The 126,798-nt window shown below is 35.5% G+C and overlaps 11 protein-coding genes and 3 non-coding genes across 16 annotated transcripts; 6 read left to right on the top strand and 8 right to left on the bottom strand.

Moving 5' to 3' along the window:
• Window positions 1–1,043: 1,043 nt before the first annotated feature.
• LOC132189950 (AP2-like ethylene-responsive transcription factor ANT) lies at window positions 1,044–4,870 on the bottom strand. The gene is made up of 9 exons (XM_059604807.2): window positions 4,226–4,870; window positions 3,510–4,131; window positions 3,281–3,363; window positions 3,110–3,118; window positions 2,920–3,008; window positions 2,767–2,840; window positions 2,628–2,678; window positions 2,463–2,539; window positions 1,044–2,122 (listed from the first exon to the last, which is right to left on the bottom strand). The coding sequence occupies exons 1-9, from the start codon at window positions 4,524–4,526 to the stop codon at window positions 1,494–1,496; spliced, it is 1,935 nt and encodes a 644-aa protein (XP_059460790.2). The 5' UTR covers window positions 4,527–4,870; the 3' UTR covers window positions 1,044–1,493.
• A 10,107-nt stretch (window positions 4,871–14,977) lies between these two features.
• Window positions 14,978–20,391, bottom strand: LOC132190590 (uncharacterized). Its single transcript, XM_059605625.2, has 5 exons — window positions 19,988–20,391; window positions 19,773–19,900; window positions 19,559–19,671; window positions 15,867–16,052; window positions 14,978–15,192 (listed from the first exon to the last, which is right to left on the bottom strand). The coding sequence occupies exons 1-5, from the start codon at window positions 20,296–20,298 to the stop codon at window positions 15,163–15,165; spliced, it is 768 nt and encodes a 255-aa protein (XP_059461608.2). The 5' UTR covers window positions 20,299–20,391; the 3' UTR covers window positions 14,978–15,162.
• Window positions 20,392–22,561: 2,170 nt separating this feature from the next.
• Window positions 22,562–24,596, bottom strand: LOC132189712 (RNA-binding protein 1). Its single transcript, XM_059604488.2, has 2 exons — window positions 24,300–24,596; window positions 22,562–23,827 (listed from the first exon to the last, which is right to left on the bottom strand). The coding sequence occupies exons 1-2, from the start codon at window positions 24,519–24,521 to the stop codon at window positions 23,054–23,056; spliced, it is 996 nt and encodes a 331-aa protein (XP_059460471.2). The 5' UTR covers window positions 24,522–24,596; the 3' UTR covers window positions 22,562–23,053.
• A 16,556-nt stretch (window positions 24,597–41,152) lies between these two features.
• On the top strand, window positions 41,153–44,624 carry LOC132190123 (growth-regulating factor 6). The gene is given in 5 exon segments (XM_059605015.2): window positions 41,153–41,755; window positions 42,512–42,660; window positions 42,663–42,744; window positions 43,105–43,504; window positions 43,637–44,624. Coding segments are annotated over 5 exon segments (1,818 nt in total). The 5' UTR covers window positions 41,153–41,370; the 3' UTR covers window positions 44,439–44,624.
• Window positions 44,625–47,667: 3,043 nt separating this feature from the next.
• On the top strand, window positions 47,668–51,664 carry LOC148583905 (receptor-like protein EIX2). Of its 2 annotated transcripts, XM_088510704.1 has the most exons (3): window positions 47,773–47,941; window positions 48,020–49,142; window positions 50,234–51,664. In XM_088510704.1, exon 3 carries the CDS (start codon window positions 50,897–50,899, stop codon window positions 51,662–51,664), a length of 768 nt encoding a protein of 255 aa, XP_088366830.1. In that variant the 5' UTR covers window positions 47,773–47,941; window positions 48,020–49,142; window positions 50,234–50,896. The 2 variants fall into 2 exon arrangements, with proteins under 2 accessions (XP_088366829.1, XP_088366830.1); XM_088510703.1 differs by having other exon boundaries at window positions 47,668–49,142.
• A 1,229-nt stretch (window positions 51,665–52,893) lies between these two features.
• LOC148583906 (small nucleolar RNA snoR8a) lies at window positions 52,894–52,981 on the bottom strand. Its single transcript, XR_015909263.1, has one exon. It is a non-coding gene; the product is annotated as a small nucleolar RNA snoR8a (small nucleolar RNA).
• A 4,040-nt stretch (window positions 52,982–57,021) lies between these two features.
• On the top strand, window positions 57,022–60,415 carry LOC148583907 (receptor-like protein EIX1). The gene has a single exon (XM_088510574.1). The coding sequence runs from the start codon at window positions 57,243–57,245 to the stop codon at window positions 60,225–60,227; it is 2,985 nt and encodes a 994-aa protein (XP_088366700.1). The 5' UTR covers window positions 57,022–57,242; the 3' UTR covers window positions 60,228–60,415.
• An 11,991-nt stretch (window positions 60,416–72,406) lies between these two features.
• LOC132191029 (receptor-like protein EIX2) lies at window positions 72,407–73,189 on the top strand. Its single transcript, XM_088510689.1, has one exon. The coding sequence runs from the start codon at window positions 72,422–72,424 to the stop codon at window positions 73,187–73,189; it is 768 nt and encodes a 255-aa protein (XP_088366815.1). The 5' UTR covers window positions 72,407–72,421.
• Window positions 73,190–74,355: 1,166 nt separating this feature from the next.
• LOC132191178 (small nucleolar RNA snoR8a) lies at window positions 74,356–74,443 on the bottom strand. Its single transcript, XR_009441208.1, has one exon. It is a non-coding gene; the product is annotated as a small nucleolar RNA snoR8a (small nucleolar RNA).
• Window positions 74,444–87,366: 12,923 nt separating this feature from the next.
• Window positions 87,367–107,860, top strand: PRP40A (pre-mRNA-processing protein 40A). The gene is made up of 29 exons (XM_059603754.2): window positions 87,367–87,538; window positions 90,234–90,296; window positions 91,014–91,079; window positions 91,174–91,506; window positions 91,600–91,797; window positions 92,782–92,846; window positions 93,038–93,107; window positions 95,360–95,412; window positions 95,523–95,580; window positions 95,687–96,063; window positions 96,171–96,243; window positions 96,546–96,644; window positions 96,772–96,840; window positions 96,923–97,000; window positions 97,191–97,277; window positions 97,400–97,434; window positions 97,559–97,664; window positions 100,430–100,510; window positions 100,593–100,685; window positions 100,750–100,803; window positions 100,877–100,993; window positions 101,129–101,227; window positions 102,602–102,649; window positions 102,719–102,811; window positions 104,750–104,857; window positions 104,963–105,027; window positions 105,164–105,266; window positions 106,676–107,368; window positions 107,458–107,860. Exons 2-29 carry the CDS (start codon window positions 90,264–90,266, stop codon window positions 107,593–107,595), a joined length of 3,492 nt encoding a protein of 1,163 aa, XP_059459737.2. The 5' UTR covers window positions 87,367–87,538; window positions 90,234–90,263; the 3' UTR covers window positions 107,596–107,860.
• On the top strand, window positions 89,040–89,165 carry LOC132191177 (small nucleolar RNA snoR111). Its single transcript, XR_009441207.1, has one exon. It is a non-coding gene; the product is annotated as a small nucleolar RNA snoR111 (small nucleolar RNA).
• Window positions 107,861–108,727: 867 nt separating the features above from the next.
• On the bottom strand, window positions 108,728–110,519 carry LOC132190282 (uncharacterized). Of its 2 annotated transcripts, none has more exons than XM_059605222.2 (3): window positions 109,727–110,519; window positions 109,549–109,606; window positions 108,728–109,447 (listed from the first exon to the last, which is right to left on the bottom strand). In XM_059605222.2, the coding sequence occupies exons 1-3, from the start codon at window positions 110,282–110,284 to the stop codon at window positions 108,915–108,917; spliced, it is 1,149 nt and encodes a 382-aa protein (XP_059461205.2). In that variant the 5' UTR covers window positions 110,285–110,519; the 3' UTR covers window positions 108,728–108,914. The 2 variants fall into 2 exon arrangements, with proteins under 2 accessions (XP_059461205.2, XP_059461204.2); XM_059605221.2 differs by having other exon boundaries at window positions 109,534–109,606; window positions 109,727–110,518.
• Window positions 110,520–113,082: 2,563 nt separating this feature from the next.
• Window positions 113,083–115,158, bottom strand: LOC132191030 (increased DNA methylation 1-like). Its single transcript, XM_059606049.2, has one exon. The coding sequence runs from the start codon at window positions 115,039–115,041 to the stop codon at window positions 113,083–113,085; it is 1,959 nt and encodes a 652-aa protein (XP_059462032.1). The 5' UTR covers window positions 115,042–115,158.
• Window positions 115,159–116,262: 1,104 nt separating this feature from the next.
• Window positions 116,263–126,356, bottom strand: ZCF125 (P-loop containing nucleoside triphosphate hydrolases superfamily protein). The gene is made up of 18 exons (XM_059604776.2): window positions 126,108–126,356; window positions 125,872–125,961; window positions 123,210–123,328; window positions 122,998–123,111; window positions 122,842–122,923; window positions 122,677–122,744; window positions 122,520–122,597; window positions 122,259–122,401; window positions 122,079–122,181; window positions 121,853–121,933; window positions 120,744–120,812; window positions 120,614–120,673; window positions 120,339–120,491; window positions 119,384–119,677; window positions 118,803–118,889; window positions 118,217–118,375; window positions 117,881–118,120; window positions 116,263–116,894 (listed from the first exon to the last, which is right to left on the bottom strand). Exons 1-18 carry the CDS (start codon window positions 126,253–126,255, stop codon window positions 116,469–116,471), a joined length of 2,514 nt encoding a protein of 837 aa, XP_059460759.1. The 5' UTR covers window positions 126,256–126,356; the 3' UTR covers window positions 116,263–116,468.
• Window positions 126,357–126,798: the final 442 nt, after the last annotated feature.

A 126,798-nucleotide genomic window follows, 5' to 3' on the forward strand; every position in this document is an offset into this window, starting at 1 on the left:
TAGACGAGAGCAACCAGAGAGGCTTGTCCAGACGAGAGGATCACTGAGAGTCACAAAGAGGCTCGTCTGCAATCCCGTCCAGACGAGATTGCAGACATGCGATATGCTACTGATTGACTTGGTACTTTTGCTATGTAATGTTATAATGCTCTTCCTTAACAAACACGACTCATGAATTCAACATAAAATTAGTGAATTATGATTAAAGGGTATGACTCGATTAATTAGAAAGATCGGATAAAAGATCTGTAAAGCCTTGTATTCATACTTGGACACAAACTGACAAGTTTTTATAAACCTATAAACTCGATACGAACTAAACATAAAATTAGCGGATTAAGGTCAAAAGGTATTAACTATTTAATTAAATTAGTAACTTATATCGTCATATATTTATGTCTCCAAACTCGACGCACAAATTGCCGATCCTATATTGTTTAGGCTACTGCACATTAGGAAATGGAAAAATTGGAGAATCATGATCTTAGAACCAAAATGGTACTTATATTTTCTTATTAACTCCAAGTACAATAATTGAATTGAACTAATTCCAACTTTAATTGGTGATTTTTTTTTCCTGCTTTTCCGGCAATGAGGTCCTCATTGTCGTGTTATCATTTAAGTACACACAAGGGTCAAGAATTGCAATCGAGATAACACGTGCATGCAAGCGGTGGCACACGTGGGAAAACCTCACACTTATGCGGCTTTAAAGTTGTTTTAGGCATCCACACCAGGACATGGAATAGCTTTTGCATCCAAAATCTCTTTGGATTACAGCAAATGGAACTAGAAAAGCTAAAGAAATTTTTAAACCATTACCCCTTTTGCAGAAATGGGAGACAAGTCGTGAGTAATTATGAACATAAATCCTAAAATATGGAAACTAAAGCTTTCAGCAAAGAATCTCTACCACCCTTTTTTGAATAATGGAGTGGAATGTTTGCTGCCTTTGAGGAAAGCTCAGATGAGCAAAAGGGAATTTGCAATGATGGTGTAATGCAGATTGAGGAACAGATTGGGGGATATAAAGAGGAATAGCGTGGTCAAAGCAAGCTCCTTTGCATTATTGGGAAACATTGAGCTGGTTTTGTACTTAGCATGACTTAGAAAAGTAGAAAAAAGCAAATTCAATAATGTAAAATGGCCACTTCTATATTGCAAAACATCATTTCATTGAATTTAATCATTAGACCCCCTTAATTCTTCCCTCCATTTTGCAAAATCTTTCATTCCAATATGAACCAAAGAAAGGCTCACAGTTTTGAAAAAAGTTTTCTTACACTTGAGAGGCCAGAGACAGATAGTTGGCCCGCACCCTTTGTCTTTTCATTAATGCCTAATTTCCTCCACTAGCACTTTTGAAAGACAAATCAAAATCTTCTTACTTCACCCTCCTTTTCCTTTCCTCCACCAGCAAACACCACATTTCCTCCTTTTTTACTTGTGCATGCAAAACTTTACACATCTAAACAAACGCATGAAGCATTTTTTTAGGTATCAGTCCATGCAGCAAAAACTGGCAAGTGAGACATGGAGATGGCAGCAGGCCTCAACTGAGCTGTTGGGAACCAAGAACTAGCCAGTGGGGGCTTGGCAAAAAGCATTGAGGAGCCAGTTTTATCAGGGCTGACCTCTCTTGAGCTGCTCAAACTGGTCACTAGTGAGGATGGATTTGAAAAGTGGGCTCCGAGTTTGCCCGAGTCGTCGACCATCGACTGGCTCGGGTTCACTAAATCAATGCCAATCAGATCCTGCAGGGCCATTGAGAAAGAGGGACTTCGATAATTAGATTTCTGATGATCAAGTGATGACTCAACACAGGCGTTTGGTGTTTGTTGGGGCTGGTACAAAGCCATCTTCCAATCTGAGCCATTCCCATTGCTGTTATTCTCAGGTTGATTGGCTTCTCCAACGTTCTGCAATGACGGGTTATAATCAATGGCTTCAGTTCTAGAGTCTGCATCTTTGTTTCGCCTAGCCAGCTCCCCAGCAAGCAGAGTGTTGCTGGCCATGATCCTCTCAACATCATATCTGGTGATGTCAAAGTTGGTGACCGCATTTACACCTCGAAACTTTATGGCAGCTATGTCATAAGCTTCGGCTGCTTCCTCTTGGGTGCCTGAAATTTAGTTTTGAGGAAGAGAATTATAAAACTACATTTCCAAGAGCTTAAAATGTAGCAAATCGTTTGTTTCTCTTTATTATCTCCTCTGAGAGGAACAGCCTTAAAAAAAGTGCTTTATTACAGTCTCAAAGTATAGCAATTCAGCCTTATAAAAGCATAACTATTCACTAGTAGCTGGAAAGAGAGACAGCAAGCAGAGGTGTCATAAAAATCAACTTTCAAATTTCTCCAAACACTACTATACCCAAAGGACTTCCAAATCAATAGTTTATTTTGAACATCAAAGATAAATAATTGAAAAAATACTTTAAAAAAAAAAAACGCATAAACTTACTGAATGTCCCGAGATAAAGGTCCTTGTTCCCTGCAACTCTGCCAATCCGAGCTTGCCATCTCCCATGCTGGTGATGCCTGCAAAAGAACAAATACTTAGAAACACAACAAAAAATTAGAGAGAACTAGCTGGAATGAACTATTTCTCCTATACAAAGACAAACACCTTGTGACCCCTCGGTACATTGAAGCCCCCCTTGAAAACCCACTGCTTTTCCTGCAAAGGAAAGGAAAATACTTGAGTATCATCCAGAGTACAAAAGGCAGCACAGGCAACAGAATAGAACAATAACTCGGAATTTTACCTCCTCAAGTGAGCAACAAATTCCTGCCGGCTCATCTTCTTCATATCCTCCAGTTCTACTTGATAGTTTTCTAACTATGAAAAGGCCAAATGAAGGGGATTTTAGTAACCGAAAAACAAGATAACAAAGACAGACATCTGGGTCGAATCATACCGGGAAGTTAATATGGGTTGAAGGACCCCAGTACTTGAGAGCCGCAAGATCATAAGCTCTTGCAGCTTTCTCTTCCATATCATAACCCCCTGAAGTTCAAATGTCAAATTGATTTAATTAATAAAGTAACAAGATTATTCATGATAACATAATGATTATTTTGGTTTTTAAGGTGGAAAAAGAAGCTTACCCAGATAAACTGAAATAATCATCATTCGATAGAAATGGCATCCACACGGGTCATGAACAACAAAGCAAAAGTCAGATATGAACCAAGAAAAGAAATGCAGTGAATAGGGAATGCTTCCAAACAAATACTGTGAATGGCTTTTTTTTTGTAGTTTTGTTTTATTTTACTCACCTTGTCTTCCTTTCCTGGTTTGCCCTTCCTTCTTGCAACTGTTATCCCATAGATGGGCCTCATATCTACCAGTCCATCTGTGCCTGTTGGAGATGAATTTGAAAAGGGTTTAATTGAACAACATTAAGAAGGGAAATTACAACAAAAAACAATTTAATTTAGATAAATAGAGGAAAAACAAACGTACTAATGATTAAAAATCTCACAAAAGAGGAAAGTATTAACGAACCTTGTAACACCTCTATACTGTGACGTTCTCTGACCAAATGTGTCAATGGACTTCCTATGAACAGGCTGCTTTTGGGCAACTTTTCCGAGACCTCTCTTCTTTGTTTCCATGGCAAGACATTCGGTTCCAGTAGGCGAGATCTGCCTGGTGGCTGTAACACAGCTAGACTGAGAGCCAGGGCTCATTGACAAGCTTAGAGACTGTAAATCCCCACAACCCACTGTACCAACAGACCCAGAAGTTCCACCATCATCAACCATGTTGCCGCCATTCATCTGCTGCTCCAAAGCATGATGATGGGAAGAGTACTGCCTAGCCACCCAGTTTTTCAGTGAAGGTATCCCATCCTCAGCGATTTGGGAACTACAATCTGCAATATGGGTCTCCTTAGACTCCTCCAACGGTGTTTGATAAATGTCATGACAAGAAAGTCCAGCATAATATAGGTGGCTTTGAACTGAAATCTGCTCCCTGCTGTTTTCAGCCTCAGCATTTTGGTTGTAATAGATGCTATCTAAGCTAAGAGCCATTGCTTCCCTTTCATGGCTTCCATACTCGTGGCTTCCCATACTTGCACCACCCAGAAAGTCCTCCAATTTCGGAGAGGAACTTGACACCATCCCTTCACAAACAAAAGATGAGCGTAGAAGAAGTTCAGAGTCTAAAGAATGAAGAAGGAAGATAAATAAGAAAAGAAAAAAAATTATTAAGCGCACCTTCTGGTTGTGATCTACTGAGAGCTTCCATAATACAAAGAGACCCATCTGACTTGAGTGGCATAACACTCAAGGGAGAGTGGTAACCGCCATTTTCTCCAACCACATAGCAGATTCCAGAGGTGTTGAGTTGAGGAGAAAGGTAGAAGCTGGCGGGAACAGCAGAAGAAACAGGCTGGGGTTGATGATGATGGTACTGATGCTGAGCGTCAGAAGTAACCTCCATTTTCATGTGGGGCGAGAGAGAGAAGCCCAACCAGTTATTATTATTGCTCCCGTTATTATCATTCATGGACTTCATCTTCTTCCTCTCTCTCCTCCTTTTTTCACTCCCCCAAAGGCTCTTCTTACTAGTATCTCCTGCAGCAACGCAACTCTCAATGATTGGGAAGCAAATAAACTAATGATAGCAAAATCTCTTGCCCTCCCTTCCTCTGAAAACTTTGGTGTTTGTTTTTTTTTTTTGTTCTCTAGCTACAGGACTCAATGCAAAGAGTTCTTCATTCTCTCTCTCTCTCTAAATAGAACAACAAAACTGGTCTCTTTAAACTAAACAAAAAGAAGGAATATTAGCAAACGATGCTGGGAAGCACCCCTGCATTCCATAGGGATCTGTGTATATGAGAAAGCCCACCCCCCTTCACGTCTTTTGCTTTTCCCCTCTCCCCCTCACCCCCCTCTATGCCTTTTTCTTAAACCCTACAAAAAACCCAGATCCAATAATGTAACACCAAAATCCATCTCCATCTCATAAAACCCTGTCAATTGCACCCTTAATATCTCCTCGTTATACTCAAAAACCCAGAAAATTATCTACTTCCTTCTTCCCTTCTCTCTCTCTCTCTCTCTCTCTCTCTTAAAGGACATCTCACATTAGACAGTTGAATCTAGTGGATCAAGAATGGCCAATAGGGTGTGCTTTTATTTTTACAGTCACAGGTCCTTAACATAGATTTGACGAGCCGGACATCTGCCCATCCAGTCACTTCATACAGTACACCCTTCTGTGCCAATCTGCCACTCAAATGGCCTCCAATATTATTAATCTTTTTTTTTTTTTTAGTTGAGCTTCAAACTTAAATACTGCTCCAATTTGGTTTCCAGCTTTCAATTTCATATACCAGCAACGACAAACTAGAGTCACGGCCCACTGCGACTTTAAATGGGTCACAGCCCATCATCCAACGTCCACTGGGGAAAAACACGATGTGTTTGTGTGTGGGTCACCTCACCTGACCTCTGCTGACCTTGAGCTTTAATTTTTCTGACAGTGGGCTGTGACTGTCATCTAATACAAAAGCATCAATGCAGTAATAAATTTTATGAAGGCCACGACCTTTTCCGAATTTTAATTCTTTCATGTACAATCCTCTAAACTTGGCTTTTTCTTGATTTTAAGAAAACAATTCTTTCTGGGTCATCTTGCAAAATAAATTATGTATCCTCCTTTCCAAAACAAAAAACAGGGGTACTATTGCAAATCTTGCATTTCCTATTTGGACTGCAGGGCCACTTTAGCTAGCAGGTTCATATTCCACCCTTTTTTTTTTTTCTTTTTTTTTTTCTCCAAGTGCCACTGACCCCGTGTGATTGCCCATTTTAGGAGTATCATTAATTTAATTGTTCATTTTAGTTTGATTTTCACAAGATTATTCCAATTATATTTTTGCTTCCAGACTACGTAGAAAAAAAGAAAAAAGAAAAAAGGTCAAATCCGAGCGAGGGGCACAAGATTCACGAGAATGTGGCAGAAAACAGCAAAGAAAGGCAGACCCACAAGAGAAAGAGAAAGAGAAATGGTTTATTAAAAAATAAAACATATTTTGAGAGGTGAAATAAATAAGAATTTCCGTAGGAGGGTCCTTGCCCGTTATGGTGGGTGAGAGAATTACTACAGTCAAAGGGAGAGAGCCGCCCTTCTTTTGACGGACATTTTTGTGACACCGCTGACACGAATAAGTTTATCTCGTAATTAGTATTGCTTTAGGGGTCAAAATAAGATTCACCGACAATTTGCTGTTGTTTTTTTAAAAAAATTTAATTAATTTTTTTTTAAAAAAAAATTATCTACTTTTAAAGGTATTTGTGTCCATATTTAAACTATTCACTTTAAATATTATTTATTTTTCAAAACAATTACATTTTTACATATGGACAAAGTTTTTTTCTAAATTGGATTGGAAGAATTTTTTTCAACATATTCTATAAAAGTGACATATGTTCCTTGAACATGTGAGATACATATGTTTCTTTAATAGTAGAGACAAAATTATAATACATTTTATTAAAAAATCATGTGCATCTCACATGTTATTAAAAAAATTGACATATTTCACTTTTATAAACAAGGTTGAAGAAAATTCCTCCTACCCAATTTAGAAAAAAACTTTATCGTTAACATTATGTGCGTATCTTATCAAGAGTCAATTTTTTTTGTTTTTTTCTTTTTAGGCTTTTGAGCTTTCATGCTCATTAACTTTTGGACTAAAATAGCTAGCCATATATCACTTAAATTTGTGTTTGACCAGCTAAAATTACATTTGGTTAGACATGCTCATTGACATTAGACTAGCAAATACTATTTTAAGCTAAAATTTGGCTAAAACTCATAAAATCATTCACACATTGGACTCTCAAAGGCTAGAATAATTTTCTAGTTTTTACTCTCTCTCTATTTTAATTTTAAAATAGAGAGATGAGGAGAAGAGAGAGAGAGAGAGAAAAAGATTAGTTAAAATTAAATATAAAAATATTATTTTAATGGAGTAGAGAAATACTTAATTAAAGAGTGAAATGTACAGTATTTTTTTAAAATGGGTACTTAAAATTGAAAAAAAAAAAGAAGAAGTTTTTGACTAAAATTTGGCAAGCCAAATGCTAGTTCTCTAACAATAGAATTATGTATTATAACACATAAAATTTTAGGTAAGGGATGATCAAGTTACAACAAAACACACAATATTACGTTCATTAATTAACATGTTTTCGGATGTGTTTTTTATTTGAAAAAAAAAAATATCACGATGCGTTGGGTTTTGAAAAGTGTTTTATATTTTGAATTATTCGTTAATATATATTTCTTAAGATTTTTTTTTAAAAAATAAATAATCAATAGGGTGTGATCAGCAATATAAACTATTAAGAGGGTGAGGTTTTAAAAGAATGAACTAGTCAAAATCTCATTAGCCCTAAAGAGTGTGGAATGATGTTTTGTTGGTGTTTTATTTAATAATAAGTAAAATGGATAAAGAAGAAGAGAGACCCAGAAGGCCATTTGCTTTATTTAAGGGGAAGGGGATATAGTCAACAACTGCTTCCAGACAAAAAGCGGGTGGTGGGTCTCCCATAAACTTGTAATATTCCAGGAATGATGAGCAAAGGGCCCCCGAAAACAAAGCTTTTGGTGGAAAATGCATTTTATTTTCTATCCTACAATAGTACTGCATTTTCACTTTATAAATGTTCTGCATACGTATGCATGTTTGTGTGGATGCTGTTCTTTTTCTTTCCTAATTCACATGTTTTTTTTTTTATAATTTTTTATTAATGGAATTGTTTTGTTATTGATCATGTAAGTGTAACTTTTAGGCTATGGTATATGTTTTTATTAACTTGTATAATTTGGAAAAGAAATGAACTATTTTATTAACTGCAAAAAAAAAAAAAAAAACACTAGTTAAATCAACATCATATATGTCTCAATATTTTGTTAATGGCTAGTGCAGACTATACTTGTCCCATGTATATTATTTACATGGGAATTTTTGTGCTTTTTGCTATTCCTTTTTCCTTTATCCTATATTGGCAGGGAGTTCCAAAAATAATTGCTAGGGTTTTGCTGTCTTGTAACTTGTTCGTGGGGTTCTTTTTGTGAGTGGGAATGTTGCATGCAGATGTGCATGGAAGCTAGTCTTCATGGAGACAGATTTTCAAACGTGAATCATGGTGTTTTGAACCTTGAATTTCGGAGGGAAAAAGAAGTACCAGGGAGAGCGTGTGGGTGCAAAGAGTTGGGATTTTTTTTCCCTTTAAATTATGTAGCAATGATGAGTGAATCCATCATCACTAGCAGAGAGATCACTAAGTTTTCTTTTTTCTTTTTCTTTTCTTCCCGGATGTAATGCAGGACAAAGTGTTTTCATTTTCACCAGCCTTCGAGTAGGAAAGATAATGGGGTGCTTCTTTCCTAACTCCATTTTTTTTTTTAGCAAAAATGGGAGATTGAGAAGACCAATTGTAGCTATCCTACCTAGACGTGATCATAGTAGTACCTACCTACTGGGAGCCACACAAGAAAGGCCTAGACGGTAGGAACCGCAAGCGTTCTTTCAAGTTTGACTGAGTCATAGCTTGACCCAGGCGCATCAGGGCATCAATGGGCTGGAATCCATAGCGGCTAATACTAATCAGGCATATGTAGAAATTCTCCATTGCGGAGATTCGAACACACGCCCTAATACATGCCCTGACTACTTGAAAATTTCCTTGGGTCATTGAACCACTACCCTTGACGGTAATTTGTCTCTATTTGATATTTTGATTACTGGCAAAAGCCTTGTGCCCCGGTCTTGCTAACACGCATCAAGGAGGCCAAGCATCCGATTAATTATACAATAACATTGATTTTTAGTTTTGAATGTGTTAAAACAAGGATACCACCAATTGTATTTCTCTCAATTTTTATTTTCTAACCTTAGCTGGTCTTTACCTTACATAGCCAATTTCCTGTTTAGGTGATTAATTTTCTTTTTACGTACATCTCTATAATTGTAGCCTTATTTATGCTACAACCTGTGGAATGGTTTGGGACATTGAATTTAGAAGAATTTTTTTTTTTTTTTTGGAAATTTGTGCTCTTTTAGGTTTCACAAGCACAACAATTGATAGGCAAGTTGCAGAGGGTGATTGAAGCCGAGGGGATGACGGAGTTCGTGATGAAGATCTTGCTCTCATAAATCGGCCATTACTTTATGAGAAATTTGTTAATGATGATGAAGACTTCACTAAATGGGTGTTCGGAAAGAATGGAGGAGTAGGCCGAAGGGTTGTTGGACATGGACACATTGGATGAGTGGGCGTTGGGTATGGAAGCTTTGAGTGCGGCGGCATTGGGATTGGTGGGGATGCTTATGGTGGTGCTGGTTTCAAAGGGGCATATGGAGGATAGGGAATGTGCCAATAGTACATTGTCGGGGGAGTCCAATACTCCAATGGTTATCGAATGAAGATCAACCTTCCCCTATCTAACGGGCATTTTCACATCATAGATTTTCTTGATTAGGTGACCGAGGCTGAGAGATTGTTTGAATATATGTTTATTCGTGAAGACCATGAGCTGAAGTCAGTGACTTACAAACTCAAATGAGGGGCTTCGACTTGGTGGGAATAGCTAATAGGCTCAACAAGGAAATGAGTATGTGACTTTTGTGGTTAAAGATAAAGAATATAATTCTCTCCGGTTTATTTAAACGAGATAATATCTGGTTAGTTATATTAGAATAATAATTTTATTTTTTTACTTTTTAATGAGACAAAATACTCTTTCAATATAATTTTAAAAATAAAACTGTTCTTTAAAGCACGGTTGTTGTCACCGAATTTTACGCAGCACCTATTCCAATAGTACCGTGACCATGAGTGTTGGCAAGGTAACAATCTTAACGGTTGGGATTTAGCACGAAGATCAGATGGCTGAGAATATGGAACAATAAAAGTTGATGGACTCTTGGTGATGAAATCATGGTTGACTTCGATCATATTTAGAATCTCAACATTAAATATTGGTTGTTGGATCAAAGCTCCATCGATTTTAACGATATGAAATCTTGGATGTTGGATCAAAACGTGTTTATTTACAACCGTTAGATCATTTTGTTCTTCAATGCTTTGTTCTGGCCCTTACATTTATAATGCAATGAAATCTTGGTCGTTGATCATAGTCCTTTACTCACCATAAAATAAAGTAATCATATATGATGGTTGATCATTAATCAAACCGTCTAAAAAAACTATGATCAGATGGTTTGACTGAAATCATACTTGCTATCTTATTGACATTTTAGAAAAATGTCTCGCAATTCACATTACATATAGACTATATAGTATAGATAATTACATATACATATATAGACTTTATAATGTATTATTATATAGATATATTTTAGTGGAAATTTTACTTAACCCACTTGAACTTTTAGCACTTTTGCAATCGTCTCCCTAATATCAAACTTTAAAATATTTGCAATATCACCCATTCGTTGTGAATAATTATGCCAAAATACCCATGTTTAAAAATGAAATGAAATTAAAAAGAAAAATAAGCCTCTTTGCAAAGCTAGAGACAGGTTGGAAGAAAAGACAGGGAAGCCCAGAGAAATCAAATGTGTGTAGTTTGAAAAGCATACGGATTGCCTGCAGCCAAATGCCAATCAAAGTGGGCAAGAAATGGTGCCCAGCTTCCCCCTGCCCACTGACTGCGAAGTACCCCCTCTTTTGTGTGTGCCATTGCCTGCAATCCATATAAATACATATACAAATTCACATGATTTCTTCTTCTTCTTCTTTTTTGTTCTTTTGTTTTTGTTTTGAAGTACGTATTCATTATTCACATGAATGAAATTAATATTTTTAAAGCTTTTTATAGAAAACTTGCATCATACCGAAATTGGAAACATTCTTTTTTTTTTTTTTTAAGGGTTAACTTCACTTTAAACCCCTAAATTACAATTTAATTTGATAAACCATTTAAAAGTTCAAAATCTCTTAATTTAGACCCCTAAACTTTTAATTGCAGTCAATTTGAACATCTCCATCATATTTAGCCGTTAAATTCTCTGATTTACCCTAAAAAGACCAAAATATTAATGATTTTTTTTTTTTTTAACTTTCTTTATTTTTTATTTTTTAATTTGAAATTAAAGGTAAATTTGAAATTTTATAAAAAAGTCAGAGGTATAAATATCATTGTTTCACTTTTAACGTTTAAAATTCGACGGAGGAGTTCAAATTGATTGCAATTGAAAGTTCAATGGTCCAAATTAAGAAGTTTTTAAGTTTAGAGATTTATCGAATCGCTTGATAATTTATAGGTTTAAAGTGAAATTACCCATTCTTTTAATCAAAAATTTTTTAAAAATTTTTTTTGGCGCCAATTTGCAACAGACAAAAAAAGTGTTTGGTCTCCCCCTCTCAATTCTGAGGCCCAGCCCACAGAGGCAGAGAGACACAGAGAGAGAGAGAGAGAGAGAGAGAGAGAGATGAGGTTGGGAGAGTAATGAGAATCACGTGATGAACACAAAATCCAAACAAAATCTAGCGAAAGATCACAGGAAAATAGGCCATAAATGGGAGGGCAACACAAACAAAGTGGATTACGAGATTTCTGGGACGATGGCTACTCAGCTTTGAGAAGGACAACCAGGCTGTCTCACTGTTCAGTTTTCGCTGATCCCCCATTTTGCTTTCTCTCTCTCTCTTCATTAACAACCTTTTAAACCCTCTTCTTCGCTTACATCCTCCTCCTCTTCCCCATTTCTTCTCTCTCCGGCGGGGATGACATGTCAAAATCTTGGCCCCTCTGTCACGTCACAGTCACCTTAGATTCTCTCTCTCTCTCTCCGGTCCCTCTTTTATTTCTTCAACAGTTGGGTCTCTTTTGCTTTCAATTTTAGTGACTAGCTTTGACATGCTTCAAAGATCCCACTACTACTAGTAGCTTTCTTTTTTGTCACCAATTGAAGTAAGAAAGAACCTATGAAATACAAACAAGTACTGTCGAAACAACTATTAAGCTAATCAATAAGGCATTACTTCCCAAAAGAATGATACATATTATTATTATTATTATTAAAGCATATGGTTGGAAGAATTCAAAGCATATTACCTTCCTTCTTAAAGGAGCAGGTGGGATCTGCTTTTACTTCAAACAAAAGTTTATTTTGTGGACTTGTATGTCCCACATGCATGCAACACTGTCGTATATATGGAGTCTGATTATGTATTCAACTTGGTTCGATGTTAGAAGTCTTACGGTTTAAATAGAAATTAGTCTGTTTTAAGAGTTTTAACTCAGTTAGGGGCTGTATTTATATTCGCTTCTAAATATAGGGTTTTGTATGAATGTATTTTTTCATGTTTCTTGTAGTGAAATTTTGTTGAAACTATGTGAACGTAGCATCTTATGGTGCCGAGTACATTTTTGTATTTTGTAAACGTTTTTCTTATTTTTCGCATTTTACTAATTTTGGGTGATGAGAAATAAGAAAAATTTTGAAACATGTTTATCTTCGAATTTACTAGTTAATGGAAGGAAGATAATTTAAAGAATGTTTCTATTTATGGTGGGTTGTGAGCTTTTAGGAGCAAACATGTTCTGACTTGGCAGGAATGTGATGAAAAAGAAAGCCATTCCCACACCTTTTTTGAAACTCTTTTTCACATGATGGGCAATAGGGCATCTCTTTGTCCAAACACTAATAACGCCCAACTAATTCCCCCATGCTTAAAGATGCAAAGAACTTAGACCTGATAATAATGTGATGAAAATGACTCTCCCATGCACTCTGTCCTTTGATGCAGTCTAAAGCAAACCCAAATTGGACCATTTTTCCTTTTGCTTTCACAGGTCTACGGCCGATCGGGGATTTGGGTCTCGGGCTTTGGACCTGCTAAACCATCTGATTACTGCAGAGAGATTATGGCCAAAACAACGATGTGATTATTGGATAATCATGGCCACATGATCCACCGTTCAAAGACCAACAGGATGGTCAACCCTGACAAGGTATTGGCTCGTAGCATATTGTGGCTCATGTCATGTGACACCTTAAGCCAGCTAAAAGGAGTTTCTAGTGTGACGGCTATAGGTAGCCTGTAGACGAGACTGACCAGTCTCCTAGCCCTGACCCTATTATATTTACTGTCACCTGCATGGGGAGATGTCCCATCTCACAGCATTACAGGTTATCCACCCACATGGATTACAACCTTGAGAGTTCCTTGCCAAAATGGTGCATCAAGGCATGGGCCTCAACATACCCTTGGAAAAGCCTGGCCCATGCCTTCAAATACCACTTTTTTTTTTGGTTGATTTTGATTCTTCAATTGGATAAATGTTGCTAACGGTTGAATGTTTGCAAAGAATGGAATGGTGGGGGCATGGGATTTCTTGTATATTAATGTTGGTCCTGTTGGGTTATTCTTTTGAAAAAAATGCACTGACAGTAATGTTGGCACTTCTTTTGCAGTATTGATGTATGTGCTTCTCCCCATGCCTCTGCAGTTTTTTGTGGGATCTGATTTTCATCTCTATTTTCTGAATCCGACAACAGCTTTGTCCTTTCTTAAAACTAACCAGAATGAAGACTTTTTTGGTGAATTATTGAAACATCATTCATACTTATAATTGCTTCCAATGAAATGATGAGACAGCTGTGAGCTGGATGAATGGTGATCTTTACCGTTAACTTTTGCATGAATCACCATTAAACTTTGAATCCAATAGTCATTTTTACTGTCATGTTATAAAATGAAACACTTGAAAATGCATGTAACGTTTCTCTTATCACAAACTAACCCAAAAGGCTCTCTCAAAAGCCACATTCTCATCCTCATCACCAGCACCTAGGGACAATAATAGGTACAAACCAAAAGACCCATTTATACCAACCACCGGAACAGTGTCTTCCATAAATATGTGCTGCAATGCCATTGCGCTGGAAGAGGTGCATACCATGAAGAATTCTGTACCTAGGACCATAAAGAAAGTATTTATGCACTACTCTAAGCATAAAACCAGAGCCCCTAGGCTTTGGGTTGTGCTGTGATGCATTACTACTACTACTACTACTACTACATGTAACGCTATCTAACCTATTACAGTCATTCTAGAACTCTTCCTCAGAGTATTGGTAGACCCACTACACAAGTTGTTTTAGTTCTAAGATTGACAGGCTATTACTGTTACTAGAGTTCTTACTTTTTTTTGATAAATCTATTTCATTAAAAGCATAGAGGGGTGCAATCCCAATACACATGAAGAATACAAGAAAAAGAGTTCTTACTTAAACCTCCATTCTTTTGTTGGTTGGGGGTGTCATGGTTCTCTAAACACTTGAGGAATAAAAACCTTGTCTCCAACTACAGTATATACATTCCAATTACTATTCAAACTATTGTTCCATAAGATCCAAAGACATAAAGCATCTATCATGAGCACCTTCCTAAAACCACTGCCACCACTATGGTTGAGACCTCAATGACTATGTTTTAGTGTATGCAAATCAATAGGACTAAGTTCTCTACAATTAAACTGAAAAGGCCAAAGCAGCTCAAGAAATAGATGCAACAGATCTAGTAAAGGTGCATAACCAAATTATTCAAGTAGTTTTTAAAAATATATATGTATATATACATAAGTTTACGCAATTCATTAAGAAGTGCAACCTAAGTAGACAGGAAGCATACAATAAAAACACCTAGCTAGAAGAAGAAGAAAGATCAAGAAAAACATGAAAGTTAGAAATATTTAACTAATAAACAGCTGTCCAAATAATAAAAAGTCTTGAAGAAAAAATCCTTTAATTCCATCATCGTCCATTTACGGTTTTCAAAACTCTGATAATTTCTTTCCTCCAAACACGAATGATTTAGGTAGTTACTAAATGAGTTAATGTATTTCTGTTCAAAGTTTGGATCTTTATACTTAATTCCTTATATCAATACATCAGATGAAACAAATTTTGGAGACTAAGCAAGAGTAATGATACTTGGATTCTAGAAATCAAAATTTGTACTTAATACATATCTATTCAACATAATGCTCACTTGTTACATTACGGCAGGTACTTGTACAAGAGTCAGAGAAGAAGAACCAAGAGAAAACTGATGTCTAGGTGGATGACAAGATGGTACAAGAACATAAGAAATGGCTTTCATCATCACCACCTCCGCACTAATGACGAGAGCAACTGCAACAATAAAGAAATGAATCTCTATCAGGAATCAGTATCACAGTGCATTTGAAAAGAGCAGTGCCAATTCCTAAAAAATATCTAGGTCTGGTTCAATATAAACTGTACTAACAACCTAGCATAGCAAAGATTGGAAAAAAATGACAAATGTACCTGAATATTTCTCTATCTTTCAACATATACAAGAAAGTAGGAAACGGCAGGAAAAACTTTTCATATACTTGAACTGTCTTCCAATTCCTAAGCTAATTGGGGTTGAAAGGGTTATTACCGAATAAGAACAAATTTACTCCTTCCCCATGCTGTCTCATTAACTAACAGGACTAGGAAATCAATTCGTAAGCTCAATTTCCTTCCAAGAAACCAACTTAATCTTAACAAACTTTCTAGCATACAGTGCAAAACTTAGAAGCCAAAGGTTTTCCAGCATGCCACATGTGGGCATTTTACATTCTACGAATTCCTACACAAAAAATATACAAGAAACACCACCTGAAGCAATTCTTTAGTGTCTGAAACCTGCACTGTTCACCTCAAAACGATGGTTTTCTCTCTCTTGATAACATTAATTGAAGTATTGTGCAGGAAGATATTTCATTCGTAGAGGCAAAAAGCTACCACCATAATATTACAAATTTCAATATGATACGTAGGCAGAAAGAATTCCATACCTCAAATAGTTCAAATGGGCTGCCACGCCGATATACATCACTCTTCTTGCTCTTATCATTGGGAAGAATGTTGTACAATATTGCTCTCCATCCAATAAGTAAAACAGCAGTACTTCCCATCGTTACTATTATAAATTTATATTGTGGAAAATGGCCTGACGTTACTGCCCTTATAATTATTCCTAGCTGAAATTAATGTACAACAGAAACAGTGTTTTAACAGGTATCTTGTTCGCTTAATAACATGAAGAAAGAAAGAAAAAAAAAACCCATGTACAAAGTTATAGGCGGATCATGTGCTACAAAGAACTACGACAATGCTAACAATATTTTCAAGAATATAAAAACCTCTATGTATGTGTTCAGGAAACTAAACACAAATGGTAGAAAATGTGACCTTCTAAGTAGAGTTGGGGAATATAATGATTTTCATTCAATCTTCTTAAACAGCAAAAGAGACATTTGATAACCAAAAAAAGACGAAGCCAATTTAACACAAAAATTGTTGAGTCTAGGAAGATCACATCATATAGTCAGATTCTACATAAATATGAAAATAAAACCCTAATAATCAATTATAAGCAACAGTGAAACACAACTTTTCTATAAAACAAGTTGTAACAAACTGTGTACATCGTATAGATTACCAATCAACCAATTTTAGTTGTCCATTAAGAATCTGTGTCGATATAGATCCTGTTCATGTTCGAACGAAATTGTGCAAAGGCTCTATTTTGCCTCTACCATTCCCCACGTCTGTTCTTTTTCACCCATTCCCTTTGGCAGCATCCAGTAATTTGGAATTTAAAAGCATATTTTGGCCCTGGCATTTTCAGGATGCCCTCAATAACCAATGAATTACAATTGTTTTTCCTTGCCCAGATCCTATTTCAATGGGAACTAGATGAATCGATCCGCCTAGAAGTCTTGCTTTTACTGTTATATCAGGGATTTCTGCTTATATTGCTTGATGTAAAACTAATGTAACCTATAATCAACTGTAGTTGGATTTCTACATCAGGTAGCATGAAATGCCATGGGGTAAGATGCAGATTATAAGAGCATTCGGACTACTCTTCCCTGCGTAAAATTTGTTTGTTGAACCTTTATGTTGGAGACAAAGTTCTTCCCACATCTTCCATTAACAAGTTTCTATTCTGCAAAAATTATTTTTGCACAAATTATCAAGCCAATAACTGCAGACCAGAATAGACCTTCATTTCAGGCATTCGTAAATCAAGACCTCTGTTACTGCTTTCCGTCAAATAGATAACACATTTTTTTTAATAAGTAATCCAATCTAGATAATGTTTTTAAATAAGTAATTCAATATTATAAAAAGTGCAGAGAAGAGCAACCAAGTGCATAGGAAGTGTACAAGACAAACCCCATGTTAGGGAGAAGAAGCACACAAATCCAAAATTTCTAGAAAATTAGAAGCGGAAACTATTGTGAGCAGCCATCCAAAAGTGAAGGGATTTGATCGTAATGGCTTTAACTTTGTCACCATGCTCTCACAATCTTCAAAATTTTGAGCATCACGTTCCCTCCAAGCGGAGGAAATTCTTCGGGCTTTGCTTGGTATGGATGGTGACAAAGCATCGGGCCCAAATGACTTTCTCTATTTCATTCTTTCGGTCTTGTAGGGCTATAATGAAGGATGATCTTATGCGTGTCTTCCATAATTTTCATGAGCACAAGTTGTTCAAAAAGAGCCTTAATGCTACTTTCATTAGTCCTATCCCTCAAAAGATTGAGAATTAGAAGTAAAGAACCTTAGATTTATCAGCCTTTTGGGGAGTGTTTATAAAATTTTGGCTAAAGTTTTTGTTATCAAAATGAAATAGGTGTTGGGATCGCTCATATTAAGCAGTCATAATGCCTTTATAGGAGAAAGACAAATTCTAGACTTAGTTCTTATAACTAATGAGTGATTGGACAGCAAGTAGAAATTGGGAGTCCCTAGCGCTAATTGCAAGATGGACTTGGAAAAGGCCTACAACTATGTCAACTAGGAGTTTCTCTATTATCTTTAGGGGCGTCTTGGTTTTGGTATTGAATGGAAGAAATGGGTCTATGCTTGTATCTCCATGGCCCACTTCTCTACCTTGATTAACATACGGTCTCCTTGGTAGCTCTCAAGGCCTTGACCAAGGGACTCCTTCTCGCCTCTCATTTTCGTGATTGTCATAGAGGCTTTTAGCAGGTTTCCAGATAGAAATCCAAAATTCTGCCCTTGGAAATATCTCACCTTCTTTTTGCAGATGATACACTTATTTTGTGTGATGCAAATCTTGATCAAATCCATAACCTGGGATAAAATTCTTCTTTATTTTGAGGCTATTTCGCGCTTGAAGGTCAATCTCGAGAAATCTAAATTAGTCGGAGTGGGGGAGGTATTACTTCAAGAAGAGCTAGCCGATATTCTCAGATGTATGATCTCTTTTCTACCCATGAAATATTTTGGGCTTCATTTGGGTGCAACTTTTAAGTTGAAAACTATTTGGGATAGGGTCGTTGAGAAAATGGAAAAAAGATTGGCTAGTTCAAAGAAGATTTACTTATCTCAGGGTGGTCGCCTAACTATAATCTAGAGTATGTTATCTAGTTTACCCATGTAATTTTTGTTCCTTTTTCCTTTACCAACCTATATGCCTAAGAGATTGGAACGTCTTCACCCTAGAAAAGTGTTTGGAAGGTTCTGGCTTGCCCCGCATAGCTTTCTTTAAATGGGCCATAACTTTGGGTAGAATCCTCATGGTTGATAATCTTAAAAGGTGAGGTTTTATTCTTGTCAACTTGTCTTGCCTATGTAAAAAGAATGAGACCGTGAATCATGCCCTCATCCACTATGAGTACAACAAAGATCTTTGGCACTTGGTTCTCAACTTATTTAGAATTTTGTGGACCAAGCCTAGCAACATTCTTGAGTTGCTACATTGTTGAAAGTATCAAGAGCAAGGACATTCCAAAGAAACTATTTGGAAAGTTATTATTGCATTCTTAATGTGGAGCATTGGAGGGAAATGAATTGGTGCCTCTTTGAGGACTGCAACACCACTGTGCTTTGTCTAAAATCCTCTTTTTTGAGATCTGTCTTAAATTGGGTTTTAGTGTATGTTCCTACTTTCTTCTTTTTTAATCTTTTAGATCTTGTTTCATCTCTTTGAATCTATCTGCCACACATCCAAGGGTGGCAGATAGAATGCGTGGAGCACAACTAGTAATCACGATTTTGAAGTGAAAAACTATTATAAAAAATTTACAGGTTGGAGAGCCTTGTCCTTTACCGTGAAAAAGCGTTTGGAAGGTCAAACGCTAACAAAGGTCTCCATTTATAAATGCCGGAAATTGTGACATATTTTTCCTTTGAGGGTAATACCTCTTAATGATCTGATGCAAGACCATGACAGGGAAGTCGAGTAGCTGCACCGATAAAGAGTGCATATAAAAAGTGGAATTCAAACTCACAAAATGCATCACGGTAATCTTAGAATAACTCCCAATGCAATTCTAATACTACTATTCTTGAGATCATCACCAACAGTTGTTACTTAATAGGAAGTTCTTCCAAAAAAAAAACATTCAGTTCCTATAAAGATGAGACAAGCAATTTCAGTGAACACTTTCACAGACTTGATGAAAAAACTTTAGAAAGTCAAGGAAAAAACAAAACAACATTATGAACTTACTGGAATTCCCAGAGCCCACGACTTAGCAGTAGCAACGACAGCCTTCGAAAGGCCATTCATTCCACGGCCATCCTCCGCATAACCTCCGAGGAAGTAACCACCCAAAAACCACCCTGATGATAACCCGCATTCGTTTTATTTTCTAAAACATCCCAATAATAAAGGTAATCTGATTTTGTCGAAATCAAGCCAAACCAACAAGAACAAAACGCACCGGCAATAAAAGGGTCGGCTGTGCGCAGGGTCTCAGTGTCAAAAACTGAGAAGCCATGACTGAACCTCCCAATTGCAGCGAACACAAGCAAGGCCAGAACATCCCCACCAGCGAGTAAAGCCACCCAACTGAGATACATAGCCAGCCCAAAACCATTAAATTTACCAACCAAGACCAAAAAAGTGAAAAATCAGAGATTTTGAGATTACACCTACCCCCATTTGTTCAAACGAGAAGAAGAAGCGGGTTTGTCGAATTGGATAACGCCCTCCAAAGGAACATTTTCCTGACCCACGAAAACAGTTTCTTCGTCATTTTGAAGAGGGGGAGGGCCGGGGGAGGAGGAGCTAGAGATATCCTGTTTGGTTGCGAGAGTGAGATTCAAGAGGGGTCTGGGACTGAATCTGGGTTTGCGGTTGGAGAAGAGAAGAGGATTTGGCTTACTGAATTTGGGAATGGGAGGGGACGAGAGGGAACATCTCTTGGCTGATAGAGCTCCGCTTGGAGCTCCGCTTAGCACAAGCATTTCTTCCTCTTTTTGCGTTTTGATTTTTGGGTTTACGTTGATACGCTTGCAAGACGGAATACGGAGAGTCGAAGATATTTTTTTCTTCTTTTGTTTTAATTTTTGGGGGCCAGAATTATCGACTTTAATTTATTTTCCGGATTAAAAATGGATTTTTTATTTTATTTTATTTTATTTTTTTTGTGGGTTGTAAATTTTTGTGAACATTTAATAATGAGAGAAATGAATTTGTGGGATTAGGATCTACGGACCTTCTTTTTATCCTCTTTTTATTTTTTAAAGTCGGCGTAATTTTTAAAATTATTGTTAAATTTTAGATGAATCATACTTGAATTTTAATCTAATGGTGATTTTAAAAGCCACATCAACTTTAAGAGAATAAAAATATGATTCATAGCATTACTCTTCGGCTGTGTTTGGCAAAGGGCCGGGCCGAACCCAAAAATCAAAAAAATTATTCTTAAAATCAACTTCAACATTCTTACTTTTTACATCACATTAATCACTTTTTATTACTATTCAAATAAAAAAATCACTACAAAACAAACTTTTTCACTTTTTTATATAAAACATTCTTACTTTTTTTTTTCATATCAATTAAATCTATTACACTACCGTTCTACTCTCTTCTTCCATTCCATTGCAAAACACAGCCTTTCCTATTACCCTCTGTCCAAAGAAGAGAGGGCAGAATAGATATAATTAAGAAAACTCTAAGCTAAATTTAGTTGGCTGCTTGTGCATTGATTAAGTTGAATGCTGAGCTAAAAACTTTATCTCCAAGTATTTCCACGTGTATTACAAAATATGAATAATTAAAGAAAGTACCACCAGGCTAATGTAATTTGGGAATAGTTAAAAATAATAGTTAACCCTTTCAAGCGTCTTTGCTTAGAGAATCTGATTATCAATTAATTTTATACTGCTTCTTGGTGTTTTAAGGCATAATTACCCCTGGGCCAATTTTTAACCTGATCAATTTGCAGTTTTATTCAACTCTCAAAAAACAAGTTAAAACATGTCTATGCTCCACTGTACAAACACCCTGCAATATATCTTTCCCTTGCTCTGATGACATTAGTTCTATGCAAAAACAAATGCTTCGAGAATTTTTGTAATACATATATAAACAAACTGGATTATAAACAAATTAGAAGCAGAATCAGAACAAGCCAACTAGCCAAGGATTGCTTCAAAGATGTACAAGAACCGGCTATCAAAAACCAATTTATGATGCTTTTGCTACTACCAAATATGAGATAATAGGATGTGTTAACATGCCAACCAAAACAGGGAAAGACAAGCCCACAAAAACAAAAATAGAAAGAAGGAAAACACAAGCAGGGAAAGACAAACACCCAAGATTGATTAAACCTATGACTTTACCCTTCACCATCATTTATCGACAGAGGAAATGCCATTTGATCCAAAGACCATTTGCATTCAAAAGAAAAGAAAAAAATTCTTCTCTCATTTATTTGAATTTGATACCATAACCTAACAGGAATGGTTTAATCAATTGGTGCAAGATAAAGCTATAATGATAGCAGACAATGTGCGGATAAAGAATGCAAGCAAATATGGTGACTGCAAAAATCATAAACAGAGTACCACATATTTGTATCAAATACCAATACTTCATTTATGGTTCATTTGAATAGAAGCATTTCAAGAGAATGATTTGGATTTCAATTTTTTTTTATTCAAATGGCTTGAATGAAGTTTGTAAAGGACAAATTTGAAATAACCAGGTGTAAGATGTTATTTCAAACTCATAACATAAACGATTTGTGGAAACAAAACTCACTTTTTTCTCCAACTCAGAACAATCATGTACTGTCAAAATTCTTATCAAACAGTTTATACTAAAATTTGGTACTCAAACCCCTTGATTTTAAATCCTCACATCCAAATGCAACCTTAAATTAAGACACTAGATACTTGTAAAAATCTATGGGGTTTTTGGTAGTTTCCTAAAGCTGCCACCCTCCCAAATCCCTTCCTAGCTTCGACACTGATCAATAGAGAGGAAATCCTATGGAAAAAGTCCCCTTCTAATTTTAACAACGCCTTGCAAATGCATACAGCATGCAGTTTTTCATACACAATCTTTATAATGTACTTGAAACACATTCAAACTTGATAATACTCAAGCACAAGAAGAGAGGATGCATTTTGAAAAGCTAATCAATGCTCTCTACCATATTCCTTTTTTTCCCTTTTCTTTTATAAGGGACTCAATGCACAACACGACACAACAACAACAAATAAAAATGATTTTAATGAGCATGCAAGTGCTTTACATTCAACCTTAGTTCACAATCACTTCACTATTCTAGCATGTAGTTAGAGAAGAAAAACACAAAGGAGTTGGATTTTGAATGCGATTATATTACAGAAGACACAATCCTGTACCAATGAATCATTAAAGCAGGAGATGACACACAGCAAGCAGCATGTCCAATAAGGACATCTGAACAATGATGGTTTAATCTACGTACCATAAGAAACAATGACAAATAATCACCCAGCCCCATCAGTAAACATATTTACTAACCTCTCAATACCCACCAAATAGGTGCAGAGAGTTCGACTAGAATTACCTACAGGGTTAGGCTCAAATCATCCATCTAGATTCTTTAGGCTTTCTTGCTAAAAGTAGCACCATTGCTTCCCTTCAAACCTTAAGATTCAGCAGCTGACATTAACCCTTAAACACGAGGTGGTGTTGCATCACCTGGCACGTGTAACGTGTTCATTGCCACCAAGAACCAGATTCGCTTTCCAATTCACTATGCCCAACGATCCCATTATATGCACCCGCAGCCATACCTATACCTCCAACCCCCCCAGTAAAGTACGCAGGATAAATGGAAGCACTGCCATGAGGCAACGGGAAAGCCCCAGCACCAATCACCCTGGGGCCATACCATGGATTTCTAGGGGCAAGTGGAGCAACCACAGAACCAACACCACCAGATCCGCCTGTAGGATACCAACCACTATACATACTTGCTCCATAAAGGGAGCCCCCACCACCACTAAACCCAGGAAAGGGCGCATATCCGGGAAGAATCCAATATCTGAGACTATAAGGAGAGTAACTGCCAGGAGACCCTCTTCCACCCTCAATTCTCGTGTTAAAACCACTGTCACTACCGTTATTTGCCTCTTTTGGCACAGCCCTCTTGACCTCCACAAGCCGACCATTCAGCTCATGAAAGCTATTCTGCATAACATTCTCCACGGATTCCTCCGAATCAAAGGTGATAAAGCCAAAGCCCCTAGGCCGATGAGTTGTGCTGTCATGCATGACCACTACATCTGTTACCCTACCAAACCTCTTAAAGTAATTCTTAAACTCCTCCTCAGTTAGACTAGCTGACAAACCCCCTACAAAAATCTTTTTAGTCCTAAACTGATTATCGCCATTGTCAGTACTACTACTCTTACTCAATCCCCTATTCTGTGGTTGGTTTTGGTGTTGTTGTTGTTGTTCACTTCTGGGTATTGCTTTTTTCACTTCTACCTATAAAATCAAGGAAATAACAGTAAATTACATAACCCAAAAAATATATACATATATTAAAGCTCTGTTAAAAAATAAAATAAAATAAATTCTAATTTTGTTGAGGAATCATGAAAGAAAAAGAAAAAGGGTGTTCCACTCCTTAGCACGCAACTGACCTCAGCTATCCCAACTAATTGGAGTCGGAGGCGAGTGTTTATTTCTCACCAAAAAAAAAAAAATCAGCGACAATAATTTTTTTTTTTTTTTTAAAGGTACATTTTTTGCAACAATTTACGCAAGATAGCGAGAACAATTTCTAGCTCAAAGAGCAAACCCTTGAAACAGTGTACACAAAAGACGCTCACGCAGTTATCCGAATCCCTTCCAAAGTCGTCCTATTTTCTCAGCAACCAAAAAGAGTGTGGACACTAACTGCTCCACCTCCAAATTTAAGAGAGAGAGAGTGAAAAAAAAAGGCACTTGAACTGACCGTTTTTCCCTGTATAACATGCGAGTCTTGAAGGGCTTGACCAGCTGCAGCGGGGTCAGAAAACCAAACGAATCCAAACCCTCTAGAATTCTTGGTGACCCGGTCCTTCGCAATTGACGAGCCCAATACGGTGCCGTACTTTTCGAAATGTCTCTTCAGAGTGTCGTCACTTGTCACCCGAGAGATTCCCCCGACGAAGAGCTTGGCTTCATCAGAGTCCATTGATCCGCCCCCAAGGCCAAAACCCTAAAACCCTAGAGAACTTGTCTAGCAAGAGAGCTACTTTTATCAGAAAGGACTCGCACGCAGCACACAGTCAACAGTCAACGCCAAGGTTAATTACGGAATCCTGAGGTCCAGTGATTCGGATCCAATAGCTATCCAATACCACATTCATGGGATGGGCTGGGCTCGCAGTGCTGCAGAAGTTCTTTCATTGCGTATTTGTATATGGGCCCCAGCCCATTCTACTCTATTGGACCTGCTCTTGAAACTTGGCACCAACAATGTTTTGAAAATTTGTATAGAAGTTGTGATAATGTGGCTCAGATATATTGTATATGGGCCACTTTTTTATGTCATAATTATTTTAAAAATTTTATTTTACAATATTGATAAGGCAATCCTAATTAATTATAAATTTAATTTAAAAACAACTTATCTAAAGATTAATTGGAACTACTATGTCAATATCGTAGGATAAAAATATAATTTTTACCATTACAATATTGCGATTGAGATTGTGTTTAGAATTACGACTTTGCAAGAATAATCTGAGTTTTTAAAAGATATTGCAAAACGTAAGGCATTTGGCATTGTGATTTAAAAAGCACTTAATCTAAAATAGAAAAAAAAAATCTGTGATTTCTATAAGCAGGTTAGGGGGTGCTTATTTAAAAAAAATGCGAATTTAAACCAAAATCACAATTTTGCATAACAAATATTTGATAAAAAAATATTTTTAAAATATTTTACCAAACGACTTTGCGATTTTAAAGAGTGGCGATTTTAAAAACGCAATTCTTAAAATCGTACTTATTCACAATCCCAAACGGACTCTTAGTGTGTGTTTAGCATTACGATTTTATAGACAAAAAATTCAATTTTAAATCAAATCCCAAAAATATAAATTGTTTAGGATTGCATTTTTAAAAATTGCGATTTAAAAATGAAAAGCATGTAAGGACTTGTTTTTTAAAAAATGCACAATTTTAAAAGTTAAACTAAAATTTTAAAGTTCAAACCACGATTTCGCCACGTTTTCAAATCGCACATTTTAAAATCCTTATTTTTAAACCGCAAATCCAAACAGATCCTTGGTTTATAACAACTTTCTAATCGGCCAAGTTATTTTGGTACTATTTACGTACAAGTGGACAAAATTTTTCTCTAAACCAACATTCTTCTAAAATGCATGTGAAAATCAAATATATTTTGAACAAACATCAATTTAATATACCGAATTAAAAATAAATAAATAAATCCTCCCTGCAAAAAAAACTGTCCTTCACAAGTTATGGGAAATATTCACCGGAGCAAACAGTGAGTACAGGCACATCACATTAATTTCAATTACAAATTACATTTTTTCCATTATTAACACATTGTTAATTTCATGTTTCATGAACATTTATAAGGTAGAATATATATATATATATATATATATATATATATATATATATATGGCATGTCGGCATTGGAAGTTTGGAACTCTGTAAATTAATAAACTATATATATATACATCATGTTTTCTTACTACTACTTTTAATTTATTTGTTAAACAATTCACCTAATACCTTAATAAAACATATAAATAAATAATAATAAAAACAAGGACGGAAAAAACCTGTCGAAAAACTTGTGCAGAGGGATTCAATCCCAAGATCTGCTCACATGCTGGTTTGCAGCGCAATGGTGAAAAAAAAGAAAAGGAGTCATTAGTATAATCATAAGACCGGTCTTATGCGTGCGAATATTCGATAATCGCGCACAAATTATTATTTCAAGGATATGTGGACACAAGAATCCCCTTAATCATTTAACTAATCAATTTTTTCCCTTTTTTAATCCTTGCATGTGACATGCGTTTTGAATAACCCATCTTGTTCCTTCGATGAGATCACAACAACTACTCCTCAAAACAAATGCGTTGATTACTCTACAATAATTCACTTACAATCACGTGCTACTACCCTAACTATTAGGAATCATATAATCCCACCCTTCATTTTTTTTTTTTGGTAACGAATGATAAATGTCAAGTAGACTGTCATTTGTTATGGTGTGGATTTGAATCACCATATATATTTAATTAGTATTAGTCGTTTTGAATTTTCATTAATGTTTTGATAGAATTAGATCAAACTATAGCCCAGTCGAACTTGAGGGAGCGACGAAGCGTATGCGATTTTTACCATTTAGGCCCTTCTTATGTGGTTCTAATAAGTAAGTAGATACTATTATAATCACGCTCAAATAAAATAGTTCCAATTAATTTTTTTGGCCAAACCTTTTACGTTAAAAAAATAAAAAATAAATTACCGCGTCACTATTATAAGAAAATGATGAAAGAAGGGCATATTTAGTAGTGTAAAGATGCGAGAAGCATCTTGAAGGTTATTTAGTGAGTAATAAATCTGATATGCATTTGTTATGTTTGTCATCTTCTCGTTGCCAAAACATTGGCATATAATACTCAAAGGTCTTCCGTCACAAAAGCATATCTTTTTGTGGGGTTCCGGGCCGTCATTAGGGCAAAGGCAAGGCAAATGGATGCCATGAGTGGAGCCCAAACTCCAACTAATTAATAAATTTAAAACCTCCTTTAATAAAGATAGGCTATATTAATTAACTGTGCAATTAGTTTGTTGGGGTTTGATCCGAGAGTTACCTGCATCCTCTGACCTAGCTAGCAGCTAGCCGAAGTTCTGGTCTTGGAAAAAGTTCTTGCATTGGTGGGTTTTTCTCTTCCATCACCCTCCATGTGAAACTTTTATAGCCCAGTTTTGTTGTAATTTCTCACAGTTTCTTTCTAAACCATTAACCAAGAAGGAATGAGGTTTGAAATATGTGTCCAAGTGCACTTTCACCTCAGGACTCAAGAGCCACTTTGAACAAAATTAGAAAAAGCCTTCTTAATTTTTCTTAGCTCGGTTCTTGGGGTTGATGATTCGTGTTCACAAATTGAAATAAATTAAATTATGTAAATAAACTTTCACTGAACCTATTTAATTAAAATAAGTCAAAATTCTTAACCCTAATTCGTTATTTTATATTTGGTTCGTGTCAAATTTGCAGCTTATATAAAAAATTGTTAGTTTTTATGTCGTTTGTTGATTAAGGTCAAATTGTTTCAATGCAAGGGTATATATTGATCAATTATAACTTATTAATTTATTGGAAAGTCCATGCTTTATACGTAAAAGGAAAAGAAACGTATAAAGTTCGTGTTGAATTAGTAAATCGTGTTTAAAATTAACGGTCTTAGTCCTTGATACATTTATTGTTGAAAGAGAAAGAGGGAAATGGCAGCAAGTACTTTGGCACATGCATGCTTCCTATTACATAACACTGCAAATGGTAAGCAACAGGAAAAGCACCTTTTATGGCTAATGAAACAAGTTACCTTTATTTGTTGCTTACCCTCAAAAATCTGGATTTGTTGGTAAAGATCTTAAGAGGGCCCATTTTGGACTATTTCTGAGCCATTTCTTGTTTGCAATTGCAACCATCCAATAATTATGGACCATAACTTTTAAATATATTAGCCTCGAAGAAAACGGATTAATGGTGGTGACAATTTCCAATTTCCAACCATTATTTTCCTAAAAAACAAGCCCATGCACAGTGAGAGAGAGAGAGAAGAAATGTCAAATGAGAGATCGCCATGAACTTTTATAATGAAGATCTAGAGAGACAGCCCTTGCTAGGGAACCCAGCTTAGGTTTCTCGAGGAGACATAAAAAAATAATGCAGCTAAAGACTAGGACATGGAAAGGACAGGCATGGTGGAACCTCGAAGATTTTTTAAATACCCTTTTTCTTTATCTTCACCGAGAACAAAAGGTCATACGACATGCCTTTGGGATTACACATTCTTCGGACTTGCAAACCGTATAAAAAAAAACAATTGAGGGTGTTTTTCTTTTTTTTTATGTTCTTTCATCGATACCCGTAGGTTATTATTGTTCCTTTTACGATGTTTTTAAATGATGACTTGCGGTTGCAGCCAATAAATTAACCTGGACAATCCATTTGTGACCCACTAGCCTGAGAGCAAAACCATAACAATCCAACAAACATATTTAAGGAGAACCGAAAGAAGACAATACATATATTTTATATTGGTCTCCTTGACGTACTTCCCAATGCACATGCATTCCATTTCTTCGATCTTCTTAAAACTGTGGGGATGAGATGTAAATGATGCTTCATCCTAAACCATGATCGAGTTAGAATTTGTTTGACCAAAGTGGTCTTATCACTCTAGGCTACAATTAAAAGCATCTGCTGGCTGGACCTAGCTACCCAGCCAGCCTCCTAGTGAGATATTAGATTAAAGAAAACTACATGACTACGTAAGGATAAGATATTCAGAAATATGTCAAGTTGGTCATGTGGGCATCATGATCTCAACTTGGGAAACCTATGACTTGTTCGCCACCCCTCTAGCTAATTATGATGTTCTGTTAGGCTTTCTAGAATTGACTGATTTCTTGTCATTCTTTTTCTTTTTATTTTTATTTTTGTTAATGGAAGTAAGTTACTTGATGTATCCACACGAATCCAATCGAGTGAAACTTTGATTTCGTTGGTAGGTATGATCCTGCGAAGTTGTTTGCACTCTAAGGGTATTTGATTTAAACTGGATAAGGACACCACCAAGACAAAATCCAATCCCTTGGGTTAAGCCATCCTCGTTATGTTAAGCCATCCCTGCTTCAAAGACGCCAATATTGTTTGTTGTGTCTTTTGTTGTTATTATGGTTTTTTCCTTTGTATATGTGTTGTTGTTTTGTTGCCTTTGTTCTACCGCTTGTTATGTTTAGTGGGTTGCTTGTTTGCATTATTTTTTACTATTTGATTGTACTTCTTTGCATCCTTTTCCCGGCCAATTTGATTAGAAAAAAAAAAAAAAAAAAGTTTTTATACTCTTTAGACTAAAATAAGAAGTCATTTATCAATCAATGTAAAACTGATGTGACATGTTTAAAGAGCAACATTTTATTTTTCCTCTATCGTTTCCTACCAAATTATTATAAATGTGAAAATTAATTAAGCAGTCAAATATAGGGTATTGGTCATCCTTGTAGTGCACTGTGCACCCATGTGTGTGGATAAAACTGTTGGTGAAGCAAGGCTGAAGTTACACGCCTCTGCGTGTGTCTTGGTCCCAAAACGTAGGGTAAAATATTGGTTTAATGTGGCTCTAGCTGCCTACTGCTAGGAGGTCGTGCAGCCGTGAGCAGGCACTAGGTTGGCGCTACGCTGTGCAATCACTTTATTTTAACTCGTTATTGTCGTACTTTGAAAGAATGAGAAGCACAGGGAATTTCAACCCCGATTTATGCTACTCATTAATATTTTTTCTTTTTCTTTTTTGCTTTTTTATTTCAAAGATAATCCAATCACAAAACAATTAAAAATTATTTTACATTTATTCAAATAAACGAAGCCATATTATATTCATATTCATATAGGACCGGCCCGACAGCTAAAGTGACCCAACGTTATTCATGGTTCACTTCGAGCTAGATGATCATCATGAGATTATAAAGGATTTTTGGCTTGGAACAAAGTTGCAATGTAACACTAACATATGTCCTAATGTCCTGTTGAAACCCATTTATATGCTTCCCGTGAAGGCTTTTTTACTTGATGAAAAAATTTCTGTTAAATTCTGACCTCTAAACCTTTTGAAACCGGAAACCCATGAGAAATCCTTTTTTTTTTTTTTTTTATTTATTTAACAAATTTAAAAAAGTAAAAAACCCGTTTTAACAATTTCTGTTTTTGAGAAAGGTTCCTACCAATCTCTCCTTAGTTCCGTCTTTATCTCCACCTGCCCCCCACCCCGCAGGGTTGAAGATGTACCTTGCAAAAGTGGGGTAGACATCCAACCCTAGAGCGGCAAGAAGTGCTTGAGAATTTATCTCCACCTCCTCATTTGTATAGCCATTATCTAATTTTTTATTTTTTTTTAATGTTTAAATAAAAAAGAGTTGTGCAACATTCTATCAAACATGGTCCTCATTGAAGGTAAAAACTATTGCCTGGCTTAACATCTATCAACTTAAGAACACGTTGATCAGAGTCTTCAGACAGCGTAAATGTTGTAGCTGAAACTCTAGCTTGCAGGCTTTTGCACGGATCAAATATGATTAATTGTTTTGGTGTATGCATATGCATGGTGAGATTATTTACGGTAGCAAGAGGTATAAATATAACATTTATGAATAAAACACGTAAACAGGGATGAAGTATTAATCGAACTGAATATTTTGCAGGCTATTGTACTCAAACTTTGACGATTAATGCATGGCTCTATGTATATACTTCTATGCAAAATGGGATCATTTATGATGGTGAAAAAAATTGTTGCGCAATTTACCAACTTCTGAGTTTAATTAAATACGTGCAGAGAGATGAATGCGTAAGTACTCGAATTTTGATGACTAATTGCTTTAATTAATTTGATGCCTCAGAAGATGTGTCAGGATGAACAGAGATATGCATCAAATCTTAGAACAAACTTTCAGCCAATAATAGTTTTCTCTACTGTCGATCTAAATGTTACTCCCTCATGAATATACATGCATGGCCCTCACAAATGCTTTAAATGACTCTTCCTCTCTCTCTTTCCCGTCGGTAGGAAAGTCTGGAAAGAGATTAAAAAATAATATTAAAATAAAATAGAAAGTATAATAAAAAATTTGTTAAAATTTATATAAAAAGTAATAATAGTTAAATTAATTTGTACTTCTTCGATTTTTTTTTTCTTGGTAATTACTATATATTGAAGATGCTTTTAGGATGACTTTGACCAACGGTTGCTCATTTTATATATATATATATAAAGAGAGAGAGAGAGATGGAGGAACTACTAAATGTTTTCAAGTTTTAAAAATATTCCTATAACTTTTTTTATAAAATTTTTTTAAAAAAAATTTAAATTTTTTATCTATACATTTTTTCAAAAAGTTTTCCCCACCATGAAATCCTAATTGCGCCTAAATAATATATGTGCGTGTGTCAAATCATGTGTCCTTGTGGAGGAAGTTTAGGGATATCTAATAAGAATAATGTTAAATACTGTATTTTTATCTTATAAGTTTATAACTGTCTAATAACATTGACGTGGCACTCTTTAAATTTTTTATTTATTTAAAAAAGATTATTCCAAGATTTTAGTTTGGAGTAACTTGCATTTCTCACAACCTACATGAACTTGACCTGTGCGCACAGTAAGATCTAGAAGCTGTTATTTCTAGATCAGGATTCATAGCAATAACTGAAAAATTGCCCACCAAAAATTTTATAAATACTGACCATGCAATGTCATCCAAGAGTCACCAACATGTTACGTGTCCCACTAATAATAAAATAATAAAATATTATTTATATTTAAAAAAATGTAAAATAAAGTAATATAAAAATAAAATAAAGTAATTAAAAGATTCCAACCACCCCATTTTTGTCATAGGGGGTGGCCGGCCACCCTAGCTCAGCCATGGGGGTGGCATCGGCCACTCCCATGGCCCCATGGCCTTAGGGGGTGGTTCGGCCATCCCCTAGGGCCAAACCCCCAGAAGCTACTCCATGGCCCTAAGGGGTAGTTTGGCCTCCCCCTAAGGCCAAACCCAAAAATTTTAATTTATGGGTTTGGTCATGGGGTGGCTTTGGCCTCCCCTAACTAGCCCTTGGCCAGGGATGGCCAAAGCCACTCCCATGGCTGAGTTGGGGTGGCCAATCACCCTATATTTTTTAATCATTTTATTTTATATTTTTTTTTTAAATGTAAATAATATTTTATTATTTTATTATTAGTGGGATACGCCATGTTGATGGCTATTGATGACATTGGATGGTCAAAATTTATAAAATTTTTGGTGGGCAGTTTACCGCTGGGATCCAAAAACGCTATTTCTTTGTTTTTATTTTTGTTTTTGTTTTGTTTTGTTTTGTTTTTTTTTTTTTTTTTTTTTTTTTTTGTCTCTTGTTTGATTCCTTTGTCGGTCAAACAAAGTCCCACATTTATCAAATAAATTTATTTATATTTTTATAAATCTGGACGTGGGATGGGACAGAGTAGTAATGGACCTAATGGTAGTGTCCTGTTCACCTTCACCGTAGAGGTGAAGGTACCAACAATTTTTTTTTTAAAAAAAATAGTAGTAGTAATGGGAAAAATAAGTGTTGAGGACAGAAATTTTTCAATATAAGAGGTGGGGGAAAGTCAAAATCCAAAACATGTGAAATTGTAGGTTAATTAGTCTTAGGATTGCCTACATTGAATATGAATAAATTATAAACATGCATGTTCATGAGTATTAAGTTTACATTAGTTTTTTATTTAGTAAGATTAAGTTTTATAAGTAATTTTAAAGAACTTTGATTGTACCTTAACTAGTACTTTAAAGAGGATTTGGCTTATGTGTTGTAAAATTTAAAAAAAAAAAACAAAAAACAAAATGGTTGTCAAAGAGATTATAGTGGAGTACTCCAAGGACAACCTTAAGGACTCCACCAATTAAAAACCCTGAAATCTTGCGACAAAATTAATTACCTTTTCGGTAAACACCTATAAAATTAAGTATTTTTTTTAAAATATTTTATATATTATGTGTCTGTTATGAATGCTCTAACATATCAATATTAAAAAAATAATAAAAAAACACAGTCATATTTCAATACATGTTTATTTGTTTTTACACGCCATTCTCTCTCACGTGTTAAATCTACCGGAAATCATTTACCACTCCTGCGAATAAAGAGCGACTCCCATGAAACAAAAGGTAAAAACAACAGCAAAAGGGGGAAAACCGAAAGGAAAGGGGGGGCTGTATCAAGAGTTGTTCGAAATAGTCAATGCAATAAATACCTCAAGCTTTGCCGTGTGATGGATGATGTCGTATAGGCACATCACAGTGTATTTTACATTGTCGTGAGCCTCCAAAGTCAAATACAAGGCGGAGAATCTCCATATATAATGTTTTTTTCTTGTACTGTTAAGCATCCAGTTGTGATTTAGGAGTATCTCTAAACTCACAAAGAAAAGACGTGTGCATGCAGGTACACATTTTATTCTTTCTTTCCAGCCTATTTTCACTTTTTTACCACTCTCTTCTTCCACCGTTTTACTATACAAGTACAAGTGCTGGAAATTTCGGGGATATATGCTTCTGAAAACAGCAGCTTCTTAAAATAAAATTAAATATCTTAAAACTAAATTGAATAACCTGAAAAGTTGAATTTTTTTTTTTTTTTAAATAAAAACCGGAAAATTGTAATTGAAAAAATGGGTAATTACGGCATTTTTTTCAATGATCTATCAACTATGACACTTGATCTCATCAGACTATCATTTTATGAAGAAAAAAAAAATAATTTTGTCAATTAAAGAGGTTAAAATTGATGATCAACGGTCATATACAAGTCATGTGCCATTTTAAATTTTTTTCTTTCACTTTTGCCCGCACTTTATACCGAAAAAATGACGCCTATACTCTCCTAAACCCTAATCCAACACATGAAAATAATTTAAAATGAGGGTAAAAATGAAAGAAAAAAAATTTAAAATGGCACATGATTTGTTTATGATCGTTGACCGTCAATTTTAACACTTTTGACTGACAAAAATAAATTTTTATCATAAAATAATAGTTTGATAAAATTAAGTAGCAGTTGGTAGTTTATGGAAAAAAAAATAAAACGTCAAGGCGGTAGTTCTAATAGCAAAAGATAATTACTTCTTAAAAAAAAAAAAAAAATGATTGATACTTGATAGGTAGGAAAGAGGCGAAAATATCAGTGGAAAGGAGAAGGGGGTGGGCCCGCCAGTTGGGGATGATTGCCGCTGGAGATGACACCTGACGAGGGGATGGAGACAACCACGAGACGCGGGGCCCATGGGAAGGCTGTCGGTAAAGAGGAAACGAACGTCTTCCATCTGCGTCTCGCTCTCTCTAAGCCCAACACCCAACAGCCAATCGTGGTGGTGACTGGTGAGGAACCCACAACCCAGTTGTACTTTGTATAATTTTTCAACAAAGTCCTGCTCTGACTAGGATGGGGGGAAGGAAATCGACTATAAGAGATGAATAATACAACCGGGTGGGGGGCCCACGTGGCACCATCCCCACCACGACACCCGCTTTCGACACGTCTACGTCACGCTACACCCCCAATGTCTATCTAAGCCTCTCCTGTCTACAAAAAAGAAATTTTGTGTGCGCGCGTGTTTTTTTTTTTTTTTCGTGCGCGCGCGGGGAGCGAGGAATCCGAGATGAGATATTTCCTTCCTTGTTTCGCTTTATTCAAGCCTAAATACGGTACCGTATTAACGGAAAAATCCGAGATGCAACCTTTGCTTGAATTGTCTTGTCCCCAGCTTAGAGCATTTTCAGCAGGAAGGTTAAACTAATTTTTTAGTTAAATTTAGATATTTTCACTTTTTACCGTACCCTTTAAGGCTGGCGATAACCAATCGTCTTTATTATTGATTAGCGGTTATTTATGTCCAATTCCTATTACCATAACAACCTATTAATTATGAGAATTTTGTACTTATTTTAATTTTTTTAGCATTTTTTAAATAATGTTTCAAAAAAAGTTCACGAATTGCTTTCAAATTACAACTTAATTAATAATATCTTCTTCAAACTTTTAATTATAACAATATCCTCCCCTAATTACTAAAAATTGTCAATGTTTCTCCCAATGACGTAACTATCATTAATAAAATATTAAAAAAAAAAACTTAAAACTAAATTAAAAAAATAATAATAATTTTTTGTTTTAAAAAAAATCCTTTTTATTAGCAAAAAAATTAAAAAAATTCGATTTTTTTTTTAATTTATAAAAATTGAAAATTTTAGTTTTTTTATAAAATTTTCAATAAAAATTTTTGTTTTCAAAAAATTAAAAAATTCGTTTAAACAAATAAAATTTTTTCGCTTTTTATTTTTTTTATTGAAGTATCCACTCCTTGCTCTAGCGTCTATTTAGTTGAGAAGTAATACACATTTTACAGGATTTAGAGCATAAGCTATATGGGTTTATTTACAGGATTTAGATTAATTTCACTCACTTTCTATTTCTCGCATAAAACTTCAAATTAAATTTTTGAACCCTTAAAAAATTTACAAAAAAATCTCATATAATTTGTTACGACAATGAGCCAAATCGAGTTATGACACTCCTATCAAGTTATGGCACAATTAAACTTGAAAGAATGCTTGCAATTTTTTACTTTTTAAGTCTTTTTAGCGGCTTCCGGCTACAATTAGTTTCTTTTTCCAGCATTTTTATTTTTTATTTAAAAAATAAATAAATAAAGCCATGGCCTAACATTTTTGGATCTTATGCGAACAAATGCATTTTTAGACTAACAATTTATTTATTTTTGTATTAAACCTGACAGTGAAATGATCCGACACGCCAAAATCTCAGCTGGTTCCATCACAATCGAGAGACGTTACGGCACCACAATACTTGGTTTTTAACCACAGAAACTCTAAATAAAAATCTACAACTAAGATAATTAGTATATGTCACAAAAACATATACACAAGCAGACAATGTTTATTTAATGTGGTTTGGTCAATTCCACATTTTATATCCACGGCCAATAACGAGCCAACTTCCTTTTTTTTTTTTTTTTTTTTTCAAGTAATTTCAACAAAAGGTCAGATCTTAGAGCATTTTGATATGGCTAATATTATTTTAGCCAGTCAAAATATTAACTTCTTTATTTTTTAACTCATAAGATTTATTTTTTATTATAGGAAGTCCTATTGTTCAGCAAATACATTATTTTGACTAAAAACAAGGCTATTTTCATCTATACTTTGTTTAAAGATTGATGAAGATATGTTTTTGTTAAACAGTGTGCTGCATCATTAGCTTCCTTTTTAGTATGCCTGCAAACCGTAACCAAAAACCATTCAAAATCGTTATACATCTTCATAATTTGGCCATACCGACTGTAACATGAACCTACCTACCACAAAGCATACTAGGGCATTTCTCTTTATAATTACTTGTGCATAATTCTATTGTCTTCTATGCTGCCACCACCTCAACTACTGTTGAACTAATAAAAATGCATTGTAGTTCACGTAGTTACTAGTACGAGCTATAACCCTCTGATCCATCTATAACCCTCCATACACAAATTTGCAGAGCATTTCTCTCTATAATTACTTGTGCATAATCTTATTGTCTTCCAAGCCGCCACCACTTCAACTACTGTAGAACCAATAAAAAGGCATTGTAGTTCACGTAGTTACTGGTACAAGCTATAACCCTCTGACCCATCTATAACCCTCTGACCTACCTTATTGCCCAGTTTATTTAATGCTGCATCCCAAATTATTTTGAACATGCACCCTATTGCTTTACTTCCCTCCATGCTAATCCCAAAGACGTGTCGCTTGATGGTTAACTCCCCGACTGAATATTCGGTGCTTTTTTAGTTTCTTAATTAAGGTTACCAAACCCATATGGTTATGTATAGTATAGTACACTTCAACATACAGTCACTTAAGATATTGAGTTTATCTATACACCACTATATGTTATATATGTTGTTCAATTGGTTTTAATAAATAAAAACTCAAAATTTTTATTTTATACCAAGAAAAATCAAATATTTCAAGCAATTTGTTATGAATACACACAGCTTGGGCCATTTACGTAAATTTCTGCCATGGAAAAAATTAAACAGACTCTAGAGCGAGTGGAGGTAAATAGACCAAGTTCAAAGAGATGGAACAAAAATTCAACGTTGGGAGAGACCAGAGTAGCCCAGAATTTATTTGGAAGGAACCAACACCACCAACAGCGCACCAACAGCACACCACAGGAGTTAAGGAAGCAGCACACGTATGCAATGTCATTAAAGTGTTTGGAACAACCCTGTGATTTATGTTTTAATGCTGTGTAAGGTATTGTACACAAATTTGTTGACATATATTTCCTTTGCCCATCTAAAAAAATGGATCATAATTAATTCTTCCTTCAACCCTATGGTCGATCGAGCTTGTAAATAAGGATCATGTTGCTTGCTTCAAGGATGCTGAATTATTGCGTATCTTAGTTAGGATTCTCCAATAAATGGGCAATAACATGTCTGTCTCCATGAGACAACCTTTTCGCATTGCTCTAAAGAAATAAAAAAGACTATAATAGCTAGCAAAGTTCATTTAATTTTTGTGTTGAAATTGACGGTGGAAAATAAAAATGATTTAAAACAAGTCACTTACATCAGCCAATAAAAGACAAGAGCCGGGCCGAGAATCAAGTAGTACTGTTGTAATACCACCCTTCCACTAAACACTATTCATCCCATTTTTTTAAAAAAATAAACATCAAAACATTCTCATTTTTTATATCATATAATTTACTTTTTACTACTACAAAACAAAATATTTTCACTTTTCAATACTATTTTTTTTACTTTTATATACTAATCATCATTATTATTATTATTATTATTATTATTATTTTTAATTTAAAATAAAAGAACAATACCATATTACCAAGTTGTTTAACAAACAAGGCCACACGTACAATGCATCCTTGTTGACTTCTGTTATTCAATGTTGGTCTCTTGCTATGATACTATATTGTACTCGGTTTTAGCCCCTATCATTTACCACTGTGTTTTGTAATTCTATTTAACTTTTGAGTTTTTAATTTCGACAATTAGATATTTAGGTTATCTTCTAGTTTCAAATATGGGTCAATCCGCCGTCTAATTAATTAAATAATGGTATGTTGCCAACAAAAAAATTACAGAGGACGGAAGAACGGCTTTGAACCCAATTTGATTTTTCTCTTAATAAAATTACCTTGCCACAGAGAAAAAAAAATTATGGATTCTAATTAGTAATTACACGTTTTTTCTTGAGGCTGCTCGAAGCTTAAACAACCAAGGAAGAGGGATGCGACGGTTTAGGACAATTTGTGGAAAAAGAAATTGCTCATGAGATTTGGAATTTTGTAGCGTGCGAGGAAGTCATGTGCTTTGGAATTTTATTGTAATATGATAACAAATGCTGTGTATCGGACAATTATCTCCATTCCATCCATTAAATGCTATTAGAAATTGCACCATATCCCTTTTGATGGATAGAATGAAAATATTTGTCCAATATAAAACATTTCTCTAACATTATCTATGCATCTATTGTAACAAATTTCTCTTTAAATATTATATGACAATTTTTTTTTAAAAAAAAATTTAGTTAAAAAATCATATTTTTCTATTTTCATTAGTTATTTTTTCAAATAACTTACATTTAACTCTCTATTTTAATTATCAATGCCCACTATTTTATTTAAATACTATTTATTTTTTAAACAGCATACATTTCAAAGTCATGCATGTTTTATCAAAAGTTTAAAAAGGTAATTTTTTTTTAAATTTTTTTTTTTTTTTTTATGTTTGGCGAGTTTTGATATATACTTATTAAATCTGGTGAGCACTATAGCATTTCATTAATGTTTGGGCTAAATTAATTAGTCAGATGTAGTTACATCTTTATTTAAATTTGAATTATGAATAGTTAAAATAACATTTAACTAACGAGTAATTCTAAGTGATCTACTTGTATCCTACTAAAAATGATGTGACTATTAAAATCATCATTTGACTTGTGATTGATTATTATTAAATTTGATCAAAATATGATTTTAATAACCACATCAATCTTAGTAGGATACAAGTAAAATACAAGTAGGCCACTTAAAATTACTATTAACTAACCGAGAGTGAATATTTTGAGCTGTATTGGAAAAGTAAGAAGTAAAAATAGAAAAAAAAAAAAAAGAAAAAAAAAAGTTGATTTCTTAATTAAAATTTGACTAAAAAAATAATTTGTTCAAGGAGAAAGCTCAAGCACAAAAAAAAAAAAAAAAAAAAAAAAGGAGAAAAAAAAGAGAAAATCCATCTTATAAGATATCCATTATCTTTATTTGAATAATATTGAGTCAATATATAGCACACGCTTTCTGGTAATATATAGGTCCCTAGTTTGAACATATAGGGCGGCTTTTTTAATGAAGGGTATTAAATCATATTCACCAAAAAGTAGGAGGCTTATTAATTGGAAGGTTGTGATTACCTTTTCTTCTTTTCTTTTTTTTTTTCTTACCTTTTCTTTGACAAGTTTCTTTCATCACCCATTTGCAAATGGTTGATACCTTTTTTTGTCTTCTTTTGTGGGCAGGGGAGGGTTATACCTTTGGGCAGAAGTAATGGGCAATGGGAGGATATAAAGCAAATCTTCCATTTTGGGGGAAGTAAATAAAAATAGCACAAAAGGGAGGGGGGAGAGCGTGAAATAGGTTAGAGTAGGGACAGATTGAGAGATGAGGGTAGAATTTCTGGTGGCGTCTGCGTCACGTGGCGGGTGCATCTTTGCTCATGCAGCCCACCACTCCTCTGGCCTTTTAACTTTATGATGAGTGAGAATTCTAGATTCAAACCGCTAGCGGACTTTGCAAGGCAAACCCCTCTCTCTCTCTCTCTCTCTCTATCTATATTTCCTATCCATTGAGATTTGCAAATGTCAAATTTGGAATTTAGAGACTTAAAATGACACAGACACCCTTGTTTCTGCCATGGCCCAAAGACCATTGCTAATAAGGCAAAAGTAAATTTTTTACAATGCTTTGTGAATTTGATACAAAAACATAAAATTAAGAATTAGAGTTAAATGGGTTTTATATTCATGTCTCGATATGATTTGAATTTTACAAGCAATGATCACATTTTTTTTTTTTAATTAGCAAATAGACAGAGTTTGGAGTAAATTTCTTCAAACTCACTTTTTTTTTACATGTCCACACAAGAGGGAGAGGGGGAGGAAGATTCGAACTAGTGACCTTCGCTTCATAAGACGTAGTCCCTTGCCGATTGAGCTACTCATCACTCTAATAAATACCAAATGTCATCTAACATATGAGATCACATGTTTTTTTTAGCATTAGTAACAATTATTTATTACTCTTCTACTAATCTAAGAACGAATTGATTTTTGAGGAACTCAAATATGTTAAAAGGTACAAACATTTATCATGAAGAAGCAACTCAATCAGTTGAAGATTATTCCTCATTAAATGGAAGTTATTAGTTCGAATCACTCTCTCCTTTCCTAATGCAGACATGTAAAAAAAAAAAGACATATTTATTATAGTGTGTTGAATTTTTTTTTTAAAAAAATTGATTTGAAAAAAAACTATATCCTTAACAAATTAAGGTTAATAATTTAATATGTTTAATCAAATACGTTGAATAATGATTACACTGTATAATTTTATTTTCATATTTCGACACATTACAACTTATCAAGCTAACATAAATTACCACCCATCCATGTGAGGATGCTTCGGCTATGGGTTTTTAATTTTTTCAAATTTTCTTTTTCTTTTATTTTCGGCTGAAAAAAAAAATACGGCCAAGACTTTTATTTTTTTCTTTAACGAGGATGCTTATTTTATCTTGTATTGAAATACTAGTGCTATGTAAGATATTTTTGTTTAGTATGTACGAGAAATAATATAAAGAGAGTATTTGGTACGAACATTGTTCGGTCAGTTTCTTTACCCACATGTCTTCTCTCTCTCTCTCTATCTCTCTCTCCAATTATTTATTTATTTATTTTCTGAAAACATAAACTTGTAGGATGAAACCAGTGTGGTTTTGAGTTTCAGTTTAAGCTTATCGCCCAACCCTTAAAATGCGCCTCCACCCAACCCCTCAAGTGTGTGTCTTTTTTGCGAATGACCCAATGTTCCATTTCCTCAGCTTAGTAGCTGTTTTGTGAGGTTTGGTGGGGTTTTCTAGATGGATTTTGGGGTGGGGAGCTTGGATGGGTTAATGGGTTCGGACACTGGTTTTTCTTCCCTTGCTTCAGATCCTGAGACAAAGCAGAAGTGGTACGGAGCTGGGTTTCTCAAGCAGGAGAGATCTGCAGCCACCTTTGAAGATGACTGGAGGAGCTCAAAGCTGGCCAAGACTGATGATTTCTCTGCCTCCAAAGCCATGCTGCTTCAACAAAGAAATGCTTTACTGAGATCTAATTGCACTCTCTTCTCTGATGTTCACCAACACCAGCAAATGCTCAGCTTCTCTTCCCCCAAATCAGAACCTCTTTTACTGGAAAAGTCTTCTCAGAATGCGTCATTACCTTACTTTCAACACGCATTATCTGCTTATGCTAGAAATACAGGTACATTTTAAGCAGTTTAAGGTTGTATTTATGTGGGCTCTGTAGCATCATTATCTGGGGGAAGTGAAAGTGAAATGTCTTTGCATACATTTACCATTTGAAGAGTCAATGGAGATGCCTGTACTTGCATGGATCTTTGGGCTTGGGAGAGATGGGGTTTTGGTTAATTTCGATTCCCTCAACTGGTCGAGGGTCTTTTCAAGAAATTTACGAGCGGTCTTTGTTCTGAGTCTTGTCAAGAAAAAAAAAAAGTTTTTAACTTTTTTTTTTTCTCCTTGAGAAATTTCTGTCTTGTTGTTTTTCGAAGATTGGCTTTCTTTTCTAATATTTCAACACAGTAGACTAGTGGGCAGGAAAGCAGCGAATAATATTTGAAGCTTTAGGATAGGAGGAGCTATAACAAGAAGAAAAGCACCATTTTTGATTGGTTCTGAATCCTTTCTCCTTTTGATCTTTTTTCCCCTTCTTTCTCGTTTCTGCCTTCTTTATTTAATACTCACTTTTTTTTTTCTTTTTTTCTTTTTTTCTTTTTTTTACTATGAAAGACAAGAAATTTATGATTGTTAGAGTTCCCTTAAATATTTTTAGTCTAGCTATAATTTTCCCTTTCCGCACTTATTTTCTTTTGTTCACCCTCAGAAATAAACTTTTATTTCCAGTTTTGGTAAGATATGGGTTAAGACTTCTGCTTTCTTGCTTTCATACTTAATTTCTTTCTGTGATTTATCTAATCTTGTCTGGTTTTCCTTTTTTCAGGCTACAATAGCTCTGGGAGCTTGAATGGTGCAAGCATGCATGGTGTACTAGCAGGAGCAAGAGGGCCATTCACTCCATCTCAATGGATGGAGCTAGAACACCAGGCCTTGATCTACAAATACATCAATGCAAATATGCCTGTACCATCTATAACCTGCTCATCCCCATCAGAAAAGCCCTTGATTATGCTGGGTTCTCTAGCTTTCCAGGGAGCCTCCTGAGACCCAATACCTGTGAGTTTTCCCTGTTCCTTTTTAGCTAAACTTCAGAGAGCTAGATTTTGTATATCCACAAGATTTGCATGCCCCATCTTTTGAAGTTATTCACAATGCATGTTTGATTGTTAGAAGAGTCCTGTATCTCACTGTTCCTAATTCCCACTACTGTGGTAGTGAGTCAATATTCAGTTGTTTTCCAACAGTGTTTTGTTTCAATATGCCACAGATTACTCTGTTCATTTAAACAATTGTTTTCCACAGAGAAAAAGAAACTGGGTTCTTTTCTTGTTTTGTGGGGTTCATATTAAAATTAATTCGTGTGAGAATTTATCTCTCTCTTGACTTTGGATGCTTTTGTATACTGTTTGTATCAAGTGGGATGGGGTTCTTTCCATCTGGGATTCTCCAACAACGATCCTGAGCCCGGAAGGTGTCGTAGGACAGATGGGAAGAAATGGCGGTGCTCGAGAGATGCGGTTGCCGATCAGAAATATTGCGAGCGACACATGAACAGGGGCCGCCATCGTTCAAGAAAGCCTGTGGAAGGCCAAACCGGCCATGCCATTACTGGGACCACCACCACCACCGCCAGCACCAACGCAAGCACCAGCTCAAAGCTGATGCCTAGTATTGCTTCATCCCCATCAGGGTCGGTGGTTGTGGCACCCGGTGGTGGCAGAAGCTCTGCTACCAACAGCCTCGCCGCTGCGCACCAACAACTCAAGAATTTTCAGCCTGGTGCATCTAATCCTTCTGCAGCCACCACCATTAGCAGGTGAATAGTCTCATGGACCTTCAATTTGTGTGTTGTGTATCATTTTTGTTTTATGATGGAAATTAGAATCATAGAATCTATTGTATGTGTTCATCTATTATGCAAGTGACGGTTTGGTGATTTGTCTTGCAGGATGCTTATGAACAAGGAGAATGGGAGTGAGACAATGCAAGACACACCCAGCCTCTCAATGCTATGCCCCTCAATTGACCATAAACCTAAAGAAAACTCCTTCATGATTCAGAAACAGCAAAACTCATATGAAGAAGCCTCTAGAAATGTGTTTGGGCTAGTCACTTCTGATTCCCTCCTCAACCCTTCACACCAAACCTCTAGTTTACTCAACTGTTCTTCACAAGAGCTCAGCGATAGAGGAACCGAATCGCAACGATCTCTTCGTCATTTCATCGACGACTGGCCTAAAACCCAATCTGATCGCTCGACGGTTTCCTGGCCAGAGCTTGACGTGCAATCGGACAGAACCCAGTTATCAATTTCAATCCCCATGGCTTCCTCAGACTTCATCTCATCCACTTCCTCTCCCACCAATGAGAAACTCACTCTCTCACCCCTCAGACTTACTATCCTTGATGAGCCAAACCAAAAGCAAGCAAATTGGATTCCTATCTCTTGGGAAACATCCATGGGAGGTCCTTTAGGAGAGGTTTTGCATCATAGTAATAATAGTGTAGGTGATTGCAAGAATTCGTCGGCACTTAATCTTATGACTGGGGGCAGCAGCTGGGACAGTAGTCCTCCAATAGGGTCATCTCCAACTGGCGTCCTACAAAGGACCACTTTTGGGTCCCTTTCAAACAGCAGTGCAGGGAGCAGCCCTAGAGCCGACAACCACAGGACGCTTGAAGGGGCTAGCCAGTGTAATGACCTCCTTGGCTCAAATCTTGTGAATTCTTCGTCCTTGCCTGCCTTGTAGCCACTTGGCCTGCATGCCAACTCACAAATTTATTAGGTGATGCAAGAAAAATGAATTATATCCTGTGTGAAGAACATAGTGAGAGTGAGTTTTTTTCTTTTTCTTTTTTCGTTTAGTGTGTTAGAACTTTTTAATTTCATAACATGTCTCTCTTTTCTGGATCAAGATTAGGGTTTGTGGGTGTTACTTGAAAGTTCCACTTTTATCATTCTGTGCACATGTTTGATAACACTGTTTTGTTCGGCAAGCATGAGAGTTCTAATAGCTATTCTTATATTTTCTAACCCCAAACAAACATAGAGGGGGTGAATGTGTTTTTCAGAAAATTCAGTCAATTAAAATTATAGGAACAACACAACAATCATCAAAATAAGCAAAAACAATAAAGTTGTAACACACAATTTGGTGAGGGAGTGGAAACTCAAAGAACTTTTCAAAGTAAAACTTCTATAGGACAATCAAATTTAGGAAATCTATCCATTTTTCCAATCTGTTTGTTTCTATCGCATTAACTTCTAAGTGTTTGGCCAATTCTTCTATCAAGTATCTTAGTGCAATTCCAAAACTCCGAAGGTTAAAGGGTTTTTTGTAAAATTTGGTGTGATTTAACGAAACTCTAATAGAAATTAAGGATGCTATAGTTCTTTCTTAGAACACAAAACAAATCCCTCTAGTCTCAGTGAAAATCGTGCACTGATGTCCTTATATAAAGCCTTGAGAATATTAGAGGTTTGGTTGGAAGTCGGTTTATGATGGTGTTTGAACGGTCTGCGATTAAGTTTTGTCCAAGTGTCTTGGATCTATTTCAATGGATACTCCGTTCGAATTAACTGTAACTTTATAACTAAATTAACACCCTAACTATAGGGCTTAGATACCGACGAGCTCTGGAATGACTCGTCATCAGAAAGCCCAAATAACCTATAGCAGTACAAAGGATCAAAAGCCACTAAAGGCCTGACAACTTATCAATTCAATAACTCATAAGCCCAGCTGACTATTAAGATCCGAGTGCACCTTCACCAAATGGATGCCATTAAATAAGTAATCATCCCTCCCCCAGCTCAAGTAATCGAATACCTATGCTATGCTGCCCTTTCTAATAGATTGAGGGAGGAAATCTCTATGCAAGTAACAAATTCTTCACAGTAGTTCTTCAAATTCGAGGACATCTTCCTATATAAAGAGCCCAGGCAAACCTCATAGGCATGCCTAATTAACCCTACTATTACTTTGCCAAATTTTTCTCCTATGTAACTACAAAATTGACTTGAGTCTCGGAGTGGTATCACCGAATCTACCCTTGATAAACACTCTAATCTCCTTCTCTTTCAGAACCTCCTCCTAGCGAACGGGATATAGTCACTGTACTAACACTAATTTAGACTTGTTGAAACTAAATTTACCAACACAAAACCTAACGTATTGAATAGAAGGTGAGATCCAGCTCGGAAGCATGGGCTCTAATGCATGCATTTCTAATACACGTAAATCAGGAGGATTTTGGTTCTAGTTGTTATCGCTTAGTCAAATATGTTCGGTTCAGCTGAAAACTGCAACACTAGCACCTACTCCAGCTACTTTTTCCTTTTCATTTTATGACTTGCGCCACAAGGCTGTGTGAATTTTTTGCTGCAACTCAATGGTGGAGCCTGAGGGGCCGAGGGGGAACAAACGCTCTCCTGCGGCCTGCCCTACTTGAATTGAAGTAGTCCAACTGTAATTTGTCTTTTTTTGCTCTTTATTGCTTACCCTACAAATAACAAAAAGTGGCCCTACTATAAATGTGATATATATGATGGAATCCTTAAAAATTTGTCAAAGTGTCACACGCAATTATTGCGTCATGTATTCAATAGGCTAACGCATTTTATGGAGGGAAAAAATTCTAGTGTCACGAGTCATCAAAAAGCTCTGATTAAGATATTATGAAGGGAAACGCGTACTATATGAAATGTGAGTGGTTGCTTGTGTTGTGGAAAACATTATCATATAAAAATGAATTTTTCAGTCAATTAACCATAATTTTTCAAAAGGACGCATTTTGAAAAAAGAAAGAAAGAAAAAAAGGCGTCATTTAAATCCAGGAATGAAGAAATCGTACAATAATTTCAAAATATAAAAACTCGTCAATGACAACTGAAAATTTTAAATTATGTATATAGTTTAACATCATCCTCGAAAGAAAATGCATTATAAGTAATCCAAACCATCTGCAACAAGAATCAGCAACTACTTTGAAAAATACACCGGATTAGATGTCTTCAATATGTTCACAAGTTGGCCGCCCAAAGAAAAGAAAACGTAGGGGCAAAGGCTTATGTGGTAGCTCAAAGGCCCATCTTGTAGATCAAAGGCCGGATAAAGGCTTCCTTATCGCTCAAACTATGTAGACAATACCAAGTAGACTCATTGGAAAGAGTAAAAGCCCAGCCAGTCAGCATTACTACATTTACTTCTGCCTAATTAATTATCATCTGATTTACAAAATATCCTAATATTTAAATTTTTATAAAAGGCAATTTTTTTTTTTTTTTTTGGGTAGGTGGGTTAGCAATCGGAGTAGGAAATATGTATATGATAATAAACGATAATACAAAATCAAAACTGGAGTTAATTAAAGCACTCTAATTTTGATTTGCAGATTAAACTAAACATGCGTTTACACGAATAGGCTGGGAAGCTTCATGATGGATAGCTGGTCAAGTTTAATAATAGAGGATTTGATTCGGGTGTTGTAGAAAATCCACGCGCATCTTTTGAATTTTTTTTAATGATCAGATTTTTTTTTTTTTTTTACCGTAAAAAAAAAAAAACTATAATTTTTTCTGCTGCACCTACACCAAATCCACTAATGGCTGGGTCACTCAGTTTGACATTGAGACCTTGGGCTCCAAAGACTTCAAGAGAGGCAGCTAGCACTTGACATTATTATTATTATTATTATTATTTTTTGTAAGTGCACTTGACATTATTGGTGAAGCATGATGGACGGCAAGTCTACAAAGTCTTCAGTTGTCTTCCTATTTGGCATCAAGAGTCAAGACAATGACTTGAAGAACATAGTCTTTGTCGGTCATATGAAGAGGAATCCTCAATTCAGTAGCTTAAGGCGTCTCATACTCAATTCAGTAGCTTAAGGCGTCTCATATATGTTATATATATGGAATGTGCTCTCACCTTTTGAGTTAACAACTCATTCCTGCAATATTTCCTCCTTCATTGTGTCATGGGAAAGATTATCGGCAGGAAGACTAGTTTTCTAGTGGTCCTTGTGCATTGGTATCTTTCCTTAGCTACTATCTTATGCATGTTCACATATTGTCATGGAAATCCAAATGTTCTTTGCAGGAAAAGAGAAAGAGAAGCCCTTCTAACCTTCAAAGAAAGTATTGTAGATCCCTCAAATCAACTCTCGTCTTGGATTGGCGATGAATGTTGCATGTGGAAAGGAATTGGCTGTGACAACATAACTGGGCATGGCATCCAGTTAAATCTTAGAAATCCGTATGATCTCTATGTTGCATATGCACAAAATCCATATGATTTCCATACTGCGTATGAAGGTTTTGAACAGTCACGATTAGGCGGATTGGTAAGTGATTCTCTGTTGGAATTAAAGTATCTTCATTATTTGGACCTAAGTTCCAATTGCTTTGAAGATACTAATATTCCAAGCTTCTTTGGTCACCTCCAGAATTTAAGGTATCTAAATTTATCGCATGCATGTTTTGTGGGTGGGAGTTCTCATCAGCTAGCAAATCTCTCGAACTTGCATTATCTTGACATTAATGGTCTCTCCCTTCAAATTGACAATCTTGAATGGTTATCTCATCTTTCCTTGTTAGAATTCCTCGACATGAGTTCCCTTAATCTTAGTAAAGCAACCAACTGGTTACAGGTGATGAACATGCTCCCTTCTTTATCAGAGTTACACCTGTCTAGTTGTGAACTTGATAAATATGATCTTATACCTTATGTTAATTTTTCATCTCTAACTGTGCTTGACCTTTCAAGTAACTGGCTTCCTGATTCAACATTTGATTGGTTTTCTTCCACAATGCTTAACTTGTTATGCAATGTAAGTTCTCTTGAAAGACTTGATCTTGCATATAACAACATTCAAGGTGTACTTTCTGATGCCATTGGATCTCTTTCCCAATTGAGGTATCTTGTCCTTTCAGGCAATGGCTTTGAAGGAAAGTTACCAAGATCCTTGGGAAATTTGTGTAATCTGCAGTTTTTAGATTTATTTGACAACAAACTATGGGGAGGTGTGTATGGACTTTTAGGAAACTCTTCTGCATGCAATGTAGGAAATTTAAAGCATTTGGATTTGTCTTTTAATAAACTTTCAGGTACTTTGCCTGATCAACTAGAGAAGCATAAAAAACTATCTGGTCTTTTTCTCTATGGTAACATGTTTTCTGGTCCGATTCTCGTGTCCATAGGAAAATTGTCTTCATTGCGGCGTCTTGGTGTCTCTTTCAACAAATTAAGTGGAACAATTCCTGTAAGTCTTGGAAATCTTTCAAACCTTGAAGAGTTATCCATCGTTAACAATTTTTTAGAGGGTTTTGTTTTTTATGTGCATTTTTTCAATCTAACAAAATTGAAAATACTTGTTGCCTCTTCAAACTTGTTGGCTTGGAATGTAAGCTCTAACTAGGTTCCACCTTTTCAACTTCACATTTTATGGATGGGGTCGTGGTAGGGCCGGCAATTTTGACACGACCCGTGACCTCGACACGAACACGACACGAAGTTAGCAGGTATTGGGTTTGGGCTTATCAGGTTCGGGTCTTAATCGGGTCTACCCGATTAAGACCCGATTAAATTCGTGTCTGGCGGGTCCGCAGGTCAGCCGGGTCTCGGGTGACCCGCCAGACCCATCACCCATTTAAAAAAAAAACTTGAAACAACTAACACTAACCCGTGAATTCGTGACCCGTCTAACCCTAATCCTTAATTCCTAAGACACTTCTTTCTTCTTTTCTTCACACCCCACCCCAGTCCCTCCCACGGCGCCGCAGGCCACACTACCCCAGGTCCCCAGCACAGCAGCCGCCAGCCCCCCGAAGTCTCCCTCTATCGCATAATCGCAGGAGCCACTAGCCAGGCACCAAGCAGTAGCCCCCCCCCCCCCCAAGTGCCTTTCTCTCTCTCCCTCCCTCTCGACTCTCTCTCCCAGCGCCTCTCTCTTCCAGTCTCCCTCTCGGCTCTCTCTCTCCCTCTATCGCAGCTTCGCAGGCACCACCGGTCCACCAGGCAACAGCTCCCCCCCCAACGCCAGTATGCCATTCTCTCTCCCTCTCAGCTCTCTCTCTCCCTCTATCGCAGCTTCGCAGGCACCACTGGTCCACCAGGCAGCAGCTCCCTCCCCAACGCCAGTGTGCCACTCTCTCTCCCTCTCGGCTCTCTCTCTCTCTCTCTCTCTCTCTCTCTCATCTCTGCCAATGGCATTGGTAATTTGGTATATTATTAATTTATTATTAATATTACATTATTTTTTCCATTTTTCATTAAGGGTTTTTTTAACGGGTCGGGTCATGTGACCTATTTAGACACGGGTCGTGTCGGGTTGTGTTGGATCGTGTCTACCCGATATGACCCGGTAATTTTAAACGGGTTAAGCGGGTCGTGTCGGATTACCATGATATTTTTCGTGTTATAATCGTGTAAGACCCGTTAACCCGTTTAGCTAAACGGGTTGTGTTCGTGTCTAGGGTAATCGGGTCGTATGTCTTAACGGGTTGTAATCGGGTCTACCCGATTACCCGTTTTGCCAACCCTAGGTCGTGGTCATTAGGGCCACAATTTCCTACATGGCTTCAATCACAAAAAAACCTTCAAGAACTAGATTTATCAGATACAGGAATTTCAGATGTAATCCTTTCTTGGTTTTGGAGCCTTTTTTTTCAAATTTATTAATTATTGGCTTGATCTCTCTCAAAACCAAATTCATGGCAGTATTCCAAGTTTATCTTTCGGAAAAACGATCATTCTTGCTTCAAATAATTTCTTTGGCCCTCTCCCCCTTATCTCTTCTAAAATGTGGAATTTAGATCTTTCCAATCACTCATTCCATCTCTTTCTCCTCTCATTTGTGAACATAAGGATTTGTCAAAAAATCTTTTATCCGAAGAACTTCATGATTGTTGGATGAACAATTCTCAGTTGGAAGTGTTAAACTTGGGGAACAATAAGCTTATAGGAAATATTCCGAGTTCTTTTGGTTCTTTATCTGCTCTGAGGTCACTATCTTTGTACAAAAACAATCTGTCTGGAGATTTACCATTGTCATTGCAAAATTGTCAATCCCTAGAGATTGTTGATCTGAGTGAAAATAATTTATTTGGCAACTTATCCATTTGGTTGGGACATAGTTCGGCCTTAGCACAAACAGGTTTGATGGCAATATTCCTCAAGAGTTGTATCACCTTAATTTGCTTCAGGTCATGGACCTTGCACATAACAAATTCACAGGATCAATTCAGCGATGCTTTGGTAATTTGAGCGCCATGGTGAGATGTGATTTAGATATTCTCAGTCATTTTTCTGAAATAGATGCAGTACATGGAAACCCATTATCCTTGATAACGAAGGGGATAAAGCATGAATATAGCAATAGCAATACACTTGGTCTTGTCACAAGCATTGATCTCTCAAGCAACGATTTAATTGGAGAAATCCCCGAGGAACTCACCAATCTTTATGGCCTACGATACATGAATTTGTCCAATAATCAACTCCATGGAAAGATTTCTGAGAAGATCAATGCCTTGAAATTGCTAGAGTCTCTCGATCTCTCAACGAATAATCTCACAGGTGTAATACCTCAAAGCATGGCGAATTTAACATTCTTGAGTTATTTAAATTTATCATATAACAACTTCTCAGGTAGAATTCCCTCGGGCACTCAACTCCAAAGCTTTAGTGCATTGAATTTCATTGGCAACCATGATCTTTGTGGACCACCACTTACACCTAGCTGTGTTGGAGATGACACGCCCTTCGAGCTGACACCAAATGTGGTTGATGAAGGCATCCAAGAGGACCAAGACAATGGCTGGAATGACATGAAGTGGTTTTATATGAGCATGCCATTTGGATTTGTAGTGGGCTTTTGGGGTGTATTTGGTCCACTAGCATTCAACAAGGCTTGGAGATCTGCTTTCTTCAAGTTTTTCAATGGCATAAAGTATAAATTCTTTGGTGATGTTTGAAAGGATCAAAGCAAGACTATGAACTACTACATTTTGTTGTACTTTTTGCACTATAATTTTCATTTTAGGTTTGTTGTTGAGGACCCAACCTCTTTTTTGGTATTTTAATTCCATGTAACCCTTTTCCAATTTGCTTATAAAAAAAAAAAAAGAAAAAAAAAGAGACAAGCATATTGTTCAAAGAAAAGGAACAAAGTGTGTGTAAGCTAAAACAAAAATAATTCTTACTAAAGTTTTAAAAACCTTTTAAAGTTATGAAGAGTTTAGGGTTCCATTACATATCCTTTTTTTTGTGCGCCAAAGAGTTTAAGGTTCCATTTTTAATTTTAAGGTTACTATACTTCAAAAGTAACCACTTGTAAGGTTTCATACCCAGGTCAATCCAATTAAGTGCATTGCATCTTCAAATTTCACCATATACCCCATTTTTTGTTCTGTCGTTTTAAAATTAAGATCTCCTTTATGATGCCTTTCCACCCTTTTGTTCTTTTTCCTTTTTCCTTCATACATTAAGTTATTGATACGCCGGATCCATTTAATGTATTAGATACAAATTTTCGTATTTTACTATATCAAATAGTGTTCATCTCCTTCTTCAATTTATTGATCAACATTCTTTTCGAGCCACAAAATATCATGAAATCCATCTACTGACTAATTGATTCTTGAAATCACAAAAACATGTCATTCAATATTTCAAAACGGAGAAGAAGAAAAAAAGCCATAGAAGCCCACCAGAGTCTATTAGCAATAAACAAATAACCAGTAACTTAGTTTAACATACACCGATGAAGTTCAACTAGAAAACCCATCATTTAATCAAGAAAATCCACACCCCCATAAAGAAAGCATATTATACAGTAAGAACTGAAATCAATGAAACCTCTACATTGAAAGAATATGGAGGCGTGCGTAACCCTAACTTGTAGAATAATTCAATCTAAAATCAGGGCTTTAAACGCCACCCAGATGAATATAAGGAATTGACTGAGCACAAAGCAATAATAGCAAAATGCCCTGTGAATATCAAAGCCAACTCCTAACCATAAAGAACAACAAGAACACCAAAATTAGGCAGGGATTTGAAAGCGTTTTACTTCTCTTCCAAATATATAATTAATTTTCCATTTACACAAACAAACAGAACCATCAAGAAACTATGCAGAATCGAATAATAAGTGAGCGAATGAACTAATTATGTAATAAACTAATGTAAATGAAATTTAGGCGGCGCCCATATCCTATGGGTGTAAACGTGTCTTTCATGCCATGGCAATAGCATTCAGAACGAGGAATTTTTATAATCATCACAACTTGGGCGCCTAAAGGAAAGAAAACGTAGGGGCAGAGGCCCATGTGGTAGCTCAAAATATGTAGACCATACCGGTTTTACCCATTGGAAAGGGTAAAAGCCCAACAACTCACCATTGTCTTGGTCCTTGGAAGTCCGTACTATCCCAAGAACATCTCTCTCTCTCTCTCTCTCTCTCTCTCTCTATATATATATATGTGTGCGAGCGCAGAGGATAATGTTTGTTTTCACTGCTACAAGCCCTTATATATATAAGAGAAAAATTAAAAGCAAATTTTTTTTTTTTTTTTTTTGGGGTAGGTGGGTTAGCAATCAGAGTAGGAAATATGTATATGATAATAAACAATAATACAGAATCAAAGCTGGAGTTAATTAAAGCACTCTGATATGCAGATTCAACTTAACAGGCAAGAAAATTTGCCAAAGTTTAAGACACCAATGACTAAATTTGGCTTGAAAAAAGAAAATGAATCTTTGGATAGAGACTAGAGAGTTCTGTTTGGTGTTCAATAAATGAAAGATAGTTTTTTTTTAAAAAAAATGATATTTGAATGTATTTATGTTTTTTTTTTTTTTTTTTTTCAATCGCTTTCATATCCTTTTGCATCTTTTTCAAAGTAGAAAATTGTCAAAAGGAAAAATCACATATTTTCTTTACACCTTCATGCATTGACTTTTCTTTAATTTCAAGTTCATGCATACAAAGTCACGTTTACAGGAATAGAGAAGCTTTATGGTGTACTGCGGGTCAAGTTTAATAATAGAGGATTTGGTCCAGGTGTTGTAAAAAATCCACCAAAAAGAAAACTATAATTTTTTTTTTCTGCTGCACCTAAACCAAATTAACCAATAATGGCTGGCCGGGTCACTCGGTTTTAAATTGAGACCTTGGACTCCAAAGCCATCAACAGAGGCGGCTAGCACTTGATATTATAATATTATTGGTGAAGCATGATGGACATTGACCTGAATAACCTAATCTTTATCTGTCATATGAAGAGGAATCCTCAACGCACAGCCACCCCATGGCACGGCCACCCCCAGTAGATCTGGGGGTCGCGTGACACCACCCCCAAAAAGCCTAGGGTGGGCGCGCGGGCCACCCCATGGCCTTCTGGGGTGGTGCAAGGCCACCCCTTCGCCATGGGGGTGGCCGCGCGCCCATCCCTAGGCCATGGGATGGGTGCGCGCCACCCTCCCAGAGCCGCCCCTTGTTTTTTTTTTTTCATTTTGTTTTTAAATTTCTTAATTTTTTTAATTAAATTTGGTATAAAATCACGTGTGGTTGTGTTTGTGTTTGAGTTTTGAGATTGAAATATTTTGAACCCTTAGACTCATCTAAGGGCTGAGATTAGAGAAAATGAGATTCTTATTTTTTCCCTCAAGTGGAGAGGACCCTGATTCGAAGCATGATGACTGCAAGTCTACAAAGTCTTGATATATAAGGTAGACATGCATTGACTTCACTTTACAAGGTCATGCATACGAAGTCACGTTAACGCGAATAGGGAAGCTTCGTGGTGGACAGCTAGTCAAGTTCAATAATAGAGGATTTGATTCGGGTGTTGTAGAAAATCGACGCATATCATTTGAAATTTTTTCGATTCACATTTAATTTTTCAAGACTTCAACAGAGGCGGCTAGCACTTGATATTATTGGTGAAGCATGTGGATAAGGATCTCCTCCAATTGTGAGTAATTGGAGAGTCTCATTTTTTGACATCTTAGCCATCCAAACCATCTAAGGGTCTAAAAAATCTAGGAATACAAAACTCAAAAATAAAACCAATATACCTGATTATAAATAATAAAAACATTTATTTATTTGTTTTTTAAATAATTGGAGGAAAAGCACCCCATGGGACGGCTCGCCGCCGGCCATCCCATGGGCATGGCCACCCCCAACAGATCTGGAATTGGCGCGCGGCCACCCCATGGCCAAGGGGTGGCCTTGCGCCACCCCCAGAAGCCCATGGGGTGGCCTTGCGGCGACCCCTAGCAGATCTGGGGGTGGTGCGCGACCACCCTTACAAGGCCTAGGGTGGCCGCGCGGCCACCCCAAGGCCTTCTGGGGTGGCGCGAGGTCAACCCATGGCCAAAGGGTGGCCTCGCACAGCTACCCCCATGGCCTAGGGGTGGCCTCGCGCCACCCCCAAAAGCCCATGGGGTGGCCGTATGGCTACCCCTAGCAGATCTAGGGGTGGCGCTCAACCACCCTGAGAAGGCCTAGGGTGGCCGCGTGGCCACCCCATGGCCTTCTGGGTTGGCGCGAGGTCACCCCATGGCCAAAGGGTGGCCTCGCATAGCCACCCCCATGGCCTAGGGGTGGCCTCGTGCCACCCCCAGAAGCCCATGGGGTGGCCGCACAGATTTGAGGGTGGCGCGACACCACCCCAAGAAGGCCTAGGGTGGGCGCGCGGCCACCCATGTCCTTCTGGGGTGGAGCAAGGCCACCCCTTCGCCATGGGGGTGGCCGCGCGCCCATCCCTAGGCCATGGAATGGGCGCGCGCCACCCCCAGATGGGCGGCTCTGGGAGGAGCCGCCCATTTTTTTTTATTTTTCATTTTGTTTTTAAATTAATTAATTTTTTAATTAAATTTGGTATAAAATCATGTGTGGTTGTGTTTGAGTTTTGAGATTGGAATATTTTGAACCCTTAGATTCGTCTAAGGGCTGAGATTAGAGAAAATGAGATTATCATTTTCTCCCTCAAGTGGGGACTGCAAGTCTACAAAGTCTTGATATATGAGGTAGACATGCATTGACTTCACTTTACAAGGTCATGCATACAAAGTCACGTTAACGCGAATAGGGAAGCTTCGTGGAGGACAGCTGGTCAAGTTCAATAATAGAGGATTTGATTTGGGTGTTGTAGAAGATCCACGCATATCTTTTGACATTTTTTCGATTCACATTTAATTTTTCAAGACTTCAACAGAGGCGGCTAGCACTTGATATTATTGGTGAAGCATGCGGATAAGGATCCCCTCCAATTGTGAGTAATTGGAGAGTCTCATTTTTTGAGATCTTAGCAATCCAAACCATCTAAGGGTCTAAAACATCTAGGAATACAAAACTCAAAAATAAAACCAACACACCTGATTATAAATAATAAAAAAATTTATTTATTTGTTTTTTAAATAATTGGAGGAAAAGCACCCCATGGGACAGCTCGCCGCCGCCGCCGGCCATCCCATTGGCATGGCGAGGCCACCCCATGGCCATGGGGTGACCTCGCGCCACCCCAGAAGGCCATGGGGTTGCCATGTGGCCACCCCCAGCAGATTTGGGGGTGGCGCGCAACCACCCCGAGAAGGCCTAGGGTGGCCGCGCGGCCACCCCATGGCCTTTTGGGGTGGCGCGAGGTCACCCCATGGCCAAAGGGTGGCCTCGCGCCACCCCCAGAAGCCCATGCGGCCACCCCCAGTAGATTTGAGGGTGGCGCGACACCACCCCCAGAAGGCCTAAGGTGGGCGTGCGGCCACCCTATGGCCTTCTGGGGTGGCGCAAGGCCACCCCTTCGCCATGGGGGTGGCCGCACGCCCATCCCTAGGCCATGGGATGGGCGCGCGCCACCCCCAGATGGGCGGCTTTGGGAGGAGTCGCCCCTTGTTTTTTTTTTTTCATTTTGTTTTGAAATTAATTAAATTTGGTATAAAATCATGTGTGGTTGTGTTGGTGTTTGTGTTTGAGTTTTGAGATTGGAATATTTTGAACCCTTAGATTCATCTAAGGGCTGAGATTAGAGAAAATGAGATTCTCATTTTCTCCCTCAAGTGGAGGGGACCCTGATCCGAAGCATGATGACTGCAAGGCTACAAAGTCTTGATATATGAGGTGGACATGCATTGACTTCACTTTACAAGGTCATGCATACGAAGTCACGTTAACGCGAATAGGGAAGCTTCGTGGTGGACAGCTGGTCAAGTTCAATAATAGAGGATTTGATTCGGGTGTTGTAGAAAATCCATGCATATCTTTTGAAATTTTTTCGATTCACATTTAATTTTTCAAGACTTCAACAGAGGCGGCTAGCACTTGATATTATTGGTGAAGCATGATGACTGCAAGTCTACAAAGTCTTGAGTTGTCTTCCTATTTGGCATCAAGACATTGACTTGAAGAACATAGTCTTTGCTGGTCATATGAAGAGGAATCCTCAATTCAGTAGCTTAAGGGGTCTCATATATGTTATATATATGGACTATGCTCTCACCTTTTTAGTTAACAACTCATTTCTGTAATATTTCCTTCTTCATTGCGCCATGGGAAAGATTATGGGCAGGAAGACTAGTTTTCTAGTGGTCCTTGTGCATTGGCATCTTTCCTTAGCTACTATCTTATGCATGTTCACATATTGTCATGGAAATCCAAATGTTCTTTGCAGGAAAAGTGAAAGAGAAGCCCTTCTAACCTTCAAAGAAAGTATTGTAGATCCCTCAAATCAACTCTCGTCTTGGATTGGCAATGAATGTTGCATGTGGAAAGGAATTGGCTGTGACAACATAACTGGGCATGTCATCCAGTTAAACCTTAGAAATCCGTATGATCTCGATCACGATGCTGCATATGAAGGTTTTGAACGGCTTCGATTGCGCGGATTGGTAAGTGATTCTCTGTTGGGATTGAAGCATCTTCATTATTTGGACCTAAGTTCCAATTGCTTTGAAGATACTAATATTCCAAGCTTCCTTGGTCACCTCCAGAATTTAAGGTATCTAAATTTATCTCATGCATGTTTTGTGGATGGGAGTCTTCATCAGCTGGCAAATCTCTCGAACTTGCATTATCTTGACATTAATGATCTCTTCCTTCAAATTGACAATCTTGAGTGGTTATCTCATCTTTCCTTGTTAGAATTCCTCGACATGAGTTACCTCAATCTTAGTAAAGCATCCAACTGGTTACATGTGATGAACATGCTCCCTTCTCTATCAGAGTTACACCTGTCTGGTTGTGAACTTGATAAATATGATCCTATACCTTATGTTAATTTTTCATCTCTAACTGTGCTTGATCTTTCAAGTAACCTGCTTCTTGATTCAGCATTTGACTGGTTTCAAAGTCTTACATCTCTTGTTACCCTTGATCTAAGTGAGAATTATATTCAGAGTCCACTTCAAGCTGCTTTCCAAAACATGTCTTGTCTGAGAAACCTATATCTCTCTTATAGCAACTTCTCTTCCACAATGCTTAACTTGTTATGCAATATAAGTACTCTTGAAAGACTTGATCTTGCAAACAACAACATTCGGGGTGTACTTCCTGATGCTATCGGATCTCTTTCCCGATTGAGGTATCTTGCCCTGTCAAACAATGGCTTTGAAGGAAAATTACCAAGATCCTTGGGAAATTTGTGTAATCTGCAGTTTTTAGATTTATCTGAGAACGAACTATGGGGAGATGTGTATGGACTTTTAGGAAACTCTTCTGCATGCAAAGTGAGAAATTTAAAGCATTTAGGTTTGAATGGGAATAAACTTTCTGGTACTTTGCCTGATCAACTAGGGATGCATAAAAAACTATCCGATCTTTTTCTTCATGATAACATGTTTTCTGGTCCGATTCCTGTGTCCATAGGAAAATTGTCTTCATTGCGGAGTCTTTTTGTCTTTGACAACAAATTAAATGGAACAATTCCTGTAAGTCTTGGAAATCTTTCAAATCTTGAAGATTTATTCATCAATAAAAATTTTTTAGAGGGTTTTGTTTCTGATGTGCATTTTTTCAATCTAACAAAATTGAAAGTACTTTCTGCCTATTCAAACTTCTTGACTTTGAAAGTAAGCTCTAATTGGGTTCCACCTTTTCAACTTCAATCTTTATTTATGGGGTCGTGGTCATTAGGGCCAAAATTTCCTACATGGCTTCAATCACAAAAAAACCTTTTAGAACTAGATTTATCAGATACAGGAATTTCAGATGTAATTCCTTCTTGGTTTTGGAGCCGTTGTTGTCCAATTTTTTATCTAGATCTTTCTCAAAACAAAATTCGTGGCAGTATTCCAAGTTTATCTTGCGGATTATCTATCAGTCTTGCTTCAAATAATTTCTCCGGCCCCCTCCCTCGTATCTCTTCCTTCATTAATGAGTTAGATCTTTCCAATAACTCATTCCATGGATCTCTTTCTCCTCTCATTTGTGAACATAAAGATTTGTCAAAAAATATTTTATCGGGAGAACTTCATGATTGTTGGATGAACAATTCTCAGTTGGGCGTGTTAAACTTGGGGAGCAACAAGCTTACAGGAAATATTCCGAGTTCCTTTGGTTCTCTATCTGCGCTGACGTATCTATTCTTGTACAAAAACAATCTGTCTGGAGATTTACCATTGTCATTGCAAAATTGCCAATCCCTAGAGATTGTTGATCTGAGTGAAAATCATTTGTCTGGCAACTTATCCATTTGGTTGGGACATAGTCCCTATTTGACAGCTCTGGTGCTTCGCTCAAACAGGTTTCATGGTAATATTCCTCAAGAGTTGTGTCACCTTAATTTTCTTCATCTCATGGACCTTTCACATAACAAATTCGCAGGATCAATTCTGCGATGCTTTGGTAATTTGAGCGCCATGATGATACTTGATTCAACTATGCACGAAACTACCTTACCTGAAATCTTATTTTCTTTCGTAACGAAGGGGGCAGAGTATGAATATAGAAGCGATGCAGTTAGTCTCGTCACAAGCATTGACCTCTCGAGCAACAATTTAATTGGAGAAATCCCCGAGGAACTCACCAATCTTCATGACCTACGATACTTGAATTTGTCCAATAATCAACTCCATGGAAAGATTCCTGATAAGATCAATGCCATGAAATTGTTAGAGTCTCTCGATCTCTCAATGAATAACCTCACAGGTGTAATACCTCAAAGCATAGCGAATTTAACATTTCTGAGTTATTTAGATTTATCATACAACAATTTCTCAGGTAGAATTCCCACAAGCACTCAACTCCAAAGCTTTAGTGCACTGAATTTCATTGGCAACCATGATCTTTGTGGACCACCACTTACACCAAGTTGTGTTGGAGATGACAAGCCCTTAGAGTTGACACCAAATGTGGATGATGAAGGCATCCAGGGCAGTGGCTGGATTGACAAGAAGTGGTTTTATATGGGCATGCCATTTGGATTTGTAGTGGGCTTTTGGGGTGTATTTGGTCCACTAGCAGTCAACAAGGCTTGGAGATCTGCTTTCTTTAAGTTTTTCGATGGCATAAAGTATAAACTCTTTGGTGTTGTTTGAAAGGATCAAAATGGCAAGACTATGAACTATTATATCTTATTGTACTTTTGCACATTATTTTTCGTTTTGTGTTTATTGTTGGGGAGCTACCTTTATTTTTGCTATTTTGATTCCATGTAACCATTTTTCAATTTGTTTAGAAATAGAAAAAGGACAGCATATTGTTCAAAGAAAAGGAACAAAGTGTGTGTAAGCTAAAAATAAGATAATTCTTAGTAATTTTTTAAAAAGCTTTTTGAGTTTTGAAGAGTTTAGGGTTCCATTACATATCATTTTTATTCTCACTTTATAAACCCTTAACTTATTAATTTTTTTTTTGGTGCCGAAAAACAGGACAGAATTGCCCATTTCTAATTCCAAGTTACTGTACACTGGGAGTTATCACTTGTTAGGTTTCATACCCAGGCTCAATCATTGCATCTGCCAATTTCACCATATAACCCATTTTTTATTTTGTTGTTTTAAAATTTAGATCTCCCATTTTTTGTTCCTTCTTCTTTCATTTATTTTAAGTTACTGATACGCCGGATCCATTTAATGTATTAGATATAAATTTTACTATAACAAATGGTGTTCATCTCCTTCTTCAACCGATTGATCAACATTCTTTTCGAGCCACAAAATATTATGAAATCCATCTATTGACTAATTGATTCTTCAAACCACAAAAACATGTCATTTAATATTCAAAACGGAGAAGAAAAAAAAGCTATTGATGCCCCCTAGAGTCTATTAGCAACAAACAAATAACCAGTAACTTGGGAGTTTAACATACACCGATGAAGTTCAACTAGAAAACCCATCATTTAATAAAGAAAATCCACACACCCACAAAGAAAGCGTTATACAATAAGGACTGAAATCAATAAAACCTACACATTGAAAGAATATGGAGGCGCCCGTAACCCTAACTTGTGTTAAGGATATAAATCCTTTTGATTAATGATGATTTGATTTGTGATTATAGTTGATTTGATTTGTATTTAAAATTATGTCAAAGCACTATAAATAGAGCTATGTACTCAAATCATACATCAAAGAAATATGTAGACTATTGAGGCTTTAGTGTATGGATGTAGGTTATATGCCGAACCACGTTAGTTTCTGTGTCTCTCTCTTTTCTTTACTCCATATTATTCCGTTTTATATTTATCTTATTATATGTTTCTATAACTTGTATAATAATTCAGTCAAAAATTAGGGCTTTAAATGCCACCCAGATGGATATAAGAAATTGGCTGAGCACAAAGCAATAATAGCAAACTGCCCTGTGAATATCAAACCCAACTCCTAACCATAAAGAACACCAAAATTAGGCTGGGATTTGAAAACGTTTTTTTTTTCTTCCAAATATATAATTAATTTTCCATTTACACAACCAAATTATTGTGTCATGTATTCAAGAGGCTAACACATTTTATGAAGGAAAAAAATTTTAGAATTACGAGTCACCAAAAAGCCTTGATTATGATATTATATGAAGGGAAACGTGTGCTATATGAAGTGCCCGTCAGGTTGCTTATGTGGTGGAAAATATGTGTCAACAATTCGAGATAAGTTGCAGAACCCTTATGCAATTACTCATAAAATATAATTCAATTACCAATCTATGATTACCAGATTTACTAGAAGTCATTATAAAAAATAAAAAAACAAAAAGAAAATAAAATCCTTTGTCGGTCCCTTCCCACCCATTACTCATTAGCCTCAATATGTCAAGGTAGATTTAGTGAACCTGCAAGTAAATCGTTACTTAAGAAAAACAAAATTGATTAGCATCATAATGATAAAGACCAAATTTAAAGTTTCAAAGGGGTAGCTCAATTGGCTGTGAACCACGCCATATAAAGCAGGGGGCGCTAGTTCGAATCCTCCTTCCCCCTTCCCTTGTGTGTGGACGTGTCAAAAAAAAAAAAAAAACCAAATTTAAAAAACATATTTATAAAAATGAATTTGTCCGCCAATTAACCATAATTTTTTGCAAGGACAAATTTTTTTTAAAAATATATATATATATATATATATATATATATATATATATATATGGCGTCATTTAAATCCATGAATGAAGAAATCGTACAATAATTTCAAAATATAAAAACTCATTAAGAACAACTGAAAAAATTAAATTATTTATATTTAGTTTAACATCACCCTCGAAAGAAAATGCATTATCAGTAATCCAAACCAGCTACTTTGAAAGATATACCAGATTAGATGTCTTCAATATGTTCACAAGTTGGCCGCCCAAAGAAAAGAAAACGTAGGGGCAAAGGCCCATGTGGTAGCTCCAAGGCCCATCTCGTAGATCAAAGACCGGACAAAGGCTTCCTTATCGCTCAAAATTTATAGACCATACCGATTAGACTCATTGGAAAGGGTAAAAGCCCAACCACTCACCATTACTACCTCATATATATATATATATATACAATTTTTTTTTTCTTTGGAAAACTACATTTACTTCTGCGTAATTATCATCTAATTTATAATATCTCCTTATTTTTTAATTTTTACAATGTCCACAAAAGAGAAAAATAAAGAGAATTTTTTTTTTCTTCTATTTTTTGGTAGGTGGGTTAGCAATCGGAGTAGGAAATATGTATATGATAATAAACGATAATACAAAATCAAAACTGGAGTTAATTAAAGCACTCTGATTTTGATTTGTAGATTAAACTAAACACGCGTTTACACGAATAGGCTGGGAAGCTTCATGGTGGATAGGCTGGTCAAGTTTAATAATAGAGGATTTGATTCGGGTGTTGTAGAAAATCCACGCATATCTTTTGAATTTTTTTTTTAAAGATCCAGATTTAATTTTATTTTTTTTTTACCGTAAAAAACAAAAAAAAAAAACTATAATTTTTTCTGGTGCACCTAAACCAAATCCACTAATTGCTGGTTCAGACCTTGGGCTCCAAAGACTTCAACAGAGGCGGCTAGCACTTGACATTATTATTATTATTACTAGCTTAGAGCCCGCGCTACGCGCCGGGTTTTTTTATTTTTTTTTATTTTGTAATTTACTCAAAAAGTCTTTAAAAGATTATCAACAACAATTTTTATTTTCTTATCTTAATTAATTAATTAGCTACCAAAAATGACAAATGTTCATAAGATCCTTTTAAACCATAGTTTTTCTCAATACATATCTAATAAATTTAAAAATTCATAAATTTTAATTCTTATAAACTGAAACATATTAAATACTTGTTCCCATGTATGTAGTTTAAAACGAAATATAAAGGAAAAAAATTCAAAATAAAAACATAGATTAATCAATTATACAAAATGATTGATTAATCATTATATTCCAACAATGACACCACTTCTCCTCCACTATACAATCCATTATGGTAAACTTTTGTCTTTCAGGAGTTGAATTTTCTCCTCATAAACAATTTTTTTGAGAAATTTTTCTATTACACTGACAAAAATAAAGAAGTGTTCTAAAATATATGAGCATATTGATATTTGATTACAGTTATGTTTACTAATTTTGTAAACAAAAGAATGTTGGTAGTTTAATTTTTATTTTTAAAAATGAAAGAGATAAAAAACACTGGCAGTAATATTAACATAATCTAATTATACATCGTACCAAAAATAATGATAGGAAACATTTTTACTATCATTTCCCTTAATTCAACGTGAAATTTACAAAAGAAAACTAATCAATTTGAATAAATAATATATAAATTAGTATAAAATTTAAGGGAAAAAAATGGAAGAACATAACAACTTTTTTTTTTTACAACCATCCTTCACATATATAAAGCAAATGAAACTAATTTTAAGACATACAGGAAAACAAAGACGAAAAAATCTACACAATGAACATTGACATAATCTAAAAAAGCATCATACACCGTACCAAAAATAATGATAGGAAACTCTTTCACTATCATTTCCTAATTCAATGTGAAATTTACAAAAGAAAAATATTAAATTTGAATAAATAATATATAAATTAGTAGAAAATTTAAGGGATGAAGAACATAAATACATTAAATAAAGATAAAATAAAAAAATAAAAATAAAATTTTAATATAATTGAAAGATTTGTCTTTTTTCTACTGTATACGTTTCTTGATTCCAATGAAACCTTAAAAACCAATGTCATCCATTAATTAAGCATGTAAACAGATAAAAAAAATTAAATCACTCAATGAACAACATGTACAAACTAAAAAATTATCAACCCAAAATAACGATAAGAAACTCTCTCTCATTATTATTTATTGAGTTCAATGTAAAATTTACGAAAGAAAAGTAATCATTTGAATAAAAAATAATATATAAATTAGAAAAAAAAATAAGGGACAAAAAAAAAAAATGGAAGAACATAAGCACTGGAAATAAAGATAAAAAAAAAAAGGAAAAAAAATGAAAATACTAATTGAAAATAACTATTCTAGATAAAAAAAATAAATTAAAAAAAAAAAAACTGTAGTATAATTTTTCATTAAGAAACAACGATTAGAAAATTGAAAAGAACAAATTTAGAAAAAAATATATATAAAAAAAAAAATGTAGTATAATTTTTCATTGAGAAACAGCAATGCAAATCTCTCTCTCTCTCTCTTGTCTTTTTCTGAATTGATTGTGAAATTTACAAAGGAATATTGAGATATAAATAGAAAGTAAGAGAAGAAAAAAAAAATTAGAAAAAAATATAAGGGACAAAAACAAAAATGGAAGAACATAAGCACCGAAAATAAAGATAAAAAAAAAAAAAAAACAAAAAAAATGAAAATACTAATATAATTGAAAATAACTATTCTACTCTTCATTGAGAATAATATAATTTTTCATTGAGAAACAACGATTGGAAAATTAAAAAGAACTGTTCTTGAAAAAAATAAATAAAGAAAAGAAATCATTGAGAAACAACGATTGGAAACTCTCTCTACCTCTCTCTTGTAGTCTTGTCTTTTTCCTGATTTGAGTGTGAAATTGACGGAGAAACATTGAGATATAAATAGAAAGCAAGAGAAGAGAAAAAGAAAAATAAACAGAGAGAGAAAGAGAGAATTTGAGAACCTTTTGTTTTCTTCATTAAGACAATTAAATATATTACAAATAAAACTCATACATTTTAATTGTCTCATATTGAGATATAAACATAAAGCAAGAGAAGATAAAAAGAAAATTTAATAAAGAGAGAGAAATAGAGAATTTGAAACTTTTTGTTTTTTTCATTAAGACAATTCAATGCATTACAAATAAAAAATCAAAAAATTGGTTCAAACATAAATTATGGGAGAGAAAAAGATTTAAGACATTTAAGTGGAGATAGAGGAAGAGAGAGAGACCTACGGATTTATGGGAGAGAGAGTTAAGACAAAAAAAAAAAGTTCAGGACACGTGTCGCAATTCTACGCTCTCTCTGAGCCAAAACTCGGCTTTTATATATGATGATGATGAATATATATAATAATATATCTCACATTGAGATATAAACATAAAGCAAGAGAAGATAAAAAGAAAATTAAATAAAGAGAGAGAAATAGAGAATTTGAAAACCTTTTGTTTTCTTCATTAAGACAATTCAATGCATTACAAATAAAAAATAAAAAAATCGATTGAAACATAAATTATGGGAGAGAGAGATTTAAGACATTTAAGTGGAGATAAAGGGGGAGAGAGAGAGACCTACGGATTTATGGGAGAGAGAGTTAGCACAATTAATTAAAAAAAAAAAAAAAGAATTCAGATATAAAATTATGGGAGAGAGATTTAAGACAATTAAGTGGAGATAGAGGGAGAGAGAGAGAGAGAGACAAAAAACAGTTGAAATACAAATTATGGGAGAGTGAGAGTTAGCACAATTAATTAAATGTCTTAAACCATAGAATTAGTTTAAGACATTTAAGTTGAGATAGAGGGAGAGAGAGAGAGAGAGAGAGAGAGAGAGACGTTGGAGATGGAGTTAGGAGGACACGTGTCGCAATTCTAAGCATTCCCTACGTCAAAACTCGGCTTTTATATATGATGATGATGAATATATATAATAATATATCTCACATTGAGACATAAACATAAAGTAAGAGAAGATAAAAAGAAAATTAAATAAAGAGAGAGAAATAGAGGATTTGAAAACCTTTTGTTTTCTTCATTAAAATAATTCAATGCATTACAAATAAAAAATCAAAAAATCGGTTCAAACATAAATTATGGGAGAGAGAGAGAGAGAGAAATTACAAATAAAAAATCAAAAAATCCGTTCAAACATAAATTATGGGAGAGAGAGAGAGAGAGAGAAATTTAAGACATTTAAGTGGAGATAGAGGGAGATAGAGGGAGAGAGAGAGAGAGAGAGAGACCTACGGATTTATGGGAGAGAGAGTTAGCACAATTAATTAAAAAAAAAAATGAATTCAGATATAAAATTATGGGAGAAAGATTTAAGACATTTAAGTGGAGATAGAGGGAGAGAGAGAGAGAGAGACAAAATTATGGGAGAGAGAAATAGTTATGACACTTAAACCATATAATTAGTTTAGAGAGAGAAAAGAAAATGTTCAAACATAAAATTATATTAAAAAAAAAAACGGTTGAAACATAAATTTATGGGAGAGAGAGAGAGATTATGGGAGAGTGAGAGTTAGAACAATTAATTAAAAAAAAAAAAACGAATTTAGATATAAAATTATGGGAGAGAGATTTAAGACAATTAAGTGGAGATAGAGGGAGAGAGAGAGAGACAAAAAACGGTTGAAACAACAAATTATAGGAGAGAGTTAGCACAATTAATTAAAAAAAACGAATTTAGATATAAAATTATGGGAGAGAGATTTAAGACAATTAAGTGGAGATAGAGGGAGAGAGAGACAAAAAACGGTTGAAACAACAAATTATAGGAGAGAGTTAGCACAATTAATTAAAAAAAAAAACGATTGAAACACAAATTATGGGAGAGTGAGAGTTAGCACAATTAATTGTCTTAAACCATAGAATTAGTTTAAGACATTTAAGTGGAGATAGAGGGAGAGAGAGAGAGAGAGAGAGACAGACACAAAAAACGGTTGAAACACAAATTATGGGAGAGTGAGAATTAACACAATTAATTAAATGTCTTAAACCATAGTGTCTTAAACCATAGAATTAGTTTAAGACATTTAAGTTGAGATAGAGGGAGAGAGGGAGAGAGAGAGAGACGTGGGAGATGGAGTTAGGAGGACACGTGTTGCAATTCTAAGTATTCCCTACGTCAAAACTCGGCTTTTATATATATATATATGATTATTTTTTGTAAGTGCACGTGACATTATTGGTGAAGCATGATGGACTGCAAGTCTACAAAGTCTACAGTTGTCTTCCTATTTGGCATCAAGAGTCAAGACAATGACTTGAAAAACCTAAATCTTTGTCGGTCATAGGAAGAGGAATCCTCAATTCAGTAGCTTAAGGCGTCTCATATATGTTATATATATGGAATGTGCTCTCACCTTTTGAGTTAACAACTCCTGCGATATTTCCTCCTTCATTGTGCTATGGGAAAGATTATGGGCAGGAAGACTAGTTTTCTAGTGGTCCTTGTGCATTGGCATCTTTCCTTAGCTACTATCTTATGCATGTTCACATATTGTCATGGAAATCCAAATGTTCTTTGCAGGAAAAGAGAAAGAGAAGCCCTTCTAACCTTCAAAGAAAGTATTGTAGATTCCTCAAATCAACTCTCATCTTGGATTGGCGATGAATGTTGCATGTGGAAAGGAATTGGCTGTGACAACATAACCGGGCATGTCATCCAGTTAAATCTTAGAAATCCATATGATCTCTATGCTGCATATGCACAAAATCCATATGATCTCCATACTGCATATGAAGGTTTTGAACGGCTAAGATTGGGCGAATTGGTAAGTGATTCTCTGTTGGGATTGAAGCATCTTCATTATTTGGACCTACGTTGCAATTGCTTTGAAGATACTAATATTCCAAGCTTCTTTGGTCACCTCCAAAGTTTAAGGTATCTAAATTTATCGCATGCATGTTTTGTGGGTGGGAGTCCTCATCAGCTGGCAAATCTCTCGAACTTGCAATATCTTGACATTAATGATCTCTCCCTTCAAATTGACAATCTTGAATGGTTATCTCATCTTTCCTTGTTAGAATTCCTCGACATGAGTTACCTCAATCTTAGTAAAGCATCCAATTGGTTACAGGTGATGAACATGCTCCCTTCTCTATGAGAGTTACACCTGTCTACTTGTGAACTTGATAAATATGATCCTATACCTTATATTAATTTTTCATCTCTAACTTTGCTTGATCTTTCAAGTAACCGGTTTCATGATTCAACATTTGAGTGGCTTCAAAGTCTTACATCTCTTGTTACCCTTGATCTAAGTGATAGTTACTTTCAGAGTCCACTTCGAGTTGCTTTCCAAAACATGTCTTGTCTGAGAAACCTATATCTCGCTTATAGCAACTTCTCTTCCACAATATTGCTTAACTTGCTATGCAATGTAAGTACTCTTGAAAGACTTGATCTTGCATATAACAACATTCAAGGTGTACTTCCTGATGCCATTGGATCTCTTTCCCGATTGAGGTATCTTGCTGATGCAGCGTAGGATTGTGGTGAACAAGAAAAACAGCAAGTAGAAGGGATAAATATTTCTAAGATTGTGAGACTATCACAAGAATCAAAGAAATCTTCTTAAAAACTATAGATTCTATCTATGGTTTAAGGAAAAACACAAAGAAACTCAACTCTGAGTAATTCTTATTAAACAAACTCAATAATAATCATAAACTGAATTGTTAAAGGCTATAAACATATATTTATAGCCCAAGACTCCTAGTCCTAAGATAACAATGAAATAAAGTTAATTTAGAAGTCTACGAAAGACAACTAAACCAAATAAAAGATTAACAAAGAAACCTAATTCAAATAAAGACTGAAAGATAAGATAGAATAAACAACTAACAAAGAAACCTAATAAAAGACTAAAAGATAAGATAAGATAAGCCTTGAATTCCAATCTACATCATCCTCCCGAGGTTGGAGAGAATTCGCCCTCGAATTTGGACTATCTTTTCCACGGTCCTTTGGGTGCCCTGTCAACTCGTTCCATTCTCCGTTCCTAAAGATCAAGACAAGGCAACACCCCACAATAAGCATGACGCTCTTTATCTTCGAAATATCTTGATGGTTGTTGCGAAGGCCCCACACACCACTTGGCAATTCTTCAGATTTGCCATACTTCTCTCGTTCTTTCTCCCTTTCATGTGCCATGAAGATACTCAAGGACGGGTCAACCGTTGTTTCCCTTGTGAACATATAATTCTCCTCATCCGCATAGAACTCATCACAATTGTTGTTAAGAGAATTTAAAATATTTTCAACACCAAGAAAATCAATATAACCCTCTTCATCATTATAATTAGGCAATGGACCTGGAAGGTCTTCTTCAACCTCTTCATAATCGGCGATGCCATCCTCTACATAATTGGTGATGACATACGTGGGCCCTTCCTCTTCCAATTGGCCATCTTCTTTTGGATAAAGACCGCCAAACATGGGAAAAACCCCATCTTTTTCGTGCTCCTCCGTGGGTCTTTCTTCTTCCCATGAGTCATCTTCTTCGGACTCCTCATCATAGGTTGGTGGTGAGTCCCAATCTCCAAATCCTTGCGAAGGATCTTCAACATCTTCATGTTTGAATTCTTCATCAATGAACTCGGATTCCTGAAACTCTTCATCCACAGATTCCCTTTCCTCCTCCACAGAATATGGATTTGTGGTTGGCAAGTAGGGATCCAATTGGCATGTCGTTGACTCTTCACCTCACTCCATGTTTCCCTAAATACATCTTTTTTGTAGGAATTTTTTATTTTCTTTGTCACAGCCATAGACCCTTGTCTCCAATTTTGTGACTTTTGACCAATGGTATAACTATGGGGCAAGAAAGCGACACGCATATATTTCAATAGTTTCTCCCAACTATTGATCTTCAATTTGCCTTCCCGCTTCCTAGTTCTCTTCAGTTGTTGCCACCACGCACCAACTCTTCCTTGGAATGTATGTACTACCAAAGAGACTTGTTGTTCATCGGGCACCTCGTTGAATTCAAAAACCTTTTCAACAGCCAACACCCAATCCAGAAATTCGTCGGGTTCTAGATCCTCGTCGAATTTCGAAATTTTGAGTTCGAATCTACTTACCTGCCGATTGGCATGAGCTTGCGCAAGGTGCTGACGTCCGTACGTTCGGCGCTCCGCAAACGGGCTTCTAGATCTGTTCCCATGTTGACCACACAAGTTGGATAATTGGGTAGTGAGGTCTTCAATTTGATCCCTCATAGCCCTGAATCGATCCTCCGTGTGTTGCCAAGGTTCAGCGATAGATTTGCCTTCCGCCTCCGCGAATCGCGATCTTGGTTGGCGACGACAATTGTTCGGCCCACCACTCATGTGCCTCAAACGAATCGCTGGTTGCTCCTTACGTGCTGTCTCCGTGCGCATGTACACCTCGTTCATGTCTGCAAAGCAGTTGCTCTTCCCCATTCATGGAAAGTAATTGAGCTCTGATACCAACTGATGCAACGTAGGATTGTGGTGAACAAGAAAAACAGCAAGTAGAAGGGATAAATATTTCTAAGATTGTGAGACTATCACAAGAATCAAAGAAATCTTCTTAAAAACTATAGATTCTATCTATGGTTTAAGGAAAAACACAAAGAAACTCAACTCTGAGTAATTCTTATTAAACAAACTCAATAATAATCATAAACTGAATTGTTAAAGGCTATAAACATATATTTATAGCCCAAGACTCCTAGTCCTAAGATAATAATGAAATAAAGTTAATTTAGAAGTCTACGAAAGACAACTAAACCAAATAAAAGATTAACAAAGAAACCTAATTCAAATAAAGACTGAAAGATAAGATAGAATAAACAACTAACAAAGAAACCTAATAAAAGACTAAAAGATAAGATAAGATAAGCCTTGAATTCCAATCTACATCACTTGCCCTGTCAAACAATGGCTTTAAAGGAAAATTACCAAGATCCTTGGAAAATTTGTGTAATCTGCAGTTTTTAGATTTATCTGAGAATGAACTATGGGGAGATGTGTATGGACTTTTAGGAAACTCTTCTGCATGCAAAGTGAGAAATTTAAAGCATTTAGATTTGAATGTGAATAAACTTTCTGGTACTTTGCCTGATCAACTAGGGAAGCATAAAAAATTATCTGCTCTTTTCCTCTCTGGTAACATGTTTTCTGGTCCGATTCCCGTGTCCATAGGAAAATTGTCTTCATTGCGGAGTCTTGATGTCTCTGTCAACAAATTAAATGGTACAATTCTTGTAAGTCTTGGAAATCTTTCAAATCTTGAAGAGTTATTCATCAATAACAATTTATTAGAGGGTTTTATTTCTGATGTGCATTTTTTCAATCTAACAAAATTGAAAATGCTTGATTCCTCTTCAAACTTCTTGACTTGGAATGTAAGCTTTAATTGGGTTCCACCTTTTCAACTTCAAGTTTTATTGATGGGGTTGTGGTCATTAGGGCCACAATTTCCTACATGGCTTCAATCACAAAAAAACCTTCAAGAACTAGATTTATCAGAAACAGGAATTTCAGATGTAATCCCTTCTTGGTTTTGGAGCCGTTGTTTTCAAATTGAGTATCTAGATCTTTCTCAAAACCAAATTCGTGGCAGTATTCCAAGTTTATCTTTCGGAAATACGATCATTCTTGCTTCAAATAATTTCTCCGGCCCTCTCCCCCTTATCTCTTCCCACATTCAGGATTTACATCTTTCCAATAACTCATTCCATGGATCTCTTTCTCCTCTCATTTGTGAACATAAATATTTGTCAAAAAATCTTTTATCCGGAGAACTTCATGATTGTTGGGTGAACAATTCTTGGTTGGAGGTGTTAAACTTGGGGAACAACAAGCTTACAGGAAATATTCCGAGTTCATTTGGTTCTCTATTTAGGCTGCGCTTTCTAGCCTTGTACAAAAACAATCTATCTGGAGATTTACCATTGTCGTTGCAAAATTGCCAATCCCTAGAGCTTGTTGATCTGAGTGAAAATCATTTATCTGGCAACTTATCCATTTGGTTGGGACATAGTTCGGCCTATCTTACGGACCTCGTGCTTCGCTCAAACAGGTTTCATGGCAAGATTCCTCAAGAGTTATGTTACCTTAATTTTCTTCTAGTCATGGACCTTGCACATAACAAATTCACAGGATCAATTCTTCAATGCTTTGGTAATTTGAGCGCCATGGTGAGACTTGATTCAATTACTATCTCTATTTTCGAATATGAAAACTCAATATCTTTGGTAACAAAGGGGGCAGAGTATGAATATGATAGCCATGCAATTAGTCGCGTCACAAGCATTGACCTCTCGAGCAACGACTTAATTGGAGAAATCCCCGAGGAACTCACCAATCTTTATGGCCTACGATACTTGAATTTGTCCAATAATCGACTCCATGGAAAGATTCCTGAGAAGATTAATGCCATGAAATTGCTTGAGTCTTTCGATCTCTCAATGAATAACCTCACAAGTGTAATACCTCAAAGCATGGTGAATTTAACATTTCTGAGTTATTTAGATTTATCATACAACAATTTCTTAGGTAGAATTCCCACAAGCACTCAAGTCCAAAGCTTTAGTGCACTAAATTTCATCGGCAACCATGATCTTTGTGGACCACTACTTACGCCAAGTCTTTGTGGACCACTACTTACGCCAAGTTGTGTTGGAGATGACGCGCCCTTAGAGTTGACACCAAATGTGGATGATGAAGGCATCCAGGGCAGTGGCTGGATTGACATGAAGTGGTTTTATATGGGCATGCCATTTGGATTTGTAGTGGGCTTTTGGGGTGTATTTGGTCCACTAGCATTCAACAAGGCTTGGAGATCTGCTTTCTTTAAGTTTTTCCATGGCATAAAGTATAAACTCTTTGGTGATGTTTGAAAGGATCAAAATGGCAAGACTATGAACTGCCTCTTTTTTTTGTTGTACTTTTGCACTTTAATTTTCGTTTTATGTTTATTGTTGGGGAGCTATCTTTTTTCGCTATTTTGATTCCATGTAACCCTTTTTCAATTTGTTTAGAAATAAGAAAAAAGGACAGCATATTGTTCAAAGAAAAGGAACAAAGTGTGTGCAAGCTAAAAATAAGATAATTCTTAGTAATGTTTTAAAAAGCTTTCTGAGTTTTGAAGAGTTTAGGGTTCCATTACATATCATTTTTATTCTCACTTTATAAACCTTAACTTATTAATTTGTTTTGGTGCCGAAAAACAGGACAGAATTGCCCATTTCTAATTCCAAGTTACTGTACACTGGAAGTTATCACTTGTTAGGTTTCATACCCAGGCTCAATCCAATTAAGTGCATTGCATCTGCCAATTTCACCATATAACCCATCTTCCATTTATATTAAGTTATTGATATGTCGGATCCATTTAATGTATTAGATACAAATTTTTTACTATAACAAATGGTGTTCATCTCCTTCTTCAATTGATTGATCAACATTCTTTTCGAGCCACAAAATATCATGAAATCCATCTAATGACTAATTGATTCTTTAAACCACAAAACATATCATTTAATATTCAAAACGGAAAAGAAAAAAAAAAAGCCATTGAAGCCCCCCAGAGTCTATTAGCAATAAACAAATAACCGATGAAGTTCAATTAGAAAACCCATCATTTAATAAAGAAAATCCACACACCCACAAAGAAAGCGTTATACAGTAAGGACTGAAATCAATAAAACCTACACGTTGAAAGAATTTGGAGGCGTGCGTAACCCTAACTTGTAGAATAATTCAGTCAAAAATCAGGGCTTTAAACGCCACCCAGATGAATATAAGGAATTGGCTGTGCACAAAGCAATAACAGCAAAATGCCCTGTGAATATCAAAGCCAACTCCTAACCATAAAGAACAACAAGAACACCAAAATTAGGCAGGCATTTGAAAGCGTTATACTTCTCTCCCGAATATATAATTAATTTTCCATTTACACAAACAATTTTTTTCAAACAGAACCATCAAGAAACTATGCAGAATCGAATAATATGTGAGCGAATGAACTAATTACGTAATAAACTAAATGTAATTGAAATTGGGCGGCGCTCATATTCTATGGGTGTAAACGTGTCTTTCATGCCATGGCAATAGCATTCAGAACGAGGAATTTTTATAATCATCGCAACCAGCCCCATGTATTTGCATAATATAACGAAAAAGAATAACGAAATCTTTCAAAAACTTTGAAATTCATAGAAGAACTAGAAAAGAGAGAGCGCAGAGGAAGAACCAGGTCTCTGAAGCGCGGCGCAGAGCCATTGCTAAGGCTATGAAGTTGGTAAATGGAAACACCTCGTTTATTTATAAAGAAAATATTATAGGCTGTTCGATTCGGATTCGAAACCCTAGCGGCACACGAGTTGGACTTACTGAGCTCGACCCGGATTGTAAAAGACTTGGACTCGATTCGGCCCATATTAATCTGGGCCTGAACTTGAAGGTAGTTAGTTATCTCGGCCGACTTATTTCTTTTTTTAATAGTTTGACGACGAATTTATTTATTTTTAATTTTCGGAATATGAGTGAGTGACGGGAAAAGGCTTGGTTAAGGTTTTCCTCTTAAACTAGGCTTGGATTTGAGAACCCAAGCGAGAATATTGGGCCTAGTTGCTCAAAAAATTATATAATGGGGGCCCAATTTAAACCAACCAAATCCAGCGCACCCAATGACAGCTAGTCCATGATCGACTTTTAACATTCTTGATTCTTTTCTCTTTTCTTGAGAAGAACATTCTTGATTATTCAATGCACGGAATTAGAAATTAAGAAGCTTCAGATATTTTTTTTAATATATTTAATGGCCTTTTTTTTTCTTCCCTTTTCCCCCAGTTGAATAGGTAAAAAAAAAAAAAGAAGGAAAAAGAAGAAGATAGATGGAAATCCAATTTCTTAGACGCATGCAGCAGCAACTCAATGAGTTACTGCACTAATAATTAGTTTATTAATTTTCCTAAACTTGATAGGCGTAATATTGTGAGATACCTGATGAATATGTCAATATTGTTAGAGATAAAGACCATGTTGGAGAAGGACTCATCCGGCCAAGATAAGCCACAAGAGGAACCAAGATCAAGAAGGAGATAATATTTATCTTTTAGCCTAGGAGATTGCATTAATTGTACTCTAGTTAGTAGTTACTATTCTAGTTCAACATTATCTCTAGTATTCTAGTTCAACGTTATCTCTCATCTATTGGTTAGAAGAGTTACGTAGGAATACTATTTGAATAGATTATATAGAATTAAACTTGTACAAAGCTCTGATATCATGAACGTGTTTATTATATAGAGTAGGGCCGGCTCAATGTATTTGGGGGCCTTAGGCGAAATTTTAAAGTTGGACCTTATTTTTTTTAATATTTAAATATTAAATAAATAATATTATTATATTTTTATAATATTATTATTATTTTGATTCTTGTTTCATGACTTTTAAGTTTAACTTTTAACTAGTTGCCCAAAAAAATTGATGTGGCATATTTGTTTTTTTTGAGTTAATTGGTCTTATTTTACAATGGGCTTATTATATTGAGGCCTTATTTTAGAGGCCTTAAATTTTTATGGGAAAAAATTTTGGGCCTTATTTAAAAAAAAAAAAAAATTAGACCTTAAGGTAAAATAAAATTAAAAATTTTTTTGGGCCTTATTAAAAAAAATTTTGGGCCTTACTAACTGAGGGCCCTAGGCGACCGCCTCAGTGGCCTAGCCATTGAGCCAGCCCTGATATAGAGGTTTGTACAAGTTTAATTCTATATAATCTATACAAAGAGTATTCCTACGTAACTCTTCTAACCAATAGATGAGAGATAATGTTGAACTAGAATACTAGAGATAATGTTGAACTAGAATAGTAACTACTAACTAGAGTACAATTAATGCAATCTCCTAGGCCAGAAGATAAATATTATCTCCTTCTTGATCTTGGCTCCTCTTGTGGCTTATCTTGGATGAGTCCTTCTCCAATATGGTCTTTATCTCTAACAAAAATGTCATGATATTAATTTATCGTTAATTTAGATTTACAGGCTTTTATCAAAGTCTTTGATGACATTTTCTCCAATATTGTCACTGTTTATATCGTACAAAGACAGAAAGACTGATCTGATTTGTGTGTTAAAAACATGTAATCAAAACCAAAACCTCATTCAGAAGATGTTATTAATTGTTTAAGGTGAGTAGGCTGTTCAAGATCTAGCTAGCTAGCTTACTTTCTAAGGACACCATTATTTATATTTATTTAAACAAATACTGCAGACAATCTCGAGCAGCAAATATTGGTGCATATATAATCTTGTATATATAATACATATATTTGAACTTATAATGAGGTCGCATGCACTTATTGATCAGCAGCTAGCCTAGCTACCAGCTACGTACGATCCAATCTGTGTTACACACTTTCTGTAATTAATATTTTTGGTTCCTCTCAAGCCAATACAATATTATTCTTTTAACATTTATTCAAGACCAAGCTACCTTCCAATTCTTAATATATTAATCCAGAAGTCCCTTTTGGAGACCAAACGAGTAAGGCATGATGCATACAACAAATTTCAGCGTGCTTATATATATATATAATTGCCTATTTACCTTAAATTTATCAAGTACAGCCAAATTATCACTGCCGATCGATGGGCGGCGGCGGCAGGTGAATTATGGCATGGAGCTCTTATGGAAAAATAGATATTATTAAGGTTAGGTGCTTAACTAAAATAATAATGGTGAAGGATCATTTTCATAAAAAGCATGATTTAGAATGAAACAAATTAATTAACTGAAAGATTTCATTTTCCATGCATAAAGCCAGGGCTTAAATTAATATAATGAAAGGTACAACCTACCTTAATTATAAAAATCCAAGATATTTCTTTGTTTCTTTATTTCTTCTTTCTTTCCTTTTTTTTATTAGAAAATTCAAGGCGTTTGACTATCAAAGTAACAGTTTACAAGTCCTCCATTAGGACATTAATTGACAGCAAAAAGTTTGTCGCAAGAAAAAAAAAATTAAGTCTATAATTATCAAAACAAAATTCAAAGTTGAGTTCATACGGCATCTAATTGAGAAGGCTAGAGAGGTTTTAAGCTGCCTTATCCGATGGAAGGTCACTCATGTCAAATCAACAGCAAATAGGGCGGTTCACAACTTGGCAATTAATGAAGCGTTTTTTCTTAGCATGGTATCGATTTTTCTTGAGGAAGTTCCGCATTATATTGTTGATACATTATTTCTATTGAGCGTTATGCTTAAACTGATTTATTAATAATATTATGCTCAGCCTGATTTTTTTTTTTTTTTCCAAGTTTATTATTGTCAAAATAAAAAAATAAAAAAAAAAAATTTATAAGCCCTTACTTATCACAGGATATATATTTATGCCTTCGGCCCGAGTTGTCAACAACCAAGTTCATTTTTGTCATTTGGCCCTTGCACGTGGTATGACCGCATGCACGGCGCTAGCTGGCTCATAATTCTCCCAATTAAGAGATTCAAAACCATTAATTAATCCTATCTATATAGCTAGCTTTTGCAACCCCCTTGACTTCTTGAGTAATTAATGCTAGGGTTTTTAATTTTTTTTTCCCAAAAATTTAGTTATTTTCAGTGACGTGTAATACGATCTCTAATTAATCTTATTAAATCAACGCATAAGGGAATGAAATAGTGGGGGAAAAAAGAAAAAACGAGCATTTCCCTGACTTCTTTGGCAACTTTTCTACGTTTCTCATGACGTATAAACCCGTAAGAAGATGGTCTTCTTTTCGAATATTTTAATTTATAAAGCCAACAACCTTAGAAGATATATTAGCCGTTAGAAAGCAAGCATAAAGCAAATTATCAGCAGAGCTCTACTGATAATTTCATATTCTAGGCTTTCCAGCCACCATGGAGCATAGGAAATTTTACCAGAGTGAGGTTTGCGCTAAAGTGAACGTACCCTTTTCATGGGAGGTCAAGCCTGGGGTCTGCAAGCTCAGTACAGATATTCAATCGTCTGGAGCCCTTCTCAGTCATTTCACATTACAGCTATCCCCTCCTCCTTCCTCCTTCAGCCCTATGAATTATATGGGGGATTATAATCAGCCTGCAACAAGAGGAAGTGCTTCTTTCAGAATGGGGATTCATGAGAAGGCGGAGGACCCTTTTCTGGCGGCATTCATGAGGTGCACCGTGCACGACAAGGAGCTCTTCCATGCATAAGTTGTTTGGTAAAAACGAAAAGGATGTTGGGTTTGGAAAGAGGAAGAGTATCTTGCGTGGTACTCTTTCGTGTAAGTACTCGTGCCCTATTATAGAAGATAATCTTGTGAGAATCTCTCGGTTTCCTAAATCCACTGAGAGAGAGTGAATGATGGCTCCATTTGGCTCCTTAAGTGTGAAATGTCAGCCAAACAAGGGCTTTGGTATACATCTTTCTGTTTTCCTTCTAGATTTCCTTATTAATAATTGATATAATTGCCTTAATGTACGTGTATGTTTCTATTGATTTGAGTGAAGAATAAGCTTTATATGCAACAAACTATCTGTTCAAGTTTTGTCTCAAAAACATTAATGTTAAAATATCAATATAGCTCAATCGGCTCAAACTTACTTTGTGTTGAGAGTAATGCTATCAACTGTTAAAATAATGACTAAGTAATTAAATTTATTTTTTCCTATCAGCTTAAGTTTATGGGACAAGTGATAATTTAACATAGTATTAAAGTTAAGGTCCTGTGATCGAACCTTGACTCCGTCAATTCATCCTCAATTTAAATTAAATATTACATATGTTTAGTCTCACCTATTAAAATGAAGTTTGAGCCCACTTGTGAAGGTGAGTGTTAAAGTAAATAATTAAGTGATTAAATTTATTTCTTCTTATCAACTTAAGCTTTTGGGATAACTGGTCAGAAACTAACCATGTTATCTCAACAATGGTGACGTGACAATTTGATCAACATTTGGATCAATTAATATTAAAAAAAAATAATAATAATTGAAATTATTACATCAGTATTATGAGATAGTTGTGAGACAAAATATAAAATATAGGCTAATATATATATATATATATATATAGATAGTATTAAGCTTTCCTTTGTCTTTTTTTTCACCCTCTTTTTTCTCCTTACAAGATGGTCTTCTTATTCATGTTATTCAATTGTCGTCGATCTACTTAGCTAACGAGTAACAACCTTTTAGGTTGGGTATACGTACGAACATGAAAATGATTAAGATTTTGTTAATGGGAGAAAGAAATGTCAGAAATAACGACGACATTTTTTCGTTGGAGGATATTTTCAAGTGGGCGGAAGGCGGAAATGTTGAATGTCCACCAAGTTACTGAAAATGCATGAGAACCACATAATTAGATAAATCTCCACCAATAAACTGAAAATTCAACAGCAGCTAGACGAGGGAATTAAGCAACATTCATCACTCGATCAGCAGATGAGAACAAATATTTTCTTACCAAACCATCAGCAATTTCTACTGAGAAAATAATTACTTTTACAAGGACGCAGACTAATCAAAATATAGATTTAATGAAGAATTCATGAAAAATATTTCTAATATCATTGGCTGAGAAAAACATCAAGGTAAGTACTGGGTTTGCGATTTAAAAATCATGTGATTTTAAAAAGTGCAGTAAATAAAAACACATATTATCCTTACCTATGATTTGAAAATGTGAATTTAATTTTCTTAGATAATATTATAAAATCACAATACCAAACACACTTTAAGATAATGAACAGGCCAAAAATATAAAGGAAATTCTTCAATATTTTGGAGAAGAAAACAAAAAAAGAAATTGATAGGGGTAGAAAATCGCTTGGGCTTGAAATTCATAGTTCCATCGATCTCGTTGGCTTTCACTGTGAGGGACCTTCATAGTTCCATCTTGTTGACTTGATCAACTTCAGAGATCCATTTCGATGATGTCTTCGTCTTGGGGCACTGAAAGGATGGGATGGGATGGGATGGGATGAATTTTCGTAGGGTTTGTGAAATTGTGAGAAAGAGATGGATGCTTATAAAAGTGCCTCAAAACAGCGTTGTTTTGCTTCTTGGTCCTCTCAATATAGCCACATCAAGAGGTTATAAAAGCAAAATGGTCATATATTAAGAGTTTGTTTGGGATTGTGTTTGAGTGGTTTAAAAATGCTATTAACACTCAAAAAGTCCGTTTGAAGAAAAAATTACTCGTTTGGTAAAATTAATTAAAATCGTTTTTAAATGTCCAAAAAGCTTAAAAATAGTTAAAAAAACACTTTTGGTAAAAGTTTAAAAATGAAGCTTTTGCTATGTACTTAAAAGTTCTATTTCTCAAATACAGTCTCAATCAGGCTCTAAGACAAACCTATTTAAACTGCCGCTAAAAAGCTGTAACAATCACCAAAAGAAAGCTGGAGCGGTAAAAATATAACTTTCAAAGTCTAAATTGGGAACTGAAGAAGAAAGATGCACCAACACAATTTCTGGAGTAAAAGTTTCCACAATTGGGTTTGTTTGGCTGATGTAGAAAACGACACTATTTTGATATTTTTTCAAATGCCATTTTTAAAATAAAAAAATCGGGCTGAGTCAAGTTAGGATTTGGAATTCCTTTCCCTCCACCTTCCGACTCAACATGGTCGGAAAGTTTAAAATCCTTTTTGCCTCTTGATCTGCCCTTGTCGGAATCTAACTCGTACAAGTCGGAAGTGGGTCGGAACCGGTTCGGAGGCGGAATATCGGATATTAGCCCACCCCTACTATTTTTTTCAAGTAAACACAAAGTCTATAGCGCGTCGGATGGCATTGTCAATTTTCGATGCGTGTTTGACACTTCTAGACTTATCCAATCACAAAGAGCTAGGCGGCAATGGAAAGTAGGTCACATGTCCATATCAATCCCAATTCCTATTCGTAAAATATTGGACCAAGTCAATTACCATCTCAAATTTCCCACTTTACCCTTGAACATCGACCATCACAAATTTGTTACGTGCCCCATCAACTTTTCCATGACTCAACTTTTCAAATTAAACTTGTCACCTAGCTCTTAAGCTTGGAGCTTTTTAGTCTTTTTTCTCCACCTTTATTGTCGTTTCCTTTAAATTTGTTCAAAAGCTAATTCCCATCTCCCAACCTTCACGTTTTATCTTCTCTATATATATACAAGAGCCCTTCTTCCCTCACAAAACATTAGCCGATGATCATGAGCCACTCAGGCAGCTCAAGGGCTCTTTCGCGAGTGACCACCATACCCTTCTCATGGGAAGACAAGCCCGGGGTTTCCAAGGTAACATACAAAGATCATCAGAACCCTAATACAGAAGGTGATGAGTTTGTGCTCAAGGATCATCAGAACCCTAATACAGAAGGTGATGACTTTGTGCTCAAGGATCATCAGAACCCTAATACAGAAGGTGATGACTTTGTGCTCAAGCTACCTCCCCCTCCATGTCCGACAGAAAAAGCTGCTAAAATTTCTGTCCATGATCTGCAAATCCCCCTCCCTCCCTGCACTTTCCAGCCGCCTTTAAGAAGCTCATCCGCAAGGGGTCATAGAAAGCACGAAGATCCTTTTCTGGCCGCCTACAAGGAGTGCACCAAGACCAAGAGCACCGCAAAAGGAAAACGACAGTCGTTTAGAAATCATGTTCGGTCTGTTTTCAGCAAGAACATGTTTATTTTCTCGTGTAAAAGCTCTTGCAGTGTTCGGGATGATGATTTAGGGCGGGTATCTCAGCTTCCATACGACAGAGACGCAGATGGAGAGAGAGAGGAGTGAGAAAAAAAAAAAGGCACCACTTTTGAACTTTGACGCGTTCAATGTATCCTCCTAGACCGTGTATGTATCTTTCGGTCTTCTTCTTTGTCGCCACCGGGCCGTGCATCTTTTGTTTTTATTTTTATTTTCTCATTTTTGCCTTTTTCCTGAACATGTCTAAACAGACAATTGTATAATTGAAATGGCGTGACAGTAAAAATTAGCATTTGATTTTACCTTTCTACGAGTTCTTGTTGATTCAAATACTCATTTTCACTGCTACGTACAAACCCAAGAGGGTGTAAGCTGTCCTTAAATCTTTTGGGTAAGGGCCTTCAGGCAACTTTCCATCTCTCATCAATTATCAAAGTGGGGATTTGAGATTCAATTTATTGTATTTGTGAGGTTTTTTAGCATATAAAAATTATATGGTTCTGCCTATATATATTTATATGTAACATTACATCATATAATTTTATTTTTCTTTCTTATAAATTAATGAAGATATTTGAGGTTCAACTCATAATAGGTGTGAGATTTATTAAGTATTGAAAATTAAATATTTTATATATCCTTCGTAAAAGAAATAAAATAAATATCTAGGTAGAGTCAACGAGAGCTAAATTACAGGCCACTTACCTAAATTACACATTGGATGATTGGTGCGTTTGACATGGAAGCGTCGTTATCTAGCTATCGGCCTGCTTCTTACCAAGTTGTTCGTTAATATCTTGATGTTATTATATTGAGCAAATTAATTACTCCATCTAGATGACGAGAAAATTGAATAAAACATCCATATATATGATTGGTCAGTGGATAGCATGAGGTAGGCATTCCACTTTGGCGGCAAATCATGCTAAAGGTGTATTGACACTGGATTGACGTTTCCTGCAATTCTAAAGAATAGTAAGGTGCAATTCCAAGGATTTAGACAGCTCATTAATTTGAGCAACGTTAGCGTTTAAAGAAATGACATAAATTTCTTTCAAACTAGTTTGGAGGAAATATCTTTCAACCCATTTAAAATAGTGCTAAGTGTTTATAAACATTTAAAATGCACATTAAATTATTAACGCCATTAATAATAGTTTACTAACTTAGACTAAATTTAATGTGCTTTTAAATTTTATAAACATTTAACATTATTTTAAATAGGTTGGAGGATATTTCTTCCAGGCTAATTTAGAGGAAATTTGTGTTGTGGTGGTTGACCACTCCTCATGAACAAGGTAGCTAACAATCGTTTTATCCTCTAACAGAATAGTTGGTCATTTTTCATAGGGTGGCCGACCATCATTTTACACTCTAAGAGGGTGGTTGGCCACCCTTTCAAAGGGTTTGGGGAATCAACCACTCCATTGGGGATGAGGGGTGGTGGTTGATGATCTCCTTCCCTGTGAACTTTTGGGGTAGTTGCACCACTCCTTAGGGGGATATGTAGTTGTCTCTCATATGCTTTAGCCCAGTACAAGGGTAAGCAACACTTACACAACGCCTCATATGTCGCAATTTCAATGGTTGCTTATGGGTTATTTTTGTAGGCAAACTCAATTAATGCAAATATTGAATCCAAATCCCCTTGAACTTGAGTGTACACATCATGATCATATATATCTCCTAGCTAGTATCTAGATGATCATTTTTCAATAGTTGCTTATGAGTTATTCAAGGGCGGAACTAGAACGTTTTGTTTGGGGGGCAAGAGTCAATTTTTAAAAGTATATTTTTAAAAAATAAAATAAAATTTGGGGATCACCCTATGGCTCCGCTTGGGGTGGTTCCGCCCCTGGAGCTATTATTGTAGGCAAACTTAATTAATGCAAGTATTAAATCTAAATCCCCTTGAAGTTGAGTATACGCGTCATAATCAATTGATCATATATATCTTCTAGTATCTAGATGATTCTTTTTGACTTGCCATTGGTTTGCAGGTTGTAGGCAATACTAAAATTCAATATCGCGCGTCATTATATATTTCTTTGAACTCATCCATAGCCCTCAAGTGAATCGATGGCTTCGATCTAAAACAATAACAGTTGATATCCCACGTAGTGTGACAATGTCTTTAATGTACATGTCAACCGATTTATGTATATAATTCATAATTTTTATTGGGTATAACGTGGTTCTACATGCATGATTCTATTATCGTTAAAAACTCCTAACATAATAAGGATTGAAGAAATGATTTGATAATAGTGCAAACACATACATTAATCAATGTGGCAAAATTGAAACCATGAAGAACAATTTGATATTGACCTAAAATCATAGGACCAATTTAATAAATTTTATTTTAAATTAGTTAAACCTATTTGAGGTACTCGGGAGTTTTTTCAAGCTAGAGGCCAAGTTTCATTGTGCTAAATGACTCAAGTGAAGTGACATTTCCAAAACATAACGCTCAAGAGTTTTTTTAGTCATTGAATTGTAGAGAGGGTAAGATTTTTTTTTAATTAATTAATTATTTTTTTTAATTTTTGTAGAATGCCCTCAGCGTCCCGTAATCTTTTTAGCAGATTTTGATTTGAAATGGAAAATCTACCAAATAATTTTTCAGACTTTTGGTCTAGGGGACTCTTGGCAATGAAGTGAATGTTTGGTCCACAAAGTAATTGCACTTGACAGTGAAATTTCATTTATTTATTAAAATATCTTAAAAAAATATGTGAGGAAGGTGGATTTCGAGGTGTGCATCTTAATCAAAGAGTGTTTATTCAATTGATTGGAACAGTTATTCAATCTGAAAATCGTCCCACTTGATACTTTTTTTAGAGAGTATTTTTTGTTTAAAAAATATTTTAATGTGTCATAAATGTAAAAATATTTTTAAATATGTTTTAAGTATTTTGTGTTGTTTATGAATATTTTTTGTTTTGAAAATAAGGAAAAAATGTTACTAAACAAAGCCAACTTATTTATGAGCCTGGTGTAATTTTTTAATATTCTTAGTGATAGAAAATATTGATAAAAAAGAAAAATTAGCAGAAAAAAATAGGGGTGAAAAGGCGGGTTGTTAATAACCGTATCAAAACTACTAATCACATAGGCGGTTACGGTTAGCGGTTTTTAAAAAATTGCTAATCGCACGTTTTGATTTTTTTAAATTTTTTCTTTTAAAAAGTAGTTAACGATTATTAGAATTACTAATGGCCTATTCCAAATAAAAAAAAAAAAAAAAAAATTGCTAATCGCTGCGGAGGTGGTTCATAATCACTAGGGGTGCAAAGGCGGTTAGTATATTTCACTAACCGCAACCGCTAACCGCCTAACAGTTAGCGGTTAGCGGTTAACTGCCGGTTAGCGGTTAGCGAAATAGATAACCGCCTGCTAACCGCTTTTTTTAAATTGGGCTTTTTTTTTTTTTGCTTTTTTTTTGGGCTTATTTTTACCCTCACTTTTTTTATTCTTGTATTTTTAATATCTTATTGGGCCCAATTGCTATAAAAAGAGCCCATATTGAAAAATCAAAAATATTTGACCCAAAATTTACATTTACTTGTACTTTAAAAAAATTTCCTTAAATATTAAATCATAACTGGTTAACTTTTTTTTAAAAAAAAAAAAAAAATTCAACACAACATACAAAAAAAAGTTCAGAATTCAGACAACTGTCAGTAACTTTGAGAGAGACCGCTCAGCAACTTTGAGTGATTTTGAGATTTCGTGAGATTTAGGGTTGGGAAGAAAGAGATTAATATATACAGGTGTAAAACGACGTAGTTTTGCCTTCTATATAATTTTTTTTTTTAAAAAAAAAAAGGTTAAAGGATAAAACTATTAACTATCAATAATTCAATTTTAAAAAAAAAAATTGTACAAATGGTTCAAAAAATTCAAAATTGTTCAAAAAATGGTTTTTTATTTTATTTTATTTTTATTTTTCCAAAAAATGGTTAAATTTTTTTTTTCTAAAAAATGTTCAAAAAATACATTAATACTTCAACTGTGATTATAAGTAACACATTGTTGAATCTAATCTCAATTACTTAATTTGATATTATATAATCATATAGTCTCATTAAATTATATCATATGATTCATATGATTAATTATTTAAATTCTTATCATATTTACTTATAATATTTTTTATTTGAATTGAACTTAATATCTAATGGTAAATGGTAATGTTCAAACTCCTAAATCCTAAATTTCTTAAGTATTTAATAATGCTTTAATTAAATTGTAGACTTGTAGTTATAAGTAATATATTGTTTAATTCAATTGAATCAGTTGTAATTATCATTGTACATGAATCATATGATTAACTTGTAGACTTATGAGTTATGAGTTATGTCATATTATATATGTATTATTTATTATTATATAATCATATGATTTAATGATCAAGTCATCATGTTGATATAATCATATCAATTATAGTGATAATATATAAATTACTAAAATTATAATGATAATACATTAATACTTAAATTGTGTTTATAAGTAACACATTGGTCATTGTTTAATCTAATGTCAATTACTTAATTTGATATTATACGAATCATATCATCATTGTACATTAATAATATGATTCACTTGAAGTATTGAATAAAGTATTTGAATTGTCATTGAATCATATGATTAAGTATTGATATTATATATTTATATTATTCATATGCATATATAGACTTATATAGACTTATAACATATATAGACTTATAAGTTTATAACATACATTGGAAATAAGTCTTTAGATATTTAATTGTTGTATTAGTATGAATTGGTATACTTATGAGTTATGTTATATTATATATGTATAATTTATTATTATATAATCAAATGATTTAATGATCAATTGATCATGTGATATAATCATATAAATTATAGTGATAATATATTAATACTCAAATTGTGATTTAATTATTTTTTAAAAAAATTGTGATTTAATGATAAAGTGATTATGTTATATGTATAAATATTTTTATAATTATAATTATAAAAATATATTATATAAAAATGCGGTTAGCGGTTACGGTGAGTAGACCTAATAACCGCTAACCGCTAGGCGGTTATAGCGGTTAGTGGTTAATGCAGTTAAGCGGTTAAGCGGTTAGCGGTTATAACGGTTAGCGATTAGCGAAACCGCCCGCATTGACACCCCTAATAATCACATTTTTCACCAAGATAAAAGAACGGATTGGGGCGGGTCGAGTACGGGTTGGGTAACAAAAGGAACCCTCTCAAATAAAACGAAGCCCCGAAACGGCAGCGCTTAACATTGAGTGACGAGACACGGACTCACGGTCGCATCGCACGTAAATTTTGGAAAACGGTAAGTTTGAAGAGTACGATAAACTCTCTCTTGGACTGCTTTATTTTTTTTCCAATTTTCCCAATCCCCCTCTCTATTCTGCAACTATCTTAAACCCTAGCATCTGAGAAGCCGACAGTGAGAGATCCAAGGCGTTCTCTTCTTCGCCGTCGACAAGCGCTCGTTCAGAACTTTATCGCACACTGCATATCCTCCTCTGCCACAGCTGTATGCTTACTTTTTTTTTGGTTCTGTTCTCCTTTTCTTATATCGACTATATTTGTATTGTCAATTTGTTTATTTGTTTGGTTGCTGGAAAATTAGAGGATAAAAGATAGGAAAAGAAAAATTGAAACTAGATGTGTGGCTACAATTTCTAATGAAATTGAAAACGATTTGAGAAATTGTGATTGATTTTCTTGTTTGGGGCGGAACTAGATTTTAAATTTTTTTTTTTGTTGGGGGGGGGGGGGGGGCGGAACCTTCGTAAATACATAAGCTTAGACAGATTAGGCAGCTTCAGATAATCATTCCCAGCTGCCATAAACCTTGTTTCCGTGGATTGCAAATTACATTCTCATGCTAGAAGTTAAAGTGACTTTTCCCAAGGATCTTACCATTTTATATGGGGTCTAAGGAGACAAAAGCAATTTGTCAAGAGTTCCTCAACTCTGAAAATTCCATTTTTGGAGTTAAAAATGTGGTGCAAGGAAATGGGGGGCAAGAAATTAGCTATGGTGGGAGGAGGCTACTTTTTAGGGAGAGAGACACCAATGAAGTCAAACAAGAGGACATTAATATATATTTGGATACCACTTAATTACTCTTTTTCTTTGTACTTTATCAACGTGGGACACAATACTCGCAACAAATCTTTCCCTCACTTATGAGTCCCATCCACATTGCCCCAACTCCCCCTCGTGTGTGAGTTAATTACACAAGAATGTCACATGTACTTCAAGAGCCACTACTCTTTTTATTCGAGTCGAACCAAACGCTTCAAAGCAAGACACTTGTATCAGTAGTGAAAGCTAACCATGACTCTAATACCAATTGTTAGGGAGAGAGAAACCAAGAGAGTCAAACAAGAGTACATTAATATACATATTTAGACACCTCTCTAGCCCAAAAGCCAAAGCTAATGGGCTTGGATCCACTTAGATATATTGACTACTCTTTTTCTTTATACTTTCTCAATGTGGGACATAACACATATAAGTGCACTCACAACATTAGTTATAGTGACAATGATAGTGTAGTTGATTGAAGGTGTAGGAGTTAACTTTCTGCAATGGGTTTTCCTTGCACTTTTATGTTGGGATTAGTTACCTTACCAAATTGGTATGAAATTTTATTTTCCTGGTATTTGGTGAAAGTGCACATCTGAACAGACTGATTTAATTTTTTTTTCTTTCAAATTTATACATGTTTTGTGCTTCTGTTATTGAAATAAGTACAGGTGGCAATGGTGCACACGAGAGAGAGTTAAAAAATAAAAAAAAGGTGTAAATCTCAAACTATATAATAAAATAACCCCATAGACCTTTCTAACACTAGTTAGAGAACTTATCCTAAGGTTCGGCGCTTCCCTTCATCTTCTTGAGCGAATTGGTAAATAGGGGTAGGGTTTAAGACTTGGTGTTATATCATTCTTGGATTTGTCTGATAAACCATTCATATTTTAGGGTTTTTCTTTTTGTTTTGTTTCAATCAAAGCCTCTGTTCTGTTCAAGATAATCGGAGACGGTTTGTGTCTGTGTGTTTAGAAGAACAGCGAGGTATAACAAAATCAACGGCCGAGATATCGTTTCAGTCGTCATATTGTATTGGCGATTTGATTGTTGCTCGTCCACATTTGTTATTTCATTTCTTTTCTTTTACTTATCAAAAAAAAAGAAAACTTATCCTATAGGACTTGACTGAATTAACTTGAATAAGTCTTCTTCACTGCAATGTGGCTTCCGCCATTTGGAATGCTCTTTTCAGTTGTTTTGGGTTGTCTTGGGTTATGCCTAGACATGTTGTTATTTGTTTGACTTTTGGTGGTCCTCTAGCAGGCTAAGGGCTGCTGCGGTGTGGAAAGTGGTGCCTATGTGCCTCTTTTGGTGTTTATGGAGGGAATGGAGTGATAGAAACTTTGAGGACAGGAAAAGGATGCTGGGGGAAATTTTATCTTTGTTTTACGAAACATTATATCTTTGGACGGCAGCGTTTGTGTCTCCTTTGTTGATTAGCTATAGTGAATCCCATGTTCGTTTTGCTCTTTCTAGTTAGGAGGTTCATTTTGTATACTTCCTGTGTATTTTCAATGAGATTGGTTTATTACTTATCAAAAAAAGAAAAAAATAACTTGAATAAACCGGAGAGAATAGAGAGATGACATGATTGCAAGGGAATAATGGAAAATATGGCTTTTGATAAGATTGAATGGAGAATTCTATGCTTAGACTGTTAGTAGTTGAAATTAAGATGTTTAAGTTGAGCTGAGCTGAAAATATGTTCCTTCCTCTATTATGGTGGGTTTCAAGTGAGCATAACAAATATTCCTATTGATGGGTTACAACTATAAAGATTTAATATTCTTTTCTTGTTTTGTTTTGTTTTGTTTTTGCATTCATTTCTTCATATGGTTGAGAACATTGAAACCTATTAGTAGATATGAAGACTGGCATGAAATATTAAGAGAAATAATGCAAACATGTGCTGTGTAAGTCTGCTTAGTTAGTTTGATACCAATGTGTGATAGGTGCAGACTTGTCTGAATTGCTGCTACACAGCTCTTGAGTCAATCATCTGACCAGCTAACTTGACTACTTAGGAACAGATGGATGCACATTGCTTTTCCTTTTTGTGGGGATGTAGCTCTGTATCTTATTGATCTTTGATAAGATGTTATTTCTCATGACTTAGTGGTTTTTTACAGCTGTTTGAGGAGGCTTGCTTATGAGCTGAAATGGCCAATAATTCCCAGTCCTCTGGTTCACAGGTAGCAAACTGCTAACTTTTGGCTTTATAACTCATAATCTGAACTTTGTTTGCTCAAAATTATGTATGGAGTATAGTCATATTATGTATGTAGCAAACTGCTAACTTTTGGCTTTATAACTCATAATCTGAACTTTGTTTGCTCAAAATTATGTATGGAGTATAGTCATATTATGTATGTAGCAAACTGCTAACTTTTGGCTTTATAACTCATAATCTGAACTTTGTTTGCTCAAAATTATGTATGGAGTATAGTCATATAAACGATGGTGTGGTTATAAATCGATGACTACGCCAGTTAACTAAGCTGTAGTGAGTTCATTTAAATCTCAAACAAGTTGCTCTAGCAAAGGTTTCATTGAAGAAGGTTGAAATGTGGTCACTTTGACCGAGTATCTGGATATCTCAGTCAATTTTGTTAGGCTCTCTCAGATCATGAAAAATTTAATTCCTACCTTTTTAGATGTAATAAGGACGTGATGCTTTCACTTTTTCTTGAGATCATCGTTGGTCAAATCATTTGTAAACATTTTTATACACCTCTTCTTTAGTTTTTGTTTGCTCAATTGCTTAATCGTTTTTAAATGATTATGGATTTTAAAAAAATTCTAAATTTACCTCACACTCGCATTTCCTTTAAATCTTATGCCATGCAACATGATGTTTATAACTTGTTTTTTTAATATTTTTCCTCCTGGTGTCGATTTCTGTGGATTAGCCACTTCGGCCTCCTGCAGCTGTATCCTTGGGTCCTCAAAGTTTTGGTTCATCTTTATCTATGCAGGTAATTTTGTTGTGTCCATATTTAGTGACTTATATCATTGTTCTTTTATATGAATTTTGAATTACCGTTTCATGGGAAATTTCTTCCTCTGCAGTTTCGGCCAGTTCCAACACAGCCAGGACAGCAATTTGTTCCATCAGTATCTCCACAGTTTCGGCCTGTAGGGCAGGGTTATCCTTCAAATGTTGGGATGCCTGTGAGTCAAAGCCAGCAACTGCAGTTTTCTCAACCAATTCAGCAGTTACCTTCAAGGCCAAATCAGCCTGGGCATACTACGCCACCATCCCAGGCTGTACAAATGTCTTATGTTCAGACAAACAGGCCACATGCATCTGTTCCATTGCAGTCTCAACAAAGTGCCCCCCCTTTAACTAATCATATGCCTGGCTTAGCTGGCTCGGGGATACCTATCTCTTCATCATATACTGTAAGATCTCACCAACATTTTCCTTCTCTATGTGATTTGCTTGATTTTGTAGCCTATCTTTTGCACTTAATTACGTTGTTCTGCCTTCTTCAGTTTGCACCGACTTCTTTTGGCCTGCAACAAAATAGTATGAGTATATCCTCCCAATTCCAGCCAATGTCTCAAATGCATGCACACGCTGTACCTGTTGCGGGGCAACCATGGATGTCCTCTGGAAATCAAAGTGTAGCGCCCATTCCACCAGTACATCAGACTGGGCAACAACCTTCAGTCATTTCTTCTACAGATTCTGTAATTTTTTTTTGTTGTTATTTTTTATTCATTTTTGATTCATTCTAATCACTTCATTACAAAAATTACCATGGTCATGTCTTTTCTTCATGCTTTTCTTTTTGATGTTTCTACTTAACACGTTTATGATGTGATATTCTTTTTAAGATGCTTGAAAAAATATATTCTTGGCTGCAAACTAGTATATGATATTTCTCAATATTTAATACATTTTAATATCATATTGTTTTGGAGGCAACATTTCATGTATAAGAGTCTTACTTGCTACAAAGTTTTTTCTTTTCATTTTATTTGTTGTTTTGAAATCTCATGCTGGCATCCTTATGGTAAATCAAACTGTCAATTTCATCTGAGGCTCTTTATTTTAGTCAAGTTAAGTTTTTGTAGACTAGGTTTACTTGCTATCTTGAATAGGTTACTGATTTTTTCACCATCTACATTGTGACGTTTTAATTTCAATGTCATTGATCTCCCTTGGTGTTATATCATCAGCATTACTGACTTATAAAAAAATAAAAAACAAGTCAATTGAGCCCCTTTACTCCTTTTTTCTGAACATAAGCTTAGTAAAATATGTCAAGTAATTTGAACAAAAATGTAATATATTGGAGGGCAGGTAATCTGGGAGGTAAGGTTATTACTTTAAGGGAAGTTCAGTTGCAAGCCTTGAATGGTAGATGACTGATATTTTGAAGTAACCTTATGGGAAATTCAGCAGTAACATAAGAAACTTGAAGTTTAGGCTTCTGATAATCGCGCGAATTAATAAATTTTTTAAGCCTTCTTGCTCCCTTGGTGATTAGTTTTAATGATTTTCTTGTACTTTTTTCTACTCCTATTTAGGTGTTTCTCTTGTATACTTCCTGTGTACTTGGGTTGCGCTTTTAATGATATTTTGATTACTTATATAAAAAAAATTATTTGCTTCTGTTTTGTGAAACCTGACTAATTTTGGTTTTGGAATTTCTAATTTTGGAATTGCAGGCAGGAAATGTTCCTAGTCAACAGGCATCTGATTGGCAAGAGCATACATCTACTGATGGGAGAAGGTAATTTCCTGTTAGGGCTGCATACCTTGTTTTTTATGCTTATCTCCTGCAATTTATCTAAGATGTTGGCTTATGCTTTATCCAAAAATAGTTCATCATTTTGATTGATCTGGTTTAACACTGAAATGGTTGACTGCATTCTGTGTTCTTTTCTTAGCTGCTCACCTTGACTGATTCATACATTTTACCAGATATTATTACAACAAGAGGACAAAACAATCTAGTTGGGAGAAGCCACCGGAATTGATGACCCCAATCGAGGTGATTAATATTTCTGATTGGTAGCTATTGTTATGTTTAGATTGTCATCTCCTGTTCTCTGTTAAACATGCCATTGAAATGTTCTGGTATTCCCATATATTACGTTCTCTTTATGGATGCTGACAATTGTTGCCAGATTAATCATATTTGTTTTATGCGAATTCTCCTTTTATTTGCATGTGCTTCCACTGGTTTGTAGATGTCATGGCAAGTTTGGAGAAATTTAACGACTGCTCTATATGCTCACTATGAAGGCGGCGTTTCACTTTCTCAAGGCAGGCAACCATTTGTTATTTATATCTTGTTTATCATGTAGGGACGATTTTAATCCAGTATTGGTGGTTGGATGTATTTGACCAATGTCAAAAAGTATTTGTTTCCTCCCCCTTCCCCTTCTTCCTCCTTTCTCGTCAGTGGTGTTGTAGGATGACGAATCAACTTCACATCTATTGTGACAATAGTTTGCTACTATAGTCTGCTTTTGTGTTGTTTTGTTTTTTCAAATGTTTTGAGATTTTTTTTCCTCTTTTTTTATTTTAAAAAAAAAATTGTCATTTTCTCTCTTATTGTGCAATTGTATTTTAGATAAATGTCATTCACACGTCTTGTTTGTATGCTTCAAAAAATAACAGTATATGCTGCCCATGATTCTGTGATATTTTGAAACAATTATTTATCCATCTTTTATGGTTTTTGTCCTACTTTGTAACATTTCTGCATGCTTTCTTTTGTTGTTTATGACTTGTTTGGTGTCTGGTTTTTAAAGGGTATTTTAACAGGTACACTTAGGTGCTACTGATTTTGGAGGTATGAAATGCTGGGTCAATGGCACTTGCTCCAATTTTAAATTGTTTGTGGATTTTATTTGTATCCCCCTATTTATGGTTTTTATTTTCTCTATTTAGGCTTTCTAGATTTCTTTGTGATGGAGTTGATTGTAATTTTTTGTTGACACAGAGCAATTGATTTGCCTACTCTTGTGTTTTTTTTTTTTTTTTCTCCTGAGAGGGGCAAAGAGCGCTGAAAATGTTCAAAACCTAATGGTTACTATAAAATACTAATAAGCTCCTATATAACATTAAAGGGGAACCTTATGTTTTAACCCACCTGAAAGAATGGGTTGCTTGTCAAATATAGCAACATCTTTGATTAGCTACAAATGGGCAAAAAGTTTTCTTCGGGAGAACTTTATCATGGGCAAGTGATTTTTTTGGAAAATTTATGGGATGGTTTCATCTTGTATTATGGGTTGATAGAGATCATTGAATGTTGGCAGAATAGTAGAAACTTGCTGACTAATTTGCCTTTTTATTATGGTTTCATCATGGCTCTTCTTTTGTAGCTGAACATTGGCATATGGCCAGAAACTTGTAGATGCGTTCAAAATTTGAGGCCATAAGGGTTCACATTAAATTCTGAGTTCCATTCTTGCTTCAATCCCTTGTACATGTTTTATTATTGTTTATGTTTAAAGCACTCATCTGGCTACATTGTGCCGTTGTGTGATTTTTGCTATTAGTGTTTCATACATGGCTCCTTAAGGGATTTTACTCGTTTATTTTGGCCATAGTAGGCCATCTGATAATATTTTTGGTTTGGTGGGGTTGCCTTCAGAATTGGTTAGGTTAATCTAGTGCAACCATTTCTGAATGCCTTATGCCTTCTGGATTTCTTTGATGTAATGTGACACAGAACTTTATTTTTGGTGCCAGTCATGGTTGGTGTTGGGGGTGCTTTTGAGTTATTATTGGATAGACAAAATATGTGGTGATCATTGCTGAAATTAGGGCCACGCTGCACCTTTTTGATTTATCCATTACATATTCCATTTTTAGTTGCTGCTTCATTTTAATGTGGATTTTTTAATTTGCTTGGTTTTTGTTTCGTATATTTATTTGCATTTGCTGCTATAGGGGGCATGCATGTCATTTACAAAAAAGCAAGAATTTTAGCTTGATGTCCTTTGCCTTTTAATTCTTTGTTTTATATAATTTGTATAAAAATGTATCTATTGTGAACAATACCTAAGCGTGCAGGTAAGTCTTCTGTTCTTCTTAATTGCTTTTATTAAATGCGTTCCTTCTTTTCCTGCCTTAGCATGTGTTAATTTATCTTCAGGTTAACTTGTTCCCCCCACCCGGCCTCCCTTCCCCTTTTTTTGTGGGTTGTAAAAACATTTCTGTATTGTTTCTTGAATAATCTACTCTTATTAGTTTCATCTGCTCACTCGATTATTATTGTTGTTGTAACAGAAGGCTGATGCATCGACTGTTTGGAAGGAATACACTTCTGCGGAGGGAAGAAAGTGCGTTATATCCTTCCTTTTCTGGCTAACTTCATTTTAGAGTAATTAGTGTTGTTGAGTACCTTTTTAATGCATCATCTTGTGAGATATAATTGGAGTGGCGTTTGCAGGTATTACTACAACAAGGTTACAAAGGACTCTAAATGGACAATTCCGGAGGAATTGAAGGTTTGTCATAAGTTTGTTACCTTTTTTTGTTTTTTGTTTTTGAAAGGGGGGAGGGGGGGTTGTGTGTGTGTGTGTAGGGTTCTAACTTTGAGATGCTTGCTTCTAGTTGGCTCGTGAACAGGCTCAAAAAGCAGCTAGCCAGGGAACACAACCAGAAACAAGTGGGAGTTCACATGCTTCAGATGTTGTTGCTGTCTCCTCAGTTGAAACAGCTGTGGCCACTGCCTCAGCTGGCTCCAGCACTCCTTCGACATTACCTGGGGTTGCTTTGAGCCCAGTTCCAGTGACACCTGTTGTTGCAGTTTCTAATCCTTCCCCTGTTTTGGTTTCTGGATCACCAACCATTTCTGGTGCACAATCTACTGTATCAACTAGTGCAGTTAGTATTCATCATCATGCAGTAGCTGCTGCTACTCCACCTAGAGCTTTTTCAGGAAGTACTGGAGTTCCTGACATTTCAATGAATGCCAACCCAGCACCAATGTATATACTTATTTTGTTGCTTAAATTTTGAAGTTGTCTTGATTGTTTTTATTGATGTGGAAAGGGGTTTGGTTTGAATGCTGCTTTGTATCCTTAAATTATTACAGGAGTCATTTAGAAAACCTAGCATCTCAAGAATTTCAAGGTTCTATAGATGGAGCTTCTGTGCAGGATATTGAGGTATGGCTTATTTTTCAGCAGATCTTTCTGAAAGTCTTCAATTGTGCTTGTATTTTCAATCATGGCCAAGATTGCCCTGCGTGCTGGTTGCATATTCTGGAGAAAAGCACAGGATTTCCTTTTCCTTCAAGTGCTTCTCATCTAAAATAAGCTCATAACAACATCTAGCTCAAGTTGCCGTTCAAAACCAGATCACTTTTGGGCACCCATTTGGAGAACACGTTTACCACCTTGTCAAAAGTAGGCACAAGAACAAATACTTGATTTGTTTTCATGACATGTTTCTGTGGTGTCCCTGGCAGGAAGCCAAAAAAGGAATGGCGGTTGCTGGAAAAGTTAATGTGACTCCTTTAGAGGAGAAACCACTTGAGGATGAACCTTTGGTGTATGCCAGTAAGCTGGTATTAACCTATATTTTTACGTCTTATAGAATTTATTGTTGAGAATTGTGAAGCATGTCATCATCATGGGCTCGGCACCATCATCTTTTGTCTCTATTGACTTATTTTTATGTGCTTTTGTATTTAGGAGGCAAAAAATGCATTCAAAGCTCTGCTGGAATCTGTTAATGTGCAGTCTGATTGGACTTGGGAACAGGTAGCTTAGCTGTACCTTTCCTATTTTCACCATTTCTCATCTGTTTGTAAATGCATCTCAATGATGTTGACTACTAACACAGGCAATGAGGGAGATAATTAATGACAAAAGATATGGGGCTCTGAAAACACTTGGTGAGCGGAAGCAAGCATTCAATGAGGTAAGCCTTGTGTGCAACTTATATGAATGGCTTTGCTGGGATTTTTTTTTGGTTTGCATAAATGGAATTGTTTTTGAAGTCAATTCAGCCTGAATATTCAAGCTTTACCTGCTTCATAATTTTCTATGTATGCATTGCATAATTTTCCATCTTTTTGTGACACAAAATTGGTTATATCCGTTATTTTCAGTACTTAGGTCAAAGGAAGAAACTGGAAGCTGAGGAGAGGCGCATGAAGCAGATTAAAGCTCGGGAAGAATTCACAAAGATGTTGGAGGTATGTTGTGTGAATTTCATAATGGCTCTTTTTGCCATTTCTTTACCTATAGCTGATTGATATGATGCATTTTTCCCGCCCTAATATATATTTTTTTTTCTTTCAATATGATGTTTTTTCAGGAGTCCAAGGAACTCACGTCATCTACCAGATGGAGGTTCATGCCTTTCCCTGTGCTACAGAATTTTTGACTTTGTGTTGCCTTATATGCTGTAGATTTTGATCCTAGGTAGCAAGCAAAATATTTACGATTTTCTGACATAAGCTTTTGTCCTGGTCAGCAAAGCTGTTAGTATGTTTGAAAATGATGAAAGATTCAAGGCTGTTGAAAGAACTAGAGACCGGGAGGATCTTTTTGAAAGCTACATGGTGGAACTTGAAAGAAAGGTAAGAAACTGCCATTTCATTTGCTCATGTAATAAGTGTGAATGGGGGCTCCCATATTTAATTCTGGATATTTATTCATAAGTAGTGTCCATGTTGTTTTGAAGATCAAGAAAGGTCAATGGAAGAGCTCAAAAAGTTGCTTATTCAAACATTGTTCCATTGGACCAATGCTTGGAGTGTGCCTAAGATTTCCACCATGTCTCAATTTTTATATTTATGTTCCTCTTTTTGCCTTTAGTGGAGCCTTTCTTTGTATACTTCCTGTGTACTAGGATTGCGCCTCTCTGCACTTTTCAATGAATCACTTATTTATCAAAAAAAAAAAAGAAAAAAAAAAGTAGTGTCCATGTTGTTAAAGAGGAAGGGGAACAATCTTATGTGAATTATGTTGAAGTTTCATGAATGGGCAAGTAGTCTTTGTTTCCTCATCATTGTTCTTACTCTGTTGGATTTCTGAATATATTTCTTTTACATATGCTTGCTAGTCAATGAATTAGATTATTACAAGCAAACCTTAAATAGTTTTCTTTCCCGTGGTTGCTTCTTGTTTATCTCACGATATTATCCTATTTATTTGTTAGCAAAAATAGTATTTGTTAATTTGTTTTTCATAGATGATGGAAGTTTTCCAAAAGAACATGCTTTTGGAGGAAGACTTCTCTAGGGATTGGTGTAACACTCGGATCCCATATTGGGAAGATGATGAATAACTCACATAGATTGGGCGGTTTATAAAGATAGTTATGAGTATTAAGTCCTATATTGTCTAGTTACTAGATGAAATTGGGCTTTGTAAAGAATTTCAGGGAAGCTCAAAATTGACTGGTTCTTTTAGGGTGATAGTGCAAATTTGGTTAGCGCTTTTCTTTGATCGTTACAAATGGTATTAAAGCCATTTAATAACACCAAGTCATGTGGTACTGGAGCACTGCGTGACGTGGCTCTGACGAGGACGACATGAGTTTAAGGAGGAGTTTGTAACATCTCGGTCCCATATTGGGAAGATGATGAGTAACCCACGTGAGTAGATAGTTTATAAAGATAGTCATGAGTGCTAAGTCATACATTGCTTAGTTACTAGGTGAAACTAGACTTTATAAGAAATTCTAGGGAAGCTCTAAATCGACTAGTCCTTTTGAGGTGATAGCGCAGATGTGGCTAGCGCTTTTCTCTGGGTCGTTACAATTGGAGACATATGGAGAAATACTTTTGTTCTCTTGTGCTCTCTCTCTTTGGCTTTAGCTCCATGTTCCTCTGCTCCATCAAACTTGTATTTTCACGTATTCAAACCCTTTTTTTATAGGCCAATAATATTTCTTCTCTTGTATTAGCAATCAAATACACTTCAGGGACTCTGGTTTTTCTAAGTCAATGAAGGTGTTCCTTCCATCTTATATTGTTTGTTTGGTTCTTTTTGGATCTTAAGATCTGATTTTTAATATCAGTGACAGTGAGATTGATATGTTTGTTTATCCTTGGTTTTGCTCCTTTTTGTGACAACATAGTGGTTAAAAGGCTGACTTTCCCAAACATAAACATATGGGGATTTGACATCTAGAGTTCTGTTCGGATTAAAACATTAGTTGCTAACTCTGGGAGGGCTTTTATAGCTTATTAGAGCTTTGTTCCGGTGTCTATCCTCATTGTCTTTCCCATCTTGCCAGTCATATCTTAAAATTTTCCTTGCTATACCAGACAAGAACTCTGCTTGGACATCCAGGAAGTCTTGTTTTATTTTGTAGGGTGCATAAACTATGAAAAATTGAATGAGAAGCAAACTATTGTGTGCGCATTAGTAAAATATCTTATGATGTTTTCCAAAGCATAGGTAGCCTCTAAGGGTTGGCTCAAGTGGTAAAGCCTTTAGTCTTGGTGGCGTTTCCATCAAGTTTAAGGTTTGAATTCTCTTGAGTGCAAACAATTCCTTGGGCCCAGCCCGATCCGCTTGGAGGGGGCGCTTTACACAAGTCCGAGATTTACCTAACATGGGTGAGTATATGAAGTGGCCTTGCCTTGGAAGGTTCCTCGTTATCGGAAAAAAAATGCATAGGTAATGGATATCCCATGGCGTACATACTTTCAGGTTGTGATGTTGTTAACTGGTTCAGTCTTATTTTACTTGGGGACTGATAATGAATCAAAATTTGAGTTTGGAAGCAGTTAAATTAGCATTGATGTTCCTTTGACAACTTGATGAAGGTACTTTTTTTTAAAAAAAAACTTTAATGTGCAAGTTAAAATCATTAATTCTGGTTCAAAAAGATATGAAATAGGACCTCAAAAGATTTTGCATAATGCAGTTACATAGATAAAAAATATACACAATTATAAAGACAGGAAAATATACATTTTTTTGATAAGTAAGACAGGAAAATATACATAATTGCTGGGTGGTATAGATTGAGAAAGACGCTTTAGCTAAACTTGTTATCTATGCCCTTATGATGAAGGCATGGTTAACTACCTTGTGATTTGTAGCGGTTCCTTTTCTTTATTGCTGAGTCACAATTAGACAAAAAGCAGGCAGGCATGGATTTACAGTAATAGATGGCTACCTCAGTTGCTAGTGTTATTCTTTTGCATCACACGGTTTATCTGTTTTTTTTTTCTTCTTTTTTCCGCTTGACTTACTAATCATGAACAAACTATCTCTTTTAGCATTTTTTAAGACTATATTTGTCAGCATTTTTGTGTCATTCCCTTATCATGTGGATAGTCGGACCCTACCTTCTGTTTATGGGTTGATGTGTGACTGGCGACTGCAGGAAAAGGAAAAGGCTGCTGAGGATCATAGGTTGAATATATCAGAATACAGGAAATATTTGGAATCCTGCGACTTTATTAAGGTACATCTTGAAAAATGTGGCATATAGAAAAAAAATTACTTTGATTGTATATTCTTTAGACTTTATTTGTCTCTTAATGTAGGCGAATACGCACTGGAGAAAAGTTCAAGATCGCTTAGAAGATGATGAAAGATGTTCACGTCTTGAAAAATTGGAACGTTTGCTCATTTTCCAGGTATTCGCCTTATTTGTGTTTTATCATATTTTCTGGAACTATATGTTGACATTGGTTGTGGCAGGACTATATACGCGACCTGGAGAAGGAAGAAGAGGAGCAAAAAAAGATACAGAAGGTAGAATCTATCTTTGTGATTACTAATTTTCTTCTAATATATATTCTCATTTTCATTTGTGTTCACATATAAGGAGCAATTGAGGCGAGCTGAGCGGAAGAACCGTGATGAGTTTCGTAAGCTTATGGAGGGACATGTTGCTGCTGGCATTCTCACGGCTAAAACTCACTGGCGTGATTATTGCCTAAAGGTGCCTTATCTGGTCCAATTTTTGTGAAACAAATGTAAAGAAGATTGCTTAAATACAAAAAATTGGGTGAATAGGAACTGCTTCTGGATTACAAATTGGTTCTTTTGTTTAGTTTTTTTTCTTCTTTGTATTTAGGTTAAGGATTCACCTCAATATCAAGCTGTTGCATCAAACATCTCTGGTTCCTCACCGAAGGATTTGTTTGAGGACATCGCTGAAGAATTAGAGAAACGGGTAAATTTTCACTTTTAATTTTTGAATGTCTTATTTACCCTTTCTCTTGGTTGGAAAAGAAAAATATATAACCATAAATATTTGGAGGTTTGCATGATAAAAGTGGCCAAATAGAATATCTCCAATTATTGCAGTTGGCAATGTATTAATTGTATACGTATGGGGATTTTTCGATTTCATTGATATGTGCTAAAACCTTGATGATTGGAAGATGGGAATTACATCTTTAACTTTTTCTCATTTCTTCACTCATTCAATTTTGGTTCTTTTTTCTTTTTTTTTTTTTCAGAGATGAGGTTTTTGTTGAGAAGCCTCATGTGACTTTGAGATATAGGACTATTACTTAAAAGAGTTTATTTGAAAACTGTTTATTACTTATCAAAAAAAAAAGAAATTCTGGATTGGAACACGAGGTTACACTCTCCTTGAATTTGAAAAATGAACAGCTTTCTTGAGTTAAAATGTTACTTTTAGGATGATAACTTGCTAAACTTCCTCTAGACATGTGTAATCCTATTTTATGTTGTCTGGTAATTGTTTTCTAAAAAATTAATAATAAAATATTATTATAAAGTGTCAAGTTACAACTAAAGTAGACCACCTGAAGTACACTAGTGTTATGCAATGGGATAAGCCCATATTAAAAGAAAGTTATCATGCCTGATGTGTAATTATTCTACTTTGTTCTTTGTTTTTTTTCTCTTTTTAATTAACATAGTTTTCTTATGATACAAGACTTTTCTGCCCTGACTTGATCAATGCATTAGCATCTGATCAAAGTTGCACATGCTGTTGTTTTGTTCTGCCTGAACAAGATGATTTCTTTGGTGCTAGATCTAAAGTTTACATTGAACTATGTAATGTATGCAATTTAAGCTTATCAACATCTTTATGTAATTGTTGGTTTTCTTTGCATGTATTCCATTGGTGGTGATAGTAGTTCTAGTAGCAGCAGTTCTAGTAATAATTATGATGACAAACACGATAACAACAAATAAAACGAATGGCACAAAACTCAACCTATTGCCAAAATCTTTTCCTTTTGATCACATCTTCAGGAAATAAGATCATTCATGCTTCTTGTTCTATTGTCGATTAGCTTTAGTTTATTAATTTATCTTGATGTAGGTTTAAGGCAGCTCCTTGAAACTTCACTGTGTTGAAATGCCGGCCTAATTTAAATGGTGAATTCAAATAATGTAATTAAATGCATTCTTAAAAGAATCAAAAAGGGAATATACTTGATCCCTTGGATTTGTTTTTCAGTAACTTATGTAGCATTTGGTTCTGTATTTGATGATTTGCCTGAGGTAATGGGAAGTTGCAATGCTTATTGTTAAATATTTCTAACATCGATCATTTGCTTGTTGACAGTATCATGATGACAAAACTCACATCAAGGATGCAGTGAAGTTGGGGAAGGTAGGATATTATGAAGTTGTTGTTGTATCTTCCCTCGACATTTTTTTAATTTCAATTTTTTTTTCGCAGTTTGCCTTGGTGTCGACCTGGGCGTTTGAAGACTTTAAGGCAGCTATTCTTGACGATCTTGGTTCCGCACCAATATCAGATATCAACTTAAAGGTACCTTAAAAAAAGAAAAAGGAAAAATAAAGTGTTATTGACCTGTTTTTGTGACATTTATCGTGTCTGAAAAATCAGAATATGTAGAAATATGTTCAATTTAGATCTATGGTTCAATTCCACTTCAGCTCATTGTCATTTAATGGGTTGATGCCGAATGAAATAAATTCATGTTTGAGTAGGATTCTAGTTCTCTGAAAATGATATCCTTCTTGAGTTTGAATTTTTTTTCCCTGATGGACATCACTCCTTTGAGAAAGCTTATAATTTTTCTTTTTACTCATCTAATCAGAAGCTAGGCATGCTTGCATCTAAATTGACAAGAATCACTTTTTATTTTTTTATTTTTTATTTTATTTTTATAATTATTATTATTATTTTTTTATGAATAATAATTTTGTTAAACAAAAGGGCAAATCCCTCTTACATGAAAAGTATACAAGTGAGCCAACATCCTATAGGCTTCTACAATTTAAAAAATTAACTAGTTCTACCAGATCCGAAGAAGAGAAGTTAGGAATATGTACAACCCAATCCAAAAGAATCTCATAAAAGATGATTTTAAAGAAAGTATGTTGGACTTGCAGTCCTAGTAAATATGCTGATTCCTTTTCTCCAAATGCTCAACATTATGAAAGCAGCAATAACGTTCCAGATGGTCCCTTTGGGATGTCTCTGCCTCTGTACCTTTCAACAATGAAGTAGCTCTAGGATGTTGCAAGGTATAACCCATGAAACCCTGAATAAGTTGAGGACGGGTATCACTTTTGTCAAACGAATAGTCTTTTTGACTGTTTTCTGATAAGCAATGGTCTCTAATCAATGTTTAAAGGATATGCTGACCTTGTCTCTCCAACTTTCCGGCTTAGATTCAGTTAAAGTTATTTGAAAACAGGCAATTCTTTTTATTAAGAGGCTTTTGAGGCATTAATGCAAGCTCAAAGATATTGTCTCATGTTACAACCATGGTGCTTAAATCATCTGGTGCTCTTCATGTGAGGCATAAATATAACTTCTTCAACAAGCTTTTAACTTCTTTGTTTCATAAGACATGGACCTATTTTGGTGACATGAACTGATCCCTGACAAAGACATGCAATTATATCCTTCTGATAAGTGGTTTTATTAAGGGTTTTTGGCTCTCTTGTATACTCTTTGTGTACGAGTTCTTTGCCCTTTTCTTTCAATAACATTATTATTATTCATAAAAAAAAAGAATTATAAATGCAGGAGACCATGCAACGTTATGCTAGCTACGAAACTTAGGGCTACTTGTTGCTAAATTCCCCCTCCCCCCTCCTAACAACCTTATTCTTAGGACATTTAGTAACCCTATGGATGACTTTTTGTTGCCGAGTTCTTCACTTGCATTAATGGGAGGAATCTATCTTCTGCGAGCCTCTGAGCTGTTGTCCCCCTGATTCGAATGCAAATCCTGCTTGTGTAGGAACAAAAACTTTAGGTTAGGTACTGCAAAAAGTGAAGTGGGTATTTATAGTGAATATTGGTGTACTGATTTGTTCTCTCCCAAAATCTCTCCTCTTCATGGTTTAAAGGAACTGATGGATACGTTACTTGGGTATGTGTAAGAGCTAAGTTTGAACTGTACTTCTTGATACCAGTGGTTGTCATATTTCATCACTGAGAATCTGCTGTTTTGCTACGCTTTTGTCATTAATGCTTTTACATGTGGCCTTTATTGCTCTGCTGTATTTGTGATAAGCAACATTAAGTCCATCCCTTGTGGGAGTGGGAGTGACCGAGGTGGAGAGGCTTTTTGATTGTTCTGTTGAACAGCCAAAAAAACCTTGCTATTGTTATCTTTTGAAGTTGAATCCTCACTGTGGTTACTAAGTATGCATGATATATAATGTGTATAAGGTTTGTCTGTACAATGTGTTAAATTAAATATTTTAATCATACTGTACTTCTTTGAAGTTTGTGTTTGAGGAGCTATTAGAGAGAACCAAGGAGAAGGAGGAGAAGGAAGCTAGAAAGCGTCAACGTCTTGCCGATGACTTAACTAAACTACTGTACACATTCAAGGTATAATGAGACAATTGTTAAGTGGGACACATATATTTCGATTTTGCATTGCTAGACTAAGTAGATTGCTTCTATCTAACTTCTTATTGCCGTACAACTTTATAGGAAATTACTATATCTTCTAATTGGGAGGATTGTAAACCACTTTTTGAAGAGAGCCAAGAATATAGGTACTGCAAACACACCCCACCCCCCCTCTCTCTCAAGAACATGTTTTGCATTCAATAAAAATATATTTATCCTTATGCTAGCTGTATTATATCTTCCTGTATTTTTGGACTTCCTTTGATCTTGCTCCTTGTTCAGATCAATTGGGGAGGAGAGCTTTAGGAGGGAGGTTTTTGAGGCATACATTGCACAATTACAGGAAAAGGCTAAAGAGAAGGAGCGCAAGCGTGAGGAGGAGAAGGTACGCAAGTCCTGTCATCTTATTACTTTTCTGGATATGGCTTTTAGGACTGAGGTCATGCACACAAATATATGTTTTAATTTTTTTTTTTCTTTGGAATGAATGTTTGCTTTTGAAAGAAGATGATTGGAATGTCTAATACGATCTGTTTTTTTTTTTTCCAAAGATTTAAGTAGGACTCAGAATTAGTTCCCTAAGATACCCTTGTCTAATGCTATTTCTGCACGTGTGATAATACTAAGAACTTGTTTGAGATTGTGTTAGGAAGGGTAAAAAGTACTTTTAATACTTAGAAAGTTGTTCCAAACAAAAAGCTGGCATGTTTGATAAAAAATTCCAAAAGTATTTCTTTGACTTTTTTATTCTAAAAATGTTCAAAACACACTTTTGAGAAAAAGCTTAAAATTGAAACTTTTTTTCTAAAGAGCTCTTTTTGACTTTAAAAGTTCTACTTCCCAACGCAATCCCAAACATGCTCTAAATATTGCCTGCTATGGAGCATCTCTGCAATGTGTAACTCGGTGCTTAGTTCTCTTTTCAAGCAGTTCTGACAAAAGTTATTGTTCTTGAGTAGGTACCCTTGATAGAATTTTTGAAGCTGATATAGACGTGAGTTGTGTAATCCATTTGGTGAAATTGAATCTCTTGTTTATCATTATAGCTTTCAGGTGTCCATGTATTTTTTGGATAGGTAGTAAATTTTGTAAGAAGAGCGCAGAATTTGTGTGCCACCTAAGGGGTATCTCAATTGGCTGTGGATCACTCTTCATGAAGTAGAGGTCACTAGTTTAAGTCTCCCCCTTTTTCCTCCCCTTCGGCCAAAAACTTACCGAAGAATTTGTGAGTCTTCCTAATGCGCATAAAGTATACAAGAGTAATACAAAAAATAATTCAAGGCGTCCATGTACTAAGTTAATGACCTTATAAAATTGTCATTTTACACCTGTGTTTATCATGTTGATGAAACCTCCGAACTGACCAGATTGACTAATATTATCTGTTGCTCCTGAATATAAGCTTTGTAATATGTGAAAAGTGTTGATTAATGTCTCTTTGTCTGTCTAGTGCCTAATTTGAGAGAATTACTTATGAGTTGTTACAAAAAAATTATTACGATGCGGTTGTACATGTTTGGTGGGTTTCTGTTTCTTTCATTACTCTCATTTCTTGCTTTAAGTTCTGTTTCTTGTGAAAATGCCGAGCATCTGTGTTTGTTTTATATCAAATATGCTTTTATAGATAAATAAAAAGGTTAAGCATCCTGTTTACCTTTTACTCTAAAGTGTCTGGGAATCTGAGCTTCTGTCTGGATCTTGAGGCATTTTATTTGAAGGTTTCCTAGAGGTGTAAATGATATTAAAAAATATCTATTTGTGGTGATTTGCAGCACTTACTTTAATTCTTTGCAGGCCAAAAAAGAGAAAGAGAGAGAGGAAAAAGAGAGGCGAAAGGAAAAAGATAGAAAGGAGAAAGATCGGGAACGTGAAAGAGAAAAGGGAAAGGAACGATCTAAGAAGGATGAAACAGATGGTGAAAATGTAGATGTGACCGACAGTCATGGCTATAAAGAGGATAAGAAAAGAGAGAAAGACAGAGATCGGAAACACCGGAAGAGGCATCAAAGTGCCACAGATGACATAAATTCTGATAAGGATGAGAAAGAGGAGTCTAAACGATCGCGTAGACATGACATAAGTTCTGATAAGGATGAGAAAGAAGAGTCTAAAGACTCTAAACGATCACGTAGACATGAAATAAGTTCTGATAAGGAGGAGAAAGAAGAGTCTAAACGATCACGTAGACATGAAATAAGTTCTGATAAGGAGGAGAAAGAAGAGCCTAAACGATCACGTAGACATGAAATAAGTTCTGATAAGGAGGAGAAAGAAGAGCCTAAACGATCACGGAGACATGAAATAAGTTCTGATAAGGATGAGAAAGAAGAGCCTAAACGATCACGCAGACATGAAATAAGTTCTGATAAGGATGAGAAAGAAGAGCCTAAACGATCACGCAGACATGACATAAGTTCTGATAAGGATGAGAAAGAAGAGTCTAAAAAATCACGTAGACATGGCAGTGACCGCAAAAAATCAAGAAAGGTATGTGAATCTACTTTTTGATATTATATTTGGTACGCTATATACAATGACTGCAAAAGGTTTTTACTTTTCCTGATGTTTCTTCACAGCATGCATACTCACCCGAATCAGACGGTGAAAACCGGCATAAAAGACACAAGAGAGATCACCGGGATGGTTCCCGTAGAAATGGTGGATATGAGGAACTTGAAGATGGCGAGCTTGGTGAGGATGGGGAAATCCAATAGCTTGTCTCATTAGTGAGAGATTCCTTACCTTCACTAGTTAAGCTCTGGTGATATGCATGCAGTGCTTTAACACTCCCTCGATAAATTATTTTGCACTGTTGAAGTAGGATTCAAGTATATTGTGTCATTCATAATCTGTAGAAAGAGTTTGTTCATATATTAGGTTGGGGATATTAGATGATGCAGGTGGATATGTTTTTCATATAAAAATGATCCTTTCGAAGAGTGATAATCTACATGATTAAAGGAATTTGGTTGGATGAAACGTCTTGGTGCCTTCTTTGTGCAACATTGACTTTATTTTTAGTTCTCTAAATTATCACTCTACCATAAACATAAACATCACATTTTCTGGCCGTTGATTCACGGGAGGAATGGATTGATTGGTTGGTGATATGATATATCGAGCGCAATTAAAAGCAAAACCTCCATTTTATTCATTTTGTTTTCAGAAAGATTTTTCTCAAGGTGGATTACCAATATGGTGAATCCCACTTACCAAAATGGTTTGTCGTTTTCTCAGTTCACACCCTCCATTGAATTCCAAAATCTGTCCATTGATTATGGACAAGATAACCCTGTAAAAAAAGTTGGAAGCTTAGTTGGATTTCTCGAGCTATAAGCCTGCCCCAGGAGTAGGTGCTTGTAGGATTTGTCCTGCCAATGCTGCCATGGCCCCCCATGGTAGTCAATTGAGATGAAAGCAGAATACCTTTAATGCCTTGTGATGTGTCACCGTTGGTGGTTTGAATATCAACGTCTACGGAGTAAACATTGATGGGTCTTCAGAACACTAACTCCCATGCATTTCACGTGCAGGCGTGCACGTGGTGCCTGCCTCTATGCTGGATAATTGAGAAACGTTAAAAATTATATTTTTGGTCTCGTAGAGTTATAATTATCCGAATTATATTGAAAGTAATGTTATTCACTATATTATTATCTTATTATGTTAATGTGACATTGCCAATTTATTATTATTATTATTATTATTTTGACCATGATTGATCTATCCAAGGGTAAATTTAATGTCGCATTAGCATAGTGAGTCGATGATCGTAAGAAACCGATATAGTATATAACATTTTTTTTTAATGTTGAATGCACTGGTTTAAAATAACTGAAAAAAAAAAAAAATTAAAAAGGTAGCTTACCAGTGTGGGTTAGCTACATTTTTTTTTTCCCTTGCTCAAAAAGAAATGTTCTCTTTTGTACATGAAGAATCGGCGGAGATCAGCTGCTGGTTGGTGTTTGGAGTTCAACGAAGATGGAAAGGACGAGGGTAAACATAACATGGAAGAGGTGGTGATTAGGTAAGCTCAACATGTAGTTGGTGCCAGAAAATCAAACATTTCTGTGACGATTTCATTCTTGATCTCTTCTAAAATGGTATCTCCAATCTCAAACTCAATTTCCTTCTTCTGCTGTTCAAAAGCACGCCATTCTTCCACTGAATCCAAGAAATCCAAATCCAATAAATAATTTGTGTTTGTTTCGTCTCCAGCCTGTTTCCCCCATGATGTTATTCTTTCACAGATGAGCTTCCCAAGCTCTTCAGGCCCCAACAACTTTCTGCAATGTTGCTCCCCCCTCTCTTTTCTCGCATGGGACTCCACCACCTCCCTCACACAATCGAACAGAAGCTGCTTTGTTTGTTGCAACACCCTTTTCGATTTCAACAACTCGCCAACCCCTTGCAACTCTGCAACTCCTCCATAACGACTTGGCTTCTCTACTGCCAAGTGAAAAAGCAATTCCCCTGGAGATGCTGCTGATGATAGTGAGTGTTCTGAAACTTTCTTGGGAAAAGCTGTTGAATTCTCTTCTTGTCTTATCCTGGCATTTTGTTGCACTGTTCTGTTTGAAAGCTAGTTAATAAAAATGTAGTGAAACGAAAAAGGAAAATAAGCTTATAATAAAAATGAAGTTTGTAGGGACCTTCATGGGAGGGACCTTCATGGGAGGGTATTTCTTCTAGTACTGATGCATCAAGCTTTCTACCTGTTGCAGCCTGTTAACTTTGTGAGTAACCATACTGAAATCAATAATTTTGAAGGGATTAATGGGCATTGAATTTTGAGCATAAAAGATTGAAAAAAGAAGAGGGTAATTGGAAAAGTAGAGTTTCCACCTCTTTCTCTCTTATATCGCAGAGATTCAATGCATCAAAGGGGTGATCTTTGCACAATGAAGTCGATATTTCTTCTTTATCACTCTCAGAGCACGAAACGAAAACTGTTGTGCTGCTAGCAGAGGAAAATCTATCTGATTCCTCTTCTTCTTCATTTCTATTTTCAGAAATCTTCTCCCTCTGGTCCTGATCTTTGATGGAAACAAACTTTTTATATACAGCTCTCAGGATTTTGGTGCAGCGTGCAGGGAAACCCTTTCTGCTATTGTTTAGGCAACAGCTGACTGACTTCTTTAGAAACCTTTTTGAGTTACCTTTTGAACTTGAGCCCTTCTTCGGACACCCTCTTTCTGAGAGAAAAGCCTCAAGGATGAAAGGATCTTGTTGGTCCTGTAGAAGTTCTCCAAGCTGTTTTGATGGTTTGGGTGGAGTGGAAGCCATTGCAGTGTGCCTATGTTGAAGGGTTTGGAGGGTGCTGAAAAAATGATGATGTTTTGCAAGTTTTAGAATGGGAAGACTGATGAAGTGCAGGTGAATTAATTGGGGTAGACAAAGCATACGTGTCAGTTTGGACTGAAAGGAGCAGAAACTAAAGAGAGAGAGAGTCTGTCTGTCTGTGGGTGATATGAATTTAACTGCTCTAGGGTATATGTCCTTTAACTTGTGGGGATTCCCTAAGAATTCTCAAGATTGCTTGACATAAAAGGTTGTCTTATGTGTGTTTGATCCACTGACTTGTCTTTCAATGTTCTGATCATCCATGTATTATTGGCATATTGCCTGTCCTTATTTGTAGTCTTCACCCCATCTTGAATTCTCTGTCTGTCTCGTGGATATATATATATATATAAAATAAATTGTATGATGGTCCTTAAATATTTTGTCACATATGTGAAGGGTACCCATAACAACAAAGCTGAGGGAAGCAGAGGCAAATTGAATGTTGGCATTTCTGGATCGACAATTACTATTGGTTTCATCCTTCTTGCTATTCACCAATCACCATCCTCACACGATATGCAAATTATATATCAACTCAATATAAAACTAGTGAATTAAGATTAAAGGGTCTGGTTCATTTAATTAAATAGATTTGATTATAATTGACCTTATATACTCTTATACATATATCTCAACATGACTTAAATCTAACATGTGACATTTAGGGTCGGTAATTTTATATAAGGTCACGAAAATAGCGGGCTAGAGTTGAGAGGTCTGATCCATTTAATTAAATGAGTCAGATTATGATTGACGTATATAATCTTATACTTATACAAATCAGTTTAATATATTAACAAAATAATTTTTCCTTTCTATTTCTTTGATAGAAAACTAACTAAAAAGCAAGCCATAGCCCAAAAAAAAAGAAAAAAAGAAAAAAAGAAAAAAGAAAAAAAGAAAAAAAAGTATGCTCAATAATTGAAGCACACAACTTTTTTTTTTTTTTTTTTTATTCAAAGCACACAACTTATTATTCAGTAACTGATAGTGGGTTTGATTATAAATATGGAAACCTCTAATTAAATTATGAGCAACATCCTTATATATCGGAATCTGGTTTGTTCCTCCTCCCCGTGAATGTGGAAAATCAGGGCACCTAACAAATATATATATATATATTTGTTAGTATATATATATATATATATTGTGATGGTCCTGATGGATGCTTTATTACAAACATTATCCATGAATGTGGGGGCGTCACGACGTATTTTGAATGCACATGTGGATTGGATAAAGAGAGGGCATCAATTTCCATCACGGTCTAATCAACCCAACAAAGCATAGTGGTCACATTTTGGGAGAAAAAGCATTTAATTTGTAGGACCACCGACACTGAAATTTGTTTCAAATAATTGTATAGACTACTCGAAACCCATTGCTTTCCTTCTTCTCTTTTTGACTAATTGGGATCAAGTTCTGGTTCATGCAGAGGAGAAAGGTAAGAAGGGATTAGGGTCGATTAATATATTTGATTTTCTAACTAAATTACTTTTTTTTTTTTTTTTTTTTACCTCTTTGAGAAATGTTTGATGTTGTTTTGTTATACCAAAAAGAAGACATTTTGAAAAAAATTAAGCATAGATTCTTGAATCTTGATGTAAAACTGCAAATCTGTTTAGGTCATTATAGCAGAGATATACTAAAAAGATAGTGAATGCTTTATGGTTTGCATATTTGGGGCCAATTGCTTTTGGGACACCCCACCACCAATGATATTTTGGAAGCTAAATCCTTTGTAACGTGAGTAATTTTAGGAGTTCTTTTTGTGTCTTTTTAAAAACGAAGTGACTTTTAAAATTATTATTTGATCAAAATCTAATAATAATCAATCACAAGTTCAATGTTAATTTTAAGTGTCACATCATTCTTGGAGGGACACAAGAGAAATATAAGAATGACTTGTAGCATTACTCTTGTAACGTAGAGCTTGTGATGTTAATTCAAAAAGATTTTTTGTTTTTTGTTTTTTTTGGGGGGGGGGGGGGGGGTACATAAAAAAACAAAAAAACAGAAATACAATAAATACAAATGAGGGAAAACCCAAACAAGCAAAAACAATGAGAAAAGATGAGCATGAAGCCCAATACAACTAAGTACTTGGCCCAAAGGCCAGAATGAATGGTTGTGGTTGGTGACTTGAGATCTATTAAAGTTTTAATTAAATGATCAAAATTATTATTTTTCTATATGATTCGGCTGATGTGCTTCTTTATTCTCATTGAAAACTTTTGAAGTTAAAGAAGGGGTTTTTTTTTTTTTTTTTTTTTTTTTTTTTTTGTGTCACAAATCGGTAGTTTGGTGTATCCTAGTATCACACATAGAAATTCATGGATTAAAACAGGTGTTAGCAGTTTATTAATTAGAAGGCTTATATATATATATATATATATATATATATATATATATATATATATGAATTTTGTCTACTAGAACTAGAAGCTATTAATTGAATTATGTAACTGTGCTGTATATTCTTTGCTAGATTTGCATGTTATGTTTATGAAGAAGGTGAATAAGAGCTATTTCAGATAGGTTGCACAAATAGGCTGTAGCTTATTTGGTGTTTTTATATATGCTGCCATCCTACAATATAATTGGCCGTGCCACCCTGTTAATGATGATATTCAAAAGGATTGCATTGCAAACCAATGATGCATATATTATTACCTTATTACGTGTTGGTAAATAAGATTGGGTGTCACACTTGAAAAAATGCACTGAAAATCAACTACTTTTCAGTGTAAATTAAGCTGCGGATCTAAAAATATATATATGAATTTCATTTCCTCTATTGAAAGTAATACATTCTGTACAAAGAATGAAGAGATATTTAAAGTACTTGAACAATTTTAAAATGCTGGCATTAGATATCTCTTAGATGTATCTTGGATTGGGAGTCGGCTCTCACATGCTGCTGGTATCTTCTTCCTCCTCTTGGAATAATCACTATTGCTGTCCCTGATTGCCTCCTGAAAAATGAGTTTTCCATGCTTCGCAGCACTATCTACAAGTCCTTGGTCAACTATTTCTGCTGCAGGTTTCTTCATTAAGAGCTTCTGGCACATGATGGTATCTTGGAAATCCAGGAAAGTATAATCCAGAAACTGTACTTTCTCAAAATCTGTCATTTTTGAAAACCCAAATGAACTTGTCCATGTCTTCAGCACAGTAGGAGCAGCATGCAAAATCAGCCTCTCCACTCCCAGTGCCATCAGCTGCTTTTCAAGCTCATCCATCAATATGCGACACATTCCACATCTACGATGCTGAAAGCTGGTGCCAACAAGAGGTATTTCAGCCAGCTTTTCCCCATAAATCCTTACAGTAGCCACACAAATTACTTCGTCGTTTCTTTCCAAGAGCGCAGTGTAGAACCCTCGGAAGTTGGATTCTTTAAGCTCTGACCCACTACTGAAAATCACATCATCAACAAGGTCTCTATTAGTAAGAGGTTGTATGGCAGGCTCGAAGATCGCATGCATCACACTTATAGCAGCTTTGAGCCTGTTGTCAATATCAGGAGCATGATCAGGATTGCAGCTTTCAGAGTCTGCAGACTTCAATAATGTCCAAGTCAAATTATCAACACCCACTGGAATTGGTTTTCCTAAAAGCTTGCCAAGGCCCAAAAATATGCTTTCACACTTTCTGCCACAAAACCAATGATCTTTATTGACCATCTCTTTACTCTTTAGGCACCCAATGTGGAATTTGTGCTCGCATTGCTTGCAAGTAACAAAATTATTGCCCATAAAATGCCCATTGTCTTCTTCAATCTTGCCATGGCCGCAAACTCCACAAGCACATGATGGGCAAGCCCAATCACCATCTGGAACATCCTGCAAGCCAATGCAACTCTTGTGGAATGAGGATGGACAATGACCACATAAAACTAACTCACCCACATAGTGACAAACAAAGCATATCTCATCATTCTCTTTTAACTTCGTTGTGAAGTTATTGTTTTGATCATTATTATCAATTAACTGCCTTCGACAATCTTGCAGAGACCTCCCATCTTCGAGTAGAATATTGGCAGCCGGTCTATGGTTTGAACTCCCAGCATGAGCTTCAAAAGCAGTGAGAGAAAACAGCTCGCAGCAACAAGCACACACAATCCCATCACGAGTTATGTGCCCCTTTTTCGATGGAGCACAGCCAGTTCTGCCACGGTAATGTACTCTTGTTCTAGGCAACAATACATTGTTGTCTATCAACAAAGATAAAATTGATCGGGCCTTGCGGTTTGAGGTGCTAGAAATTGCACTTTTTCCTGATCCGTTTGGCTGAGTACCGCTCGACTGCTGTTCCCTTATTTTCTTCATTTCGGATAGTACCTTTCCTCTCCTTCTCTTTGTGTGGCCGCCGGCTAACTCGCCCTTTACGTTGAAACCCAGATCAGTACATTTGATAGGCTTACGATAACGACCAATCCTTCCACAAACAGACCCAGAAGCAACGTTCTCCGCCGTTTTAGAGAGTCTGGGAACAGGATTAGACCCAACGCTCGGAGAAACTCCTCCTTCATCATCGCATGCCGTTCGAGGCGAGGGAAAACAATTTCCGCTGGGTGAAGTGTTGCGTAACCCACGCTTTACTCCCTTCTGGGCACGCGAAAACTCCCGCCCCACTGCTGCGAGATGCTTTCTTGCGTTTTCTTTCGCGCCTTCCTTCTTGAAACTACTCTTGTAATCCTCATCTTCTCCGCCCAACGTGGACCAATCCGCAACAGCCTGGGGGCAATACTCGGATTCGACAACGGGCGTATCAGAAGGTGGATGAGAAATACCAGTTGCGGGTTTCTCCATTGTTGTAGGCTTGAGCGAGGTGATCGAAGAAGACGAAAGAGAGTGTTTACGCTTTGCTTGCCAATGGCTTTCTCGGGTTTTAGTGAAAGTCGGTGGAGCAGAGCAAAAAGAGATAGAACTAGGACGCCTTGGCATTTGGAAACGAGGGTTTTGTGAGATTTCGTTGTGTGTATAAAATGCTATATTACCTACCAACGGCTTCCTCGATATTTATATAGCTAGGGCAACCGCCTCAAATTCAAACGCAATATAACAATAAAGGCGGTGCCCGGGAGACAGGAGAAACATACTCATACTAGTACTCTATCACAATTCTAAATGCATTTTGACGTGGCATTAAAGATTATTATAACATTTAAAATTTAATAATAATTTTTTGTGCCACGTATTACTCAACGAGCCCAATTTTCCGTAGATAGAGGCCGAACTGAAATAAAACAGCCCTATATATTCTGTTGTTTTACATGACAAACACCAATTTAAAAAGGAAAAAATTAAAAATTAAAAATTAAAAAACCGTTGTGCCAGAAATATTCTTTATATGAGGTTGCTTTCTGATAGAACTCTACATAGGCGTACAGTTAAAGAAGACTAGAAGTCCTAATCATACTCATCAACTTTTTTTTTCTATTCAATACTTATCTACTTATTTATCCTTGTTGAAGTCTAATTCTATCTTCTACATTTTTTTTTCTTCAAATAATAATTATATCTTTTACATTAATATAGAATAGTCAAACTCACGTTTAATATGTAGAATAAACCTTAGAAATAAAATAACTATTTATATGAAATATCTATTGTTTTGTTTGATTGGCACCATTCTTAAGAATAAGAATAGCTATTTTTATGAAAATAATAATTATTTTACAAAGAGTAATACCTATTCCTAGAAAAAAAAAAAAAAAAAAAGGAATAGTCTATGTTTTCCTTATATATATATATAAAGTTTTAAGGGAAAAGTAAAATACCCATCTAGTAGAGCCGAAGAATATAAATGACTTTTCTTTATATATATATATATATATATATATATATATATATATATATATATATATTTTTGTAAATTAAGAATAAAAATGACTTAACATATACTTCAAAAATGAAATACTACCATATCAAGAAAAAAAAGAAAAAGAAAAAGAAAAAAGGTGTGCTTTTATATATATGCTTTGTGCAATTCGCACCTAGGCTCCACGAGAGCTTTTCCCTTAAGGACATCTGGCGATTAAGCAGGGAGATATCACTAAATAACAACACTTATGAGCTTCAAACATTAAGGGAAATTAGAAACGAAAAGTTGTATTAGGTCTACGAAATACATTTAAATACATAACATCCACAAAGGATCATCAAATACAGAATAAACAATCATGGCTAAAACAGTAAACCTACCATAACATTAAAGAAGTTAGCGCTTATGATCTTTAACACCCAAGAGAATTGGGTAGAGAAGCTAAATATTGAGCTCTCAGCTTTTCAAATTTAGACTTAACATTACTATCGAAAGACATGAGTGATCTGTGCCGAGATGCAAAAGCAACACTAAATTGTTTAATCTCTTCTTGAAGATTTTTCCTTCTCTGTACTTCAGTATCCAAATCATTCAAAGCATTTTCCTTCTGGTCAGTAACCAGTGCAAGTTTTTGAGATGATTCAGAGATGATTTGGTTCAAAAGATCTCTATCTTCTTTCAAAAGCTGAAATTCTCTTTCTAAAGTTTCATATCTTTCATTAGAAACCACCAGGAGCTGGTTATTGAGATCTAACTCTTTCTCCAAGCCATGGTATCTTTCCTTGATGGTGTTCAGTTCATTGCTCAGTTCTTCCTTCCAACAAGCAGTTTCATCTCCCTGAGTGCAGCCCAAACACAGAAACTAGATCTTTAAACATGAAGGAAAGAAACCTAAACACTATCTTTTTAACTTTTCAGTCAGAATATAGTTCTTTTTCATAAGTTCTATGTGACTAACTAGAAACTTCATTTGCCTGCGCACATACATGGAGACACACAGCAAACTCTCTTTCTCCTTGCCATGAAAAGAGAATGTGCAGTCATAAAGCATCTTTACTCAGGGTGTTAATGCAGCCCACACTATACTTTCTACTTGAGACTATAATCTCCTAGCATGAGCTTAAATGACACTGCTCATCTTCAATAATGTGGAAATAGGTCGCCTTCTGATAGTGATCCTCATTAACCACACTTAACTTGAAAATTAAGTTTACGAGGGTAGGTAATTTAAGCATATCTAAAGGCTACTTCATTAAAAATTCGTTTGCTTTCGATGTTTGATGTAGGGTAGCTACTCCACTCAAAACACTTCATACTAATGCAACAATCTTCCTCCAATCATCACAATGGGCCAAAATCATATTATCACTGTGTCTAAATAATTCTTACATGTAAACATGCACTATAAGACTATTTTGTAAAACCCTGGTTCACATAGTCTCTAATAATGACCATAAAGAAGAAAATTTAAAGTCGTACGACATCATAAAGGGCGAATAAAGATTAGAGCTTTCACTTGGTTTCACATATAGATAGTATCATAAGGAACAACTAAGATGAGCTAATGATTCCCTATGTTTTGTCCTGAAAATGAACACAAATTTGAAGAACAGAACATTTCAAATTTGGGTTACTTGCTTACTCATAGTCTCCTACTATACAGCAAAAACTAGCCAACTACGTAAATAATTCGGTCAAAATAAACAGCACTGGTAATTAAAGAATCGAAATGCTGAAAAAGGAACAAAGCAATCCTAATAACAAGATGGAGAATAAAAACGTAATGAACGAATAACATCTTGATAATTGTGACCAGGCAGCTACCTTATTCTCACAGCTCGATTGTTGTGTTTGTGGTAATACCAAGGCTGTAATTGTGCTGTTGAACTTCTCATAAAGCATTTTGCGTTGTTCTTGAATTAGAGAATTGTTCTCAGTGAAAGAACTGAGGTCATCCATTGCCATTGAGAAATGAGTTTCCAAAGTCGTAAGGAGACTTTTACCAATTTCACTGGTGCTTGATAGCAATTTTGCAGTTGAGGATTCCTCATCAGATACAAAACTCTGTTAAGATCACAAAATAATAATAATGATAATGTTATTCAATTGGTTACCATCATATAAAGCTTGAAAGGTGCAAATATGGCACATATATTTGACCTGTATTATTGACAAAACATCCTCATAGATATCTTTGCAGTTCGCCACAGATTCACTTAGCCTTTTTGGGATTTCTCGCATAAGTTTTGCTTCTTGTTGAAGTTCAGATATGTCATCCATTAGTCGATGGTTCAACAATATCTGTTCTGCATGCTTTCTCTGTAAACATATTCGTGGAGGAGGAGTAAAAATCATTGAGAAACTAAATGGGATTAACAATAGGAAAAAAAGGTTTAAGCTATAATGTATCGTTATAGGTTTCACATATAGCAACAAATATACTAAATGAAATAGGTTATTTGGAAAGAAGTATCTACCTAACAAAAACAACAAGCAACTATATAGATGGACGAGCTTGAATGATAAATGCTCTCATGCAAATTTAAAAGTGGGATAAAGGCTCTCAGGCAAATTTTTAAGTGGGGAGTGAAGCTTAGAAGGCTTACTTTTGACTGTAAAATGAAGCAAGAAAAAGATGCTTTGCCACGGCAATTAACAATATTTATGCATTTGCTGAGCCAAAAAATGCATTTGAAAATTTAAAAGTAACAAAGAACAAGAAGTCAAAGTCATGATGTAGACTAACCTCCAGTTTATTTCTCTCATCAGTGGCAATCTCTAATTGTCTCTTGAGCTGTTGGATCTCTTGTGTATAATTTTCATTTGAACAACCCTGAGAAAATGTCGTTCCCACCAAAAAATCTAAAAACATTAGGCTCTAACAGAATTAGCAAATCATGCAAACATGAGAAAAGGCATGACCACCATAGCCATATATTACATTAGTTTAGGACATTTGATCATTTCATTAAGTCACCTTTAACCAAAGTATTGCTTGTTCAAAATCCTCACAACCATGGCAAGATATGGATATTTGTTTAAGATGGCTGACAAAAAACGAAGACAATCTGCTTCTAGTTTAAAATTGTTCACTTCTCCATTGACAGTATTTGTGAGGAAACAGGTGATATGAACATCTACACATAAATAAGCCAACTAAAGAACTAATTCAACAATCATTTACTTTGGCTCCTTAGTATAAGAGGCAACAAATCAAAATATAACATTTTTGTTTTTGCTAAATGAAACTGAATATAAATATCATGATTAGAAATAACATGAACTTATTATGTTCAGGAATTAAAAATCAAAGCAATATAAACTCACAGGAGTTACGTCACTTGAAGGAAATGATTGAACTCTTCTTGCAGGAGTCATTTGAAGCAAATCAAGATCAGCTATGTAACCTTTGTTCATTTTCAGCCATGTGTCTTCATCAGCCACATTGCTAAATGTATCTGGAAGAGGACTACAATCAGGCAGCATTGAGTAATTTGATCGCTTGACAACAAAGGCTTTGGGAGCTGCCTTGAAACAAGGGGTTCTAAAAGTGTCTCCTTGATCTATGCTACTGCTGTCATTGCATTCTTCCTTAAGGATTTGTCTCACAGAATTTTGTTCCTGCCAGTAGATAGATAAATGAGATCATCGACAAACCAATAGAAATGTTGAAAAATAAATAAATAAAAAAGAAAAGCAATTATAAAAAAATTAACGTTGTGTACATAACACCTGCTATTATGAACCATTTCCATTAGGAGAGTGCTGGGGAGAGGAGTGGGGGGGGGGGGGGGGGGGGGGGGGTGGGGGTGGTCGGGGGGGTGAGGGTGGGTGGGTGCTGAGGGTGTATGTAAGGTGTACAATTGTTAAATCTTAACATGCTTGGTAATCTTGTTTTATAGTAATGCTTGGTAATGCTTGGTATAAAACATAAACTCTTCATAGTCAGCAGTAGGATCAGAACGAAGCTATAGCAATGCTTGGTATCTTATATAGCTTGCTATTCAGCATCTACGTTATTCAAAGAAGATAAGACCTAGTAGATAAAACAGAAAGGCAGATAAGAATTCCAATTGTCATAATCAGTTAGTTAGAGGTTTGGATGCTCCAAGTTGTAATTAATGCCTACAAGGTGCAGCATGAGCTGAAAGCAAGGTAGTATTCCTTTACTTATAAACAATCATAATGGAAAAGAGATTGATTAGACAGGTTTGACCACAAAAGGAACTTAGGAAATATCAGTATACATACAAATATCATATCCATCACTTTGCATGAGTACCTGACCAGAGTTCATGTTGAACTCTGAAGAAGTAGCAAAATTGCTATGATTGTCGATTTTCATCTGTTGCTCCCGAATGCATTGATCACATTCTTTGTGTGATTTCCTCTCCTCTTGCAGTTCCATCTCAAGCTTCTCGCGCTCAAGCTCATACTAAATAATGGAATAAGTAAATAAAAACTTGCCTCCAATGAAATTATGAAAGGTATATTGTTTCTTCTTGCTCAAGCCTCAAAGTAGTTGTCCAGATTTCAAAGATGAAAAGAAAAACATACCTTTAGCAAATCATTCCGCAATTTGAAGATCACTTGCTCCAGCACCTCAGCATGAGATCCCTAAACATGAATTTGACTGTGTTAGTTTGCATCTGACCTCTCTCTGTAATAGAAACGTAAGAATCATCACCTGAAGTTTCTTACGAAGCTCCTCAATCTCTACTTTTTGCCGCTTTAGTAAGGCAGCATCTGTCAAAATCTATGAAAATATATACCCATTATTAGACTTAGTCACACCATCAAATTTAAGGGGAATGTTCAAGAAGATAAGCTCTGCAGTGCCAATCACAAAGTATCAATAGCTGCAGAGAAAAATATGCTATATGAGTCCCCAACATCTGCACAGAAAAGGAGCTCTGTGAAGCGTGAGCATGTCAAGTGGTTGAGCGGGTTCGGCAGAGTTAATTACAGTTCATAGATTTGTATAATCTACTTGATCAATGAATCACATATCCCTATCTGTTTGTTTGAACAGTTCTATAATATTCTTATCTTTAATTATTTAGCTTGATTAGAAAAGAGTGTATGAGGCTGAAGCACTACGAAGTGAGTCTTGCACCCTGACAAAGTTCCTACTGTAACTGAATTATATGAAACTTGAGAAACAGATTCTTTAACTCAAAACTTCATAGACCAATTGTTTTATTGATTTAATTACTTTGGTGTTTTATTAAAATATATGACACTCTTACTTATGATTCAACCAAGTAGTGAATCAATTATAAAATTCCTCAGCATAATATCAGTAGTACATTGGGATATTAACGAATTTAATTTATTTTTGCTGTTGATCCAAAAATTAGATACAGCAATATTTACTGAATAGGACATTGATACTGGCACCATAATTTTAGCTTCATGCAGTCCAAGTTTAAGGGTACTTTTCTGGCACATGTCTATAACTACATTCAACCATAAGCAAATGCTCAATTAGATTTATAATTTTTTGTAGATTCCGATACATTTGGACTATATCCTTCTGTTCAATTTATTGAAACTTCAAAGATTAACCAAATATGAGAAACTGATAATGCTGAAAATTATACAATACGACCAGATTGAGAAAAGGACTAATAAATGGGAATACCATCATATTTACCAAGCACTGGAAAATATGGGGAAGGGATTATAAGTTTTTCTGAGACCATAAAACATGCATCAAAATCCACGATTGCCAAGAAAAAAAAAATACAGATTCATGAATGAGACAAAATGGTAAATGGACTAGACAGAACATACTTCATTCACTTGAGCACAATTAGTGATGCGCTTGGCTCTGCTAGCAAATTGAAGTGTTCCCTTTGTTTCTTCAGTATGCACCTAAATGTACCAATAACAAACAATATTAAGAACCGAAAGTGTTGAACTTAAAATAATGGACATAAAAAAATATTAAGATAAAGAAAATAAGATAGGAAAAGAAAAAAAGAACAGAAAAAAGAGAAAGAAACAGATGGTAGACTACCTCCTCAGGTGCTAGAGTGCATATAATTGAAGTTTTGGCATTACCACCGAGAGCAGGTTGAAGTATGCGGGTTAGCTTACTATCACGATAAGGAATATGACTCCTGCATCAAAAAATTGTTTCACCATGAGATTGTTATTCTATCAAATTCAGATGATTGACTGAAAGAGAATCAAATACCTTTGCTTTGCACCTTCACTTAGTTTGTTGATCACATTACCGAGAACCATTAAGCTCTTGTTAATGTACTTCCCTTCCTTTAGGCGTACTCCATCAGCTCCAGTTTTAGCAATCCGTTCAGACCCAGCTAGATCTACCAAATTCTTTTTTTTTTTTTGTACGCAACAAAAGATATAAACACAAATATCATCTAAAATATTAAACAATATCATGCAATTACTTTAATAAATTGTTACACAATATGGTGGATAGAATACAAACCAAGACTGAGACACGGATAGCATCGGTACTTGAATAATCACCAGAAGAATTGGTATCCTTCCCCTTGCTTTCAATCACCTGCATATATAAGATAAAGTTGCATGAAATCCAAGAGTTTTATCATAAGAGCTGTTGAACCAACATGTCAAGGGCATACCATCCTGAATATTGTGTGGGATCTACTACTACGAACATTCATATTTGTCTCACCAAAGTGCCTATTAACTGTAAGAAATGATTTTCAAGATCATATATGAGAAAATATCCATTTGAAAGAACATATAAGAAGCCTGGGCCAAGAATGTATGCTTTGTTGTCATACCTTCTCCAGATTCTATGAGCTTAAATACTTGTTCAGCATTGTTAACAATTTCCTCCCTCAGGCCTGCAACGAATATCCCACGCTAAAACCAAGAAAAGTCAGTGATTTTATTCATATAACAAACTATAGTAAACCATCAAACTGTCAGTATCCAACCTCCAAACTCTCATGTATTTGCAACTTCTGGTTCTCTACAGCAAAAAGATCATTAATTTCTTCATTATAAATTTCCATGTAGGAAACTCGAACCAGAAACTCACGATCAGATATCTGAAAATATTCCGTACCAAAAGCAAAGGTGAAAACCAAAAGGTCTCCATTATAACCACAAAAACATCAATTTCAATAACATCCACCGAGCTGCTTACCATCTGAATTTTTGTAAATATATCTTTAACTGCCCGGTGTATAATTCCTGGATCGGTTTCAGAGCCATTCATGGTGAAAGTCTTGCCACTGCTTGTTTGTCCATATGCAAATGCAGTTCCTATAAATATTCCATTTATCAGCTTCGCCACTAATATCTAAATGACATGGCGCATTGAAATAAGTGATCAATACATTCTCCTTGTCATGCATTTCACATTCAATACATTTTAAAAACACTGCTGAGTTCTATATGATGCAGAACACGCACACCACTTTTTTTTTCAATGAATGATTTTTTTTTTTTTTACAAACAAAGACAAACATTACAAAACTCTCCAGTTTTTATCAAACTGGAACAAAGTGCAGAAACACAATTCTGCAGAACCCTTTACATTCTTTCCAACTAATTTACCAATCTATACTCTTTTCTACCAACCAACAAACAGAAACTATTGACACTCTACTAAAACATCATCAACCAAGAATCTTCAAATGAATTCCCCAGCTACCACAGAGAATTTGATTTTCCCGTGTCCTCTTAAACTTTCCAATAGCAATGACCTTTGTCCTAACCTCCTATTTGATTTGAGCAACAATTTTCTACTGTAAGGACATGATTGATGTGCCTTATGCTGTTTCGTTGCTTCCATATGTTATGTATTGCAGCACTCTTCAAAGTTTTCAATTTCCATTTTCTTAAACCCCACCTCAGCACATCATCCTAGCCCGTATATACTTCATCCACCAAGAAAGTTTTTAAAATTCCTGCCAAATACGTTTACTAAAACCACATTGGAAAAACTGGTGGCCTTTCCCTTCAATGCAATTTCTGCAGGAAACACAAAGCACATCTCCATGGTAACCCCATTTTTGCATCATTTCCCCTGTTCCAAGACAGTCTCTCAGCAAGCCAAGTAACAAAAGCTTGCCTTGGTATGGCCATGGAAAACAAAATAACCTTCCACCATCCAACTTCTGAACCTTTTTCCTGACAACATCCCATGTCTCGGCACAGGTATATAAACCTTTTTTCCAAACATTCCAAACTGGTTCATCTTTTTCCCCGATATGCGCCAGATGCAGATAACCTTGGATGGAAACCAAAGCATCAAATCTTGCTGGATTCCAACACCAGTCACGATTCTTCAAAACTGTCAATAGTTTATGATCTAATCTGCTTCCGGTATCATATACCACTCTTGGACCATATATTTGATAGAGAATCCCAGCTAGATGCCAATGATCAAGCCAAAGGTGAATGGTACACGCACGACATATCAATTTAGCTGGACAAGAACCAAGGTGGTTTAGAGTGTAACTGATCACAAATCTTATGGCACACAGTAATTACTGTGATGAACTACTCCGAACATGAAAATATCCCTCAATTAGATACTTCAATTGACCAACAACAGCCTCCTCTGCTCTTGTTTTCGTTATCATTAATCCTGTAATGAGTTGCATTCAATTTTTTCCTCTCCTTCCAATTTCTAGCAAATCCTCGAGCTCCTCAAAACTGTAATATTGAAAATAGTCTTCCACCATCAGAATTTGCATTCTCTTAATTTAACAGATTTACCTAAACTCAAATTTCAAATTTAATAGCTCATAGTTCTAGGGTTGTAATTGAATCGAGTCGAGTCGATCTAAGTACAAAATGTTCAAGTTTAGTTTGTTTAATTTTTTTTTTTAACACAAGCCGAATTCGAGTTTATCACCAAGCTAGATAATATGTTCAAGCTTAGTTTATTCATCTTTCGAATGAAGTTGAGCTTGTTTACAAACTACTCAATTAACTAATTCATTCGTATAAGCAATCGTTAAACGTTTTTTTTTTTTCATAAATTCATACTAATTATTAGATAATTAATTATCGTTAAGATTTTATTATTTGAGTTAATTAGATAAATTAGCTCGAATCTTAAACAATCTAATCTTGAGTCTATATGTTTGTCTTATATACATTCATTACACACATATATACATGCACCAAAAGCCACTTACACACAAATATACATATATGTGTATCAAGATATATCTGTGACATATATCTATTTCAATATATCTATTATATTATGAATAGAATTTGCTTTTATTTTTTATATACTTAAGATGTTCTAATTAAAAAGTTAAAAATAATAATATAAAAATAATAAAAATAAAGTTATACGAGTTTAGCTGAGTTTATATGAGTTCAGCTAGTTTAATAAACGAGCAGAAATTTATGTTCAAGCACTCGAGTTGACTTTATACAATTCAAGCTCGAGCTATTTACAAACAACTCCGCCTAGTTAATACATTTATACTCATTGAACAAAAAAAATAATCCAGAAGAAATGGTAAGAATAGTAAGAATTTGAAGTATATGATTTCAGACAGTCCAGTGTGAGAGTCCTGTGCCTCGTGACCCCTCAAGCTCATCTGAGACGAATTTTTCTTATTTAGGGGGGTAATTTTATATTCAAGATTATGTTCCCTTTCCTTCTCAATTTTCTCATATACTAATATCCAGAAAACTAAACCAGAAATTATATTTATTCAACAATTTAACAACAATTAACCGATTAAAGTATAATTTAGAGAAAAAAAGAAAAAAAAGAAAAAAAAAAAAAGGAGCTCAATTGGAAAAAGGTAATAGAAAACAAAAAGAAACAAGAATACCATTAAAGCCTTCAACTGCGGCGTGAATAATATCCTTTGTAAGAAGCTCATAAACCCTAGCATTAGTGCAACTTTCGTCGAATACATGATCTGCCAAAAAAATGAAGTATGAAAGAAACTCACAAGAAGATCTCAAAGAAACGAAAAACAAACAAGATGAGCATGCATATTTCACACATAGGTACATATATGTATACATAGACATATGCGTGGGAGAGATCGAAGGGGATGCATACCAAAAGCGTAAGAGAGGCCAGAGATAGGGGTGCCGTGAACCTTGTGAAGAGAAATGCGATTGTCTTCGACCCTCCAGAAGGTTCCATTCAAGGGTTCTGAGGATACGGCAGCTGGTCTCACTCTGACTGCCACGCAGATCTTCTCCATGGCCTTCTCTTCTACTCCCTCTCTCTCTCTCTCTCTCTCTCCCTGTTTCTGATTCGCCCTGATCTGAGGTTGGTTGGCTTTGTGACGGAGCAGCGACTCACAGTAACAGGCGGGCTGTTTTGCTTGCCTCTTGCAAAGTTACCAAATTTGAATGCGTTGGGTTTACGGAAATGTCCTTGACAATATGTTTAATTGACATTCAGGTCTGATTCAAATAAATGGCTGTCTCTGTGTGGCCCGCACGTAGATCCGGGCCAGGAAAATGGGTTCTCTGCCAGACGAGACCAGCATATGCGGGTTCCTAACTGTGAGTTAGCCCAGGATCCATGGAAAAAGTATTGAGCCACAAATTTTTCTTTTAAATTGGAAAGCAAACCCATTAATTTTGAGACTTGAGAAGGGAAGGGATCAACCAAAATACGAGGCTTATTGATTATAAATTTATAATTGCTGGGAAGTAATTTGTTGTTTTATGTGTCATTGTCAGCTATTTTTGTAAAGAGAAATACTATTTAGTAGTCTATTGTAAAATTGTCATATAAT

The sequence above is a fragment of the Corylus avellana genome, chromosome 9 (assembly GCF_965113065.1).
Source record: "Corylus avellana chromosome 9, dhCorAvel1.hap1.2, whole genome shotgun sequence".
NCBI lineage: Eukaryota > Viridiplantae > Streptophyta > Magnoliopsida > Fagales > Betulaceae > Corylus > Corylus avellana.

What these genes read in the sequence shown, in the direction of transcription:
- LOC132191030 (XM_059606049.2), bottom strand. Translation starts at nt 115,041, where the DNA reads ATGGAGAAACCCGCAACTGGTATTTCTCATCCACCTTCTGATACGCCC.
- LOC148583907 (XM_088510574.1), top strand. Translation starts at nt 57,243, where the DNA reads ATGGGAAAGATTATGGGCAGGAAGACTAGTTTTCTAGTGGTCCTTGTG.
- ZCF125 (XM_059604776.2), bottom strand. Translation starts at nt 126,255, where the DNA reads ATGGAGAAGATCTGCGTGGCAGTCAGAGTGAGACCAGCTGCCGTATCC. An exon ending in TGCGGAATGATTTGCTAAAG is followed by an intron (nt 120,492 to 120,613) that starts GTATGTTTTTCT and finishes TCCATTATTTAG; the next exon opens with TATGAGCTTGAGCGCGAGAA. An exon ending in ATGAGAGAAATAAACTGGAG is followed by an intron (nt 118,376 to 118,802) that starts GTTAGTCTACAT and finishes ATATGTTTACAG; the next exon opens with AGAAAGCATGCAGAACAGAT.
- LOC132190282 (XM_059605221.2), bottom strand. Translation starts at nt 110,284, where the DNA reads ATGCTTTGTCTACCCCAATTAATTCACCTGCACTTCATCAGTCTTCCC. An exon ending in GCGATATAAGAGAGAAAGAG is followed by an intron (nt 109,607 to 109,726) that starts GTGGAAACTCTA and finishes CAAAGTTAACAG; the next exon opens with GCTGCAACAGGTAGAAAGCT. An exon ending in TGAAGGTCCCTCCCATGAAG is followed by an intron (nt 109,448 to 109,533) that starts GTCCCTACAAAC and finishes CAAACAGAACAG; the next exon opens with TGCAACAAAATGCCAGGATA.
- LOC148583905 (XM_088510703.1), top strand. Translation starts at nt 50,897, where the DNA reads ATGGACCTTGCACATAACAAATTCACAGGATCAATTCAGCGATGCTTT.
- LOC132189950 (XM_059604807.2), bottom strand. Translation starts at nt 4,526, where the DNA reads ATGAAGTCCATGAATGATAATAACGGGAGCAATAATAATAACTGGTTG. An exon ending in ATGTACCGAGGGGTCACAAG is followed by an intron (nt 2,540 to 2,627) that starts GTGTTTGTCTTT and finishes GTTCTTTTGCAG; the next exon opens with GCATCACCAGCATGGGAGAT. An exon ending in CCTTTATCTCGGGACATTCA is followed by an intron (nt 2,123 to 2,462) that starts GTAAGTTTATGC and finishes ACTAAATTTCAG; the next exon opens with GCACCCAAGAGGAAGCAGCC.
- LOC132191029 (XM_088510689.1), top strand. Translation starts at nt 72,422, where the DNA reads ATGGACCTTGCACATAACAAATTCACAGGATCAATTCTTCAATGCTTT.
- LOC132190590 (XM_059605625.2), bottom strand. Translation starts at nt 20,298, where the DNA reads ATGCTTGTGCTAAGCGGAGCTCCAAGCGGAGCTCTATCAGCCAAGAGA. An exon ending in TCTCGTTTGAACAAATGGGG is followed by an intron (nt 19,901 to 19,987) that starts GTAGGTGTAATC and finishes TATGTATCTCAG; the next exon opens with TTGGGTGGCTTTACTCGCTG. An exon ending in AGCCGACCCTTTTATTGCCG is followed by an intron (nt 19,672 to 19,772) that starts GTGCGTTTTGTT and finishes GGTTATCATCAG; the next exon opens with GGTGGTTTTTGGGTGGTTAC.
- PRP40A (XM_059603754.2), top strand. Translation starts at nt 90,264, where the DNA reads ATGGCCAATAATTCCCAGTCCTCTGGTTCACAG. An exon ending in ACTTCTGCGGAGGGAAGAAA is followed by an intron (nt 95,413 to 95,522) that starts GTGCGTTATATC and finishes TGGCGTTTGCAG; the next exon opens with GTATTACTACAACAAGGTTA. An exon ending in ACCGCAAAAAATCAAGAAAG is followed by an intron (nt 107,369 to 107,457) that starts GTATGTGAATCT and finishes GTTTCTTCACAG; the next exon opens with CATGCATACTCACCCGAATC.
- LOC132189712 (XM_059604488.2), bottom strand. Translation starts at nt 24,521, where the DNA reads ATGGACTCTGATGAAGCCAAGCTCTTCGTCGGGGGAATCTCTCGGGTG. An exon ending in ATGTTATACAGGGAAAAACG is followed by an intron (nt 23,828 to 24,299) that starts GTCAGTTCAAGT and finishes TTGATTTTATAG; the next exon opens with GTAGAAGTGAAAAAAGCAAT.